General features: G+C 43.9%; 1 protein-coding gene across 1 annotated transcript; it reads left to right on the top strand.

Moving 5' to 3' along the window:
• The first annotated feature begins 9,157 nt into the window (after window positions 1-9,157).
• HSH2D (hematopoietic SH2 domain containing) lies at window positions 9,158-102,190 on the top strand. The gene is made up of 6 exons (XM_069740345.1): window positions 9,158-9,221; window positions 51,840-51,975; window positions 75,200-75,289; window positions 76,287-76,452; window positions 85,571-85,837; window positions 96,439-102,190. Exons 2-6 carry the CDS (start codon window positions 51,872-51,874, stop codon window positions 96,808-96,810), a joined length of 999 nt encoding a protein of 332 aa, XP_069596446.1. The 5' UTR covers window positions 9,158-9,221; window positions 51,840-51,871; the 3' UTR covers window positions 96,811-102,190.
• Window positions 102,191-121,101: the final 18,911 nt, after the last annotated feature.

Below are 121,101 nucleotides of genomic sequence, written 5' to 3' on the forward strand. Positions count from 1 at the left end.
CTGTGCAAAGACAGTCCTAAAATTTAAGATATTATCTCTTCCGCGTCTTCCTTCGCTTCCAACTCTTCCTATGGGACCATCACCTCCTCATGCAGTCTATTCAAAGTGCGCTCCAGCATGTAGATGACCGGAATAGTGATGCTGATGATGGCATCGAAAGCACTAACCATTTTAGTAGCCATTTCAAAACTGTGCGGAGGGATGCAGAGGTCCTTCACCTGTGCCCACTCTGCAATCCTGAGTCTTATCAGGATCACCTCCACCCTTGGAGGTTAACGTCTGGTGACGAGGGTCTGGATTCTGCTTGGTCTCTACTTCGTCCCGCCCCCGATCCAACATGAAAAAATTTTGGTCATTGGTGCAGATGCTTTCCTCCTCTGGATTCTGCGATTCTGCAGAGCAGACCTCTGATGCCCATGGAATACAATGTGTGAACAGCTCTTCAGATTGGCCCATCTTAGGTTTCCCACAGTCAGTTGGGCATTTGAAAATTTTTGATGCGGGTTTAAACAAGGGTGATTGGGGTGCCACCTCTGAGGATTGTACTGTGTGTGAGGTTAAGGTGGAGGAAGAGGAGGAGAGGCTACTTGGTGCAGCGCTTGCCATCCACTGTAACACATGCTGTTTCTGAACCTCATCTACAAGACATACAGGTGTGCAGCTGCCAAAGAAAGGGTGTCGAGTAGCCCGGCCAGTAACAGATGTTGTTAGTGGTCTTTGGATAGGACGAGATGGTGTTTGTTCAGTGTAGCTTTCATTCACATTAACACCTAACCCATGTACACGTCGAACACCAAGACTATTCCCCCTTCCACCACGACCTCGCTTTTTCAAACTCTAGTTGTAAGTAGCCTTCCCCTCTTGTACTCTGCTGTTTCACAACCTTAGGCCCACAGCTGTCAGCCACCTGTCTCTAAATGAACAATCACTATTTTTTCTTAGATAGTGTGCCTGAACAACACTGTTATGCCTAACGATTTTTAAGTAGAAATTTGTCTTTCTGATTTGCCACTGAAATGCAGGTTTAGCACAAATGATTGGGAGTAGCTAATTGGGCCTCGTCGTTGCACCACTATATAAGGCCTAAGGGTACCGTCACACTATACGATTTACCTACGATCACGACCAGCGATATGACCTGGCCGTGATCGTAGGTAAATCGTAGTGTGGTCGCTGGGGAGCTGTCACACAGCTCTCCAGCGACCAACGATGCCGAGGTCCCTGGGTAACCAGGGTAAACATTGGGTAACTAAGCGCAGGACCGCGCTTAGTAACCCGATGTTTACCCTGGTTACAAGCGTAAAACTAAAAAAAAACAAACAGCACATACTTACATTCTGGTGTCCGTCAGGTCCCTTGCCGTCTGCTTCCCGCACTCACTGACTGCCGGCCGTAAAGTGAAAGTGAAAGCACAGCCGCTGTGCTCTGCTTTCACTTTACGGCCGGCAGTCACAGTGCGGGAAGCAGACAGCAAGGGACCTGACGGACACCAGAATGTAAGTATGTGCTGTTTGTTTTTTTTTATTTTTACGCTTGTAACCAGGGTAAACATCGGGTTACTAAGCGCGGCCCTGCGCTTAGTAACCCGATGTTTACCCTGGTTACAAGCGAACGCATCGCTGGATCGCATCGCTAGATCGGTGTCACACACACCGATCTAGCGATGACAGCGGGAGATCCAGCGATGAAAGAAAGTTCTAAACGATCTGCTACGACGTACGATTCTCAGCAGGATCCCTGATCGCTGCTGCGTGTCAGACACAGCGATATCATAACGATATCGCTGGAACGTCACGAATCGTACCGTCGTAGCGATCGAAATGGTATAGTGTAACGGTACCCTAACAATTTTTAAGTGTAAATATTGCCTTCTGATTTGCCACTGAAACACAGTTTTAGCACAAACGATTTGGAGTAGCAAATCAGGCTCCCAGATACTGCCACACAGGTTTTGCACAATCTACTTAGATGCTGGAAGATTGATTTCACACAGGACAAGATCCTATCTATTTAATTGAAAAGTTCACTTTCAGCACCAGCACTAGCGCAGGATCGACCTCTCTGCGCCGCTCCTATAATCTCTTCAGATGCTCCCCTAACCTCTCCACACTCCCTCCCCTCATCAAACAGGTCCCCCGTCCCACCTGTTCATCATACAGAACCACTATCCTAGCCAAAGTCATACAAAAGCATTAGGGGAAACACGATGATTTACCTAACTGTGACTGACTTTTGCTGACACTGAGTAAAAATGCTTGCGAAAGCGAACACGAATCCGAATGTGCTACTTTCGTGCCGATTTTGAGATTGGTGAACATTTTCTGAACACGTTTGCTCATCTCTAGTAGTGAAAAGTATATTGCAGTCAGGGGCCCAGTGGTGTGGGGGGGCCCTGGGCTACCGCTCAGATTGCTCACCGCCATCAGGGCATTACTGCCCTGACTGGCGTTAGGGCCCCTACAGGCGCTGCGGCAGTCAAACGCTATTGATGTGCGGGCACGCGCCCGCACGTCAATAGTTAACAGCCGCCAGACAATCCAAGGCTGGCAGCTGATATCATCCGCAGCGTGCACGTCGCCGGCATCTGACGTCATTGTCAGTCGCCGACGAGTGTGCGCTGCTGGAGGGAGCTGCTTCGCCAAAGGAGCCCGGACAGGTGAGGAGAACTCTTTTTTTTTAAAATTGCGAATGGCAATCCGGGGGGGCTAGGCCAGAATGCTGGACACTGGGGGCTGGACACACTGGAGGCAATATGCTGGACACACTGGGGTCAATATGCTGGACACACTGGGGGCAATCTGCTGGACACACTGGGGGCAATATGCTGGACACACTGGGGCAATATGCTGGACAAACTGGGGCAGATTGCTGGACACACTGGGGGCAATATGCTGGAGACACTGGAGCAGAATGCTGGAGAAATTGGGGGCAATATGCTGGACACACTGGGGCAGAATGCTGGAACACTGGAGGCAGAATGCTGGACACACTGGGGGAAATATGCTGGAGACACTGGGGCAGAATGCTTGACAAACTGGGGGCAATATGCTGGACACACTGGGGGCATAATGCTGGAGAACTGGAGGCAGAATGCTGGGCACATTGGGGGCAATATGCTGGACACACTGGGGGCAATATGCTGGACACCCTGGGGGCAATATGCTGGACACCCTGGGGGCAATATGCTGGACACCCTGGGGGCAATATGCTGGAGACACTGGGGGCAATATGCTGGACACACTGGGGGCAGAATGCTGGAGCACTGGAGGCAAAATGCTGGACACATTTGGGGCAGAATGTTGGACACACTGGGGCAGAATGCTGGACACTGGGGGCAATATGCTTCACACACTGGGGGCAATATGCTGGACACACTGGGGGCAATATGCTGGACACACTGGGAGCAGAATGCTGGAGACACGGGCAGAATGCTGCAGACACTGGGGGCAATATGCTGGACAAACTTGGGGCAATATGCTGGACACACTGGTGGCAATATGCTGGACACACTGGAGGCAGAATGCTGGACACACTGGTGGCAGGATGCTGAATACATTGGGGCAGAGATGCTGGACATTGGGGGCAGAGATGCTGGACACGGGGGCAGAGATGCTGGACACTGGAGGCAGAGATGCTGGACACTAGGGGCAGAGATGCTGGACACACTGGGGGCAGGGATGCTGGACACGGGGGCAGAGATGCTGGACACTGGAGGCAGAGATGCTGGACACTAGGGGCAGAGATGCTGGACACACTGGGGGCAGGACTGGAGACATGGGCAGAATGTAGATACGGGGCATAATTGGAGACACGGGGCAGAATGAAAGACATGGGGCAGGATTGGAGACAGATCGTGCAGGATCATGGGGCAGGATGGATACGATGGAGACTGATGGGGCAGGATGGGGAGATCAGATGGGGCAGGATGGATACTCTTGAGGGCAGGATGCGAGAACATATGTCTGACGCCAGGAATGAGATACACGGGGCCAGGATGGGGGATATTATTATTACCATAGGGGCTAATTAAGGGATATTATTACTGCAGTGATGTATTTATTTTATTTTTTGAGGACACTGTTTTAAATGGGGGGGGGCGATCTTGTTACTGTGTAGAGTGACACTATGTCACCTCTTTTTCTTCATGTGGTGTAGTGTAGAAGTTGGGAAAAATTAAGTAATGTGTTCTGCAAGCGGAGCTCGAGATAACTGTGTTATTTCCTGCAGAGACGAGTCCTGGCTGGATGAAGTGATGGCGGTCTGTGCTGGATGAAAGATGAAGGACTTCACCTAGAGACGTCACTGGTGAGTAAGTGTGCTACTTATACACTGACACTATACACTGTATACTATATTCAGAGGTCCTGTGTATAATGTCACCGGTGATCACTGTATTACCTCTACACAGACACTGCATACTAAGTACAGATCTCCTGTGAATACTGGCACTTATGGTGATAGTATTGTGTTTTTTTTTTCTTCCTAACTGAAGGGTAAATTGACTAGATCAATGGATGTTTGACAGGTTATAGTTTCACACAGCAACTATTTTTCCGGAATAATCTGGTTCAGGTATATATTGACCCCGTCACATGACCCCGTCACATGACCGGAAGGGCCCACAATGTCTGAACAGCCCGGGGGCCCTGGCTACCCTTAATCCACCACTGATTGCAGTGATCAGTACGTTGTAGTGCACGTACATTGTGCCTAGCTCATGCAGGCAATTAGGCGGGCTCTCATCGCTACAGAAATGCCAAACATGTTAACATTAACTGTGGTTTAGGCACACTGGGGTTTTAGAAGGGAGGGGGGTATTTAGATTTGGGAGCGGAGAATTTGCTGAATTTCTTTTGGAGGGTGAGGAGCCATTTTGCTTTTACAAAGCCTTTGTAACAGTAACATGGAAGCCTCCTATATTTCCCTTAATAGATGACAGATCTGAGTGGGGACTTGCTTTTTTTTGTGGATTGAGTTGATGCTTTTATTGGGAACATTTTACATAACGTTTGGGATCACATTTATCCGGCGCTCTACACTGAGCACGTAATTTGGGGTTTCCATCTAAATCTCTGAGTGACGTGATTCAGATGAAACCCCCTAGGAATCCATTCACTATAATGAGGCATCAGAGTTACTCTGGACTCCGTGTGGCCTCTGTTCAGCGGTATCTTTTTTTTAGAGGTGAATAAAACTGGCCAACGGCACTTTTATACCAACCTAATAAAAAGACAGACACCACCGGATCACAGGTCAGACAGCATTCACTGTGCCTCCATTTGCCTCACTATAGGGAACCTTCCAACAGGGATTCTGTCTGAATCACGTATTTCAGAGACTTACACGGAAACCTCAGTGTAAATGCTCAGCATAGAGTGCAGGTGTTACCTATGCCGCTTCTCGGCATCGTCGCTCCTCCGCTGCTCTGCCTGGGCTCCACGGCTCTTGTCGCTCTGTCTCCGGGTCTGCTCCCGCCCGTCCTGGTCCTGTTAGCGCCGGATCCTCCTCGGCTGCAGCGCGCTCCCGGCGTTCCACTTCCGGGTCCGTGCACTTCTGTGCTCCCTCTGCACTTCCGGTGTCCGGGTCCTCGGCTGGTGCGCTCTCTTAGCGCAGGCGCTCTAGGTTTCCTCAGGGACGCAGGCGCAGGTTCTCTGTTACCTCGTCATGAGGTCAGTCTTCACTTACCCAATCCTGTTCCTTCCTCTACTATAAGAGGTAGGCTCTCCGGTTCTCTGGTGCCAGATTGTTTTAGCTCTTTTGCTATTGCCTTTGGCTCTCTCAGGTTCCCTCTCCTACGTGCTCTCCGTTTTCATCTGTGGTTTCGCTTCCCCTCTGTTCCTGCCCTCTCTTGATTTTGTTCCTTTCGTTTGCTGGTCGTCCTGCCTTTGGTGTTTATCTTCCTTTGTTCTTTTGTTTGTTTCCTCAGCGTCCTCTTCATTTCAGCTTCCCAGTGTTCCGGTTTCGTCCTCGGATTCCTGTATGTTTTCTCGTATCCAGCCTTCTCCTTTCCCTTCTTGCTGGAGCCGTCCCTCCTGGTATCTTCACCGTGGGTAAGTGACCTCTGGGCCTGCTCCTAGCGGTCCCTGTATAGGGGTCGTTTTCCATCTTAGGTCGCTCGCCCAGGGGTAGGTCTCCCCACGGTCCAGAGGGTCCACTCTTGTTCCTCTCGGATCGCTATAGCAGGATAAATGTGAACCGGGCCTTACTGCCATTTTTGGGAAGCAGAATGAAAAAAAATCAACAGTAGGTGAAGATTTAGTTCTATTTATTTTTTACATTGTTCCTCCTGCGGTATAAGTGATTAGGTGACTTTATTCTTCGGGTCAGTGCTATTACAGCAATTCCAGATTTATATCAGGTTTTTATGTTTGGCTGCTGTCACACACTAAAAGACGCTTTTTATTGCAAAATAGAGAGAGCAGTGGTGGTGAGTCAAAAAGGAATCATGTAGGGTAATGGGTCTACAATGACGCCCAGTATAAATCAGCCAATCATCCTGTAATGGTGCAATCATTTCATGGACTTTCTCCAAATAAGAGGATCGATCGCTGGGGCCAACCATATAAACCTAATAACAGCTCAGTGCTACCCATGATGTAGTCAAACAGATCTCAGACACCACCGCGAAAAAACGTTTATTTTTTTACTTATTGTTACTTTTTTACTTACACTCCCTGACAGAAGTTATGTCGCTTATCCATGTTATGTAAATAAAAGCTAATAACCTGACGTTAAATTCATCCATTGGTTGTATAAACTTATTCTTTTGAAAGCTGAAACCCTCCGAAATGTGGTTTAGGTTAAGAAAATAAATTGGCATCAATGCAGAAATATTGATCAGTTAATGGACACAGAATGGTTTGATTTTGTCAAGACAAAAGTTTTGTCGCCTGGTCATATAGTGCACCCAATCCTAGTTTACATCCCACGCTTTTACTTTTGCAGTCTAATTGCTGCAGCAGCATTGCTATACCTTATAGCCTGTCAGCCCTGCAGACACAAGTTAGATCATGTACTGCACATGATCCAACTAACTTGCTAGTGCCTGATGACCCAGATGTCGACGACATCAGGTCATCATGGCAACGATCAGGCCCCTGCTATGACGTCACGGGTAGGGTTGAGCGACTTTTACTTTTTTAAGGTCGAGTCGGGTTTTGCGAAACCCGACTTTCTCAAAAGTCGAGTCGAGTGAAATCGGCCGATTATCGCGAAAAGTCAGGGTCGGGGATCGACCGAAACACGAAACCCAATGCAAGTCAATGGGAAATATGTAATCCGTACTGCGAGATTTTCTCACAGGCTTGCAAAACCGACATACGGACATACAATGGATCCATGTGCTCAAAAAATCATAAAAACCCTCAGTCACTGGCTTTACCACTCTGGCGGAGAAAATTGCGCGGGAGCCCACGCCAATTTTTTCCGTGATTTAACCCTTAAATTTAATAGCTACAGCACTCAAATTTTGCACATACACACTACTAACATTAGTAGTGTGTAATATGCAAAAAAAAATGGGAATATGACATGGTTTACTGTATGTAAACCATGTCTCATATCATGTCGGGTTTAGGAAGGAGAAATGAAAAGCCGGCAATTGAATTACCCGCTTTTCTGCTATATCGCGCTGAAGTAAATATATATATATGTGTCTCAATGACATATATATATATATATATATATATATATATATAAATGGCGCTGAACGCCTCATACGAAACCCGACTTTGGTGCGAAGATCGCCGACCGCATGGCCGATCCCACACTAGGATCGGGTCGGGTTTCATGAAACCCGACTTTGCCAAAAGACGGCGACTTATGAAATTGTCCGATCCGTTTCACTCAACCCTAGTCACGGGGGCTCTGATCCAAGGGCAGAGAGGCTTTCTTTACTCTGCCTCCTCGTTAAATGCTGTGATCACAGCAATCGAAGCATTTAGGGGGTTAAAGTGCTGGGAGTGCTGTGGGTACCGCTCTTGGCACTGAGAGCAGGGTGTCAGCTGACACACAGCGGCGAACGGTCACACACAGCGTCCGTACACGCAAAATCGCCAGGATGTATTCATACATCCAAGGTCGTTAAGTACCAGCTGACCTGGACGTATGAATACGTCTAAGGTCATGAAGTGGTTAAATAATTGAATATTTTTGTTTTTTAATCTAGTTCTGTGTGTGCTTCTCCTTTATATCATTATTATGGCGCTTAACATATTTCCCATTATAGTCCTGAATGTAGGTACCTTGTGTTGCTCACTGTGCAAGTATCTGGTAACCTATCAGCGACTAACTTTTGATAGAAGAAAAAGGGCAGCATGCTCTAACCACTTCAATATTTAGGGCTCATACTCACTTGTGCGAGACTCGGATGAGTCTCGCACGTCAATACCTGATGTTGCTGCCGCCACTCAGATCGGAGCGTGCGGCCGCATAGGAATACATGCAGCCGCATGCTCTGCTCCTCTGTGCTAGGTGCAGTGCCGGGTATTGCCGTGCGAGTCTCATCCGAGTCTCGCGCAAGTGAGTATGAGCCCTTAGGCTGTCGTCACACTAGCAGTATTTGGTCAGTATTTTACCTCAGTATTTGTAAGCCAAAACCAGGATTGGAACAATTAGAGGAAAAGTATAATAGAAACATATGCACCACTTCTGTATTTATCACCCACTCCTGGTTTTGGCTTACAGATACTGATGTAAAATACTGACCAAATACTGCTAGTGTGACGGCAGCCTTAGATTGAGACTCCACTATTAAAGTCTCAGGTGGGCAACACAAAATCAGATCCTATACAAATCATCTGTATTATATTGCATAAGTTACGTGGTGTAAACCCTCCAGAAATTCATGAAAGACGAGCATGGCGTATCAGTGCACATGATGCCAGTGTAATGTATGGCATGTCCACTATTAGCAATTACTTCTCATTATAAGACAATGATGAACTAATAGTGTTGGGTAAGACAAGGAGCTGACATCATTGGCACGTGGCAGCAAGAAGTCACAATCATGCCCTTGGCATTTTAGATCTAAAAGACATAAAGACTTCCTCCTCCTAACATTCAACTTCAGCAGCTTTCACCTTTCTCCCAACCACGCCTTATTTCAGTGTCTCGTCACTTAAGGAGGGGTTTAGGTCTCTCATTTCAGGTAGGAGAACCGAAACCTACTCAGTCACCTAGCACACACCTTGACAGGAGTAGCAGCTCCCACCCAATCCAAGGTAAACCATCTCCATTTTATAGAGATTGAAGCAGCATGTGGAGAATGTCCTGGCACAGAATAGTATATAGATGAACTGTTTTGTCACATCTTCTGTTTGTTATGTTTGGTGTTACATACGTCTAGTGTTTGGGTCAGTTTTAGTGGGATCACCAACGTTTATGTTTATGCAACGTAATCCGAACAACTAGATATTCTATTGAATAATGTCTGTATACATTCTTACTCAGACATACAAAAAACAGTCTGACATATTAGTCACGTTTGTATAGATTTTGTCTCATGAAAAAAACCTCATCCGTTAAAAGTCGTATTATTATTAAAACCATAGTAAAAAAAAAAAAGAAGGAACTAACTGTAAATGTTCCTAAACAAACGCAATTGACACGTAAACCCTTCGAGACCAGGCCAATTTTTCAAAATTTGACATTTGTCACTTTACGTAGTAATAACTCTGGAAAGCTTCAACATATCCCATTGATTTTGAGACAGTTTTTTTTCGTGACACATTATACTTTATGATAACTGCAAATTAAAGTTGATGTTTTACGTTTTGTTATAAAAATATCAGAATTGTGACAATTTTTAAAAATTAGCAATTTTCAAATGAGTATCCCTTTAATCCAGATAGTCATACCACACAAAACCATTAATAAATAACATTTCCAACATGTCTGCTTTACATCAGCATCATTTGTAAAATGTTATTTTATTTTGTCAGCATTTTAAAAGGTTTATTAATGTAGCAGTCATTTTGCCTTTTTTCAAGGAAATTTACAAAACGTAATTTTGGTTTAGTAGAACCATGTTTGGTCCATATAATGCGGTCATACAATGTTAAAGAGGATGTTTTACTGGATTTTGCTTTTTTAATTTAAGCTGCTGACTTGCTCCAGTTGCCAGTGTGCCTCTGATTATGAAACAGTTTTTCTTTTTATTTTGTGCCCCCTAATTCCAAAGTTATTCCCTCGGAAAAAAAGATGAAAATTTTCCCTTCAACCAACTCCTCTTTGCATTTTATCCTCTGACTCTGGCCGATCAAAACTTGGATGTGCCCACAAAGAAGTTCTGTAGTATATGCACAGTTGATTGAACGGAAATTTGGACCATGTTGGGTCCAGTTATTGCAATCATAAAATGTTAAAGAGGAACTTTCACAGGATTTCTTTTTACATTTCCAGTATAAACCAGTAAAACATCCTCTCTAACATTTTATGTCACTACAGAGACGTTGGTTGAAGGGATAATTTGCATCTTTATTACCTGGGGCATTATTTTGGAACAAAGGGGCACAGGAGACTAAGAAAATCTTACCAGAATAAGAAGAACAGCGCCAATTGGAGGAAGTACTCAGTTAAAATGTGAAAAATAATCCAGTGGAATGCCCTCTAGCATTTTATGGCTATGTAGCTAAATCCAACATGGTCCTACTAAACCCAACTTAGACCACCAGAGGGTTTTCTAGTGATCTGAGTTTGGTTCATTGGATTGGAGGAGGTAGTAAGTTTAAATTGAACAATCCAGTGAAAAATTGTGGTGGGAACTCATTACACCTGTGAGAGACTGGGCCTCATTTTGTCTTGAATCTAGTCTAGCTTGAGATGTCAAGATCTTGACTTGCGAGAAGAGCAAGTCTGCTAGGTCTTGAATCATACATACCGTATGTGTAATATAAACAACTTTTTCTGGATATAAGGACTTTTACTTCAAGTGTTACAAGGAATATACAATAAATAGCCAGGTCTTTCACCGGGAAGGAACAACCACGTGAAGGGCAGCATACAAAAAGAAAAACCACCAAAGCTGCCCTTCCCGTGGTTGTTCCTTCCCGGTGAAAGACCTGGCTATTTATTGCTTGCGTTGAGAAACACGTGATGGTGTCTCTGTGGCTTTTCTACATGCATTTGCATATTTCCCATAAGGGATGGGGGCAGTGTTCTGGATCACTGCGTTGAGAAACACGTGATGGTGTCTCCGCGGTGTTGGATGTTTTGATCTCCCCGAGGTCATTCATCCTTATGTTCATAGTCCTTTTACTAGGCACTGCTCCTAATAGCCAGTTTCCTACTCCACACTGATGAGGGGCAAATACCCCGAAACAGCTGTCTGTGGATGGATACCATGTTTTGGCATAGGTGGTTTTCCTTTTGGATGCTGCCCTTCCCATGGTTGTTCCTTCCCGGTGAAAGACCTGGCTATTTATTGCTTGCATTGAGAAACACGTGATGGTGTCTCCGCGGCTTTTCTACATGCATTTGCATATTTCCCATAAGGGATGGGGCCAGTGTTCTGGATCACTGCGTTGAGAAACACGTGATGGTGTCTCCGCGGTGTTGGATGTTTTGATCTCCCCGAGGTCATTCATCCTTATGTTCATAGTCCTTTTACTAGGCACTGCTCCTAATAGCCAGTTTCCTACTCCACACTGATGAGGGGCAAATACCCCGAAACAGCTGTCTGTGGATGGATACCATGTTTTGGCATAGGTGGTTTTCCTTTTGGATGCTGCCCTTCCCATGGTTGTTCCTTCCCGGTGAAAGACCTGGCTATTTATTGCTTGCATTGAGAAACACGTGATGGTGTCTCCGCGGCTTTTCTACATGCATTTGCATATTTCCCATAAGGGATGGGGCCAGTGTTCTGGATCACTGCGTTGAGAAACACGTGATGGTGTCTCCGCGGTGTTGGATGTTTTGATCTCCCCGAGGTCATTCATCCTTATGTTCATTGCAGCTGTATGCAGTGAGCTCTGCTGAATAGAGCCTGCTCACCCACACAGCATGAAAGTCACATGACTGTGATATCACTTCAATTTCTTCATTACTTCCTGGCTCAGAAATCTGAGGTGATATCACAGGATGTTACATTTCCTCCTATCGGTGTGTCTGGATGCACTGAGTGACAGTTCTGCTGTCCAACCAGAGCTGGGGCATGTGGGGGTTTGTCTGGTTTGGTGTGACTACCTGGTTATTTAGCTGGCTCTCTGCTTCCAATTACTGCCAGTAGTAGCTTAGCTCTAGTGTTGTGTGTTTGCTCTGTGTTCTGATTTCTTGTATTCTGATCTTTGTTGGTTGACCTTGGATTTGACTTTGACCATCCATTTGCCTAGCCCCTTTGTCTTGATCCATTACCTTCTTGGCATTCTGACGTCAGACCATGACCTGACTACGACTCTGTTTTTCTCCTTAGTTTGTGATGAGCTCTCTTGGTGTCTGACCCTGGTCCTCTTGACTACCCTACCTGGCTTGTTCCTGAGTAATGACTAGCATCACACTGGAAGTCAGAGGATTCTCACGTAGAGATCCTGTTGCCAGGGAACAATCTCAGGTTTTAGAAGGTATTCAGAATGCATGTAGTTTAAGGGTATGTGTCAATGTTCAGGATTGCATCAGGATTTGGTCAGGATTTTTCATCAGTATTTGTAAGCCAAAACCAGGAGTGGGTGATAAATGCAAAAGTGGAGCATATGTTTCTATTATACTTTTCCTCTAATTGTTCCACTCCTGGTTTTGGCTTACAAATACTGATGAAAAATCCTGACCAAATCCTGATGCAATCCTGAACGTGGACACATACCCTTAGTATTTACAAAAGGGCTTATCTGAGGCAGTTAGTTCACATGAAAGAGACTTATAAGGTAGTGGCCAACCCCTTTAAGAATTATCTTTAGAGACAAGAGGAGTCATGAAATTAATGACCTGGCCTCCACAGATCCCTTTTATTCACATCATTAACACCTTCATGACATTTGACGCACCTATGTGTCATGGTCGGATAGGTGTTCAAGACTGATGAAGTATAGGAACATCATGTCGTTCGCACGGCACTAGAGCAGTTCCCATGTGATCACCGCCAGGAGCTTAAATGATAGCTGAGTCCCTACTCTCACCGCCAGGAGCGGTGTCCACATCGCCCCCGGCCTGTTTAACCCCCTAAGTGCCAGGATCGATATTGATAGCAATGTTTCCCATCTGATCAGTGCCCCCTATGATGTCATTGCGAAGGCCCAATCGTTGTCACGGCAACATGGCGTCATCAAGATGACCCCTCGGTCTGCCAGAACATGGTCTGCGAGGCTCCTGTCAGTGTAACACTAACAGGTATAAAGCAATTCCGTGCTGGTGCATTGAATGCATTATAAAGCAGCGATTAGATTGATAATAGTTAAAGTACCATAGAGGGACTAATTAAAAAAGTAGTAAAAAAAAGTTAAAAAAAATGAAAACATAATTAAAAAAGGAAAAAAATATTCTACCCATAAATACATATTTTTATGTAAAAAAAAAAAACAAAATAAACAAAAAAGTGCACATATTTGGTATCGCTGTGCCTGGAATGACCCAACCTACTGTATAAAACTGTCACACTAGTTATCCCCTTCAGTAAACACCATAACAAATTAAACTAAAAACTATTTTTTCATCACACCACTGAGAAAAAGTAGACTAAAGCTCTTTGATTCTTCCCAAGAGCCACTAATTTTCAATCATAGCGGCAGTGCAGGAGGTGATTGCAGTCACTGTTCATTATACTGTGTGTGGCTGCTGTAAGAACACCGGAGCACTTTAATTGGCAGCTCTCTCTGAACAGATGGCTGTCAATCAAAGCTATAAAATTACCACTGTTCAGAAAACAAGTAGGCTGATGTAAATGGGCCTTAAAGGGAATCTGTCAGCAGGTGTTTTCTCTTTAATCTGAGAGCAGCATAATGTAGGGGTAGAGAGCCAAGATCCATGGATGTGTCACTTATTTAGCAGCTTGCTGTAGTTTCAATACAATCGATGTTTTATCAGCAGGAGATTATCCCTCAGAACTAGGTGTTGTGTGCCAGACAGTACAGCAAATGTGTGTAGCCCAGACTCCACCATTGTTTGGCAATTTGCTGGCAATGTGCAGTGTACACAGGAAGCTGCCAATCAGGGGTGTGGGCAGGGTTATACACAGCAGGGCGGCAGTTATAGTATTTACAGCAGAAAAAATGATTTTTTTCCAAAACTGCACCAAGCGAGCCAGTAAGTGACACATTGCTGGTATCACGCTCTTAGCCCATACATCAGATTCCATAGCAAATCTGCTGTCAAATTCCTTTTAAATGACCCAGCCAATCAGTGCATGGGATATTGTGTGTCCTTCTTATCACTGGCTAACTTAAAGGGAACCTGTCACCCCGAAAATCGCGGGTGTAACAACTCTGCTGGCATCACAGCATGGCCTCACATCTCTCAAACAATCTTACCCACTGCTCCAGGCCATGATGTGCTTTCTCTTTAATGCCAGCTCCATGTTCTGTGTCTCTGCTCTCTGCATGCTTCATGGCTATGTGCATAGGGGGCCGGCGCCTGAACTCTCTGGTTCTTATAGGAATCAGGTGCACCTGTCCAATCAGTTCCTGACCAATTACCAAGAGGCCTCCTGTATATAGTGCAGCTCCACCCTGTGGTCTGGGCCTGTGCAATGTGTTAGCTCAGTTAGTGTTTCGCTGCTGAGTTTGCCTGGCCTTGCTCTGAGTTACTCCCTCTGAGCTTTTCTCTGTGCTTTTGCCTTGTTCTTGTAGTCCGCCCTCCAGGAGGCAGAATATCCTGGTCCCTGTGTCTTTGTCCTTGTGTCTTGTTCTATTGCCTTGTCTGTACTTTGTCTTTTCTCGGTCTCCTTGTCTGTGGCTTCCTTCCCTGCTTTCTTTCCTTGTGTTTTCTGTTTGCTTACACTCCGCACTCTTGCGGCTCTGCACTCAGACTTTGCTTCGCACTCTCTGGCTTTGCTCTGTGGCTCCGCTCTTTGCGGTTCTATCTGGCTCCGCTCTTTGCGGTACTATCTGGCTCCGCCTCCTGTGTTTCTGCACTTGGCTCCGTCTCTGCTCTTGGCTCCGCCTCCAGCGTCTCCGCTCTTGGCTCCGCCTCCAGCATCTCCGCTCTTGGCTCCGCCTCCAGCGTCTCCGCTCTTGGCTGCGCCTCCAGCGTCTCCGCTCTTGGCTGCGCCTCCAGCGTCTCCGCTCTTGGCTCCGCCTCCAGCATCTCCGCTCTTGGCTCCGCCTCTTGCGGCTCCGTCCTTGGCTCTGCCTTCTCCTTCTCTTTTCTTAGTTCCACCTTCTACTTGTTACTTGGTCCTCCTGTGTGAACAGGTCCCTACCTGTTCCTTCATTCTCCTTTCCTTCTGGCTTGTTTCCGTACCTGCATCTTCTGTGTGTACAGGTCCCTACCTGTTCCTTCATCACTCTCACAATAGGACTGCACTCGGGTGTCATCTGAGTGCAGCCTGATTCATACACCACATCATCCAGTCCTGTGTATTCTGTGTTCCTGCCAGTCCTGCCGTTCCTGCCCTGCCTTCCTGTCCTGTGTTCTCTGCAGTGCCTCCCAATCCTGTGTTCCTGCCAGTCCTGCCGTTCCTGCCCTGCCTTCCAGTACTGTGTTCCTGCTGTCCTAGCCAGTCCTGTTTCCTGCCGTGTCTCTGCCAGCCCTGAGTTCTCTGCCGTGTCTCTGCCAGCCCTGTCTCAGCCGTGCCAGCCTACTCGTCTGTGTTCCAGCCGTGCTCTTCTGCCAGTCCTGCCTAATGCCCGCACCAATCCTGGTGTTCCTGTCTCCCAAGTGGGATCAGCAGCCACAGCCAGACACCACCCTGGAGTAGCACCTGGCAGCTGCCTGCTGCACAAGCCTGTCCTCACCATCAGTGGCTCCAGTGAAAACCCAGGCAGCTGTCATAGTCACGCCCCTTCCAGGGTAGTCTGGTTTGTGGCGCAGTGGGGCCACAAACCCCCCGAGCTCACGCCCACCAGTCAGGGCGTGAGCGTGACAGCGGGTGAGGTAAGCCCACCGGCATCAGGGGCTTATCTACAGCATTCTGTAATGCTGTAGATAAGCCCCCGATGTTACCTGAAAGAGGAGAAAAAGACGTTATATTATACTCACCCAGGGGCGGTCCCGCTGCTGGTCAGGTCAAACGGGCGTCTCCGGTCCGCTGCGGCGCCTCCCATCTTCATTACAAGACGTCCTCTTCTGATCTTCAGCCACGGGTCCGGCGCAGGCGTACTTTGCTCTGCCCTGTTGAAGGCAGACAAAGTACTGCAGTGCGCAGGCACCGGGCCTCTGACCTTTCCGGCGCCTGCGCACTGCAGTACTATCCTCTGCCCTCAACAGGGCAGACAAAGTACGCCTGCGCCGGAGCCGTGGCTGAAGATCAGAAGAGGACGTCTTGTAATGAAGATGGGAGGCGCCGCAGCGGACCGGAGACGCCCATCCGACCTGACCAGCAGCGGGACCGCCCCTGGGTGAGTATAATACAACGCCTTTTTCTCCTCTTTCAGGTAACATCGGGGGCTTATCTACAGCATTACAGAATGCTGTAGATAAGCCCCTGATGCCGGTGGGCTTACCTCACCCGCGATTTTCGGGGTGACAGGTTCCCTTTAACTTTTACACTGCACCCATGAGACTTGGACTAAGCTCCTGTTGCACCCACTTCCTGCACATAAGGTTTCAGTAGGGTAGCCAACTTTTCAGTTTTACCTTGGCAGTACCCTTTCAACTGCTCATGGTAACAAAAGCAATTAAACTGACATTTAGATGGAGAATTTGGTAATCGCATTATAAAGACTAAGAGGTAAAAGGGAAGAATACATGAGTTACAGTTTATTCATCAAGGAAAAAGATTTTTTTTTTCAGGTTCAAGAGATAAAGTACTTCTGCCTTTGTGAGAACAGTTTAACCGCCACAATTATTAACCTTACCAATGTTTGTGTAGTGGGGCGGGTCACAAAGAATACAATGACTCAACTGCTGCACACAAGAACAGAAATTAATATATGTCTTTTATTAAGGCATTGGAAGTGTAGAGCAGGCAATAACACATCAAAAACATCATGCATCATCAGCGTACTATGCAGAGCCATGGAATGATCGCCTATGGAAGTGGTCATTTCCTCTTACCGGATCATTATCTGTTAGAGGGCATTTTATTGGCATTGAACATATCTCTGAAGGGTTTGTCCCACGACATAACTTCAGGAGCTTTCTGCTCCCAGTCCCTAGTTTCCTGCTTTGCCAGGAGGAAGTGCTCTCCTGAAGATTGACAGTTCCTACCAGCGGCATAGTGACGCTGCTGGTCCAGACTGTGCACTTTCCCAAGCTGCTACCTATGACAGCATTGCCCCAGCAGCATGGGAGAAGCAATGGCGGGCTGAGTAAGCTGGCCAGCTTTGGGCAGTTCAAGGAGCTTGTGAGCACAGATCCTGTAAGCTCGAGTTCCTTGCTTAGTTATCCGGCCGTCTCAGGGTGGCTGGTAACCGAGGCGTCAAGCTTTACACAAAACTTTACACTATAGAATTAAACATCCTCTGTTCTCGAGAATGGAAAATAGTTTAAAATAAGGTGTTAATTGCAAAGTTGATTGTTTTAACAAGCACTTTGTAATTTTACCCTCTTATGAGCTTTAGGCAATTCTATTCTTATTTCCGTGTGTGCATATACAGACTATTCACTGGGAAGGTTTTAAACAATGTAGATGCATAGTTACTACAAACACAAAATTGTAGAAGATTTCTACTTAAGGAACTAAAGAATAAATTTATTTCAATTTTTGTTTTAGTTTTACTGTAGTTCTAAAACTTGATGCAAACATGTACCAGGAGTCAGGACTCAGGACCCTTATAGTTATAGAGTCTGGACATCTGGTGGCATGGTTGTCTTTAGTGATAATTTTTATAGCATACATTTGGTGTATTGAAACAAAAGCCATCTCAATGCATACAACAGGTAGGAAATTACAGCCCTCTACGGTGCAAAAAAAAAAGGGGTCAGATATGGCTATCATCATCAGTCATCATCAATCATCATTCTTTAAAATTAGGAACACATATTCTCTAAAACGAATTTGGGGTTTACTGGCGATTTCTTCCCCGAGATTTGTCTTTGAATCTTGTGGATGAAACATTCTCTTCCATACACAACAGTCATTTCACATACAGTTAGGTCCAACATTTTTCTAATTTTGGTTATAGACATTACCACAATGAATTTTAAACAAAACAGTTCAGATGCAGTTGAAGTTCAGACTTTCAGCTTTCATTTGAGGGTATCCACATCAAAATTGGATGAAGGGTTTAGGAGTTTCAGCTCCTTAACATGTGCCACCCTTTTTTTAAAGGGACCAAAATTGGACAGATTAAATAATTTTAAATAAAATGTTCATTTTTAGTACTTGGTTGAAAACCCTTTGTTGGCATTGACTACCTGAAGTCTTGAACTCATGGACATCACCAGACGCTGTGTTTCCTCCTTTTTGATGCTCTGCCAGGCCTTCACTGCGGTGGTTTTCAGTTGCTGTTTGTTTGTGGGCCTTTCTGCCTGAAGTTTAGTCTTTAACAAGTGAAATGCATGCTTAATTGGGTGGAGATCAGGTGACTGACTTGGCCATTCAAGAATATTCCTCTTCTTTGCTTTAATAAACTCCTGGGTTACTTTGGCTTTATGTTTTGGGTCATTGACCATCTGTAGTATGAAATGACGACCAATCAGTTTGGCTGCATTTGGCTGGATCTGAGCACACAGTATGTCTCTGAAGACCTCAGAATTCATTTGGCTGCTTCTGTCCTGTGTCACATCATCAATAAACACTAGTGACCCAGTGCCACTGGCAGCCATTCATGCCCAAGCCATCACACTGCCTCCGTCGTGTTTTACAGATGATGTGGTATGCTTTGGATCATGAGCTGTACCACGCCTTCGCCATACTTTTCTCTTTCCATCATTCTGGTAGAGGTTGATCTTGGTTTCATCTGTCCAAAAAATGTTCATCCAGAACTGTGCTGGCTTTTTTAGATGCTTTTTAGCAAAGTCCAGTCTATCCTTTTTCTTCTTGATGCTTATGAGTGGCTTGCACCGTGCAGTGAACCCTCTGTATTTACTTTCATGCAGTCTTCTCTTTATGGTAGATTTGGGTATTGATACGCCTACCTCATGGAGAGTGTTGTTCACTTGGTTGGCTGTTGTGAAGGTGTTTCTCTTCACCATGGAGATTATTCTACAATCATCCACCACTGTTGTCTTCCGTGGGCGCCCAGGTCTTTTTGCACTGATGAGTTCACCAGTGCTTTCTTTCTTTCTCAGGATGTACCAAACTGTAGATTTTGCCACTCCTAATATTGTATCAATTTCTCGGATGGGTTTTTTCTGTTTTCGCAGCTTAAGGATGGCTTGTTTCACCTGCATGGAGAGCTCCTTTGACCGCATGTTTACTTCACAGCAAAACCTTCCAAATGCAAGCACCTCAAATCAACTCCAGGCCTTTTATCTGCTTAATTGAGAATTACATAACGAAGGGATTGCCCACACCTGTCCATGAAATAGCCATGGAGTCAATTGTCCAATTACTTTTGGTCCCTTTAAAAACAGGGTGGCACATGTTAAGGAGCTGAAACTCCTAAACCCTTCATACAATTTTAATGTGGATACCCTCAAAAGAAAGCTGAAAGTCTGAACTTCAACTGCATCTGAATTGTTTTGTTTAAAATTTATTGTGATAATGTCTATAACCAAAATTAGAAAAATGTTGTCTCTGTCCAAATATATATGGACTTAACTGTAGCTTTTGCTTTTCTTTTCTGCATTGGAAGCCTGTCTTCTGCATGCAGGCTCAGCAGTGTACATTTACACCATCATCCTTTTCTATAGTAAGTCAGTGTGTGAAGACACAGATAGGATGATGAGGAAGCAGCATCACAGAGTTTTTTAGGCTCAATCCCACATTGAGCAGCTGCCTCTGAGAACTTCCACTGGAATCTGCTGTCATAGTACGACTTCCAAGTCAGCTTTGAAGTTCTGGTTCTGATTTCTTTCTATTCAACATCTGCAAAGTGTACAACCACCACTCCTTGTTATTACTTATCACTAGAGGTGATTTTATTGATTTGATGCTAATTGGATTCCAGTCAAATTATATTACATTCACCGGTCTTGGGAAATTCAAACAATTTTCTAATAATAATAGTAATAATAATAATATATTTTTTTATTATTGAAGGAAAAAGAAATCCAAACCTACAATCACTTTTTCACACAGTGCCCTGTAGATTTGGATTTTTTTCCCTTAATAATAAAGACTTTTAAAAACTGCATTTCGTGTTATCTTTGTCTAATAGTTAAATTTGTTTTGTGATCTGAAACATTTAAGTGTGACAAACATGGAAAAGAATAGGAAATAAGGAAGGGGCAAACACTTTTTCACACAACTGTATTTGACCAAGTCAGGTTTAGGAAAACCTGACATGGCCTTTCATTTTTTGAGAGATCCATAGGAAGGCAGTGATATGGATCTCTCCCTCCAGTCTGGGTTTTGGAAGTGGCCCATGTCCACAGTTCCCATTTAAACTTGCAGGGTAAAGGTTGGGTGTGTCAGTGTTGGTTTGCAAACCAACTGTATATCCTGTCTGTGTGAAATTGAACAGAGCAAAGCAACTACTGCACCTGTCAGTTGTACGGTGGTGCTGTCACCAATGGCAAAGGACTGATACGGACGTTCTGGCTGCAAACTGGATGATAAAGTTTGGGTTTATTTTGTAAGTTTTCAAATAAAGGCATTTAAGTTGAACTTTCTTGGGTCACTGCCTCGTTACCACATGGATGTGAGAGCCGTTGCCTTAGATATTGTGAAGAATGCGGGCAGTGTGAACTGAGGCATACCTCGAAGAAAACTGCATGTCTGCGATACAACTCAGGCCCAGACAAGTTGGAGGAACTCCTGAAGCAGTTGGTCCCCTCCCATATGCAGCAGCAGTTTCAGCAGCAGCAACAGCAGAAGTCTTGGTAGCAGCAGACTAACAACCTGATTCTACAACAGATTGTGGCCCTGGAAAAGGCACCTACCTGACCTTGTCCCGGGACAGTAGTTGGGGCGTCTCTTGGACTCAGGGAACATAATGACACTCATCCATGGGTCATTGATCTCTGGGTTAGAACCCACTGAGGGGAAAATCAGGGTCATTTGTATACACAGCAAACTCCGGGAGTATGCAACAATAGAGGTTACCTTTTCCATCTCGTGCTGGGAGTTTAAACATGTGGTGGGAATAGTGAAGACCCTTCCTTGTGGGACTGTTTTGGGAAGAGACTTGACCCTGATCTGGTCCCTATGTAAGAGTAAAACTAATCCTGCCAGGGTAAAGATCTGTCCGGGCAAGGAAAACGAAGTTCCCGAGTCGGAGATACCTGCTGTAGGGTTCACCCTCATAGGGAAAGTGTAAACCCAATAGGTTTCCCCTAGATGTATTTGTAAGAGACGTGAAGGAGACTGCATCAATTGCAGAGCTGAAAATATTCTGAGGGACTTTTGGGACAACTCAGCTCCAGGATCCCAAACTGGGCACAGGAGAGGGTGATGGAGGTAAATGAGGTGACTCAACAATCAAGGGCAGAGGCATTTTTTATGGGTATGAAGATCAACCAGGAGTTGCTATACTGGGTTGACAAAATCTGGGACAAAGTAGCGGAACAGCTGGCAGTGGCCCAATCGTACCGCTGGGTGGTGCTCAATATGGCCCACAAACACTTGCTGGGTGGTCACCTAGAGATTAAAAGATGTAAGAATGAATTCTGCAATGGTTCTTTTGATCCAGGATTTATGCCAAGGTTCAGAGATTTTGTGAGTCCTGCTCATACCCAGAGCAATGTTCCATAGTCCAGTGCTACCCCTGCTTATTATAGAAGTATATTTTGAGTGGATTGCCATGGATATGGTATGGCCCATAGAAAAGTCAGCTTGTGGCCACCAACACATATTGGTGGTAGTAGACTATGCTACTTGTTACCTGAGGACAATTTTGCTTCATCACACCTCAGCTACACTTATTGCCTGGGAGCTGTTTGCCATGTTCTGCTGCCTTGGATTACCTAAGGAGATCCTTGCAGATCAGGGGACTCCTTTCATGTCCAAGTTGACAAGGGAATTGTGTAAACTGCTCCAGATCAAACAATTGTGCACGTCAGGGTACCACCTACAGATGGTATAGTGGAAATATTTAACAAAAACCCTTATTATATGCTAAAAAAGTGTTATCTAAAGATGGGAAGGATTGGGATATGTTACTGACTTTTAATGTTTGTCATCCAAGAGGTTATCTCCATTTGAGCTATTATACGGCAGAAATCCCAGGAGTCTGCTGGACATAGCCAAAGAGATGTTGGATCATAAAAGCATTGCGTGTATGCAGGACCGGATAGTGGCTGTGATACCTATTGTTAAGGAACGTCTTATGGATGCCCAGGCAGCGTAGAGCCAAGCGTATAATAGAAAGGCCACAGCCAGGTCCTATAAAAAAGGGGATCGGGTATTAGTTTTAGTGCCCAATGCAGAAAGGGCCGTATGAAGTCCGAGAAAAGGTGGGGCAAGTGAAGTACTGAGTAACTCAGCCTGGGACAAGGAATTCCAAGCAACAATATAATGTAAATCTGTTAAAAGCATGGAAAGACCGGGAATGTATAGTTACAGACACAACTCTGGTCGAATTGACAGTGGACCCCCTGACACCGGCATGAGAGAAGGCTGGAAATGAGGTAAATATGAGCGAAGCTCTATCTATACTGCAGCGACGAGAGGCTAGAAAATGAATGCAGCAGAATACGGTCATATTCTTGAAACTAAGCAATATATCCCAAACCAAAAGACCAGAGGGATAGAGAGGCATAAACAAGAAGACTTAAAATTTCAGATATTTTATTAACAATTAATTTAAAATAATTTACCAAAATAAAACAAAAGGGTATTTCATTAAAAATAGCAAGGGGCAATCTATTCGCAGGCTGGGGACTTTAGCAGCACTAAAGTGTCTCTAAAGGATATTTCTTAAAAATGGCATATGGACAGAGTCACCGTATTTTGCGGATTATAAGACGCACTGGATTATTTGACGCACCTCAAATTTTGAGGAGAAAAATAGGGAAAAAACTTTTTTTTTTATAAAATGGTAGTGCTTCTTATAATCCATGTGTCTTATTGCTTACCGGGGGTAGTGGCTGCGGTGAGGTGAGGTCCCAGGGTCACTGCTGAAGGAGGCAAGTGTTGAGGATTGCACTCTGGGAAAATGGCAGCCAGCCAGGGGCGGCGCATGCATGGATGGAGATCTTGGCACCAAGATCTCGGGAGATGAGATCTCAGTGCTGAGATCTCATCTCCCAAAATCTCCATCTGCGCTGATCTAAGTGACTCTGTCCATATGCCATTTTTAATGAAATACCCTTTAATTTAAATTTTACTAAATTATTTTAAAATTAATTGTTAATAAAATATCTGAAATTTTAAGCCTTTTTGTTTATGCCTTTCTATCCCTCTGGTCTTTTGGTTTGGGATATATTGTTTAGTATCAAGTCATCATGGCTGAGCTGAAACAAATGCTCCAGTTAGGTGTTATTGAGGAGTCCCACTCACTCCTAAGGCTTGGTTCACATTGCGTTCTTTTACTACGTTAAAAAGACTACGTTACACTGCAGCATAACGCGGTGTAACGTAGTCCTTTAACGCTGCCATTGAATGCAATGGCGAACGCATCGCTACACTGGCTGCAGTGTTTCCAGGTTCGTCACTGCTAGCGCAGATGGAGCTAGCAGAAGCTCCATCTGCGCTAGCGTGATGTAGCGCAGGCACTTGCGCTAGCAGCAGCCCGTTAGTGTATGTGCTGAACGGGCTGCTGCTAACGCAATGTGACCCTAGCCTTATTGAGGAGGAGTGAGTGGGCTACTCCCATTGTACTTATTCCAAAGCCGGACCGATCATTACAATTTTGTAAGTATTTTCAGAAATTTAATGACGTGCCAAAATGTCACTTTTATCCAATGTCCTGGGTAGATGGGCTGACCGAAAGTCTGTGGTAGGCCCAGTACTTCACGGTGCTCAATCTGATCAAGGATTACTGCCAGATGCCTCTGCCAAAGTCAGACCACCTTCATTACACTTGAGGGTCTCTATCACTATGCCGTCTTTCCTTTTGGGCTACATGGGGCCCTGGCCATGTTTCAGAGGCTGATGGACATAGTTTTAGAGCTCCATCAGAAGTATGCATTGGCGTACTTGGATGATGTTATCATCTATAGCACACACTGGCATACCCACTTGTCCCAGGTGCAAACAGTAGTGGATTTGCTCAGAGCCGCATGCTTGACTGCGAAACCCAAAAAATGTGCAATAGGTCTCTAGGAAACCCGTTACTTGGTGTACCTGATTGGCTGGGGGGTTAACAATCCTCAAATAAACAAAATCAAGGCCTTTTAAAACTGGCCCCAGCCTCTTACTATGAAACCGGTGAGAGCATTCCTCGACATCATCAGATATTACAAACAGTTTATACCTAATTTTTCCAGGAGATTGGCACCTTTAACCAAATTCTGAAAGGGAAGAAAATTAGTCATGGTTCAGTGGTACCCTCAGACGGAGGAAGCAGTCCAGATCATGAAGTTAGCGATGTGAGGACAGCCCTTCCTCATCAGCCCCAACTTTAGGAACAGTTTTATTGTTCAAACAGGTTGAACGATACTTCCTCCTCCGGCGACCGTTGTGCTTGATTATGAACCATTCACCTCTGGAATGGATGAGAAATGCCAAGGAGAGGAACGTTTGGGCCACCAGATGGTTTTTGTTGTTACAAAACTTTAGTTTCTCAGTGGAATATCGAGCTGGGAATTCGCAAGGAAATGCAAATGCCCTGGGCACCCTACATGGTAACAAGTGTTCAACCCTCCCAAGTTTGTCAGAAACAATAAAAAGCACTCCAGAACATCAAAAGAACCTTTACAACATGAAAGCATAAAGCCCCAATAAAAGCCTCAATAAAAGTAACACACATTATTTATAATTTATCAAAAGACATGATTAAAAACATCTAATAAAAAGAGAATGTAACACAGAGATGTATACCACTCAGGAAAAGTCAAATATGAATCACGGACCATAATGCACAAGAAAATATATCTATACCATATTAGGAAGAGTAAGTGTCCAGTCGTAATACACAGAGCTGAATATCTATTCATATTACAAAAGACCATGTGATAGCCTAAGTGGTGCATTTGGTCATAAAGAGTAAAAAACGGAGGAAACCTGAATATGAATGAGTAAACGCCTATAAAAGGCCAAGTGGCCCCTCAAAAAGTAGAATCTAAGAGATCAAATAGCCAGACAGCTGAACAAAGCATAGTATATACATGTAACCAAAAGATGACTCAATAATAGTGCAGATGGGAATAGAAAATGGTAGATGGGGAGAGACCTGAATGGCTATAGATGAACCCCAATGTGCGTTTCGCATTTAACTTCTTCCGGGGGTGGGGTTTAATTATTTTTTTTATAAATTATAAATGAAGCTTTTTTCTTTTATTGGGCCTTTATGCTTTTATTTTTTTTGTAAGTTAATTTCATCTGCCATATTTCTGCCCATGCTGACATCTTATCTAGATAATTCTGTAATATTATACTGTAAGGCCGGCGTCACACTTGCGAGTTTTACGGACGTAAGAGCGCAGAAACTATGTCCGTAAAACTCGCAAAAAGATACGGCACAATTATTCTCTATGCCCCTGCTCCTATCTGCCGTATTTTACTGATCAGTATTATACGGCTTTCTACGGCCGTAGAAAATCGCAGCATGCTGCGTTTGTCACCGTATTACGCAAATAAAACGTCAATGAAAGTCTATGGAAGCCCCAAAAATACGGATTACACACGGACCAGCAGTGTGACTTGCGAGAAATACGCACCGGTGTTAGCGAGAAAAGCCGGCAATTCAGTGCGGTGTACAGTAAAATCACACTGACAGCTTACAGTAGAATAGGTAGAATAAATGTGTAGACATAGAATATATATATATATATATCAGTGAGACACATATATGTATATATATTAATATTTCTTCCAGCGCTAGACAGCTTTAAAGCCGGTAATTCAATTACCGGCTTTTGCTTTCTCCTTCCTAAAACCCGACATGATATGAGACCTGGTTTACATACAGTAAACCATCTCATATCCCCATTTTTTTTGCATATTCCACAATACTAAAGTTAGTAGTGTGTCTATGCAAAATTTGGCCGTTCTACCTAGTAAATTAAGGGGTTAAATGGCGGAAAAAATTGGCGTGGGCTCCCGCACAATTTTCTCCGCCAGAGTAGTAAAGCCAGTGACTGAGGGCAGATATTAATAGCCTGGAGAGGGTCCACGGTTATTGGCCCCCCCCCCCGGCTAAAAACACCTGCCCCCATCCACCACAGAACAGGCACATCTGGAAGATGCGCCTATTCTGGCACTTGGCCACTCTCTTCCCATTCCCGTGTAGCGGTGGGATATGGGGTAATGAAGGGTTAATGCCACCTTGCTATTGTAAGGTGACATTAAGCCAAATTAATAATGGAGAGGCGTCAATTATGACACCTATCCATTATTAATCCAATACTAGTAAAGGGTTTAAAAAAAAACACACATTATTAAAAATTAATTTATTGAAAAAATCACAAAGGCTGTTGTATTAATTTATTCTACTCTCAATCCACTCACTGAAGACCCTCGATCTGTAAATAAAAAAAAATAATAAACCAACAATATACTTACCTTCCGAGGATCTGGCACGTCCAACGATGTAGATCCATCTGAAGGGGTTAAAATATTTTGCAGACATGAGCTCCGCTAATGCAGGCTGCTCATGTCTGCAATACCCCGGCGAATGTAGGTAAATATAGGTCAATGATCTATATTTAGCTTCATTTGCGGTGAGGCGCCCTCTGCTGGCTGTTCCTAGATCGTGGGAACTTTCCTAGAAAGCTCCCTTGCTCGAGTTCATATGAGGACAACCAGCAGAGGGCGCCCTCTTATGATCTCGAGCCTGGGAGCTTTCTAGGAAAGTTCCCACGATCTAGGAACAGCCAGCAGAGGGCGCCTCACCGCAAATGAAGCTAAATATAGATCATTGACCTATATTTAGCTTCATTCGCCGGGGTTTTGCAGAAATGAGCATCCTGCATTAGCGGAGCTCGTGTCTGCAAAATATTTTAACCCCTTCAGATGGATCTACATCGTTGGATGTGCCAGATCCTCGGAAGCTAAGTATATTGTTGGTTTATTATTTTTTTTTATTTACAGATCGAGGGTCTTCAGTGAGTGGATTGAGAGTAGAATAAATTAATACAACAGCCTTTGTGATTTTTGCAATAAATTAATTTTTAATAATGTGTGTGGTTTTTTTTAACCCTTTACTAGTATTGGATTAATAATGGATAGGTGTCATAATTGACGCCTCTCCATTATTAATTTGGCTTAATGTCACCTTACAATAGCAAGGTGGCATTAACCCTTCATTACCCCATATCCCACCGCTACACGGGAATGGGAAGAGAGTGGCCAAGTGCCAGAATAGGAGCATCTTCCAGATGTGCCTGTTCTGGGGTGGCTGGGGGCAGGTGTTTTTAGCCAGGGGGGGGCCAATAACCGTGGACCCTCTCCAGGCTATTAATATATGCCCTCAGTCACTGGCTTTACTACTCTGGCGGAGAAAATTGTGCGGGAGCCCACCCCAATTTTTTCCGCCATTTAACCCCTTAATTTACTAGGTAGAACGGCCAAATTTTGCATAGACACACTACTAACATTAGTAGTGTGGAATATGCAAAAAAAATGGTGATATGAGATGGTTTACTGTATGTAAACCAGGTCTCATATTATGTCGGGTTTTAGGAAGGAGAAAGCAAAAGCCGGTAATTAAATTACCGGCTATCTGCTATATCGCGCTGTATGAAGTAATAATATATATACATATATGTGTCTCCCTGACATATATATATTTATATATATAGAGACAGTATATATGTTTTGTTTTTTTTTTAACGCATGGATCCCTTGTATAGCCGTATGTCGGTTTTGCAAGCCTGCGATAAAAACACGCATTACGGCTGCCATACGGATTACATACGGAGGATGCCTTGCGCAAAAAACAGTGACACATCCTGCCTACGGAGGAGCTACGGACCACTATTTTGGGGACTTTTCAGCGTATTACGGCCGTAATATACGGACCGTATTGTTTTACACTGTGTGTGACGCCGGCCTCAGGCTAATTTTTTATTATCCTACATAGTTTGGTGTAATCAGCAAAGACTCACACTTTACTCTCAATCCCATCCACAAGGTCAATAATAAAACATGAAAAGGAATTGGGCCTAATACTGAACCTTTTGACCCCCACTTGGAGAATGCTCCATTTACGATTCTTTATTCCTTGCCCTTAACCATTTTTTTCCATCTGTATATAGTTTCCCCCATAGTTCAGATAAATCACATCAGCCGCATTACCAACATCCAGATTTGCACTCACCTCCTCTTAGAAACCCAACATGATAGTTAGATATGACTGATTCTTCATGAATCCATGCTGGTTGTCAGTTATTACATTATTCTCTGCAATATATTTCTGGAGGTCATCTCTTATAATGCCCTCAACAACTTTGCACACTACTGATAGTGTTCTGAGAATCATTCATTTCACGATAATTCTGTAGTGTAAATAGCATGCTGATCATTCCGCGAATTATCGGGTGAAATGATCTTTTTGTTTGCAGAAAAGATCATTGTTCTCAGAAGCACAGAATTCTGTGTAAACATGACCGACACTGCCAAGAACAATGATATCCTATGTGAACACAACAATCTATTACGAATTGTTTAGTGCACATCGGAAGTGGGGGTCAGCAAACGTCATTGCACAGTGTGAATAGACAATTAAAGAAGGGGATGGCATTGTTCTTGGAATAGCAGGGCAATTGTTTAAACTCCACTTCCAGAAGCGGGCGACTGCATGCTGATGTCACGCACAGTGTGGGAAGACTAAAGGCCCCTTCACATTAAGCGACGCTGCAGCGATACCGACAATGATCCGGATCGCTGCAGCGTCGCTGTTTGGTCGCTGGAGAGCTGTCACACAGACCGCTCTCCAGCGACCAACGATGCCGGTAACCAGGGTAAACATCGGGTAACTAAGCGCAAGGCCGCGCTTAGTAACCCGATGTTTACCCTGGTTACCATCCTAAAAGTAAAAAAAACAAACAGTACATACTTACCTAACGCTGTCTGTCCCCGGCGCTCTGCTTCTCTGCACTCCTCCTGTACTGTCTGTGTGAGCACAGCGGCCGGAAAGCAAAGCGGTGACGTCACTGCTCTGCTTTCCGGCTGACCGACGCTCACAGCCAGTACAGGAGGAGTGCAGAGCACAGCGCCGGGGACAGACAGCGGTAGGTAAGTATGTACTGTTTGTTTTTTTACTTTTAGGATGGTAACCAGGGTAAACATCGGGTTACTAAGCGCGGCCCTGTGCTTAGTAACCCGATGTTTACCCTGGTTACCAGTGAAGACATCGCTGGATCGGTGTCACACACGCCGATCCAGCGATGTCCACAGGAGATCCAGCGACGAAATAAAGTTCTGGACTTTGTTCAGCGACCAACGATCTCCCAGCAGGGGCCTGACCGTTGGTCGCTGTCACACATAACGATTTCATTAACGATATCGTTGCTACGTCACAAAATGCAACGATATAGTTAACAATATCGTTATGTGTGAAGGTACCTTAAAGGCAACATCTGAAGAACACTTTTCCTAAAGAAGAGGATAGCAAAAAATATAGATAACAGTGACAAGCAGGAACCTGATCTTCTAAAAATAAAAAAACAGGCTTTTAGGTTTTAAAATCAGAGACTTTTTAATATATCTGCTCCATTGTTCTCGTTTTACTTACAGTATAATAATGAATATCTATAGCAACGTCTACCTGCCATGTTTTGTACATAGCTGACCTGCATTTACTGAAGTTGCAATGCTTGATAATGCAGCTACATTTTTCTCCTTGTTTTGTCACCACAAAGCTAATATATAATCCCAAACTGCATTTGTCATGCAAGGTGACATTGTTTATGTTCTGGTGTCACAATTTAATCCACAGTAAATCAATAAATCGGCCACATAGTTTTTCTTACTTTACCTATGCTTAGAACTAGAGAAGAGAGGATCAATCCACAGAGGATCGAGTTAGAGCTGAATTTCCTGAAATTTCACTGGAATTTTGAGGTTTGATTCATAGTTTGTAAAAAAACAAAACAACCTGCACCATGTCTAACACTCCTGATGCAACAGAGAGCAGGCTAGCGTCATTTAGCTCCATCATGCTCTGTAAAGCAGTGTTCATCACCAAATTGTTCCTTGATTGTTTGGGAGAAGTTTCTCTTGGAGGATGTATAGATTCCATTCTTTACTAATGTCAGTGTTCTTAGGCATCATTGTGAGGGAGCCAATCCCTAGGATAAAAAGTTTCCTCACATATGAATGTTCCCAGAATGCTTTACTGTTGGCATGACATTTTTAAGGAAGTGTAGGGATTGGACTGCAGAGGACTGGCACCAAGTTATTTTCTCTGATGACGCCCCAACATCTGGAAGAATAATTGTCCGGAGGAGCAAAGTTGAGCACTACCATATATACTACCATATATACTGTGTCATTGGAGGAGTAAATCCTCCTGAGGCCATTCATGTGCAGGGTTGCTTTTCCTCCAAGAGAGTGGGCTGTGAGTGCTAGAGCAGTGAGAGCAGCTTCTGTAAGCACTCCGCGGCACTGTCGGATAGCTGGCCAATGCATCAGTGCAGAGGTGGCTGTCAGCGCCAGCTCTGCACTGACATCTGCTGCTCTCACTGCTGTTAATGTTCTCCTGGGTGCCGCACTTTCAGTACAGCGGCCAGGCATCTTCATAATGCTATTAACCTGCAGATGAACCCGATAGCCTTATCAGACCTAACATGTTACATTTAAGAAATGCTTATTATTGTTTTTCAGTGACCATAGAAACATCTGTCTAAAAGGCCTAAAAACACTGAAACAGCAACTTTGTGAAAACCAAAGTTTGTGTCGGTTTGAAAACTTTTGGTCATTGCTTTAGTATAAAAACAGCCATAAATAGCCAGCTGTTAGTTATCATAAACTTCATGTTCAGCCGCATGGCAACCTAAATCCATGATAAATGTAATAAATGTGCATTCAGTTTTTCGCATCTCTGTCCTCCTGATTCTGGCTCATTAGCCAGCATTATTAATCTGTGACTAGTAAGTCATACAGTGCTGCGGAATATGTTGGAGCCATATAAATAAAGTTATTATTATTATTATTATTATTTGCTGCCTATTGGTCCACATGATCATCCAGTGAGGGAGTATAATAGCGCTTTCACCAGTACATTTCAGTCTCTCTCCCAGCTAACTTGTTTTCTTGCTCACTATGTGGTTTCTAAAGACACTTGACAATTTAGTATGTTTTATGCGGCTCCTATAGGAGACATTCAGCTTTTGTAATGGTGGTAGGGTGATTTTTCGGTTAACCCTTGGACACTTCTTGAAATTGGGAAAATAAGTATTTGTTCCACTGACGTTTTTGCAAGTTTTCCCACCGACAAAGAATGGAGAGGTCTGTAATTTTTATTATAGGTGCACTTCACCTGTCAGAGACATATTCTTAAAAAAATCCAGAAAATTACATTGTATGGATTTTAGATAATTAATTAGCGTGCTATTGCATGAAATATGTATCTGATACAATAGGAAAACAGAATTTAATATTTGGTAAAGAAACCTTAGCTTGCAATTACAGAGGTCAGACGTTTCCTGTAGTTCTTGACCAAGTTTGCACACACTACAGCAGAGTTTTAGCCCACTCCTCCATACAGATCTCCAGATCTTTCAGGTTTCAGGGATGTCACTGGGCAACTGTCACAAGGGTGTGTCGTCCTCCTGGGAGACCTGGAGTTAGACGGTAAAGAATCACAGGTCTTTTTTAGTGATGGTGTGATCTGTGTCCCATATTAAATGGATTTACCGTATATACTCGAGTATAAGCCGAGACCTCTAATTTTGCCACAAAAAACTTGGAAAACTTAATGACTCGAGTATAAGCCTAGGGTGGGAAATGCAGCAGCTACCGGTAAATGTCAAAAATAAAAATAGATACCAATAAAAGTAAAATTAATTGAGACATCAGTAGGTTAAATATTTTTGAATATCCATATTGAATCAGGAGCCCCATATAATGCTCCATACAGTTCATGATGGGCCCCATAAGATGATCCATACAAAATACGCCCCATATAATGCTCCATACAGTTCATGATGGGCCCCATAAGATGCTCCATACAAAATACGCCCCATATAATGCTCCATACAGTTTATGATGGGCCCCATAAGATGCTCCATATTGAAATATGCCCCATATAATTCTGCACAAATGTTGATTATGGCCCCATAAGATGCTCCATAGAGACATTTGCCCCATACAGTGCTGCACAAATGCTGATTATGGCCACATAAGATGTTCCATAGACACATTTGCCCCATATAATGCTGCACAAATGCTGATTATGGCCCCATAAGATGCTCCATAGAAATATTTGCCCCATATAATGCTGCACATGGCCCCATAAGATGCTCCATATATTTGCCCCATATAATGCTGCACATGGCCCCATAAGATGCTCCATAGAGATATTTGCCCCATATGCTGTTGCTGCGATTTAAAATAAAAAAAATCGCATACTCACCTCTCGTCGCTCAGGCCCCCGGTACTTGCTATATTCACCTGTCCTCTTTTCCACCGCCAAGCGTCGCTGTGTTTTCCCCATCGTCCACACTGACACTGAAGCAGAGAGCGGTGCACACTAATCGCGTCATCGTGCCCGCTGATCTGAGCGCCATTGCAGAGGATGCAGAAGACACAGCGGCGCCGACGGTGGAACGAGCAACAGGTGAATATAGCGCACTGCCCCTGCCATACTCATCTGCTCCCGACACGGTCCCTGGACGTCCCCGGTTCTCCTGGCACCGGCAGCTTCTTCCTGTATTGAGCAGTCACATGGTACTGCTCATTACAGTAATGAATATGCGGCTTCACCCCTATGGGAGTGGAGTTGGGTCCATATTCATTACTGTAATGAGCGGTACCATGTGATCGCTCAATACAGGAAGAAGCTGTCAGCGCCCGGAGAATGAGGGACGTCCAGGGACCGCGCCAGTAGCAGGTGATTACTATTAGACAGCTGCCGCTCCCCCTCCCCTGCGACCCCTGGGAATGACTCAAGTATAAGCCAAGAGGGGCAATTTCAGCCTAAAACAATGGGCTGAAATTCTCGGCTTATACTCAAGTATATACGGTAGTTTCCCCTGGTGCTGAAGAAGTTAATGACCCTTTCTATGCTGGTCATAAACATGCTACCATTTCAGCTGCTTCTGATCTGGTCTGGTCATTACCTATTTTCCATAAAAAAAAAACCCTGTCCTGTGTAGTTCTGGGCTTATTCCTGACCTTTCTCAGAATCATCCTTGCCCCATGAGATGAGATCTTGCATGGAACCCAAGACCAAGGAAGATTGACAGTCATCTTGTGTTTCTTCCATTTTCTAACAATCATGCCAACAGTTGTTGCCTTCTCCCAAGCTGCTTTCCTATTGTCCTGTAGCCCATTCCAGCCTTGTTCAGGTGTACAATTTTGTCCCTGGTGTCCTTAGACTGCTTTTTAGTCTTGGCCATGGTGTAGAGGTTGGAGTGTGATTGATTGAGTGTGTGGACAGGTGTCTTTTATAGAGGTAACAAGTACAAACAGGTGCAATTAATACAGTTAATGAGTGCAGAATAGGAGGGCTTCTTAAAGAAAAACTAATAGGTCTGTGAGAGCCAGAATTCTTGCTGGTTGGTAGGTGATCAAATACTTATTTCTTGCAATAAAATGCAATTTAATTATTTAAAAAACACAATGTGGTTTTCTATTTTTTATTTTTAGATTCTGTCTCTCACAGATAAAGTGTACCTACGATAAAAATTGCCGACCTCTCCATTCTTTGCAGGTGGGAAAACTTATTTGGTCACTATGTGGTGGTAATATGGGGTCTAATCATGGTGTGGTGGTATCTGTCCCTTGTACATGGTATTATTCAGTCACTTTGTGGTGGTAGTATGTGGCCTGGTCATGGTGTGGTGGCATTTTTTTCTTGTATGGGGTATTATTCGATCACTATGTGGTGGTAATATGTGGCCCGGTCATGGTTTGATGGTGTTTGTCCCTTGTATGTGGTATTAGTCATTTTAAAAAATGTATGTGACTGGGTATTTTAAGAAATGTTTAATAGGTAGAGTAGAACCCTGCCAAAGAATCTACCTTGTCATGGTAGCAGACTTAAAAATTGTTTGACCAAAAGCTATGTATGTGATATGCTGTTTAATGGGAACTGTTAATGTGTGATTGGTGAGGGCGTGGTGCAGAAGTGGAGGGTCTCCAAGAGTAGGCGGTCGGACTGTGGAAGGTTCAAGGGGTGGAGCTAGAGCTGGGGTGGAGTCTGGGCAAAATCTCAAGGGGGTCAGATAACTTTGCAGGTATGAGGCCCTGAAATTCCTGGGGGCAATGTTATGATCCGGTGACCTTGGAGCAGCATGAAAACTTTCACTGGAGTAGGTGGTAACTATACTGACCGCAAATCCTGATCTTAACACCGTGGGGTGTACCTAACAAAACCTAGACACCTGGTCACAGCCAGAGGACTAAATACCCCTATAGATGGAAATAGGAATACTACCTTGCCTCAGAGCAGAACCCCAAAGGATAGGCAGCCCCCCACAAATATTGGCTGTGAGTAGGAGAGGAAAGACAAACACAGGCAGAAAACAGGATTTAGCACAAGAGGCCACTCTAGCTAAAATAGGAAAGGATAGGACAGAGTTCTGTGCGGTCAGTATTAAAACCCTTCCAAAAATATCCACAGCAGATTATACAAAAAATTCCTCCATCTAACTAAATACGTGGAACGTATATCTGCAACTCCAGAGACTCCTACACACAGAGCAGAAATACAATCAAAAAACAAGCACGCAGCTTGTGTGCCATAGAAAAAGAAACAGACACTTATCTTTGCTGAATTGGCAGCTAAGCAGGAGAAGCCAGAAAGGGATCCAACACTTCCCAAGAAACATTGACAACTGGCAAGGACTAATGAGTCCTGCAAACCTAAATACCCCAGTCAGAATTGCAATCAGCAGATACACCTGTCCAAGACTGCAGCTCAGGGACAACTGCATTACCACGTACAACCACCGGAGGGAGCCCAAAAGCAGAATTCACAACAGGGCAGCCATGGGGGTGTATACGCAGTTGTTACAGTTACCGCTCTCTATATAGTGAGTAACGCCTGCAATCACTTCTTGGTACTTTGATTGATAGCACACTCTGCAGCGTATGGGTACAGAACGAGCTGTCAATCAAATTGAGTTATTATATTATATATATATATATATATATATATATATATATATATATATATATATATGCCCCCATGGCTAAAAGCGAATGGTTCCTCAGAGCACAACATTTTATTTCCATCCAGTAGCCTCTCTTTCTGTAAGGTGACCACGAAGCATTTTTATACTATTAACCTGCTGATCAACCCTATATCTGCAGCTAAATATATTTTTTGTACATGATAGGTACCCTTTAATGCCTCATTCAACTGTCCATTTTCATATATGTATTCTATCCATATCTATCACAAATTAGACACACACATTCCAATAGTATTTTTGCACACCAAAAAACGAGATAGCAAGATAAGTGTGAGTCCTAGAACAAAATCGCAATTTAAAGTGTATGGGTCCATTAAAAACTCACACAAATGGCATCCTCTCTGCATCTTATTTATTTTACTCACTTATATAGCGCCGTTAATTCCACAGCGCTTTACCTACATCATCACCATCGCTGTCCACAGGTTGTGAGCCCCATTCAGCATGTCTTTGAAGCTTAAATGTTGTAAATTTATAACTGTCTAAGGCCAGTCTCACACGTCCAGATAATTCCGGTACCGGAAAAATCGGTACCGGAATTATCCGTGTCCGTGTGTCCGTGTGCTCATGTGGCACATCAGTGTGGCACACGTGCGGCATCCGTGTGCTGCCCGTGTGCCGACTGGGTACCACACGCACCGTGCAGGAGACAGTGCTACAGTTAAGCGCTGTCCCCTGCATCTGGTGCTGAAGCCCCATTCATTTCTTCTCTCCAGCAGCGTTCGCTGGAAAGAAGGAATGAATAATCTTTTTTTTTTATTTATTTTTGTTTTTAAAATAAAGTTGCCGGTAATCTGCCCCCTCCCACCCCCTCTGCGCCCGCCGCTGGCATTAAAATACTTACCCAGCTCCCTTGGTGCTTGCATCCTCTCAGCGTCGCAGCTCTTCCTGTATGAGCGGTCACGTGGTGCCGCTTATTACAGTAATGATTACCGGCAACTTTATTTTAAAAACAAAGATAAATTTTAAAACAAGATTATTCATTCCTTCTTTCCAGCGAACGCTGCTGGAGAAATGAATGGGGCTTCAGCACCACACGTGGGGGGGACAGCGCTTACAGTAGCACTGTCTCCTGCACGGCACACGGACTGCACACGGACAACATCCGTGTGCGGTACGTGTTTTACACGGACCCATTGACTTTAATGGGTCTGTGTAATACGTGCGCTCCCACGAACACTGACATGTCTCCGTGTTTTCCAAACGGACACACGGTACGTGAAAACATGCTGACATGTGCAGAGACACATTGATTTTAATGTGTCTACGTGAGTCAGTGTCTCCGGTACGTGAGGAAACTGTCACCTCACGTACCGGAGCCACTGACGTGTGAAACCGGCCTTATGAGTAGAAGAAGCCTGATAAAATGAGCATGAAACTAATGAAACACAGATGGTAAAAACTGACACTGACTAAAAACTAATGAAAATCTTATCCAGCACACTGATGAAAAATGGATGTCTGTTTAAGGCCTAAAACATAATTTGAGAATATCCAGAAATTCCAATCATGTGGGAAAATAAAGACAAAATGTTTGACTGCACCATATAAATATTTTGTATACCTTACACCTCCTCCCTTTGCTCCTCTAGCTCTTCCCTTCTTAGTCTACTCTATATTGTATGGATGTCTTGATTCAAAGAACTCTTCAAAGCCTTCATAACAAAAGTCATAAATAAATATGAGCATGCCAAAAAGTTAAAAAAAAGTTCACTAAATAGCTGGACATAAAATATTTTATTGTTATCTTGCCAACATTACCTTTTAATGCTCCCTTAGTAGGAGAATGGAAGATGTCTAAAAAAAAAAAACCCGGATGATTCCATCACTGAGCTACATTTTTGTTCATATCAAAATGCATAAATCTACAGGGTAAAGAAACTGCACCAGTAAGAACAACATATGCCTTGAAGAAATCTGCTGTCTTAAATTCTGAAGAACACGGTTTTCACAAAAGCTGAAAATAAAATTTCACCAGAATATTGATATCAACTTGCAATATTTTAGCTTTGCTTTATGTGGACTCAATATAGCTGCTAAGTAGGTGCCTGAGCTCTGTAATTAACCTTTCTGCGCCACAGATTTCATTTGAAAGCATATTTTTTTCTAGAATATTTGCACTCTGCTCCATCAGAGCAAAGCAAAAAGTCTAACGTTTCCTAACTAAAGGAGCCAATCATGCAAGTATAAGTGTATGAACCCTTAACCATAGGGTTGGAAATGTTGATAGTTGGGGCTGCTTTCATACTGTATATTAATGCCTGCCCAGTCACTAATAGAGATAAGCGAATTGATCTGCTGAGAATCAAGTTAGAATCAAATTTCCTGAAATTTCCAGATCCCCACAATCTGTGAATAATCACTCAAATATGCAAGTGATTGGAAAGTGCTGTGCATACATAAGCACTGTGTGACTGTTCATTAATTGATCTATGACATACTGCACCCTAATAGCAGCATTTTGTTTATTTTTCACATACTGTAAAGAAGGAGCGTAGTTAACTACCACTCTGTCCTAATTTTGCCACTGAAGGTAAATCCTGAATCCAAGGCTTGTGTGTCAGAGAGAACGTATGCTTCTTGCCTTGTGAGGTGGACAGCCAATATATTTTTTTATTTTCAAAGACAAAGGATAAATCTCATAAGTCTAAAAATTTAAACACAACTGTTTACCTCATCAAGTGTACATGTAAAAAAATTGTTGTAAAAAATATTTTTTTAGCACAATAGTCAAATATTACACCTATACATGTCACCTGAATACAGCATCATCTTGTAGGTGCCGGTTCTTGGAATGTGAACTTTACTCATCCTTTCTTGTGCCGTCATGTTTGGTAAAGGAATAACGATTTAATTTATTTACTTTAAAGATGCATTTTAATTTTGAATATCTTTTTCTAAAAGTCCAAGTTAGCAACTGTACATTCCACGAGCATAATGCATACTGTTGCAAGATGCACCGGTGTGACTACTCAGCAACCTAGAATTTTAGTGTTAAATTGCATTTTTGGTCAGAGGGAGATAATTAAAAAAAAAATCAATCAATGAAATGTAAAGAGGGTTAATATTTTTCTACTGTTTTTCTAGACTTTTTAACTGCTGTATATTCCACAATAATACTGTTGTCTGTTATCACATCTTACATTTCGTGTGTACCTACTTATCAACAATGTTTTTAGTGTTACAGAAAAATTGTTAAGAGGGGTTGGTGGGTCTAATTTAAAACGCGTACAATCTAAGAAGCTTATGCACACAACAATACTGTTGTACTTTTCTGCAAGTTTCTATTTATGTGTGTACCTACCACCCACCATAGCATTGTGGGCTACATTTTTTCATGTGGAAGAATCGTGTTTTAAAAGGAATTTGTCACCACTTTTATGGCATAGCAGCTAAAAATATCGCCTTATTAAGCATCTGCTATACATTCCCTACATCGTTATAGAACCCCCTGACTTCCCTTGTACACTCACTGACATAAGTTATGTCGCTTATCCAACTAATTAAAAGCTTAAAAGCTTATAACCTGACGTTAAATTCATCCATTGGTTGTATAAATTATTCTTTTGAAAGCTGAAACCCTCCGAAATGTGGTTTAGGTTAAGAAAATAAATTGGCATCAATGCAGAAATATTGATCAGTTAATACACACAGAATGGCCAGACTTTGGCAAGACAAAAGTTTTGTCGCCTGGTCATAAAATGCACCCAATCCTAGTTTACATCCTCACCTGTGCTCAGTAAATGATCGGTTAATTAGTGTGTGCATAAAAAGAAACCCAGCACCCCAGACCTTCGCTTGAACTGCAACTTGAGCTCTGACAACATGCCAAAAATCCACCCTGTGACCAAAGCCTGGATTATCAAGAGGCTGAAGACCAGATCCACTGCAGAGGTGGCTGGCACCTTTAATGTGTCACAGCGTGAAGTTCAAAGAATTAAAAAAAGATTTGAAGAGACTGGAGTTGTGCTTGACAAGCTCAGGTCCGGCAGACCCCACAAGACACCTGCTCAGGAGGAACGTTTGTTGGTTAGAAAATCCAAAGCAAGCCTCTCTTCCACTGCAGCAGAGCTCCAACAGGCCTGGTCACCTCAAGTCCCTGTGTCAACTAGATCAGTTTGTAGGATTCTGTCTCGAAATGGCCTCCATGGTCGAATCAGTGCCCAGAAGCCAGCACTAAACAAAAGGCAAATAAAAAACCGTGTGGCATTTGCAAAGTCCCACAGCCTGCTAAACAGATGGAAGCTGGAAAAGTGGCAGAAGGTGGATTTCTCTGATGAATCTTCAGTAGAATTACACCACAGCCCCCGCAAATAATGCAGAGACCTATTGGAGCCCATATGGATCCAAAATACACCCAGAAAACAGTTACTTTTGGTGGTGGAAAGATCATGGTCTGGTGTTACATTCAGTATGGGGGTGTGCGAAACATTTGCAAGGTGGAAGGCAATATCAATAGCCTAAAATATCAATAAGTATTAGCTACCTCTTATATTCCAAATCATAAAAGGGGTCAAATTCTGCAGCAGGATGGTGCTCCATCTCATACATTCATCTCTACAACAAAGTTCCTCCAGGCAAAAAAGATCAAGGTGCTCAAGGACTGGCCAGCCCAGTCACCAGACATGAACATCATTGAGCATGTTTGGGGTAGGATGAAAGAGGAAGCTTGGAAGACAAAACCAAAGAATCTAGATGAACTCTGGGAGGCATGTAAGACTGCATTCTTTGCTATTTCTGATGACTTAATTCATAAATTGTATGAATCATTGTTGAACCACATGGATGCAGTCCTTCAAGCTCATGGAAGTCACACAAAATATTAAATATGACTCTAATAGCACCACAACTTCATTCACCAATGTTATGCAACATATATTTGTATTTTAAGTTAATTATTTGTTTGAATATCACATTACTTTCTGTGGGTGACAAAACTTTTGTCTTGCCAAAATCTGACCATTAACTGATCAATATTTCTGCATCGATGCCAATTTATTTTCTTAACCTAAACCACATTTTGGAGGGTTTCAGCTTGCAAAACAATAATTTATACAACCAATGGATGAATTTAACGTCAGGTTATAAGCTTTTATTTACATAACATGGATAAGCGACATAACTTCTGTCAGGGAGTGTATACTCACAAAAACGTTTTTTAATGTGTCCCGCGCTGTATGTTAATTTATCAGTCTGGTCCAATGGGCATGGTTTTGGGTCTCTACATCACGCCCATCGGCTGTTGGTCGCCATCATACATCATAGATAACGTCTCTTGCCCCGTGCAACATCTTATGTCTGCTCAGAAACATAGCCTTTTGTGCCTGCGCAGCATGCTATGCCCAACTGCAGGCAAAGCCGAAAAACATAAGTGTGCATGCGCTGTCAAATGAAACCAGAACACATGAGCTGCGCGCACAGTGAACAAGCATGTAGAGACATGTTCACACCACCAAGAGACTTGAAAACACAAAAAAGCACAGTAAAACCAAAAACACACTGTTGCAAAAAAATCACAGTGGACAGCAAGTGCTAGTAAAAAGATGGAAAAAACAGGGTATTTGGTTGATACGTTTTTTGCAAAAAATGTATATTAAGCCGCTCTACCAAACGTCAAGGTATACCCATATCAGAGCAGTCCTAACTAATGTATGTAATCCCTATCTGATGTATTTAAAACCTGGTCATATGTACAATACCTGTATGAGCAGGATTCAGAAAAGGAATGTCCATGTGGACACGCTGGACAGAACGGCTCCTGTGCGCACAGCTCAAAAAAAGAGGGGTGGAGGCCTCCCCAGTCTTGTGGACACAAGAAAACAATTATATGAAACCAGAACACATGAGCTGCGCGCACAGTGAACAAGCCCGTAGAGACATGTTCACACCACCAAGAGACTTGAAAACACAAAAAAGCACAGTAAAACCAAAAACACACTGTTGCAAAAAAATCACAGTGGACAGCAAGTGCTAGTAAAAAGATGGAAAAAAACAGGGTATTTGGTTGATACGTTTTTTGCAAAAAATGTATATTAAGCCGCTCTACCAAACGTCAAGGTATACCCATATCAGAGCAGTCCTAACTAATGTATGTAATCCCTATCTGATGTATTTAAAACCTGGTCATATGTACAATACCTGTATGAGCAGGATTCAGAAAAGGAATGTCCATGTGGACACGCTGGACAGAACGGCTCCTGTGCGCACAGCTCAAAAAAAGAGGGGTGGAGGCCTCCCCAGTCTTGTGGACACAAGAAAACAATTATATGAAACCAGAACACATGAGCTGCGCGCACAGTGAACAAGCCCGTAGAGACATGTTCACACCACCAAGAGACTTGAAAACACAAAAAAGCACAGTAAAACCAAAAACACACTGTTGCAAAAAAATCACAGTGGACAGCAAGTGCTAGTAAAAAGATGGAAAAAACAGGGTATTTGGTATTTGCGCTGTCAAATGTAGTTCCGGTACATGAGCCGGAAGTATGTGTCGGCGCATGCGCACTTATGTTTTTCGGCTTTGCCCGCAGTTAGGCAAAGCCTACTGCGCAGGCGCAAAAGGCTATATTTCTGAGTAGGCGCGAGTTGTCGCACGGAACAAGAGGCATTATCTATGAAGTAGGACAGCGACCAACAGCCGATGGTCGTGATGTAGAGACCCAAACCACGGCCATCGGACCGGACTGATAAATTTACATACAGCGCTGGACACATTCAAAAACGTTTTTGTGAGTTTACAAGGGCAGTCAGGGGGTTCTATAATGATTTAGGGAATGCGTAACAGACGCTTAATAAGGTGATATTTTTAGCTGCTATGCCATAAAAGTGGTGACAGATTCCCTTTAAAAAGAAATTGAAAACATTATACACTCCTCTTACTTTTTGCATACTTGCATACTTTTACCATTACAATTTGGTAACCATATGCCCTACAACATGCTGTGGGAATTTATCTGCTGTGTTTTAACCTCTTGGAATTTATTACATTGTTATTTTAGGGCAGGGACAAAAAATCTTGCTAAAAAGTGGGTACATCTTATAGTCTTTAGGCAGCCTTCTAGGATTGTTCAGAACAATAACACTGTGTTCTTACTGATCATTGAGAGAGCTGATCTTTCTTCTCCTGCATAGTGTAGGCCACACCATAAACTGACCACATCTTACTACCACATAGTGACCAAATAATGCCACATACAAGGGACCAATACAATCACATCATGACCTGACCACATATTATCACCACATAGTGACCAAATAATACCACACACAAGGAACAAATACTGCCACACTATGACCAGATCACATATTGCTACCACATAGTGACTGGATAATACAATATTGATCATTATTACAAAAAATTATACTAGTATTTCCATGCCAGTTATACTCAGGAGCTCTGTACATAGTATACAGTGTATAATGACAGTATACAGGTAATAGTGCACACAGTGACATTATACACAGTGACTAGTAGTGTATATGTATATATTGTCAGTGTACAGGTAATACAGGGATCACCGGTGACATTATACACAGGAGCTCCTTATATACTATATAGTGAATGGTGTCGGTGTACAGGTAATACACTGACTTATCAGTGATATATCTAGTTGAAGATATTCATCTTCACTTTTCTTCTTCATCCAGTGCAGACTGCCATAACTTCTTCCAACCAGGACTCATCTCTATAACATACACACGTGGTCAAAATTTTTGTTACTCTTCGTTTAATGACAGAAAAACCCACAATGGTCACAGAAATAACTTGAATCTGACAAAAGTAATAATAACTAAAAAAAATCTATGATAATGGACAAATGAAAGTCAGACATTGCTTTTCATCATCATCATCATCATCATCATTATTATTATGCATTTTATAGCGCCATTTATTCCATGGCGCTTTACATGTGAAATGGGGGCAAGTATAGACAAGTACAAAAAACATGTGCAAAAACAAGGCACTAACAGGTACAGAAGGAGAGAGAATCCTGCCCGCTATGGCTCACAGTCAACATGGGATGGGTGAGGATACACTAGGAGAGGGTAGAGCTGATTGTGTGGCGATTCAGTAGATTGAGGATCACTGCATGCTGTAGGCTTGTTGGAAGAGGTGGGTCTTCAGGTTCTTTTTCAAGGTTTCCGTGGTAGGCGAGTGACTGATGTGTTGGGGTAGCTTTTCAACCATTCTTCCACAGAATAAAAAAAAAAAAAATAGGTCTGGACAGAAGTGACGGTACCCTTAACTTAATATTTTGTTGCACAACCTTTTGAGGCAATCATTGTAATCAAACGATTCCGGTAACTGCCAATGAGACTTCTGCACCTCTCGACAGGTATTTTGGCCCACTCCTCAAGAGCTATCTGCTCCAGTTGTCTCATGTTTGAAAGTTGCCTTTTCCAGATGGCATGTTTCAGCTCTTTCCAAAGATGCTCAATAAGATTTTGGTCAGGGCTCATAGAAGGCAACTTCAGAATAGTACAATGTTTTCCTCTTAGCCATTCTTGGGTGTTTTTAGCTGTGTTTTGGGTCATTATCCTGTTGCAAGACCCATGACCTGCGACTGAGACCAAGCTTTCTGACACTGGGCAGCACATTTCTCTCTAGAATCCCTTGATAGTCTTGAGATTTCATCGTATTCTGCACAGATTCTAGACACCCAGTGCCAGATACAGCAAAGCAGCCCCAGAACATAACAGAGTTTCCCCCATATTTCACAGTAGGGACAGTGTTCTTTTCTTGATACATTATGCTTCATTTTTGCATCTGTGAACATAGTGCTGATGTGCCTTTTGAAAAAGTTCAATTTTTGTCTCATCTGTCCATAGGACATTCTCCCAGAAGCTGTGTGGCTTGTCAACATGTAGTTTTGAAAATTTCAGTCTGGCTTTTTACGTTTTTTTTTCAACAATGGTGTCCTCCTTGGTCGTCTTCCATGAAGTCCACTTTGGTTGATACAGAGACGGAGGGTGCGATCTGACACTGATGTTCTTTGAGCTTGAAGTTCACCTTTAATCTGTTCAGAAGTTTTTCTGGACTCTTTTGTTACCATTCATATTATCCATCTCTTTGATTTGCCATTAATTTTCCTTCTGAGGCCACGTCCAGGGAGGTTGGCTACAGTCTCATGGATCTTAAATTTCTGAATAATATCTGCAACTATAGTCACAGGAACATCAAGCTGCTTGGAGATAGTCTTATAACTTTTGCCTTTAACATGTTTGTGTATAATTTTCTTTCTAATCTCCTGAAACAACTCTTACCTTCGCTTCCTCAGGTCCATGTTGTGTGATACACACCATGTCACCAAACAGCACAGTGAGTATCAGTAGCCCTATATACAGGCCCACTCACCGATTCCAAGATTGTAGACACCTGTGATGCTAATTAGTGGACACACCGTGATTTTACATATCCCTTTCGTCATATTATTGTCAGGGGTACCATCATTTCTGTCCAGGCCTATTTCATGAGATTTCATGAGTTTTATTTATTTTTTGTTTAATTTTGTGGAAGCATGGTTGAAAAGCAATGTCTGACTTTCATTTGTTCATTATCATAGATTTTTTATTTATTATTACTTTTGTCAGATTCAAGTTATTTCTGTGACCATTGTGGGTTTTTCTGTCATTAAACAAGGTGTACCAACAATTTTGACCACGTGTGTACATATCTAGAGCACATTCCCAATTTTTTCCCACCTTCTACACTACGACAGAAGAAATAAATGATAGTGTCACCCTGTATAGTAACAAGACCCCCCTCACAACAGTATCCTCAAAAATAAATACGACACAGCAGTAATAATATATTTTAATTAGCCCCTACAGCATTAATGTCCTACATCCTGGAACCTTCCTGTAATAATGTCACCCATCCTGGCTCCCATGTGTCTCATTCCTGGCCCCATGTGTCTCCATCCACCTCCCATATGTCCTCTCATCATGGTCCCATGTGTCCCCATCCTGGCCCCATATGTCCTACCTTCCTGGCCCCATATGTCCTCCCATCCTGGCTCCATATGTCTCCATCTTTTTCCGCCATATGTCTCCATCCTGCCCCCATGTGTCTACATGCTTCCCCGTGTATGTCCTTTCATCATGGCCCCCATATGCCTCCAACCTGCCCCCATATGTTCTCCCATGCTGACCTATATGTCCTCTCATCCTGGACCCATATGTTTCCATCATGTCCCCCCATATGTCTCCATCCTGCATACATATATGTCCTCTCATCCTGGCCTTATATCCCAGTATGCACGTTCAGTTATTATTGAGCTGTCAAATCCCGCCCCTGACCAGGCCCCCTTCCTCATCAGGCCCCATACACCAGTAAGGGAAGTAATGCCCTGATGGCGGCTCTGGCTGAGAATGTAATGTCATCAGAGGAATCATAGAATCATAGAATGGTAGAGTTGGAAGGGACCTCCTGGGTCATCTGATCCAACCCCTTGTTCAAAGCAGGATTCACTAAATCATCCCATACAGATGTCTGTCCAGCCTGTTTGAAAACTTCCATTGAAGGAGAACTCACCACCTCTCATGGTAGCCTGTTCCACTCAATGTTTTCCCTAACTGTCAAAAAGTTTTTTTTCGAATATCTAATCTGTGTCTCCTCCCATTCAGTTTCATCCCATTGCTTCTAGTCTTTCCTTGTGCAAATAAGAATAAAGATGATCCTTCTACAATGTGACTGCACTTGAGATATTTGTAGACAGCTGTTAAGTCTACTCTCAGTCATCTTTTTTGCAAGCTAAACATTCCTAAATCCTGTAAACGTTCCTCATAGGACATGGTTTTCAGACCAGTCACCATTCTGGTCGCTCTTGTCTGAACTTGCTCCAGTTTGTTGATGTCTTTTTTAAAGTGTGGTGCCAAAAACTGGACACAGTATTCCAGATGAGGTCTGACCAAAGAGGAGTAGAGGGCAATAATGACTTCACGTGATCTAGACTGTATACTTCTGTTAATACATCCCAGAATTGTATTTGCCCTTTTTGCTGCTGCATCACACTGTTGACTCATGTTCAGTTTGTGATCTATTTGTATATCCAAGTCTTTTTCACATGTGCTGTTGCTAAGCTCTATTCCTCCCATTCTGTGTATGCTTTTCATTTTTATTGCCCAGATGTAGTACTTTGCATTTTTCCCTGTTAAAAATCATTCTGTTAGCTGCTGCCCACAGCTCCATTTATATTTATATTTTTTTGAATCCTCTCTCTCTCTCTTCAGTAGTATTAGCTATCCCTCCTAGCTTTGTGTCATATCAGCAAATTTAATCAGTTTACCCTAAATTCCTTCATCTAAATAATTGATAAAGATGTTGAACAGTACAGGTCCCAGGACAGAACCCTGTGGTACCCACTTGAGACATTTTTCCAACTGGATATGCAGCCATTTACGACCACTCTTTGGGTCTGATCACTAAGCTAGTTATGAATCCACCTAACAGTTGCCTTGTCCATTCCATACTTTTTCATTTTTTTCAATAAGTATTGTGTGAAATACTTTGTCAAATGCTTTGCTGAACTCAAGATATACTATATCTACAGCATTTCCCTGATCCACCCAGTCAGTGATTCTGTCATAGAAAGAAATTAAGTTAGTTTGACATGACTTATTAGTTACAAAGCCATGCTGACTCTGTTTAATCACTTCATTCTTATCCAGGTACTTACATACATGTTGTTTAATAATATGTTCAAAGATCTTTCCTGGTATAGACTTCAGAGTGACCGGCCTATAGTTCCGTGGGTCCACCTTCTTCCTCTTTTTGAAGATTGGAACAACATTTGCTCTTCTCCAGTCTTCTGGGACTTCTCCTGTTCTCCAAGAATTTTCAAAGATTATGGAGAGTGGTTCAAAAATGTCTTCTGCTATCTCCTTCAGTACTCTGGGGTGTAATTCATCTGGACCCGGAGACTTGAATACATTTATGTTAGCTAAGTGTTTTCTCACTATCTTTCTCACTAGGAGGAGGGTGTCTGCTATACAGTTGCTTGTATTATGGTCTGCTTTGAAGCAGATGATACCATATGTTCTGTTGGTAGAGGAAGTTCAACACCGCCTGACAGGTCTAATCATGGTTGTGGTGAGTCGTACGTATAAGCGAGTTCTATTGCACATTGCTACCTGATGATTCTTTGCAGTCTGCAGTCTTTCAAACATAAAGCATACAGTATATGTCATGGCTCATATAGTATAGGAATTATAGTTCTCCATCAGCACATGTTCATTTGGTAAGAGAAAGCTAGCTAGCAATCAGAGCTAGCCTTAACCCCTTACTGCCATCAGATGGAATAGTACGTCTGATGTCAGTATCTCACGCATTGATGTGGGCTCCGGCGGTGAGCCCTCATCAAAGCCAGGACATGTCAGCTGTTTTGAACAGCTGACATGTGCCCGCAATAGGCACGGGTGGAATCACGATCCACCTGTGCCTATTAACTAGTTAAATGCCACTGTGAAACTCTGAACTCGGAATTTAACAAGCGATTCCGGCCATCCAGTCGGAAATGCGCGCACCGGCGACCGCCGTCACATGATCGGGAGTCATCAGTGCATCGGCATTACAACCAGAGGTCTCCTTGAGACCCCTATGGTTGTTGATGCCGGATTGCTATGAGCGCCACCCTGTGGACGGCGCTCATAGTAAGTCTGTAATTCTGCTACATAGAGAAGATCTGAGCATCGCCTCTATGTGGCAGAGCCAATCAAGTTGTGGCAGCTTCTAGCCCTCCATGGAGGCTATTGAAGCATGCCAAAAGTAAAAAAAAAATAAAAATGTTTTTAAAAATATGAAAAAATAAAAATAAAAAAAAATATAAAAGTTTAAATCACCTCCTTTTCACCCCATAAAAAATCAAACCTAGACATATTTGGCATAGCTGTATTCAGAATCGCCTGAGCTACCAATAATAATAATAATAATAATAATAATAATTTTTTTATTTATATAGCGCCAACATATTCCGCAGCGCTTTACAAATTATAGAGGGGACTTGTACAGACAATAGACATTACAGCATAACAGAAATACAGTTCAAAACAGATACCAGGAGGAATGAGGGCCATGCTCGCAAGCTTACACACTATGAGGAAAAGGGGAGACACGAGAGGTGGATGGTAACAATTGCTTTAGTTATTCGGACCGGCCATAGTGTAAGGCTCGGGTGTTCATGTAAAGCTGCATGAACCAGTTATCAGCCTAAGTATGTAGCAGTACAGACACAGAGGGCTATTAACTGCATAAAGTGAATGAGAACATGATGCGATAAAAAAAAGGAATAACCTGATCGCTAAACGACGTAGCGATAAAAAAAAGTCAAAACCCCAGAATTAAAATGCCGTAACGGGCGCTCAAAAGAACTTATCTGCACCAAAATGGTATCATTAAAAATGTCAGCAAAAAATAAGCCCTCACCCAACCCCAGATCACGAAAAATGGAGACGCTATGGGTATTGGAACATTAGCATTTTTTTTTGTTTTAGCAAAGTTTGGAAATTTTTTTCACCACTTAGATAAAAAAGAGCCTAGATATATGTTTGGTGTCTGTGAACTCGTAATGACCTGAAGAATCGTAAAGGCAGGTCAGTTTTAGCATTTAGTGAATCTAGCAAAAAAGCCAAACAAAAAACAAGTGTGTGATTGCACTTTTTTTGCAATTTCACCGTACTTGGAATTTGTTTCCAGTTTTCTAGTACACGACATGGTAAAACCAATGGTATTGTTCAAAAACACAACTTGTCCTACAAAAAATAAGCCCTCACATGGCCATATTGACGGAAAAATAAAAAAGTTATGGCTCTGGAAAGGAGGGGAGTGAAAAACGAAAACGCAAAACCGAAAAAAGCTTCAGGGGTTACCGTATATACTCGAGTATAAGCCAAGATTTTCAGCCCAAATTTTTGGGCTGAAAGTGCCCCTCTCGGCTTATACTCGAGTCACGGTAGCGGTGGGGTCGGCGGGTGAGGGGGTGAGGGCGCTGAGGCATACTTACCTAGTCCCAGCGATCCTGGCGCTCCCCCTGCCGTCCCACGATCTTCTGTGCTGCAGCTTCTTCCCCTCTTCAGCGGTCACGAGGGACCGCTCATTAGAGAAATGAATAGGCGGCTCCACCTCCCATAGGGGTGGAGCCGCCTATTCATTTCTCTAATCAGCGGTGCCGGTGACCGCTGACAGGAAGAGCTGCAGCACAGAAGACCGTGTGACAGGCGGGGAGCGCCAGGATCGCTGGGACTAGGTAAGTATGTCATACTTACCTGTCCCCGTTCCAGCCGCCGGGCGCCGCTCCATCTTCCCGGCGTCTATCTCCGCTCTGACTGTGCAGGTCAGAGGGCGCGATGACGCATATAGTGTGCGCCGCCCTCTGCCTGATCAGTCAGAGCGGAGAGAGACGCCGGGACCGGACGCCGGAACGAGACGCCGGGAGCTGCAATCAAGAGATGTGAGTATGGCTTTTTTTTTTTATTGCAGCAGCGGCACAGATTTATGTGGAGCATCTATAGGGAAATATGAACGATGCAGAGCACTATATGGGGCAGTATGAACGGTGCAGAGCACTGTATGGGGCAGTATGAACGGTGCAGAGCACTATATGGGGCAGTATGAACGGTGCAGAGCACTATATGGGGCAGTATGAACGGTGCAGAGCAATGTATGGGGCAGTATGAACGGTGCAGAACACTGTATGGGGCAGTATGAACGGTGCAGAGCACTATATGGGGCAGTATGAACGGTGCAGAGCACTATATGGGGCAGTATGAACGGTGCAGAGCACTGTCTGGGGCAGTATGAACGGTGCAGAGCACTGTATGGGGCAGTATGAACGGTGCAGAGCACTATATGGGGCAGTATGAACGGTGCAGAGCACTGTATGGGGCAGTATGAACGGTGCAGAGCACTATATGGGGCAGTATGAACGGTGCAGAGCACTATATGGGGCAGTATGAACGGTGCAGAGCACTGTATGGGGCAGTATGAACGGTGCAGAGCACTGTATGGGGCAGTATGAACGGTGCAGAGCACTATATGGGGCAGTATGAACGGTGCAGAGCACTATATGGGGCAGTATGAACGGTGCAGAGCACTGTATGGGGCAGTATGAACGGTGCAGAGCACTGTATGGGGCAGTATGAACGGTGCAGAGCACTATATAGGGCAGTATGAACGGTGCAGAGCCCTATATGGGGCAGTATGAACGGTGCAGAGCACTGTATGGGGCAGTATGAACGGTGCAGAGCACTATATGGGGCAGTATGAATGGTGCACAGCACTATATGGGGCAGTATGAACTGTGCAGAGCACTGTATGGGGCAGTATGAACGGTGCAGAGCACTATATGGGGCAGTATGAACGGTGCAGAGCACTATATGGGGCAGTATGAACGGTGCAGAGCACTATATGGGGCAGTATGAACGGTGCAGAGCACTGTATGGGTCAGTATGAACGGTGCAGAGCACTATATGGGGCAGTATGAACGGTGCAGAGCACTATATGGGGCACAGCTATGGGACAAAAATGAACGGTGCAGAGCACTATATGGGGCACAGATATGGGGCAATATGAACGGTGCAGAGCATATAGGGCACAGATATGGGGCAATATGAACGGTGCAGAGCATATAGGGCACAGATATGGGGCAATATGAACGTTGCAGAGCATATAGGGCACAGATATGGGGCAATATGAACGGTGCAGAGCATATAGGGCACAGATATGGGGCAATTTGAACGGTGCAGAGCATATAGGGCACAGATATGGGGCAATATGAATGGTGCAGAGCATATAGGGCACAGATATGGGGCAATATGAACGGTGCAGAGCATATAGGGCACAGATATGGGGCAATATGAACAGTGCAGAGCACTATATGGGGCACAGATATGGGGCAATATGAACGGTGCAGAGCACTATATGGCACAGCTATGGGGAAATAATGATCTATTTTTATTTTTGAAATTCACCGGTAAATGCTGCATTTCCACCCTAGGCTTATACTCGAGTCAATAAGTTTTCCCAGTTTTTTGTGGCAAAATTAGGGGGTCGGCTTATACTCGGGTCGGCTTATACTCGAGTATATACGGTAAGTTATCCCATAATTCCTTGACTTTTCTTTCTTGGTTTTACAATTTCAATGTTCATGATTGTATATAGTTATTGTAAATCGTTCTAACTAAAGTAACTAAGTCGGCAAATTATTCACTGATGAGCATGATGATAATTCATTTTCTTTTATTTCTAGCTGATACTGGGTACCTACTTCTTGAAGAAGTAATGGAAGAAAACAAACCATCTGTAAAATGGTTCATTGAAACACAATCAGACTGGTTTTTAAAGAATGGCATTCCTGAATGGTTTCATGGCGTTATTACAAGAAAGTAGGTGTTTTTGCTATCTGTTTAAGTTATTGTAAGTCTTTTCTTTCTGGTGTAGTGTCTCATTATAGCTGGAGTTATGTGGATAGATCTGCAAATTTAAACACATTGTGTGATTCAATTTACGTGGATTGGCCCCCAAAAAAACAAATGCCCAATGCCTTTTCATATACTGGTGAAAACTCACCCCCACACGGTCTGAGGAGCAAATTATTTAATTAATGTAAAAAGACATAAATCCATGCGACACAATCATTCCTGCACTGAGTGTGTCAAAGGTCATCATCAGCTTGCTCCTCAGACCGTGTGGGCGCATCACAACATAGAACCAGACCCCACTCAGAGGACAATAAAACATTCACACTCCTTATCTATGAACTGTTCCAATATTTATGGACATAACTTTTTATCACTCACATAATGGTAGTTCTGCTTCACATCACCTGTCTTATCTATGGCATTTTTCTGTGCTGTGTTGTGCATAAATATGTGATTCTTCAGATTTTCTTGAAAGTCTCGAAAGCTTGCAAATTGTTACCATCTTTTCAGTTAGCCATTAAAAGGTATCAACCACTGAGGACTCTCAATTCTAAATATTTTTCTATCCACTGGCTAAGGCTGCTTTCACACATCAGTTTTTGCCATCAGACACGATCCGTCGAATGTTGACAAAAACGGATCCAGCGAAAGTTTTTTCTCATAGACTTGTAATAGCGATGGATAGCGACGGACGTTTCATCCGTTTTTAGCCAGATCCGTAGGAAATTTGTTTTCCAGCGGCTGGAGAAAACCGACATACTAACTTTTTTTTGTGTCTGTCGAAAAAACGGACAGCAACGGATCCGGCATTTGCTAGAATGGAAGCCTATGATGCCGGATCCGTCAAACGACTGAATCTGGCGACAGATTCAATTTTTTTAAACTGAGCCTGCTCTGATTTTTTTTTTTTTAGTGTTTTCTCTCTTCTCTCTCTGTCTTTCTCTCTTCTCTCTCTCTCTCCCCCTAGTCGGACTCCAGAACAGCTAGTTGGATCCGGCAAAAAAACAGATCTGTCACATCATTTCTTCCCAATTTGTGACAAATCCGTTTTTTATCAAAATTTGACGGATTGAGCCTGATGGCAAAAAACTGGTGTGGAAGCAGCCTAACATGGTACCAAGATATATATCTTTCCTGTATCAAATCTGAGGTGTATATATACGCAGGATGGCTGACAGGTGATCATCTGTGAGAGAGGCTCTGTATCTAGATTTTCAAAATGTCATTATTGAGAATGTATGTTCACATATATAAGTAGATCCAAAGAGAACGAACATCTTCTGAGCATGCCTCCTCATGTTTGGAAAGTTCTCCTCTTTGAGAGAAGAGTAAAAATCCTGCAGTGTACAAAAAGAGAAAAAACAAAAAAGGAGCATGAACCGCACCTCCATAAATCATACGTTAATCTAAAGCCGCTAGGCAAAAATTTATATACTGAACATGAGGTTTTCAGTTTAACATTCTGATCAGACTGTATGAAGCCCACTGACACGTCACGGCAAACCTCGTAGTGGGTCCTACGGAGCGGAGCTGTGCGGCGAGCACCGCCACAGTGGCAATGCACCAGCAGGGCAGACGGTCTGTTGCCCCACAGCACCCAAGCTGCAAGACTGAGCCCCCATGACTCCAGACCGCGCCGCCCCACCAGCACAAAGCCACGGCAACAATGGCCGCCACACAGCACCAGCACCAAAATGAAAGGAGCACTGAAACTCACCTTCCTCCAGCTCTTCAGTGAGAGCCAAAATGGGCTAGACCACTTACTTTGCAGTCTCCTGCTAATTAAAATCACCTGTGCCAAATGGGAGGAGTGCTGGTCCAAGAAAGAGACTAGAACATGCTTTGTACATGTTGGTGCATTTTGGTGTTGGTGCTGTTTGGTGGGCATTGTTGCTGTGGCTTTGTGCTGGTGGGGCGCTGTCTGGAGTCATGGAGGCTCAGTCTCACAGCATGGGTGCTGTGAGGCAACAGGCCATTTGCCCTGCTGGTGCATTGCCGCTGTGGTGGTGGTCGCCGCACGGCTCCGCTCTATTAGGGCGGTAGGACCCACTACAAGGTTTGCCGTGACGTGGCAGTGGGTTTCATACAGTCTGATCAGAATATTAAACTGAAAACCTCATATTCAGTTATATACATTTTTGCCTAACGGCTTTAGATCAACTTATGATTTTTGGAGGTGCGGTTCATGCCTTTTTCTTTTTTCCTTTTTGTGCAAAGCATGTTCTAGTCTCTTTCTTGGACCAGCACTCCTCCCATTTGGAACAGGTGATTTTAATTGGCAGGAGACAGCAAAGTAAGGGGTCTAGCCCATTTTGGCTCTCACTGAAGAGCAGGAGGAAGGTGAGTTTCAATGCTCCTTTCAATTTGGTGTTGGTGCTGTGTGGCGGCCATTGTTGCTGTGGCTTTGTGCTGGTGGGGCGGCGCGGTCTGGAGTCAAGGGGGCTCAGTCTCGCAGCATGGGTGCTGTGGGGCAACAGGCCGTCCGCCCTGCTGGTGCATTGCCGCTGTGGCGGTGGTCGCCGCATGGCTCCGCTCCATTAGGGCAGTAGGACGCACTATGAGGTTTGCCGTGACGTGTCAGTGGGCTTCATACAGTCTGATCAGAATGTTAAACTGAAAACCTCATATTCAGTTATATAAATTTTTGCCTAGTGGCTTTAGATCAACTTATGATTTTTGGAGGTGCGGTTCATGCCTTTTTCTTTTTTCCTTTTTGTGTAAAAATCCTGCAGTGATGCGGACCTACAGTTCTCTTCCAGTAGTCTATCAGACTGCAGGTCAATGAGTTCAAGCTGAACATCGCTGGGTGTATTATCAACAATGCAGCTAAAGGGAGAAAAAACAATTACATTTCATTCTCAACTGATCTGAAGTCTTGAAATCGCCTTGAAAATTCATCATGCAGTACTCCTAACATTGAGGAGTACCCAGGGCTGCCACTAGAAATTTCGGGGCCCCATACTGGCAAAATTTTCGGGGCCCCCTTGAGACTCCACCCAGGCTCCACCCCAGCCCCGCCTCCACGCTCCACCCCTCGAGCTGTCCACAATCCCACCGCTCTCTCTTGGAAAAACTACACTTCTCACCTATCACACATTAACAGTTCCCATCACCAGATCGCACATGTAGCCGGCAGCTTTTGTTTTGGCCAAAAGATTTTTTAAGCCGCCACCATAACACGGTAGACACTTTTGGCCGGGCCCTACTCTACTGTAACCTATTAAATATTTGTTAAAATATGCAATACAATTTAGGTATATTTTAATTTATTTTTAAATTTTTTAAATGACCAATAATATCACATACAAAGAACAAATACCACAGCACTATGACCAGATGACATATTACCACTACAGTGATCGAATATCACATACAAAGAACAAATACCGCTACACCATGACCAGATGACATATTACCACCACAGTGATCGAATAATATCACATACAAAGAACAAATACCGCTACACCATGACCAGACCGCATATTACCACCATATAGTGACTGAATACTACAATTCTGATCAGTAATAAAAAAAAGCACCATACTATCACCATAAGTGTCATTATACACAGGAGATCTGTACTTAGTATGCAGTGTCTGTGTACAGATAATACAGTGATCACTAGTGAAATTATACACAGGAGCTCTGTATACAGTGTATAGTGTCAGTGTATAGGTAACACACTGACTCACCAGTGACGTCTCTATGTGAAGTCCTTCATCTTTCATCCAGCACAGACCGCCATCATTTCATCCAGCCAGGACTCGTTTCTGCAGGAAATAACACAGTTATCGCGAGCTCTGCTTGTAGAATACATTACTTAATTTTTCCAACTTCTACATTACACCACATGAAGAAAAAGAGGCGACATAGTTTCACTCTACACAGTAACAGGACCGCCCCCTCATTTAAAACAGTATCCTCAAAAAATAAAATAAATACATCACTGCAGTAATAATATCCCTAAATTAGTCCCTATGGTAATAATATTCCCCATCCTGGCCAATGTGTGTCTCATTCCTGGCGTCAGCCATATGTTCTCCCATCCTGCCCTCATGAGTATCCATTCTGCCCCATATGATCTCCCCATCTTGACCCATTTGTCTCCATCATATCCATCCTGCCCCATGATTCTGCAAGATCTGTCTCCAATTCTGCCCCCAGTGTCTCCAATCATGCCCCCATGTCTGCAATCCTGCCACTTGTCTCCAATCATGCCTCCTGTGTCTCCATTCTGCCCCATCTGTCTCCAATCCTTCCCCATCTGTCTCCAGTCATGCCCCCATGTCTTTCATCATACCCTGTATCTCCATTCTGCCCGTGTCCAGCATTCTGCCCGTGTCCAGCATACTGCCCCTGTGTCCAGCATTCTGCCCCTGTGTCCAGCATCTCTGCCCCTGTGTCCAGCATTCTGCCCCTGTGTCCAGCATTCTGCCCCTGTGTCCAGCATTCTGCCCGTGTCCAGCATACTGCCCCTGTGTCCAGCATTCTGCCCCTGTGTCCAGCATTCTGCCCCTGTGTCCAGAATACTGCCCCTGTGTCCAGCATACTGCCCCTGTGTCCAGAATACTGCCCCTTTGTCCAGCATTCTGCCCCTGTGTCCAGCATAATGCCCCTGTTCCAGCATTCTGCCCCTGTGTCCAGCATAATGCCCCTGTGTCCAGCATAATGCCCCTTTGTCCAGCATAATGCCCCTGTGTCCAGCATAATGCCCCTGTGTCCAGCATAATGCCCCTTTGTCCAGCATAATGCCCCTGTGTCCAGAATACTGCCCCTGTGTCCAGAATACTGCCCCTTTGTCCAGCATTCTTCCCCTGTGTCCAGCATAATGCCCCTGTTCCAGCATTCTGCCCCTGTGTCCAGCATAATGCCCCTGTGTCCAGAATACTGCCCCTTTGTCCAGCATTCTGCCCGTGTCCAGCATAATGCCCCTGTGTCCAGCATTCTGCCCCTGTGTCCAGCATAATGCCCCTGTGTCCAGCATCTCCTCTGCCCCTGTGTCCAGCTTTCTGCCCCTTTGTCCAGCATTTTGCCCCTGTGTCCAGCTTTCTGCCCCTTTGTCCAGCATTTTGCCCCTGTGTCCAGCATCTCCTCTGCCCAGCTTTCTGTCCCTTTGTCCAGCATTTTGCCCCTGTGTCCAGCATCTTCTCTGCCCAGCTTTCTGCCCCTTTGTCCAGCATTCTGCCCCTGTGTCCAGCATCTCCTCTGCCCCAGCGTGCCCAGCATTGTGCCCCCGTGTCCAGCATACTGCCCCGGGCCCCCTCCCCTGGATCGCCGCTACCAAAAAAAACCAAAGAAAAACTTCTTAACTGGCCGTGTGCTCCTGCGGCGGGCGAAGCTCCTCCACGCAGATGAAGGACGCACTCGCCGGCGGCTGATGATGACGTGCGACTGCGCACTGCGGCCACTCAAGTCAGCTGCCAGCCTCCGACTGGCTGGCGGCGACTGTTAACTATTGACGTGCAGGCACGGGCCCGCACGTCAATAGTGTGCCGCAGCGCCTGCAGGGGGGGCCCGGTGAGCAGATGAGACGGGGCCCGATGCGGGCCCCCTCTGCCCACCGGGCCCCATACGCCAGTCATGGCTGTCATGCCCTGATGGCGGCCCTGGGAGTACCTGCGACAGTGATCAGCTGATGGTGTGGCTTCCTTTAGTGTTGGCAAGTGAGTAAGAATGTGATCATCCATTTGTCTTGAAAGAAATTGCAACTTTCTCATGAAAGCCTTTACCAAGCTATACATTTCATTTACAAAAAGGCCCTTGCATTGTAATTTGGTATTTAGCTCGTTCATTAGTGAAGTTACATCAACAGCAAATCTAAATTCTGCCATCCAGTCAGTATCTGACAGCTCTGTGATGTAGTGCCCTTTCTCGTCACAGAACTTTTGAATCTCTACTCTCAAGTCCCACACTGTTTTAAGCACTGTCCCCAGGCTGAGCCATCTGACAGCTGTGTGGTAGCCTATATCATGATGATCAGTTTCATGCTCTTCCAAAAGTGCAATGAATTGTCTGTGATTCAGCGCTCTTGCCCTGATGAAGTTCACTATTTTGGTAGTTACAACATTTGAATGAATAATGTAAAAATACCAGTTTCTGTTCAGTTGATTTCATTCACTTTGTCCTGCATCCATTTCAAAAGCCCAACATTTTTACCTGTCATGTTTCGAGAACCATCTGTTGTAACACCCGTTAGTTTGTCCCATTTCAGCCCTAGCTTGTCCAAGCATCCATCCACTTCTGTGAACAAATCACTCCCTGTTGTTGTCCCTTTCATGGACTGCATTGCTGCCATCTCTTCCATAACTTTAAAGTCCTTTGATATTCCACGTACAAAGATGAGCAACTGGGTAGTGTCGCGGATATCACAGCTCTCATCTAAAGCCAAGAAGAAAAAGTCAAAATTGCCCACTTTGTTTTGCAGCTGAAGCTCCAGATTTTCCACAATGTCCTCGATTCTTCTTGTCATGGTTCTTCTGGAGAGGGGTACATTCACAAATGCCTCTTTTTTATCGGGGCATATTAGCGATGTAGAGTCCACCAAACACTCCTTGATAAACTCTCCAACACAAAATAGCTTACTATTTTTTGCCAATTTTGTGGGATATAACACAACTGGTCTTGACTGCTCCATCCTTGGGTGTGTGAAGCATATTGTTAGTTATGCTGCTTGGCTAGTAAGGCACCTGATGCCCGTGCCCGCTCTGCATCATTCAAATTGCTGCATTTCTCAACATGTTTTATTGAGTAATGGAGATTCAAATTGTAATCCTTAAACACGGCAACCTGTTCTCCACAAACTAAGCACACAGCTTTACCTCTCACTTCAGTAAATAAATACTCTGTAGTCCAGATCTTGTTAAAAACTCTACATTCTGTATCAACCTTTCTTTTTTCAGCATGAGTTGACTTTTTTTTTAGCTAAAAAATAACTTATTTGACCATCCTCAGGTAAACTGAAATGGAAAACAATAATGGTGTAAAATTGGTAGTGACATACAGAATCGTCATCCCAGCTATTATCTCAGTAATCCTAATTGCAGCAGTAATAACATTCCCCCCATTCCCACAATTTATTATAATAATCATTTTTATTTCTATAACGCCAGCATATTCCACAGCACGCCTGGAACCGAACCACAAATATGCGATTTTCATGCGTGCCAGTCAGGTGCTGACTAGACGTGCGGTTATGTGTCCGCCCGACGCCGGCATCGGAGAATCCTCACAGCGCGTAGTGCACGTGCTGTGAGGATTCACAAGTCTGCATTCACATATAGTGTCTGCAGACTTGTAACCAAGAGGCCGGACAGCTCTTTTCATGATGTTTTCCAGTTATAAGTTTCTAGTATTTAATCTCCATTATTATTAAAATAATAATTTAATTATTATTTTAATCCAGCACTGGATTAAAATAATAAAATATGATGTTACTCACCCCAAAATTTAGCTCTATCATTTCACCACTGCACTGATCTCTATTTACTGGCTGCAGTAGTGACTGCCCAACTACAGCTCACATCACTGCTGCTGCCAATCACAGAACTCAACAGCTCATGCGGTCTACATGGAGCGGAGTCATTGAGCTCATTGGCTGTGGAGGTGATGTCTGCTGCACTCGTCCCATCACCAGTAGTCAGTAACCGGAGACCATAGCAGAGGCAGAGAAGTGGCCATGGAATTGGGGAGGCTGCATAACATCCCATTTTATTATTATAACCTACTATTGGCTATTAGAGGCCAAAAACGTATAACTGGACAATCTCATGAAGTAATAACGTACACTTCTACTTCCATCACTGGCGCTGTTGTTCCAGCCCTGTGTACCCATGCCATTGTCACATGAAGGCTGCTGTTAGCCGCAGCCACTAGAGACACATGGCTGAGAGCAGCTGAATGTATTTTTTTGTTATTATTTTATGCAGCTGGTTACTGACATATAGAGGGGTTTACCGTTATTGAGATTATCCACAGTGCGCCCGAACTGTTTGGCTGCAGCCTTTACAATTTTGTTAGAGCAGACATCCAGCCTGACAGAATATTGATCAGCTGCAGCCATGTCACATTACCCTCCGCCAACAGCAGTGCTGACATTGCTAGAACGGTGTCGCTGCGGGAGGGGAGGATTCATTGTTTGCATTTTAACTAGGATCCTAAAATGATTATGGGAACCGGTCATGCCAGATAATGCTATTTACCTGCAGGGATGTGGTTAATCTGCAGGTAAATAGCTTTAGGCTATGTGCCCACTATCCGGACGTTGCAGCCCAAAGTGCTGCCGTCTATTGAACGCAGGTGACTCCTCTGTGATCACTGAAACGTGCGGATTCACCACGTCCAATACATTCTATTGGTGTAATTTCTGTTATTGAGGCTCGCGTCTCCACAAGACAAATTGACTTATTGCAGTTCTGAATGATGCGCAACATGTCTGTCTCCGCAGGTGATTTGCAGGCTTTTTTGAAATCCCATCCCCTATGCTGTAACATCTTGTTGCTGCGGTTTTGATGCTGCACAACCGCGAAATGTCAAACCCGCAGCTATTACTGATTGTCTGCATGGACCCTTAGAAACCCATTTAGCTGCTACACTGACAGCCCAGCAACTGGGAAGAAATGGACTTTATTCCTACCGGCAGCATCTGACATTCAGTTGGAGACGCGGCTTCAGTCACTGCTCAGTACATGATGAGCGGCAGATGGAAGCAGTACAGCCAGGTGTGTACTGAGGCACAAAGTATACGGACATGCTTACACCCGCCGCCCACCATGTACTGAGCGCTGACTGTAGCCGTGTCTCAGCCTGAGGCTGCCGGGAGGATTAAAGTTCATTTCTTCCCATAGCTGAGCCTCCAATGCGGCTGCACAGCTGTAGAACACTATTAACCTGCAGATTAAACCTTTATCTGCAGGATAAAAGCGTTTACACATTATGAATGTCATTTCCATACATGTGCCTTATTTAAAGGGGTTGTCCAGGCTTGGGGCTCAAATCTGCAGTTATTCTATGTAACGGTGTGTGCATTGTCCCGATTCTCTGTAAGCAGGCAGTTGTGTGATCGCAAGTACATGATTTGCATGTCCGGCCTCACTCAAAACACTTGCATTAAGCAAGGCTGGGCCCATCTAGTCGGAATGTGGCCGGCAGTACGCAAATCACATACTTGCGTCACACAACTGCCTCTCGCTCCTGAAGAATTGCGCACACAGTGCTATGTGAGGATTCACATGTAGAATTCTGCGTCACAGTAACTACAGACTTTAATCCCAGCTCTGGACGACCCCTTTAACTTGTAATAACAGATATAGGGCATCATAATAATAATAATAATAATAATTTTTATTTATATAGCGCCAACATATTCCGCAGCGCTTTACAAATTATAGAGGGGACTTGTACAGACAATAGACATTACAGCATAACAGAAATACAGTTCAAAACAGATACCAGGAGGAATGAGGGCCCTGCTCGCAAGCTTACAAACTATGAGGAAAAGGGGAGACACGAGAGGTGGATGGTAACAATTGCTTTAGTTATTCGGACCGGCCATAGTGTAAGGCTTGGGTGTTCATGTAAAGCTGCATGAACCAGTTAACTGCCTAAGTATGTAGCAGTGCAGACACAGAGGGCTATTAACTGCATAAAGTGAATGAGAACATGATGCGAGGAACCTGTTTTTTTTTTTTTATATAAATAGGCCACACAGGGATCGTTAGGTTAATGCATTGAGGCGGTAGGCCAGTCTGAACAAGTGAGTTTTTAGGGTACGCTTAAAACTGTGGGGATTGGGGATTAATCGTATTAACCTACGTAGTGCATTCCAAAGAATCGGCGCAGCACGTGTAAAGTCTTGGAGACGGGAGTGGGAGGTTCTGATTATTGAGGATGCTAACCTGAGGTCATTAGCGGAGCGGAGGGCACGGGAAGGGTGGTAGACTGAGACCAGAGAGGAGATGTAGGGTGGTGCAGAGCCATGGAGTGCTTTGTGGATGAGGGTAGTAGTTTTGTACTGGATTCTGGAGTGGATGGGTAGCCAGTGTAATGACTGGCACAAGGTAGAGGCATCGGTGTAACGGTTGGTGAGGAATATGATCCTGGCAGCAGCATTCAGGACAGATTGGAGTGGGGAAAGTTTGGTAAGAGGGAGGCCGATTAGTAGAGAGTTACAATAGTCCAGACGAGAATGAATAAGTGAAACAGTAAGAGTTTTTGCAGAGTCGAAAGTAAGAAAAGGGCGAATTCTAGAAATGTTTTTGAGATGCAGGTAAGAAGAGCAAGCCAGTGATCGAATGTGGGGGGGGGAATGAAAGGTCAGAATCAAGGATGACCCCAAGGCAGCGGGCATGTTGCTTTGGAGTAATGGTGGAACCGCACACGGAGATGGCAATGTCAGGCAAAGGTAGGTTAGTAGAGGGAGAGAACACGAGGAGTTCAGTTTTTGACAGGTTTAGTTTCAGATAGAGGGAGGACATGATGTTAGAGACAGCGGTAAGACAATCACTGGTGTTTTCTAAAAAGGTCGGCCTGACAACAGGAGAAGAGGTGTATAATTGGGTGTCGTCAGCATAGAGATGGTACTGGAAACCAAATCTACTGATTGTTTGTCCAATAGGGGCAGTATACAACGAGAAGAGGAGGGGGCCTAGGACTGATCCTTGAGGAACCCCAACAGTAAGGGGAAGGTGAGAGGAGGAGGAACCAGCAAAACATACAGTGAAAGATCGGTCAGAGAGATAGGAGGAGAACCAGGAGAGAACGGTGTCCTTGAGGCCGATGGAGCGGAGCATAGTGAGGAGGAGCTGATGATCCACAGTATCGAATGCTGCAGAGAGATCCAAGAGAATTAGCATGGAGTAGTGACCATTAGATTTAGCTGTTAGTAGGTCATTAGAGACTTTAGTGAGGGCAGTTTCAGTAGAGTGTAAAGAGCGGAAGCCAGATTGAAGAGGGTCGAGAAGAGAGTTATCTGAGAGATAGCGGGTAAGACGCGAGTGGACCAGGCGCTCGAGGAGTTTAGAGATGAAGGGAAGATTAGAGACAGGTCTATAATTAGCGGCACAGTTTTGATCGAGGGATGGTTTTTTAAGTAATGGATGTATGATGGCATGCTTAAATGAGGAGGGAAAAATACCGGAAGTGAGGGAAAGGTTGAATATTTTTGTTAGGTGAGAGGTGACAGCCGGGGAAAGGGACTGGAGGAGATGTGACGGAATGGGGTCACTGGTGCAAGTGGTTGGGCGAGAAGATGCAAGGAGCCTGCTTACTTCTTCTTCTGTAACTGCTTCAAAGTCAGAGAGTGAACTAGATGCAGTGGGGGAGGGAGGACAGTGCATGGTATGAAGAGATTGGGAGATGATTTCCTGTCGAATGTGGTCAATTTTTTCTTTGAAGTAATTGGCCAGATCGTCAGCACGGAGATCCGTGGTTGGGGCCTGCTCTCTTGGGTTGAGTAGGGACTGGAACGTGTCAAAGAGACGTTTAGGGTTATTGGACAGGGAGGTGATGAGGGTGTTGAAGTAGGTTTGTTTGGAGAGGTGAAGTGCAGAATTGTATGTCTTTAGCATGAACTTATAATGAATGAAATCTTTGGGTAGATTAGATTTTCTCCACAGACGTTCTGCGCACCTGGAGCACCGCTGCAGGAAACGTGTTTGCAGCGTGTGCCACGGTTGTTGCCGTCTGTGCCGAGTTGTTTTATGTATAGGAGGAGCAGCTTCATCCAGAGCACTTTGCAGGGTTTCATTGTAATGCTTCAGAGCAGAAACAGGACATGAGATGGAGAAGATTGGGGCCAATGAGGACTGCAAGTTCTTCATAAGTTTCATGCACATGTGGATCCGTGCACTCTACATGTCACGTGTATGAAGCCCAATATCTTGCCCTATTCTTACTTGAGACATGCCTTTCATAACACTACAGATTGTGTAGTGGGGGTGTACTGAGGGTGGTGGGCTCACTGTGACATGGATTCAGGGTCTGTTTGCCTTCATCATGCTGCTCGCAGATGAGGTAGCAAAAAAAACTACTGACAGATTCCCTTGAATTAAATCTATTGTGAGGCAATGTTAACAGTTCCCTTCAAGTAACTTTCTGACGTTGAGGAACTTTTAAAAAATGCATTAAATCTTACATTTGCTCTTAAAACTTACAGAAAACTCAGGCAAAACAATGTTTATTTTATGAATACATCTTGCTTGCCTCAAGCAGCTATTGTGTTGCCAAAATCTGCATATTTTTCGGAGATGCACAAAAATGCAACACTATAATTTATACACACACCCAGATTCAAGCAACTTTTAAAGAAATATTTATTATCAGGAAATATAGCACAAAAATCCAGCTTTGCGACTAAACCTTTCTAACACTAACAAAGAATGATTATTTTGAAGAACTTATTAGGAACAATTATAATGACAGTCAATGAGTGAAAATGTAATTTTTGGCTCCTGCCATGTTAACATGTCAGTTTTTTTTTGTGGAGCATAAAAGCGGAAATAAAGCATACAAAACCAATTAATATGAGGGGTCTTATTCTCCCCAAAATTTCATTATTTTGGTTCCGTTTTGTCTTCTATGGCTCTTTAAACCCCTTAACACTAATGCCTGTTATCAACTTCCTGAGAGAGCCTCATTTTTCTAATCTAACATGTCACTTTATGTGGTAATAAAAATATCAAAGACTGACTGTCACTTCCAAACAGAGGGCAGGAACATACTAACAGTAGCCATCTCCATATGTTTTAATCACAGCAGCATCCTGCCTACCCACAGAAATGTAGGCTATCAGCGCAGGAGAGGACTCACATTAGGATAGGTTCCCAGAAAAGAGTATCGCCTTGTTGTGGCTGCTGGGTGTTAAAGGGAACCTGTCACCTGAATTTGGCGGGACTGGTTTTGGGTCATATGGGCGGAGTTTTCGGGTGTTTGATTCACCCTTTCCTTACCCGCTGGCTGCATGCTGGCTGTAATATTGGATTGAAGTTCATTCTCTGTCCTCGGTAGTACATGCCTGCACAAGGCAATCTTGCCTTGCACAGGCGTGTACTATGGAGGACAGAGAATGAACTTCAATCCAATATTACAGCCAGCATGCAGCCAGCGGGTAAGGAAAGGGTGAATCAAACACCCGAAAACCCCGCCCATATGACCCAAAACCAGTCCCGCCAAATTCAGGTGACAGAGTCCCTTTAATGCAATTCCATTTTCATATATTTCATGTTTGCATGCTATAGCGTTACAGAGTGCAACTTTATTTGTTAGTTTTATGTGGTAATAACTTTGAAAGTCTTCTTCCAATCCCAGTGATTCTGAGATTGTATTTTTGTGACACATTGTATTTCATAACTGTGATACTTTTAGGTTAATTAGCTTGTGTTTATTTATGAAAATATTGAAAACCTGGCAAACATTTTTTATGAAATGTATAATTTTGTTAGGCTTTTGAAAGGGTTAAACATTTAGCAGCAATTTTCATTTTTTCAACAAAATTTGCAAAATTATTTATGTACAGACTCATTCAGTTTGAAGTGACTTTGAGGGACCTACAGTATATATCAGAAAACCCATAAAACTGATAACATTTTAAAAAATACACCCATAAAAGTATTCAAAACTGCATTCAGGAAGTTTGTTAACCCTTCAGGTGTTTCATAGGAATTTAGGCAAAGGTGAATAAAAAAATTTGCTTTTTTTAACATTTTTCATTTTTACCAACTGTAATTAGAGAAAATGTGATAAAATTGTTAATTAAATTGGTAAGTAAGTTGTCCACTTATTGGACAACTTTTTTCATACTCCTCGTTTGACGCTAATAAAATAATAAAGCCTATACTTGCCTCCCGTGTTGGCTCCATTCCCGTGGTATCAGCACTCGCTCACCCCATGGCTGGCGTCACTGTCCCCGCCTCCTGTCGAATTGAGCAGGAAGAGAAGTCCGAGGTCAGCTGCAGCCCGGACTTCCTCTTCATGTTTGATTTTTTCCAAGGCAGGGACAGTGACACCAACGCTGATTGGGCACCGGCATCACATGTCACACCACACGAGAGCCCAGGAGAGAGCGAGTGCCAACACTGCGGGAATGACGCCGGCATGGAGGCGAGTATAATCTTTATTATTTTATGGGGGCCAAACATTTTGATCAATAAGGGGTTGTCCTAGTAGGTACCATTTTTGGGTACATGACTTTTTTCATTGCTTTCAGTTCTGATATTTGGGAGGCAGAATGAACAAAAAACAACAATTCTGGAATTATTTTTGGGATTCTTTTTGATAAATTGATAAGGCATCTTTATTCTTCGCATCACTACGATTACAGTGATACCACATTTATATCTTTTTTAATGTTTTGGTGCTTTTGCACGATAAAAAATATTTTATAGAAAAAATAATTATTTTTGCATCGCTTTTTTCTGAGAGCTCAGCCATGCAATCCAGATGTAGCAGAGCTGGAGTTCTTCGTGGGACAAATGGATTGTTGTCGTCAGGTAAGTAATATGGTGTTTTATTATTTAAATTTTTAAAGTAATAAATGGGAAACCAAGGGTGGAGTGTGTTTATTTCAAATGAAGGAGTCTGTATCTTTCTTTCACATAAAAGACTTTATTTTGGCTGTGTATTTATGCCTCTCCCTGGGTTTGATGTCAGTGGCTATAAAACAGCTGACATCAACCCCATTCCTATTACCACACTTGACACTGCACCAGAGCAAGTGGTAAGAGCGGGCTAAGCGCCAGATTTTGAAAAATCTTATTAATGCGCCATTTCTGGGGTGGCTGAGGCCTGATGTTCTTATCCTTTGGCCAATATCTCTGGCCCCTTCCCAGGCTATTAATATCAGACCACAGCTGTTTGTTTCAACTTTGCTGGTTACAAACTATAGGGGGACCCTAAGTCATTTTTCTCTAGGGTCCCCTGTAAACTAACCAGTAAAGGCTAAGCAAACGACTGTTAGCTGTTATTAATAGCATGGGAAGCTTTTGGGTTACTGGTCCCTTCCCCAAATTATTAACATCAGCACCCAGCTGTCTGCTTTCCCTCTGCTAGTTATGAAAATTACGTGGGTGCTCACGCCATTTTTTAAATTATTTATTTTACTCATGATGTATGATGCTGAGTACAACTCCCATGATTGTCACCTGGTCTCGCTGATTTCAGGGAGACCAGGTGAAAATGATGAGAGCTGCTTTTAGCATCCGGTACATGTGTACAGCGCATACTGTACAGCTTTTCCCTGGCGCCGGTATGTGTCACACTGATGCAACACACAGATGTGACAAGGACACAGGAACACGGATTGCTCTTGTACTGTTTTTTCTCGTACTGAAAATATCAGGACTAATGATGATCGAACATGCTTGGATAGCGTCTTATCCGAGCATGCTCAGGTCTTTTCCTAGCATCTGGTAGCGCTCGCATATTATGTCTGAGTCCCTGTGGCTAACAAACAGGCAATCTCCACATGTGCTGTAGCTAACAGCTGCAAATCATGCAGCAATGGGGACTACATCAAAATATATGGGCACGTCCAGATGCTCTGATAACACCCGAGCAAGGTAAAATGTTATCCGAGCACGTTCGCTCATCACTAATCAGAAGGGAGCTTAGCACAAGATCCGCTTAAAGAACCTGTTAGTACTTTGAAATGAATATTGGAGCCGACAGACTCCCTTTAGACCACACATGTCAAATTCTCACCCGTGACCAAATCTGCAGGATAAGCCCTTTGATCGAGGAAAGGCAGCAGTACAAAATGCATGGTTCAGCAAACTTTGTCGTACCTGATCACCACTACCTTAAATAGGTGAACCTGTGAACCATAGGATGAAAGATATAGAAATTAGCAAACACAGTGAGGTCTCTTATTGTACCTATGTCCTGGTGTAGTATAAGCCCCAGGCTTTTAGTATAACAAGTCCTCAGGCTGAAAATTAACCCTGGCATGAGCTGTAGTTCATTTAATAATCTTATAATAGGCAGCCTATTATTGTATTATTATTATTAAAGGATTTAAAGGGGTTATCCAAGCTTGGAACAAATGTATGCTGTCACCACTTGTGAAGGTTGGCACCATAGAGATCACGCAGAATCCCTCCACTGCCACCACATGTGACAAACCCGCACCTCGCCATTTCACCTGACATCACTATTACATCAGCGAGATCACGTGGTATGGTGGCCTCATTGGCACCAATGTGACGTTCCGCACCCCTGGGGAAACATAATGTAAGCTTGCTTAGTTTTACACACACACTCTGTCGACACAGGTCCAGGGAAGCACGAGGAGTGAGAGGATGTGACTCATGCAGTCAGCGATGTGGCACCACGCTCACTCACAACCCTGACAGGCTGAGAAGCACCTTTTACTAGCACCAGTGAAACAGAGTGCTGCCAGCCCGGGAGGCGTGCCACCAGTTCCTCGTTAATCCCTGTCTATTAACGGGATTATACGGGGCCAGAAACTAGCCCCGGTAGCATGGGAAGATAAAAAAATTATAAATGAACATGTAGATTCGTGGATCGAGATAAAAGAGCAGATCAAGGTTAAATGAAATATTTCATCGCCTTTGGGCTGCATGGTGTCTCAGTGGTTAGCACTGCAGCACTGGAGTCCTGGGTTCAAATCCCTCCAAGGACAACATGTGCAAGGAGTTTGTATGTTCTCCCTGTGTTTGCGTAGGTTTCCTCCGGGTACTCCGGCTTCCTCCCACATTCTAAAGACATACTGATAGGGATTTAGGATGTGAGCCCCAGTCGGGACAGTGCCAATGTCTGTAAAGCGCTGCGGAATAAGATAGTGGAGCGCCCCCAGACACAGGGCCACAGGTTACTCGGTACCGGTCCTCTCTGTCTCAGTTCTAGGGATGTCACGGTGGCTGGACCCGGTCCATGACCCTGCTAAGGGGCGTCCAATGAAAAGGTTGATAGTAGTTTGTCAAGGGTTCGTGACGCCAGCTGTGGTGTTCGGTCAGGGCGACGACGCTGCTTCGGGGTCCGCTGGGGTGATGGAATGGCAGCTAGATGGTATACCTTCCCACAGGTGAAGTGTATCCCCAGGGCTTCCCAGTAGTGTAGGTGGCGATGGTGTGAGGTGCAGTCAATAACGAGGACACAAGGTTGCAGTCTCTTTACCTCTTTACTGAAGGCTTCAGGATCCTCAATCCAGAGCACGGTTAACAGGGCTGTCTGAGACAGGCCGGTCTGAAGGCACATCCAGAGTTCCCTTTGCAGGTGGAAATCGTTGCCTACCGTTAGCGCCTGTGTGTTGTAGTGCTTCCCTGCTGAGCATTTGGGATAATTCTCACAACTTCTATTCTCGTTCTTTCTAATTCGTTCCAGTTCCTTCTAGTTCTCCGTCCCCCAGGTATGTTATGGCTAGGACGCACCCGTTTGACGGGTAGGCTCGGAGTTCTTCCGGGACCCTAGAGATGCCCCTCTCCACGCGTTGCCCCCTATGTCTGCTTAGGTGATGTAAGGTAGACAGCCAACCTATAATTAACTGTCCTGCGGAGTTTGAAGTAAGGCATAGAGTCAGTTACTTCCTCGGTGTTCCGGCCACCGGCTACGCGCCTCAGTAGGATGTTGCCGTTCTCCGGGCACGACTCCTACTGGCTCTCCTTTGTGCTTGATCTCGTTTCTCACTGTCCACAATATCCTTCGCTTCGTGTCCTTTCTTTGGATGCCACTGCAGATAGCGCAGGCGCGGCTCCGTAATGTTCTATCCTTGTCGCTAGGTGCCTGCCAGGTTCCCACGCCTGACAGGTACCCCCCTGAATCTTCCCCGCAACACCCCCTGCCATGGGATGTTGCCTGGACTAAACCCAGTAAGCTTCTGACTAACTTCCTATCCAACCCCTAGTTTTACCAGTGTGAGGAGTGGCCTAATAAATAAAACCCTTTGCTCCCCCTAGTGGCCGGAGTGTGAAGTGTAATGTGTGCTGGTGATACCTGGTCAGATGAACTCCCTTAGTGCCATCAGACGTACCATCACTCCCCTTAGTGGCAGAGCGATACTACTGCAACGACCAGGTCTCTGGGGCGCTGCAATAGCACTATGTAAGTAAAGCATAATAAATAAATATGTCACTATATAGTTACTGCAAACACTATACAGTGACATTTATTCCAAGGCTAGACAACTCCTCTAATAATTTTACAATAATAAGCAGTACCTCTAATACATTTGGCACTCTGATAAAAGGGAAGGCTTTATGTAAAGCCCCAGTGACAGTAATGGAAAAGGATCCGTGAGTCGGCTGCATGACTAATGGTGTGATAAAGTGTAAAAAAACCAACATGCTTTATTTAAAATAAACAGTTCCTAAAACCATCTATGTTTGTTAATTGTAATAAAGAAATGGATCCCATGCCAGTCCGATGAAGTCCTGATAGGAAAGTCTTCAAAATACAGTTAGGGCCAGAAATATTTGGACAGTGACACAAGTTTTTTTATTTTAGCTGTTTACAAAAATATATGTTCAGAAATACAATTATATATATAATATGGGCTGAAAGTGCACACTCCCAGCTGCAATAGGATAGTTTCCACATCCAAATCGGAGAAAGGGTTTAGGAATCATAGCTCTGTAATGCATAGCGTCCTCTTTTTCAAGGGACCAAAAGTAATTGGACAATGGACTCTAAGGGCTGCAATTAACTCTGAAGGCGTCTCCCTCATTAACCTGTAATCAATGAAGTAGTTAAAAGGTCAGGGGTGGATTCCAGGTGTGTGGTTTTGCATTTGGAAGCTGTTGCTGTGAGCAGACAACATGCGGTCAAAGGAACTCTCAATTGAGGTGAAGCAGAACATCCTGAGGCTGAAAAAAAAGAAAAAATCCATCAGAGAGATAGCAGACATGCTTGGAGTAGCAAAATCAACAGTTGGGTACATTCTGAGAAAAAAGGAATTGACTGGTGAGCTTGGGAACTCAAAAAGGCCTGGGCGTCCACGGATGACAACAGTGGTGGATGATCGCCGCATACTTAATTTGGTGAAGAAGAACCCGTTCACAACATCAACTGAAGTCCAGAACACTCTCAGTGAAGTAGGTGTATCTGTCTCTAAGTCAACAGTAAAGAGAAGACTCCATGACAGTAAATACAAAGGGTTCACATCTAGATGCAAACCATTCATCAATAACAAAAATAGACAGGCCAGAGTTAAGTTTGCAGAAAAACACCTCAAGAAGCCAGCTCAGTTCTGGAAAAGTATTCTATGGACAGATGAGACAAAGATCAACCTGTACCAGAATGATGGGAATAAAAAAGTTTGGAGAAGAAAGGGAACGGCACATGATCCAAGGCACACCACATCCTCTGTAAAACATGGTGGAGGTAACGTGATGGCATGGGCATGCATGGCTTTCAATGGCACTGGGTCACTTGTGTTTATTGATGACATAAGAGCAGACAAGAGTAGCCGGATGAATTTTGAAGTGTACCGGGATATACTTTCAGCCCAGATTCAGCCAAATGCTGCAAAGTTGATTGGACGGCGCTTCATAGTACAGATGGACAATGACCCCAAGCATACATCCAAAGCTACCCAGGAGTTCATGAGTGCCAAAAAGTGGAACATTCTGCAATGGCCAAGTCAATCTCCAGATCTAAACCCAATTGAGCATGCATTTCACTTGCTCAAATCCAGACTTAAGACGGAAAGACCCACAAACAAGCAAGACCTGAAGGCTGCGGCTGTAAAGGCCTGGCAAAGCATTAAGAAGGAGGAAACCCAGCGTTTGGTGATGTCCATGGGTTCCAGACTTAAGGCAGTGATTGCCTCCAAAGGATTTGCAACAAAATATTGAAAATAAAAATATTTTGTTTGGGTTATGTTTATTTGTCCAATTACTTTTGACCTCCTAAAATGTGGAGTGTTTGTAAAGAAATGTGTACAATTCCTACATTTTCTATCAGATATTTTTGTTCAACCCTTCAAATTAAACGTTACAATCTGCACTTGAATTCTGTTGTAGAGGTTTCATTTCAAATCCAATGTGGTGGCATGCAGAGCCCAACTCGCGAAAATTGTGTCACTGTCCAAATATTTCTGGCCCTAACTGTACATAAACTCTACAAACCATGACAATACCAAGAATGAACAAATCTGTTAAAGTTACTTTTAGAAGCTTTGTCCTAAAGTACCTGGTGCAGTCCTCTTTCATTCTGTTGCAGACTTTGCCCTGGTATTTCTAGGTAGCTATATGCTGAGCTCCAATGATAATTTTGTTTGGTCCAGGCCTGATGCTGAGTTTCAGACACCCATCCATGTTATACTGATGAACTGTCATGCCAGTAGGTCAGCAAGAGTTTAGTCTGGAGCAAGCCCTTTAATAAGCTGAACCCTTAGGGCTGAAATTGAGAAACATAAATAATTGATTTTTTCATTACTAATTTTTTATTTCTATATTAGTCAATCAACTAACATGCGTCCATTGTTTGTCCCCGTGCATTGTGGGAATAACTCAGCTAATAGCTATTGATTATGTCATACGTCCAAAGGCACATGTCTTACCCGAATACTCTGTGCTTGTGGAACATGTATCGGTACGGCTCGTGTCATAATTCCCTGCCATAATTACAGGATCGCTGCAATGATTCAGACTTCCCTATTATATATTGGTCAGAAACTTGTGCTGGAAAGAAACAGTTTGCAATAAAGGCTTTAGAAAGATTGGGTTAGCTTACATATCATACAATGAAATAATGTGTTATGGAAATCATGTATCAGTATCATGACATATTTTATTAATATCTTACCCAGTAAATGTAATACTTTCTTCTGATATTTAAAGTTTTCCTTGCTTTTGAGTTGATGCATGTGAGGATCTGGCCAGCTCTACGGGATGCAGACTTTCTAGCACGGAGCACCATTTGCTTCGATATTTTGTTTTATTAGATATTTGTTTGCTGTGTTTTATTAGTGATTTGCTTGCTCATCAGTTCATCCTCAGGAACCAATGATTCCATTCAGTGACTGAAAGCAGAGGAAGGCGTGCACGTTGGATCTTATGTATAACTAAGGTCAGACAGGAGATTAATAAAGGCAAATGAAAGCAACCCTTTTATCATTCTTCTGTGTCTCAAGGTCTCAATCCATTATGCTGCTAACAACTAGGTCCATTGTGTGGATGGGGATAGTAGACCCAGGGGAGCCATCACTAAAGGGGGACTCACAAGCAATCCCAGGTGTTGGGGCTCAGCCTAAGTGAGGCACCCCCACCAATGCACAGTTAGCTTTGGGAGGGGATTGTTTCCCAAGGGCTCTGCTCAATTCCAGGGGGTGACTTTGGGGGTATTGAAGACTAATGAGGAAATGTTGTGTTGGAGTGACGTTGAGGGGAGAGGATTTTCTAGGCTGTGATCCTGGAGCCATAGATCGATGGTCTATGGAGTTTTGAAGATCGGTTACTGGTTGGGCTGGATCTCCCTGCTACGATTGAGGGATCTGACGTCTGGATTTCACAAAGTTTCTAAAGGATTGTTGGTCCTGGATACAAAGATTTCGGTTATATTATTTGTCATCTGGAGAAGCCTGGACTTTGACTACAGACTATAAAGGCAGTAGATACGAAATCTGTGGGCCAACCAAAAGTTGGGAGACAGTAAGTATCGCCTGGTACAGGGGCAGTGGGACTATCGGCCCTGGGGAAGGGATCTTGTGGACTGTGGGCAATGTATTTTGGTTATTTATCTGGATTTTTTGTATAGCAATGGATGTATGGAATAAAAAATAGTTGCATTGTTAACCTTCCTAGGTGATTATTACAACCCGCAACCTCAGAACTTCACAATGCAGATGCACTTTCTTTGCAAAAACCAAATCATAAATGGTCTCAGTGCTCACGGGTATCTTTATAATACTGTATATTGGGCATGTCTACTTATGTCCTACAGCTACATGCCTTATATTGAAAGGATAATTTTACCAAAACTCAAAAGAAATATCCTTCATGGTAATAACATGCAATTAGTATGAACCTTGATAATCCCTGTAAAAACGTAAGAGAACAAGCACATGTTCAAAGCCTTTATCCTTCACATAATGTGGGATAGAAACTTGGAGTTAGTTCATAACACTTAATGCGTTTGTCTAGGATTTGGAAAAAAATATCTAAAAGTGAGAAATGTAAAATATTAAGAAATTATTTTACAAGATTCCGTGCCTCTAGTTCGGTGGTCCGCAGATATTGTTGACTTGTTCTGCAGTGATGATGTGCCAACCATACCCAGCGGTCCAATGTAGCCATTCACTGATCTCAATGTTTATACCTGCACATATGAAACCACAACATGAGGCCAGTGATTGATTGCCGTGATGACTTCCTCCTCACAATTGGCATATCATTATTACTGTAGGACACATAAACGACTTGTGGTTGGCAACCTATATTCAAGAGAAGTAACCAGCAAAGAATGCTGGAAGATTTCAGCTGTGAAGAATAGTGAATGCAGCTTTTGGCACATGTAAGTCGAGATCATCAGAAGGGAAGTAAAGGGGTTCTACAGTCAAACGGTAAATTTAGAAGTGGGTAGCCAGAGGGTGCAACCAATAAAAGAGTGCATACTCACAACCAGGGCTGTGGAGTTGCAGTCAACGAGTCAGTCGGTGTCCATTTTGGTGGAATTGGAGTCAGAGTCAGTATAAAATGGACGAACTGTAAATATCTAATACATTGGGTTCAGTAGTACAATGTGCTATAAATGTTTACATAATAATTTAGAAAAGTTCTGAAATGTCCTATAAATGTCTGTTCTGTTCCTCATCTAAGGATCTCAGCTTTTAGTCGCGATGAATCTGTGCTGCACTTTATGTACATGCTCATTAGTGAGGCAGTGCTGTGAGGCCAGAGTCGGAGTATTGAGTGCATTTACTGAACATACATTTCAGTAGGCCAACATTTTGGATTTTAAAATCATTTTTCAAGCTGGTGTTATAAAGTATTTTAATTTACTGAGATAATGACTTTTGGGTTTTCATTGGCTGTAAGCCATAATCATCAACATTAACAGAAATAAACACTTGAAATTGATCACTCTGTAATGACTCTATATAATATGGGAGTTTCACTTTTTGCATTGAAGAACTGAAATAAATTAACTTTTTGATGATATTCTAATTTTGCGAGATGCACCTGTAAGTGTAAAGATTTTGGTTTATTTGATGAAAAAAATGTCTTTATTTCAACTATAGGGAAGCAGAAGATTTACTGAAAGACAAGACCATGGGATGTTTTCTTATCAGAGTTGGTGAAAGTAGAATTGGGTACAGCTTATCTTACAGGTAAGGTGATGGTTAACTATAAAAACCTTAATCCCTTCACGCCACGCCATTTTCTGTTTTTGCGTTTTTTTTCTCCTCTTCTTCCCAGAACCATAACTTTTTAAATTTTCCATCAATATGGCCAAGTGAGGGCTTACTTTATGCGGGACAAGTTGTACTTTTGAACTACACCATTGGTTTTACCATATAATGTACCGTAAATGGGAATAAAAATTCCAAGTACAGTGAAATTGCAAAAAAAAGTGCAATTTCACAACTTTTTTTTTTTTTTACCATGTTAACCACATGCTAAAACTAACCTGCCATTATGATTCTCCAGGTCACTATGAGTTTGTGGATACCAAATATGTCTAGGTTTATTTTTATGTAAGTGGTGAAAAAAAAATCCAAAGTTTGTAAAAAAAAAATAAAAAAAAAATAATTTGTCATTTTCCAAGACCCGTAGCGTCTCCATTTTTCAGGCTATATGGCTGGATGAGGGCTTTTTTTTTGCGTGCTGAGCTGACCATTTTGGTGCAGATATGATCTTTTGATTGCCCGTTATTACATTTTAATTCAATGTTGTAGTGATCAAAAAAACATGGGAGGCACTCATAGCTATCCGGCTATGATAACCACAGGGGTCTCCTGCAGACCCGTGTTATCATGCCAACCTGCAATCATGTTACACGGGGGCCGATGGGCAGGGTTTGCGACGCACTTTCGGCACGTGCATGTTAAATGTCGCTGTCAAATATTGACGCGTGTTAACAGCTGCGGGTGGATCGCGATTCCACGGCAGTTGTTAGGGGCACATGTCAGCTGATTTCATCAGCTGACATGTGCTTGAAAAAATGTGGGCTCATCGCCGGAGCCGACATCAAAGGGGGAGATCCGGCATGCGCAGTACATGTGCGACGCATGTGGTGAAGAGATTAAAGGATTTTCTCTAAAAATAAAAAAATAAGAGAAGGTGCATTAAGAAGATCTCCTGATAAATTATATTACCTTTTCATAGGACCGTGGACCGCTACAGACATTTCATGATTGATGTTTTCAAAGATCAACAATGTATTCTTTCTGGAGATGCAAGAGTGCACAATACACTAGAAGACCTAGTAAACTTTCATATACAGCATCCTCTCTATCCTTACAATGAAGTGTTAACGCAACCATGTGGACAGGTATGTGACAGCATTTTGACATTTAAGTAGATTCCATAGTCACAAATTAAAGGTAACCTGTCACCCCCAAAATCGAAGATGAGCTAAGCCCACCAGCATCAGGGGCTTATCTACAGCATTCTGGAATGCTGTAGATAAGCCCCCGATATATCTTGAAAGATGAGAAAAAGAGGTTAGATTATACTCATCTGGGTGAGCGGTCCGATCCGATGGGCGTCATGGTCCGGTCTGGGGCCTTCTATCTTCATAGGATGATATCCTCTTCTTGTCTTCACGCTGCGGTTCTGGCGCAGGCGTACTTTGTCTGCCCTGTTGAGGGCAGAGCAAAGTACTGTAGTGCTCAAGTGCCGGGCCTCTCTGACCTTTCCCGGGCAGGGTAGACAAAGTATGCCAACGCCGGAGCTGCAGCGTGAATACAAGAAGAGAACATCATCATAAGAAGATGGGAGGCCCCGGACCGGACCGCGACGTCCATCAGACCGGACTGCAGTGGGACCGCCCCTGGGTGAGTATAATCTAACCTCTTTTTCTCATCTTTCAGGATACATCGGGGGCTTATCTACAGCATTCCAGAATGCTGTAGATAAGCCCCTGATGCTGGTGGGCTTAGCTCATCTTCGATTTTGGGGGTAACAGGTTCCCTTTAAGCACTTTTAATTTCATTGCAGAAGTAGCTGGGCTTGCTGCTCATGTGATTTTTAGCTTGAATGGTTTCCATAAAATATAATGGAATCCATTAAATAATTTTCATGTTTTAGTTAGAATGGTTTCCACAAAAGTTTATAAAAATATGATTACATTAGCTAAGCAATCAATGCTGTTACCTAATGTTCATTAAAAGGATACAGTGGGTACGAAACGTATTAATACGCCTTTAAAATTTTCACTCTTTTTTTCATTGCAGCAATTTGGTAAATTTAAAAAAGTTAATTTTTTTCTCACTAATGTACACTCTGCACCCCATCTTGTCTGAAAAAAAAAACAACAGAAATGTGGTCATTTTTGCAAATTTATTAAAAAAGAAAAACTGAAATATCACATGGTCATAAGTATTCAGACTCTTTGCTCAGCCATGAGTCTTCTTGGGAATGATGCAACAAGATTTTCACACCTGGATTTGGGGATCCTCTGCCATTCTTCCTTGCAGATCCTCTCCAGTTCCATCAGGTTGGATGGTGAACGTTGGTGGACAGCCATTTTCAGGTCTCTCTAGAGATGCTCAATTGGGTTTAGGTCCCGGCTCTGTCTGGGCCAGTCAAGACTGGTCACAGAGTTGTTCTGAAGCCAATCCTTTGTTATTTTAGCTGTGTGCTTAGGGTCATTGTCTTGTTGGAAGATGAACCTTAGGCCAATGCTGATGTACAGAGCACTCTGGAAAAGGGTTTCATCCAGGATATCTCTGCACTTGACTGCATTCATGTTTCCTTCAACGGCAACCAGTTGTCCTGTCCCTACAGCTGAAAAACACTCCTATAGGATGATGCTGCCACCACCATGTTTCACTGTTGGGATTGTATTGGGCAGGTGATGAGCAGTGCCTGTTTTTCTCCACACATACCGCTTAGAATTATGATCAAAAAGGACTATCTTCATCTCATCAGACCAAAGAATTTTATTTCTCATAGTCTGGGAGTCCTTCATGTGTTTTTTTAGCAAACTCTATGCGGGTTTTCATATGTCTTGCACTGAGGAGAGGCTTCTGTTGGGCCACTTTGCCATAAAGGCACAACTGGTGGAGGGCTGCAGTGATAGTTGACTTTGTGGAACTTTCTCCCATCTCCCTACTGCATCTCTGGAGCTCAGCCACAGTGATCTTGGGGTTCTTCTTTACCTGTCTCACTAAGGCTTTTCTTGCTCAGTTTGGCTGGACGGCCAGGTCTAGGAAGACTTCTGGTGGTCTCAAACTTCTTCCATTTAAGGAATATGGAGGTCACTGTGCTCTTAGGAACCTTAAGTACTGCAGAAATTATGTTGCAACCTTGGCCAGATCTGTGCCTTGCCACAATTCGGTGTCTGAGCTTCTTGGCCAGTTCCTATGACCTCATGATCATCATTTGGTCTGACATGCACTGTGAGCTGTGAGGTCTTATATAGACAGGTGTGTGCCTTTCCAAATCAAGTCCTAGCAGTTTAATTAAACATAGCTGGACTCCAATGAAGGAGTAGAACCATCTCAAGGAGGATCACAAGGAAATGGACAGCATGTGACTTAAATATGAGTGTCTGAGCAAAGAGTTTGAATACTTATGACCATGTGATATTTCAGTTTTCCTTTTTTATTAAATGTGCAAAAAATTCTATATTTCTGTTTCTTTTAGTCAATATGGGAAGCAGAGAGAGTACATTAATGAGAAAAAATTGAACTTTTTTTTAATTCACCAAATGGCTGCAATGAAACAAAGAGTGAAAAATTTAAAGGGGTTTGAATACTTTCCGTACCCACTGTATTTCTATTTTAGGCAGTTTTATACACGATTTGTGTTACCTATTGATAAATTGGGGGTCCTGTGTTATGACCTGGTGGTCAGGACAATAATGGACCTGGTGGTTAAGAGCACACGGAATGACCTGATAGTAACTGATAATTAAGGACGAGCTCTGGGACGTGGGAACTCTGCTGACCGCAATCCCTAATCCTATCAGACACACTAGAAATAGCCGTGGATTGCGCCTAACGCTCCCTATGCAACTCGGCACAGCCTAAGAAACTAGCTAGCCCTAAAGAAGGAAAATAAAGCCTACCTTGCCTCAGAGAAATTTCCCAAAGGAAAAGGCAGCCCCCCACATATAATGACTGTGAGTAAAGATGAAAATACAAACACAGAGATGAAATAGATTTAGCAAAGTGAGGCCCGACTTACTGAACAGACCGAGGATAGGAAAGGTTACTTTGCGGTCAGCACAAAAACCTACAAAAAGACCACGCAGAGGGCGCAAAAAGACCCTCCGCACCGACTCACGGTGCGGAGGTGCTCCCTCTGCGTCCCAGAGCTTCCAGCAAGCAAGACAACAAAAATAATAGCAAGCTGGACAGAAAAATAGCAAACAAAGAAATACAAGCTGGAACTTAGCTTCTGCAGCGAAGACAGGTCACAAGAACGATCCAGGAGTGAACTAGACCAATACTGGAACATTGACAGGTGGCATGGAGCAAAGATCTAAGTGGAGTTAAATAGAGCAGCCAGCTAACGAATTAACCTCGACAACCTGTGGAAGGAAACTCAGAAACACCCACCAGAGGAAGTCCATGGACAGAACCAGCCGAAGTACCATTCATGACCACAGGAGGGAGCCCGACAACAGAATTCACAACAGTACCCCCCCCTTGAGGAGGGGTCACCGAACCCTCACCAGAGCCCCCAGGCCGACCAGGATGAGCCAAATGAAAGGCACGAACCAGATTGGCAGCATGAACATCAGAGGCAAAAACCCAGGAATTATCTTCCTGACCATAACCCTTCCACTTGACCAGGTACTGGAGTTTCCGTCTTGAAACACGAGAATCCAAAATCTTCTCCACCACATACTCCAACTCCCCCTCAACCAACACCGGGGCAGGAGGATCAACGGATGGAACCACAGGCGCCACGTATCTCCGCAACAATGACCTATGGAATACATTATGGATGGCAAAAGAAGCTGGAAGGGTCAAACGAAACGACACAGGATTGATAACCTCAGAAATCTTATACGGACCAATGAAACGAGGCTTAAACTTAGGAGAGGAAACCTTCATAGGAACAAAACGAGATGACAACCAAACCAAATCCCCAACACGAAGTCGGGGACCCACACAGCGCCGGCGGTTAGCGAAACGTTGAGCCTTCTCCTGGGACAATGTCAAATTGTCCACCACATGAGTCCAAATCTGCTGCAACCTATCCACCACAGTATCTACACCAGGACAGTCCGAAGACTCAACCTGCCCTGAAGAGAAACGAGGATGGAAACCAGAATTGCAGAAAAACGGCGAAACCAAAGTAGCCGAACTGGCCCGATTATTAAGGGCGAACTCAGCCAACGGCAAAAAGGACACCCAATCATCCTGATCAGCAGAAACAAAGCATCTCAGATATGTTAACAAAGTTTGATTAGTTCGTTCGGTTTGGCCATTTGTCTGAGGATGGAAAGCCGAGGAAAAAGACAAATCAATGCCCATCCTAGCACAAAAGGATCGCCAAAACCTCGAAACAAACTGGGAACCTCTGTCTGAAACGATGTTCTCCGGGATACCATGTAAACGAACCACATGCTGGAAAAACAATGGCACCAAATCAGAGGAGGAAGGCAATTTAGACAAAGGTACCAAATGGACCATCTTAGAAAAGCGATCACAAACCACCCAAATGACCGACATCTTTTGAGAGACGGGGAGATCCGAAATAAAATCCATAGAAATATGCGTTCAGGGCCTCTTCGGGACCGGCAAGGGCAAAAGCAACCCACTGGCACGAGAACAGCAGGGCTTAGCCCGAGCACAAATCCCACAGGACTGCACAAAAGAACGCACATCCCGCGACAGAGATGGCCACCAAAAGGATCTAGCCACTAACTCTCTGGTACCAAAGATTCCAGGATGCCTAGCCAACACTGAACAATGAATCTCAGAGATAACTCTACTAGTCCATCTATCAGGGACAAACAGTTTCTCCGCTGGGCAACGGTCAGGTCTATCAGCCTGAAATTTTTGCAGCACCCGCCGCAAATCAGGGGAGATGGCAGACAGAATTACCCCCTCTTTGAGAATACCTGCCGGCTCAGGAACACCCGTAGAGTCAGGCACAAAACTCCTTGACAGGGCATCAGCCTTCACATTCTTAGAGCCCAGAAGGTACGAAACCACAAAATCAAAACGGGAGAAAAATAACGACCATCGAGCCTGTCTCGGATTCAACCGTTTGGCAGACTCAAGATAAGTCAAATTCTTGTGATCTGTCAAGACCACCACGCGATGCTTGGCTCCTTCAAGCCAATGATGCCACTCCTCGAATGCCCACTTCATGGCCAACAACTCACGATTACCAACATCATAATTATGCTCAGCAGGCGAAAACTTTCTAGAAAAGAAAGCACATGGCTTCATCACCGAGCCATCAGAACTTCTTTGCGACAAAACAGCCCCTGCTCCAATCTCAGAAGCATCAACCTCAACCTGAAACGGGAGCGAAACATCTGGCTGGCACAACACAGGGGCAGACGAAAAACGACGCTTCAACTCCTGAAAAGCCTCTACAGCTGCAGAAGACCAATTGACCACATCAGCACCCTTCTTGGTCAAATCAGTCAATGGTTTAGCAACAGTAGAAAAATTAGCGATGAAGCGCCGATAAAAATTAGCAAAGCCCAGGAACTTTTGCAGGCTCTTCACAGATGTCGGCTGAGTCCAATCGTAAATGGCCTGGACTTTAACAGGGTCCATCTCGATAGTAGAAGGGGAAAAAATGAACCCCAAAAATGAAACCTTCTGAACTCCAAAGAGACACTTTGACCCCTTCACAAACAAGGAATTCGCACGAAGGACCTGGAACACCATTCTGACCTGCTTCACATGAGACTCCCAATCATCCGAAAAGACCAAAATATCATCCAAATACACAATCAGGAATTTATCCAGGTACTCTCGGAAGATGTCATGCATAAAGGACTGAAATACCGATGGAGCATTGGAAAGCCCGAATGGCATAACCAGGTACTCAAAATGGCCCTCGGGCGTATTAAATGCTGTTTTCCATTCATCGCCTTGTTTAATACGCACAAGATTATACGCCCCTCGAAGATCTATCTTGGTGAACCAACTAGCCCCTTTAATACGAGCAAACAAATCAGAGAGCAACGGCAAAGGATACTGAAATTTGACTGTAATTTTATTAAGAAGGCGGTAATCAATACAAGGTCTCAAAGAACCATCCTTCTTGGCCACAAAAAAGAACCCTGCTCCTAACGGTGATGACGACAGGCGAATATGGCCTTTCTCCAAGGATTCCTTTATATAACTCCGCATAGCGGCGTGTTCTGGCACAGATAAATTGAACAATCGGCCCTTAGGAAACTTACTACCAGGAATCAAATTAATTGCACAATCGCAATCCCTATGAGGAGGTAGGGCACTGGCTTTGGGCTCATCAAATACATCCCGATAATCCGACAAAAACTCTGGAACTTCAGAAGGAGTGGAAGACGAAATAGACAAAAATGGAACATCACCATGTACCCCCTGGCAACCCCAGCTGGACACAGACATAGATTTCCAGTCCAATACTGGATTATGAACCTGTAGCCATGGCAACCCCAAAACGACCACATCATGCAAATTATGCAATACCAGAAAGCGGATATCCTCCTGATGTGCAGGAGCCATGCACATGGTCAACTGGGTCCAGTACTGAGGCTTATTCTTGGCCAAAGGCGTAGCATCAATTCCTCTCAAAGGAATAGGATACTGCAAGGGCTCCAAGAAAAAACCTCAGCGCCTAGCATACTCCAAGTCCATCAAATTCAGGGCAGCGCCTGAATCCACAAATGCCATAACAGAATAGGATGACAAAGAGCAAATCAGAGTAACGGACAATAGAAATTTAGACTGTACCGTACCAATGGTGGCAGACCTAGCGAACCGCTTAGTGCGCTTAGGATAATCGGAGATAGCATGAGTGGAATCACCACAGTAAAAACATAGCCCATTCCGACGTCTGTGTTCTTGCCGTTCAGCTCTGGTCAAAGTCCTATCACATTGCATAGGCTCAGGCCCATGCTCAGATAGTACCGCCAAATGGTGCACAGCTTTACGCTCACGCAAGCGTCGATCGATCTGAATGGCCAAGGACATAGACTCATTCAGACCAGCAGGCATGGGAAATCCCACCATGACATCCTTAAGGGCTTCAGAGAGACCCTTTCTGAAGATTGCTGCCAGGGCACATTCATTCCACTGAGTGAGCACAGACCACTTTCTAAACTTCTGACAATATATCTCCGCTTCATCCTGACCCTGACACAGAGCCAGCAAGATTTTCTCTGCCTGATCCACTGAATTAGGTTCGTCATAAAGCAATCCAAGCGCCAGGAAAAACGCATCAACATCACGCAATGCCGGATCTCCTGGTGCAAGGGAAAATGCCCAGTCTTGAGGGTCACCACGTAACAAAGAAATAATGATCTTTACTTGTTGAACAGGGTCACCTGAGGAGCGAGGTTTCAAGGCAAGAAACAATTTACAATTATTTTTGAAATTCAAGAACTTAGATCTATCACCAAAAAACAAATCAGGAATTGGAATCCTAGGCTCTGATATCGGATTCTGAACCACAAAATCTTGAATGCTCTGTACCCTTGTAGTGAGATTATCCATCCAAGAGAACAGACCTTGAATGTCCATGTTTACACCTGTGTCCTGAAGCACCCAGAGGTAAAGGGGAAAAGAGAGACAAAACACACTACAAAGAAAAAAAAATGGTCTCAGAACTTCTCCTATCCCTCTATTGAGATGCATTAGTACTTTGGGCCACCTGTACTGTTATGACCTGGTGGTCAGGACAATAATGGACCTGGTGGTTAAGAGCACACGGAATGACCTGATAGTAACTGATAATTAAGGACGAGTTCTGGGACGTGGGAACTCTGCTGACCGCAATCCCTAATCCTATCAGACACACTAGAAATAGCCGTGGATTGCGCCTAACGCTCTCGGCACAGCCTAAGAAACTAGCTAGCCCTAAAGAAGGAAAATAAAGCCTACCTTGCCTCAGAGAAATTTCCTAAAGGAAAAGGCAGCCCCCCACATATAATGACTGTGAGTAAAGATGAAAATACAAACACAGAGATGAAATAGATTTAGCAAAGTGAGGCCCGACTTACTGAACAGACCGAGGATAGGAAAGGTTACTTTGCGGTCAGCACAAAAACCTACAAAAAGACCACGCAGAGGGCGCAAAAAGACCCTCCGCACCGACTCACGGTGCGGAGGTGCTCCCTCTGCGTCCCAGAGCTTCCAGCAAGCAAGACAACAAAAATAATAGCAAGCTGGACAGAAAAATAGCAAACAAAGAAATACAAGCTGGAACTTAGCTTCTGCAGGGAAGACAGGTCACAAGAACGATCCAGGAGTGAACTAGACCAATACTGGAACATTGACAGGTGGCATGGAGCAAAGATCTAAGTGGAGTTAAATAGAGCAGCCAGCTAACGAATTAACCTCGACAACCTGTGGAAGGAAACTCAGAAACACCCACCAGAGGAAGTCCATGGACAGAACCAGCCGAAGTACCATTCATGACCACAGGAGGGAGCCCGACAACAGAATTCACAACAGTCCTGTAACCAGCAGCCTCTCCGAGGACTCATAGGAGCCAAAGATGGCAGAAATGGTGGCTTTCATTAGACTTTGGCTGTCGTGACAAACCATGGTACACCAAAATCATGCTCCGTGTAGTCAGAGGGGAGGCATGTGGGTGTTGGGGTGTCAGGGGACCCACCTCTCTCTAACCACTTAAATAATCATTTTTATTGATACAGTTCCTCCAAATTTTGCAACAATTTATATTAATTTGGAGTATATGTCATGGAGTAGGGGAGCTACTTATGATAGAATGGACCAGTTTGTGAGAAAAGTTTAGAAAGAGTGAAACACAAAAAAGTAGCATTAGTGAATAACACGGGTCTTCCTTTTCAAGACATGCTTAAAACTATGGATTTTGTGAATCAAACTGATTATCTAGAATAATGCATTCCAGAACTACATAATAAACATTTCCGAGACAGCATTGGGAGCCTTAGATGATCCATCACTTTTCACCATGGCATCTAAGGGGTTGAAATCCCATGCTGATTTCTGTAGTCACAAGTTGGTGTCAACTGTATTCACAGTCAGCATCGGATGTGTACGGAGCTGCTTCAGCTCCTTAGTCCGCTCTATACGCTCACACCTGATGTGCAATAGTTATATCACTCCAAATCACAAAAAAAGAGTAATGATACTTTATATTTTGCACTTGGAATATTATTTTGATGGAGATAGATATAATTTTCTAGTTAATGTACCTTAAAAATAACGAAAGATCAGTATAGCAGTATAGTGATCACATCAACTTGATGCAAATTTTAATTTTCTGTTCTGTTGCAGAAAGCATCATCCGGTGCTGATTATGAAGAATTATTTGAAAACAGCCTATCATTGCTAAAACCATTTCACAGTCCAGGGAATTCTTCTGCAGGCATCACCACACCTCATCCACTGCCTGTGGAAACACACATTCCACCTGTGCCACCCAGGAGATTGCAGGCTTCCAATTCCTCCACCTCTCAAGTAATGACACAACCATGCAATCCAACCACAGTAAACAGACTCTACCCAATACTGCCTGCAGAACTACAGATGCCAAGCACTACAGTACGTAATTGTATTTTAGCATGTTTGTTGGAAGTGGATTAATCTCTGTGCTGTCCAGCTATTCAACAGTAAATATATATTTATTCAGGAACAAAGATAACACAGCTTACAGCTTTCTTATAGCTTAGGATCTTAGCATCTTGTCTGTTATCTTGCAAAGTGAAAGTAAAATGTGTTCCAGATACACACTCAGCGAGTGAACAGAAATGTCCTGTTTTGTTTTAGCAGTGTATTATTGGCAATATAACCCTATTGATGTAGACTCATGCACTATTAAACAGTAGTAGATAGTAGTTCATACAATATATATATATATATATATATATATATATATATATATTAAGCATACTCCAACACCCCCCACTCAACGACTACTTATCCTGTTATTCTGTTTTTGAATTCTTCACATTTGGTTCTTGGAAATGGCTTTGTCATGACATCAGCTATCATCTGGTTATTCTTGCAATAAACAAACTCAATTATGCCACGTTCTATCAAATCACGCAGGTAGTGATGTTTAACATCAATGTGTTTGGTTCTCGCATTGATCTCCCTGCATGCAAGCTTAATGCATCCTTGGTTGTCTTCATAAATCACCACTGGTTGAGTTGATGGCTTACCAAGATCACCTAACAATTGGTTTAACGAAATGACCTGTTGACTTGCGTGGGCTGCAGACACACTCTGCTTCTGTAGATGACAAGGCTACAGACACCTGTTTTCTGCTGGATCAATACATTGAACGTTCTCCAAGCTTGAACAAATAGCTATTTGTCGATTTATGATCACTAAAGTAACCAGCCCAGTCTGCATCTACATAGCCTGTGAGTTTTAGATCTCGTGTTACACATATCCTTGAATTTATTTTGCGAGTCTCTTTCAAATATTGAAGAACTGTCTTAATGGCATACTAATCTTTTGGGTGCGGTTCTTTCACATATCTGCATAGAATTGCAATTGTCGCTGCAATATCAGGTTGAGTCATAGTTGCTATGTATAGAAGTGCCCCCACTGCCTGTCTGTATTTCTCATTGTTAGACAACAGATCATCTTCTCCTTCTAGCTTTGGTTCCATTTGGGGTTTATATACTTTTGGCTTCTGACATTCTAAACTGTCTCAGAATTTAGTTTTTGCACTTTGATTTTGAAGAAACATTCCATCTTCTTCTCTTTGGGTCCAGATTCTTAGATAATATGTCACATTTTCAAGGTCTTTAGTTTTAAAATGCTGATTCAGAATTCTAGTCAACATTGCAAACTCAGTTTCCTCTTGAGGAATCATAATCATATTGCCCACATATACAAGAACATACAGTAGCAACCAAATGTTTTGCATCTTTTTAAAGTGTGATTACTTCTGTCTGGTTGTTGTGATGCCATTTTCCTGGTGATTTTAGTAAATCCGAAACAAATTGTGTTTGAAAATTGGATGAACATTGTGTTTGTCATTGTTTTATCCCTTTATGTTTTAGGTTTCAACATTTGCTGGGCCAAATGTTTTGCATATTTTGTCATGGGTAGTTGATGGGTAGTATTTTGCCTAATTTTTGTGTGTGTGCTTTTTGGTTAAAACATGGCAGAGACAAAAGCCAAATTTATTACCTGATTTCAAAAGCTTATTGTTCTGAGAGTGAAGTCAAGCAAGAGCTGGTCCAAAGAGACAAGAACATGCTTTGCACAAAAGGAAAAAAGAGCATGAACCGCACCTCCAAAAATCATATGTTGATCTAAAGCCGCTAGGCAAAAAACCTAGAAGTGGGCAATCATGGACGGAAAACTTCCTCCAAAGTTGATCACATAATTAAAAAAAGGTCAGTATCTGATGTCCATAAAAATTCTGTACAGATTTTGCACAAACTGAATAAAGAATATGGGGTCAAAGTGAGTCGCCAAACTGTGGTGCGATGGCTAAGAGCAGTAGGGTTGAATGCACGAGTTAGTCAAGAAGCCTTTCATCTCTGTAAGAACCGGAAAGTCCGACTTGAGTTTGCCAAAGAACACAGCCAATGGAAAGAGACAGATTGGTCTAAGGTGTTGTGGTCAGGTGATTCCAAGTTTAATCTGTTTGGTAGTGATGACAAGCACTATATATACTGACCAATTGGAACACGTAATGATGTAATGTACCAAACACCTACAGTGAAATATGGTGGTAGCATTGTCATGGTTTAAGGCTGATTTTCTGCATCTGCCATCGGCCTTGTGCATAGAATTGATGGAAATATGAATGATACCATATACAAGGAGATACTGGAGAATGTAATGCTGCCATATGGTAAAACTAAAGTAGGCAGGGGCTGGAAATTCCAGCAAGACAAGGATCCTAAGTACACATCCAATTTAGTCAAAAATTGCTTAGCAAAGAAAAATGTTCACCTGTTGCAATGGGCATGCCAATCACCTCATTGAAACCCTATGTAGCACCTTTGGGATGAGTTAAGGCGACGAGTTGGGGCCTGTATCCACAGAAATAAAGATGAATTGTTTGCAGATTTGCAAATGAAATGGAGCAAGATCCCCCAGAATGTCTTGAATACCCTAGAGGCTTCAATGCCACATTGGTGTGCTGCAGTAATTAAAGCAAGAGGTTATGCTACAAAATACTAAGTTATGGTATTGTAAACAATGAATTACGCTCTATGTTGTGATCAATAAATAGTATATTCAAAACTCTTGGCAGTCAGTTTTCTGTGATTAAATGACCATACCTACATTCGAAAGCATTTTGGTATTAATTAAGGTCTTGCATGATGTCAACTTCATGCACTTTCAATTCATCATCAGGAAAATGGCATCACAAAAACCAGACAGAAGTAATCACATTTAAAAAAAATGCAAATCTTTTAGTCACCACTGTTCATCCACTTTCTGTTTGTCTGCATTTTGTGTACAAACACGAATCTGCTTGACCTTTTTTAAATCCATGTTCTTGCCAATTGCTAAAAGGTACCGTCACACTCAGCAACTTTGCAAAGAGAACGACAACGATCCGTGACGTTGCAGCGTCCTGGATAGCGATCTCGTTGTGTTTGACACGCAGCAGCGATCTGGATTCCGCTGTGCCATCGCTGGTCGGAGCTAGAAGTCCAGAACTTTATTTCGTCACCAGGTCGGCGTGTATCGTCATGTTTGACATCAAAAGCAATGACGCCAGCAACGAGCATAGGGCCCCTAGATGTGTGTCGGATCGGTACACTCCGGCTGTTTGACATGGAGCTAACAACCAGCGAGAACGAGAAGTGAGTCGTCGTTACGTCACTGGATCGCTCCTGCATCATTCTGGAATTGCTGTGTTTGATGTCTCTACAGCGACCTAAACAGCGACGCTCCAGCGATCTAGTTTAGGTCGGCTCGTTGTCTATATCGCTGCAGTGTCGCTGAGTGTGACGGTACCTTAAGACCATAGAGAGATGTCTGTAGTTTGCAAATGAGAATCTCTTCCCCCTCTTTGGTATAACCCTCAGGTTGAGTCATATACAAATCTTCAATATCACCATCCATTTAAAAAAACAGTTTTGATTTTCAAATGTCTGACACGCACCTTTATTATAGGAGCTATAACTAGTGATGAGCGAATATACTCATTACTTGAGATTTCCCGAGCACGCTCGGGTGTCCTCCGAGTATTTTTTAGTGCTCGGAGATTTAGTTTTCATCGCCTCAGCTGAATAATTTACAGCTATTAGCCAGGCTAAGTACATGTGTGGGTTGCCTGGTTGCTAGGGAATCCCCACATGTAATCAAGCAGGATAGTAGCTGTAAATCATCCAGCTGCGGCAAAGACTACTAAATCTCCGAGCACTAAAAAATACTCGGAGGACACCCGAGCATGTTCGGGAAATCTCGAGTAACGAGTATATTCGCTCATCACTAGCTATAACCATTAGCGTCCTGAATGGGGTTTGCTTAGCAACTGGGAAAATGTGGCATCATAATCTTCACCATATTTCTGAGAATATCCTTTTGTGACTTATCTTGTTTTAAATCTATGAACCTTGCCTTCAGAGTCATACTTGGTCTTAAAACCCATTAACATTTGAGTGCTTTCTTGCCTTACCTTTGTAGTTTGGTGAGTTTCCAAGGTTGGAGTTGATGAGGGGACTTCATTTCCTCATTAGCAGCATTAATCCACTTTTGTTTTTCATGGACAGGTAGTTGCTGCATGTCATCCCAAGACTGCGGCTCTGACTCATGTTTTAAAAAAGTAGGATAGATGCTTAGCTGGTATACCCTTGTTTGATCTCGACGATCTCCTGACTTCAAGTTCACCTGATTTTTCTGTTGCTTCTTCAGTGGTTGAAGAACCTAACCACAACTTCAACATCCTTTTCCTTGTTATTTTCAAATTGTGACTGAAATTGTTGTTGGTTCAGCTGGACTACTGATTTGATGTCATGAAACTTGAGAGACACAAAGTTCTCATTAATCTTTACAGATCTGCCTATTCTGACCTTGTTTGTTTCTGGGTGCAAGATTTGATATCCTTTCTGGGTTTAACTGTAGCCCACCAGGATAACCTCTTTTGCATGAGATTCCCACTTGGTACATTTTTCTTTGGGAATATCTACAAATCCTTTACTTCCAAATATTTTGATGTGTTGTAGTACAGACTTCTTGCTGTTTCATTGTTCAAATGGAGTTTTCTCAGTAGCTTTAAATGGTAGTCTGTAGTGAAGAAATCATGACAGCTCACTATTTTCAAAACAATTTGTTGTTGGTAAATCTGCGTCATATTTCTTCCACTTTCACAAAGTGTCTGGTTCCTTCTTTCCGCTGCATCATTTTGTTCAGAGTTGTATCGTACAGCGGTCTGAAACACAATTCCAGTTTCCTTAAAACACTTTGTGTCTCATTACTTGCATATTCAGTGTTAGGGCTAGCGGAACGCACCAAATAATGAGACAGATAGAGTATGGTGCGTTCGCAGCCCGGGGTCCACCGTGCAGAGATGGAACCTGCTGCCAAGTAATGACGGACTATATGGCGGTACTCATAAGTATACACACGTGGGTTAGACTTCACGCGTGAAGGAAGCGATCCTGTTGCGTCACAGGATCGCGGTACCGCACATAGAGCGCGAGCAAGTAGTCAGCGAACTCAACCCCAACTAGGATTGAAGTCCGATTAGACCCTTGCTGGCACAACACCGCAACTGGGTGTGTAAGGAAGCCAAATAACAATATTAGGGCACAAGAGTGCATGCGGTGCCGCACTGACGAACGCCACTAACCACCCAGGCTTGGGTAAGGAAAGCACAGAGGAAGTGCACGGTGCCGTACTGGCGGTCACAGCAACTGGACGCTGTAAAGTGTGATTTGTGCTGTAGGATAAGTCGGGCGCTAGATAGCAACCATACACCTTCCGCGAACAGACATTCAATAGGGAAGGGGTATCCAAGGACGACTTGCACTCACAACAAACACACGTATGCAAATGTACACTAGCGCATGGCCGTGCGGTCATGCGCAGTTTATATAGTTGCAGCACAGGAAGTGGCCACAGAAACTTTGCCCTTCCAAGACCTGCCAAGAGGACCAATGGAATGTGCTGCAGGGCCTGAGCACATGACCCTCGATCTCCAACGGGAGATCTTGCCCTGGGCATGCTCAGTGTGTGCAGACAAGGACTTAGTCCCAGAGAAGTCTGCTCGCTGCTGACCAGCACTGGCTTTAATGGCAGAAGCTGAAGAAGCAGCAGTAACTCTCTGTACAGAGTGAGACCGAGCAAGACGCTGGGACCGACGTCCCTGCTGAGCAGACTCCACTGCGGCTGGATAAGAATGGGAGACCGCAGCGGAGATGGCTCGAGATTCCCCCTGTGCAGAAGCGGGAACTCGAGACCTAACATTCAGTTCCATTATATGCATGCAGAAATTTTGTCATTCTCCCAAATGTATTAATTACATCAGTGAGATATAATTCAAATTTCTATTGAACTTCATCTTGCTATGAAGCAGATAGACAACTGTATATCTTGAATAATCATCGATAAATGTGAGAAAATGTCTCTTCTTTCCAGGAGTTTGAGTACTCACTGGGCCACTGTGTGTATTAAGTACAGAAGTGGTTCTGATTTTGTAGTACTATTCTTCATTAGGACAGCTAGTACATTTCATTGTCTGATTACATATCGACTGTAATACCATCAGCAAGTGTTTTTTTAACTAACCTTATTGTTTCTTTGTCTCTATGTGCAAGACACATGTGCCATACATGGATACAATTCTTGCGCTGTTCAAATTTAACAGTGTATACACTTTCCTTGCATTTTAGCTTGTACAACTCTTCTTTGGTTTTTCCTTTTGCTAGTGTGTAACCTTCCTTTGAGATGATACAACCGTCATCTATAAATGTAGCTTAATTTCCTAGTCTTGTGAGTCTCTTCACAGATAACAGATTGCTTTCAAGACTAGGGACATAAAGCACATCCTTTACTGGGATCTTTTGGATTTGTGTTGGGGAGACTTTACAATTAATGTAACAATCTCCTATTCTCTCTGAATTCATATACTGACCAGTAGACAAGATCACATTCTCTGACTTACTTTGGTCAAGGTTAGAGAAGAAGCTTCTGTCATTAGTCATATGACTAGTTGCCCCAGAGTCTATAGACCATGCATGCTTTGATTTACTTGCATTAACAGTAAACACAGCTTCAGTACTTGAAGTGTTATATTCTTTAGTAGTGGCACTTTTAACCCTTTGATTATTATTTTGCTTTTTTCAGCTGATTCATTCTGTCAGCCTTTAGGTGGTCTGATGTTTTGCAGACAAAACACTCACATGTTTCCTTCAAATTACTTTTATTTTTGGGTTAATCTTAGATTTTTAAAACAGATTCTGCTTTGAACACCTCTACTGCTGCTTACACTTTCTGTCTTCCTTTAAATCCTTTAGATCTTCCTTAATGTCCCACAGGCGCGTCACAATTTCTACAGTATTTCTCATGTAATCCTGCATATCTTGCCCTTTATTTAGCTTAGACTGATACAGCTTTTTTTTTATTAAATAAAGCTTATTGCTAAGACTTATTCTTTCATGCACTTTCTGGAGTTGTTCCCACATTTCTTTTGCAATTTCACATTTACATACAGTTGAAGCCAGAAGTTTACAAACACGATATGAAAAGAAACATATGCATGTTTTTCTCAATATCTGACATGAAATCAGAATAAACCTTTCCCATTTTAGGTCAACTAGAATTACCATAATTATTAATTTTTGCCAAATGCCAGAATAATGAGAGATTGAATATTTTAAGGCATTTTTATTATTTACTGCAAAGTGAAAAGTTTACACACATTTCATTAGTATTTGGAACCATTGCTCTTAAACTGAATGACTTGGATCAAAAATTTGGAGTATCCTTCCACAAGCTTCACACAATAGTCAGAATTTGGGCCCATTCCTCCTGACAAAACTGGTGTAACTGATTCAGGTTTGTTGGTTGCCTTGCTCGCACTGGCCTTTTCAGCTTTGCCCAAAAAATTTCAGTATGATTGAGATCAGGGCTTTGTGATAGCCACTCCAAAATATTGACTTTGCTATCCTGAAGTCACTTTGCTACTATTTTGAGAGTATGCTTCGGGTCATTGTCCATTTCCGCCCAGCTTTAACTACCTGGCTGATGTCTTGAGATGTTGCTTCAGTATTGCCACATAATCTTCTTTTGTCATGATGCAATCTATTTTGTGAAATGCACCAGGTCCTACTCCTTCAAAACAACCCCACAACATGATTCTGACACCCCCGTGTTTCACAGTTGGGATGGTGTTCTTAAGCTTAAGCTTCAAACCTTCTCTTTTTTTCATTCAATCATAATTCTGCTCATTATGCCCAAAAAGTTCAATTTTAGTTTCATCAGACCACAGGACATGTCTCCAAAAATTAAGGTCTTTGTTCCTGTGTGCATTTGCAAACATTAATCTGACTTTTTATGTTTCTTTTGGAGTACTGGCTTCTTCCTGATGCTACATAAAGAAGCAGTGTGTTTCAGGTGTGCATTAAAATACATCCACAGTTGTGTCTCTAATTAACTTAGATGTTGCAAAAAAAAACTATCAGAAGCTTCCAAACATATGACATCATCATATGGGCAGTCCAGAATTGTTTAAGGGCATAGTAATCTTTGTGTATGTAAACTTTGGACTTTGCAGTAATACAAATGACATAAAACATTCTCTCTCTCTCACTCTCTCATTATTCTGGCATTTGGAAAATATTAATAATTTTGGTAATCCTAATTGACCTAAAACGGGAAAGGTTTGTTCTGATTTCATGTCAGATAATGAGAAAACCATGCATATGTGTCTTTTTATTTAGTGTATGTATGTGGTTTCAACTGAACATGTGCAATCTGATCATCATCTATACTGAGTGCTTTGTGCTTTTCGATCCATCTCTACTCAGTCTTCTGGTAGTGGGTCAGTTTTAGACTCCTGTATGTATTTCCTGCACCATCTCTTGTCAGTAGCATCTTTACCTTGAATTTCCAGGATTAGTTTTTCTGGTTAGTCAGATATGGCACTGTGAACTTCTCAGAGTTGCTGCTGGCAACCATCTTTGCTTCTTCTGCTTCTTAGTACACTGTTGCCCTCTCTCTTCTGGACTGTTTTCTGGTTCTTTGGGTTTCTGAGCCCATAACCTGTTAGAACCAAATTAATCTCTGCACTGTCCAGCTGTTCAACAGTGAATGCATTTATTTAGGAACAAAGATAACACAGCTTACAACTGGTATTTCTTATAGCTTAGATTCTTAGCATTTTGTCTGTCAGCTTGCAAAGTGAAAGTAGTGTATGCTCCAGCCACACACACAGTGAGTAAATAGAATTTCCTGGGTTTTTTTTAATGTTGTATTATTGGTAATATAACACTATTGCTGGAGACAGGTTAATGCACTATTAAACATTAGTAAATAGCATCTGATGCAACGTACAGTGGGGAAAATAAGTGTTTGATACACTGCCGATTTTGCAAGTTTTCCCACCTATAAAGAATAGAGAGGCCTGTAATTTTTTATCTTAAGTACACTTCAGCTTTGAGAGACAGAATTTAAAAATAAAATAACAGATTTTTAGATAATTAAATTGCATTTTTTTGCATGAAATAAGTATTTAAAGAAAAACAACCAGGTCTTACTGGTTAATAGGTGATTAAGAGGCCCTCCTACTCTGCACTAATTACGTGTATTAATTGCACCTGTTTGAATTTGTTACCTGTATAAAAGACATCACTCCACACACTCAACCACACTCCAACCTCTCCACCATGGCCAAGACCAAAGAGCTGTCTAAGGACACCAGGAACAAAATTATAGACCTGCACAAGGCTGGGATGGGCTGGGGGACAATAGGCAAGTAACTTGGTGAGTAGGCAACAAATGTTGGCATAATTATTAGAAAATGGAAGAAACATGGGGCTCCATGTAGGATCTCGCCTCATGGGGTAAGGATTATTCTGAAGAAGGTCAGGAATCACCCCAGAACTGTACGAGAGGACCTGGTCAATGACCTGAAGAGAGTTGGAACCACAGTCTCAAACACACTACACAGTCATGGATTAAATCCTGCAGTGCATGCAAGGTCCCCCTGCTCATGCCAGCACATATCCAGGCTGATTTGATGTTCGCCAATGACCATCTGGATGATCCAGAGAAGGCATGGGAGTAGGTCATGTGGTCAGATGTGACCAAAATAGAACTTTTTTGTATCAACTCCACTCGCCGTGTTTGGAGGAAGAAAGATAAGTACAACCCCAAGTACACCGTCCCAACTGTGAAGCATGGTGGGGGAAACATCAAAATTTGGGGGTGCTTTTCTGCAAAGGTGACAGAACGACTGTACGGTACAGTTGAGAGAATAGCTGGGGTCATGCATCGCGAGATTTGGGCCAACAATCTCCTTCCCTCAGTAAGAGCATTGAAGATGGGTCGTGGCTGGTTCTTTCAGCATGACAATGACCGAAAACACACAGTCAGAGCAACTGACTGGCTCCGTAAGTAGCATTTCAAGCTCCTGGAGTGGCCTAGTCAGTTTCCAGACATGAACCCAATAGAAAATCTTCAGATGGAGTGGAACCTCAATGTTGCCCAGCGGCAGCCCCGACACCAAAAAGATCTGGAGAAGATCTGTATGGAGAAGTCGGACAAAATCTCTGCTGCAGTGTGAGCAAACTTGATCAAGAACTACAGGAAAAGCCTGACCTCTGTAATGGCAAACAAATGTTTCTGCATAAAATATTAAGTTCTTTTCCATGGTATAAAGTATTTATTGCATGCAATAAAATGCAAATGAATTATGTAAAAATCATACAATGTGATTTTCTGGATTTTTTTTAAGAATCTGTCCCTCACAGGTGAAGTGCACCTACAATAAAAAATTATAGACCTCCCCATTGTTTGTAGGTAGGAAAACCTGTAAAATCGGCAGTGTATCAAATACTTATTTTCCCCACTGTGTACAATAATAAGCATTATTCCAACAATGTTGATAATGAAAAGCTGTGCTAACAGCAAAATACTGACTTCTGGGAAACAACTGTATAAAAATGTCAACTGAAATACTGTATTTAACCAGGTTACGCTTTTGTTTGCATGTCTCCTAGGTTCCAGGTGAACACAGATCTATTGTAAAAGCACAAAGTGTAGATTTACCATATCCAAACCCAGCTGACAACTCTATGTGGCCCACTAAGAATGAAGAAAAACCGGTCAATTCATCAAAGAAACCCTTAAAAGTGTGTAAAACTGCAATAAACAAAGCAGTTTCTTTCATGAAAGACGGAGAATTGGCTCAGGATTTGAAGAAAATGGAGAACTCAATGGCAGCACACATGAAAAATGTCAAGGACAGTTTTGGACACTTTGCACAAACAGGGCAGAAGACGTCACCTCATACACCTCAGAAGGGATACCATCAACCAACTGCCCCAGAGGAATATAAAGCGCCTCCTCCATTTGCACCAGGATTTTCTTAAACAGGAAAGTGGACTTATGTTGAAAAATCTCCCGTATATAATACCGTATAGTGAATTTTGTGGATTTCTTAAAGTAGGCGCTCATGCAAATCTTATTCTTGTAACCTGCACTTCAGCACAAGACCTCCCTATGTGCCCATACAGATTCAAGATTCAAAGAAGCTTTATTGGCAGGACCAAATACACATCAGTTTTGCCAAAGCAAGTGTATAAAGGCAATAGGGATAGGGACTGTGGGGATGTTGGGTAGGAGCTGTAGGGAAGGTGGATGGGGGCAGATCCATTGTGGGGGCTATAGACCATGGCATAGGGGAGGTGGATGGGGGCAGATCCAGGGTGGGGGCTATAGTCCATGGCATAGGGGAGGTGGATGGGGCAGATCCATTGTGGGGGCTATAGTCCATGGCATCATAGTTCTCTTTCTCGCAGTCTATGACATTCGCTCACATACCGCGCTGCTATCTCCACCGCTCTCTCTTCTTCTCCCAGCAGGATATATGTTTTCTCTTCCTCCTTCATGGTGATGAAGTCTGGGAAGAGATGTGAGAGTCTCCTGAAGTGAGTGTCCCTCACTGCTGAGTATTTGGAGCAGTGTAGCAGGAAGTGGGTTTCGTCCTCTATGGCCTCCTGATCAGAGTGTTGGCACAGTCTTTCCTCCCTGGGCTTGTAGCTCTGCCTGTGTCGGCCACGTTCGATGGCCAGACTGTGGGCGCTGAGTCTATATCGGCTCAGGATCTGGCGGTCTCTGGGGTCCGGGAGTTTCTCCAGATATGGGGCCAGTCTGTAGTCTCTCTGTAGGCACCGGTACATGGTCAGTTTCTGTGAGCTGATGATATCATTCTTCCAGTCACTGACATACCTCTCCTGGCCTTCGTCTTCCATCTTCCTGATTCCGGCTTTTGTCAGGTTGTTGTGATTGGTGTTCTGGTCCGGTTGGGTTTGGCTGGGCTGTTCCGAGGGTTCTGGTTTTTCTGTTTCACCTACATGTATGAGGGCTTTATGGTGATGGGAGCTTGGATTGCTCCTATGCAGGTGAGCCCGGAATGACAGCGCCCTCTTTAGAACTGTTAGGTGTAGAGGGAATCTGCCCAGCTCGGCCCGACAAGCACTGTTGGAGGTGCTCCGATGTGTGCATACTACACAGCCTACATATTTATCCTCCATGAGGAAATGGAGTCTCTCCCATAATCATTGACCCTAGAGGAGAATTCCTCTGTAATAATGAATGGTCTTTTGGTATATGAACTTCTGTATGCCCCCTAAAAAATCTGTGTGTCTTCCTGTAAAATTGGAGGTATGTGGAGGTAATACACGAGCCCATTAGTCTGCAATATAATCCTGTGCTGTAAGATCTAGACACAGCTCAAGAAATCTTTCAGAATGGAACCTCTGTTTAGAATAACACTGGGAACCCGCTGAAAATGCCATAAAAAAGCAAAATATGACTATTTGGAAGACTTATTTCAAGATCGTAGTTTAATATTGGACTTAAATGGGTGGTATTGGCAAAAACAAACGTTTTTCAGGGGCTTAGAGGTGTATTAAAATAACTAAGTGATACTCACCTACTGGCACCTACCTGTATCCGTTGCATCCAATTACACACTGCTCAAATCTCTAGACCGCTGCAGCCAAGCAAAGGCTGATGGTGGAACAATGACATCTCTTCCTGCATCAGTGCAGACCATGAAGCAACAAATAATACCACTATATAAGGTTATATAATACTGCCATAATGAAATTACATAATACAACCTCATAGTGATGGAATAATGCCACCACACTGACCATTGCTAACGCATCTGTGCCAAGACTAATGCTACCATCAATAGTGTAATATAAGAGACAATAATACCGCCAGATCATAACCACAGTATGGTAATATCCAGCTGGCACAGTAGTGATAATTTCACCATATTGATCATTATTGACAAAAACTAATAGATAAAAACTGATATTTCCACCATGCAGTGACAATATAATAGTAGCTCTCAGTTCTATATCAGTGCTCTGCCTACTGTTTGTGTGTATAATCCAGGGACTCACCGGTTATCGTCTCACATCAGAGTCATTCATTATTTTTCCATTCAGCCAAGACAGTCATGACCACTTCTCCACCCATAACTCAGCGCTGCAGAATGAAACACACAGACCTCTTTGGTCATTCTACTAACGATTCCCCACCGTTACACAAAGCACATAGTGCTCTAACCAATGCCTTATGCCCCCAGTGCCCTGCACAGTAATAGTACCTTAGTTTTCTGTCCCATACAGTAATAATGCTCCCTCTGTGCCTTCACATAGTAATAGTGCTCCCTTCTATGACCCCCTTTATCTGTAGTTAAAAATTCCCCTAGTACTGTCCCCCTTTGCCTCATTCTAATAAGAATGCCCCCTATTCCACCTTATAATACCCCCAATTGTGCCTCTTTATAGTTAGAATAATGCCCCCATTATTCTTTATTGTAATAATGCTCCCTTTGTGCCTCCTTATAATACTGTAATGCCCTCATTGTGCTTCTTTTCTACACTAATACCCACCTGTGTCCCTTTATAATCATGCCCCTCCTTGTAACTTATTATAACGCCCCCATTGTGCTTCTTTATATCAATAATAATGGCAAGAAGAAAATTGTAGAATGGTTAACGGCCTAAACTTAGCTTCTAATCATATAACCCTTTAGACGTCACAGTCTATAGTGACTGCAGTATCTAAGGTGCTTAAAAGAAAAAGTTGTGAGCTCCACCCTGATAGGACTGGGGGGATTGAGGCACGATACTCTACTATGGCAGCCATCAGACCTGCCTCTTCCAGTAATATAGGCTGGATGTGAGGTCTGTGTGCATCCAGGGCGCTGCACATATTTTTGTGTGCTTTCTCTCTTTAATTGCCTGGTTTTTTTCTGTTTTTAACCTGTAAACCCTTGCCTTTGTATAATGTGTATATAATTACTGGAATGGTGTTGGGAATTAGTTTTTAAGTTATTAGATTTAGTGCATTTTTTTTATTATTCAGCCAGCTACATTCTGGATTTAAGTTTACACATCTATCCATCCCCAGATGTTTTCTGATTCACAATGCGGATGGGTTTATTACTATGTCCATTAATGCAGACAATTGGGATGTGCACTACATACATCTGTATTTTGGTTTCACTTAAAAATAAATGACCTTTATCTATTTACAATTCAGCTTTCCTGTAATTAGGCTGCGCACTAATATGGATTCTGTAGCTTGATGGTAAAATCTGAACGTCTCTTCTTTCCACTGGAAACATTTCATATATCAGGGGTAGTCACAGTATGTGTCTGCTATAGGTCCTGAGTAGAGGGGTGTTAAGGCTCGAAGCTCCTTACTCCTGTATCATCGGTATCACCGGGAGTCTGACCTTACAAGGAGCTGCTTTTTTCCCTTGTGTACCATAATGGTAGGACATAGAAGAATGAGGAAACCTGCATGTTTCCACTTTTGCCAATGAAAAATGAAAACAGGCAGGCCCCCAATTTTCTTTTTTTTTACTTAATGTATCTATTAATCCCTAAATTTTGGCCTTTTTAACTGGTGAAATGTATTTATCTATTTATTTATTTTACCCACTTTTATAGCGCCATTAATTCCACAGCGCTTTACAGACATTATCTTCACTGTCCCCCATGGGGCTCACAATCTTTATTCCCTATCAGTATGTCTGTGGAGTGAGAGAGGAAACCGGAGACCCCGGAGAAAACCCACGCAAACACGGGGAGATCATACAAACTCCTTGCAGATGTTGTCCTTGGTGGGATTTGAACCCAGGACCCCAGTGAGACAATGCTAACCACTGAGCCACCGTGCTGCTCATCTAAAATACCCTCATGAAAAAATACAGCAGAAATCCCCACATGGAAATTATTATGACAGGGCTTACTACCGATCAAGTACAACCATAGGGTATCATGGTGGCTCAGTTAGCATTGTAGCCTTGTGGTGCTGGGGAATACATCAATGAAAACATCTGCAAGGAGTTTGTACATTATGTTGCTGAATATCCATGTAAGATACTTGTGTTCATATCTTAAATATTTTTCTTCCATAAATATAAAGTAATGTATAAAGAATGAATAAAACGTTTTTGTAGAGGGTTTGATATTTAAATAGGATTTACTTATAAAAGAACTATACTGTACACCAAAGAATACACTGTATGGCGATGAAATAAACTGATGTTAGTTTTGACTGTACATTGTCTGGATTAGACATTTTATATATTCTTGCTGTAAACAATACAAATGAATGCACATGAGCCCGGTGTGATTGGACCCCCAACCAACAGAAGTCTTTTGTAAAGGATAATGCTATTAGTTATCACAGCAATATTTCATCTTTTAATATTTTACAGACCTGTACTTTAACTTTCATCTGTTTCATTTACAAGTTGGTATTTACAGCAAAATATTTTAAAGAGTAACCATGGTTTTATTTATTTCATAAGTCAAGAGTACACATGAAAATAAGAAACTTTGTGAGGATCTGAGGTTGTGGGTTGTAATAATCACCTATGCCGGTTAACGATGCAACTATTTTTTATTCCATATATCCATGGTTTACAACAAATCCAAGTAGATGGCCAAAATACAATGTCCTCAGTCCACAAGATCCCTTCCCCGGGGCCGGTAGTCCCACTGTCGCGTGCCAGGCAATACTCACTGTTTTCAACTTTTGGTTGGCCCACAGATTTCTTATCTCCAGCCAGTATAATCTTCAGTCACAGTCCACACTCCTCCAAATGACAGGTAACACAATCATGTATCCAGCAACAACAGTCGTTAAGAAGGTTCCTGAAATCCAGATGACAGATCCTTCAACAGTAGCCAAGTGTTAAGCCCAGCCAGCAACCAATCTCCAAACGCCATCCATCCATATACTCCAGGATGTCATCCTCGATCCTCTCCCTTCAACGTTACTCTCCCCACTCCCTGACTAAACATGTGGCTTCTTCCCTCTTCCCCGGGATCAGCCCCCTGAATGGGTAGAAGTGTAAACACCCTTAAGCATTTGCTTTTAGCTCAAAGAATGATGACTATTCCAGGAGCCCATCATCTGGAATTGCATGTGAGACCCCTGTGATGAGGGCTGCCCTGGGTCTACTATCCCCATCCACACAAGATTAATCCAGGAGGCGAAAAAAAGCTTATTTTGCTGATAAGATGTATTATAAAGCTTCATATTTCCATGCATATCCTCCTTGTTTTATGTAAGAAAAATTAAAATCACGGTTACTTTTTAAATTTATACAAAGCACATGGCCTATGGGTATGTGCACTCTGAAACGGGTCAGAACCAAACATGCCTGTCTACTATTTGTAAGGAAATGCAAATAAAGTAATACATTTGAATATATTTGTGGTCCTGGAGATTTCTTTTGAATTGTAACAATTATAGTGGAGCACTCAGTAATCTCTTGGCTTAAGACAAATAAGCAGCAGAACCAAGTATAGTGATAAGTCTGTATTATTCAAAAAACAAACACTGGTGCAATGCATGAGCAAGTTAAAAACACAGCAAATAAGGTGAAAACAGGATCCGTTCCTTGCAGCTCTGCTGTAGGCAAAGTCAATATTCAAATGCACAAACGTGGGTGCAGTACGTGCACAACAGTTCTAGTGGATGGCAAACAGGGTTCTTCTTAGGAATAGTTCGTTAGCAGCTCTGCTGCAGGCAAAGTCTTATGGTCGTAGCACTTTCTGGGGAAATGCAGATCATAATACACAGTTCAAACCAGGGCTGGCAGTACTAGCAGAGTCCAGAAGCAGTGCAGAGCTTCGAGTCCAGAAACAGTCAAATAAACTAGCAGTGGAAACCAATCAAGATTAGCTGTAGCAGGATGAGCTTACATGTCCCAGCAGGCAGGAGAAGAATGCAGAGTAATGCAGGAGAACCTCCCAAGAATTGCTCTTGCCCATCAACCAGTACGGGTCGTGGAGGGGGCACAATGCATCCCTGAAAGCTATTGGGAGAAACAGGCTTCAATAGAGAGACATGAAATACTGGGTGTACCTTTATAGTCTTTGGCAGCTTTAGACGGCAGGCCACAGAACTCACGATACCGTTGATCTTGAAAGGACCGATGAATTTCTCTCCCAGTTTCTGTGAAGGAACGTTCAGTCTTAGATTCTTAGTAGATAACCATACTAAATCTCCTACCTTGAACGTCAGCGCCTGCTTTCGGAATCTATCCGCCAACCTCTTGTAAAGTTCCTGAGCTGAAGTTAAGGATTCCTTAAGGACTTCTAGATTTTCCCTCAAAGCAGTCAATCTCTCCTCCATTGCTGGAACTGGAACATCCATTGGAGATCTAGGAAAGATGCTTGGGTGATAACCTAGATTAGCAAAGAAAGGCGTTACCATAGTGGAGGCATTCTGAGAATTATTGTAGGAGAATTCCGCTAAAGGAAGCAGTTCCAACCAGTCATCCTGAAGATGGCAGACGTAGCATCGTAGATATTGCTTCAGAGTCTGATTGGTTCGCTCGGTCTGACCATTCGTCTGAGGGTGATATGCGGAAGGAAGATGAACATCAATATTAAGCGCAGAACACAACCCTTGCCAGAATCTTGAAGTGAACTGTACTCCACGGTCAGAGATAACTTCATCTGGGACCCCATGCAGCCGAAAAATATTCTGTATTACTAAGTTCACAGTCTCTTTAGCTGAGGGGAGACCGGCACAAGGAACAAAATGAGCAGCCTTTGTCAGACGATCAACTACCAATAGAATCATGTTCATGCCACCAGAAGTAGGAAGATCCACAATGAAGTCCATAGAGATTGAGCCCCACGGACGAGATGGAACAGGTAGTGGTTGAAGTAGACCCATAGGAGAAGCACGAGTAGTCTTATAATGAGCACATACCTCACAAGAGAGTATATAGTCCTTAGTATCCTTCAGGCAAGTTGTCCACCAGAAAAATCGGCTCAGGAATTCTTGTGTCTTCTGTACCCCCCTATGACCAGCCAACTAGGAGTCATGTACCAACTTGAGGATCTGCAGACATACGGCCTCAGGAATGTAGATGCATCGGTCACTGAACCACAAGCCTCCCTTAAGGGCAAGATTGATATCCACAGGCAGGTTGGCAAGAAATACATCACCATTATAGGCCTCCTTGATCCTTGTCCATAGATCTGAATCATGGATTACTCCGATGAAGTTGGCATCCGAAAGAATGGTTCTTGAACGGGGCTCCAGATACGGAATCCGCAGAATGGATTCAGGACAAGGCATCAGCCTTCCCATTACGTGAACCTTGATGGTACAAATTAATAAAGTTAAATTGGTTTAAAAATAAATTCCACCAAGCCTGACATGGAGACAGACATTTAGCAGATCTGAGGAACTCTAAATTGCGATGATCAGTGAGCACTACGATCTGTTGCGTGGCCCCTTGCAGATGGTGTCTCCATTCCTTAAGGGCTGCAATAATCGCTAGGAGTTCCTTATCTCCCACATCATAGTTCCTTTCTGCAGGGGTAAGTCTACGAGAAAAAAAAAGCACTAGGATGTAATAGAACCTTCCCTCCAGTTCTTTGAGAGAGAATGGCTCCCAGTGCCCAATCAGAAGCGTCCACCTCTACGATGAAAGGAAGTGCTGGGTCTGGATGAATCAATAGCGGAGCTAAAGTAAAACAAGACTTAAGCCGATCAAAAGCCTGTGAAGACCACTTAAAGGATCTCTCCTTCTTAGTCAGAAGTGATGGGACAGACAATCTCTGAAAAATTTCTTATGAAACGTCTATAAAAATTTGCAAAGCCGATAAAGCGTTGAACCTCCTTAATGTTCTTAGGCACCTGCCAATCCAGGATTGCTTGAATCTTACCGGATTCCATGTTTATCCCCTGAGGAGAGATGACATAACCTAAGAACTGAATTTCAGAATGATGAAACTCACACTTCTTCGGCTTGATATAAAGATGGTTCTCTTGCAAACGCTTCAAAACCATTTTGATGTGTTCTTGATGCTCCTTTAGAGAGTCAGAAAAAATTAGAATGCCATCCAGATAGATTACAACAAACTAGTCCAGTAAATCTCTAAAAATATCACTGGCGAGATGTTGAAATGTTGCAGGGGTATTGCACAGCCCAAAAGGCATCACCAAGTACTCAAAATGTCCATACCGACATCTGAATGCCGTCTTCCATTCATCACCAGGATGGATACGTACCAGATTGTATGCCCCACGAAGATCCAATTTAGAGAATACCTTGGCATGACGGATTCTTTCCAACAGTTCTGGGATCAAAGGCAAGGGATAACGATTCCGGATGGTCGCCTTATTGAGTTCCCTATAGTCGATGCAGGGTCTTAGGGTCCCATCCTTCTTCTCTACAAAAAAAATAGGCGCCCCTGCTGGTGAGGAAGAAGGACATATAAAACCTTTAGCCAAATTTTCGTCAATATACTTTTTCAAAGCTTGGAGCTCAGGAGCTGCCAACTGGTAGACGTTACTGAAAGGAATAGCTGCCCCTGGAAGCAATTCAGTAGGACAATCATAATCCCTATGTGGGGGAAGCTGGTCTGCGTTCGTCTTATCACAGATGTCAGAGTATTCCTTATACACAGCAAAGTAAAGTAAATACTGGTTCAGGAGGTTCCGAATCAAGAGACTCCAGAACAGTTTCCGTTACGGCTGAATCACTCCTGGTTGGGAATGTAATCTCCTTGGTCTCCCAGTTGATTGTTGGATTCTGTGAGCGCAGCCAAGGAATGCCTAGAATCATTGGAAAATGAGGAGAAGAAATTACTAAAAATGAGAGTTGCTCCTGATGGTCCGGTTCCAACAAAATGACGAGCGGTACAGTCTCCTGATCAACAGGCCCAGAAATTAGAGGTGAGCCATCTACCGTTTCCATAGCAATTGGAGAAGCTCTATGCTGAATCTCTATGCCGTGTTTTTTGGCAAATGCAATGTCCATAAAATTACCCTCTGCGCAGGAATCGATCATGGCTGCACTAGAGATCCACTGTCCAGAACATAAGATTTTAATAGGGAGTGAGCAGTGAGAGTCTTTTTCCTTCTGCTCCCTGGAAGGAGTAGTCATAGAGAGAGAATGAAAAACAGCATTCAATGGTAGGCTAAATTCAGAGACATCAGATTCATTGTCATCACTATCGTATTCCCCTACCGCTGTTAACAGCTTGTTAGGCCGCTTGGGACAGTTGGTGGTCAGATTGGCCACAATAGAAGCAAAGACTCTCCCGAAGGCGACGCTCCCCACGTTCTTTCACGTCTCTGTACTGAGTCAATTTGCATAGGCACTACCTCTGTCTCCCGAGTGGTTTTACCTGCAGGTTCCTTGGGAGAAAGGGAATAATTAGACATACGATTAAATGCTGCCAGTTTCTCCTGTCTACGCTCAGTAAGGCGAATATCTATGCATATACAATGTTGGATAAATGTTTCTAGCTCTTGTGGTGACTAAGAACGAGCTAGTCCATCCACTATATAATTGTCTAAGGGTCACTTCCGTCTTTCTGTCCTTCTGTCTGTCTGTCTTTCTTTCTGTCACGGATATTCATTGGTCGCGGCCTCTGTCTGTCATGGAATCCAAGTCGCTGATTGGTCGTGGCAAAACGCCCATGACCATTGCCACGAACAATCAGTGACGGGCACAGTCCGGCGGCAACATGGCCGCTCCTTCCTCCCCGCAATAAGTGCCCGCTCCATACTCCCCTCCAGTCAGCGCTCACACAGGGCTAATGGCAGCGCTAATGGACCGCGTTATGCCCCGGTGTAATGCACTCCATTAACGCTATTAACCCTGTGTGACCAACTTTTTTAATATTGAGGCTGCCTATGCAGCCTCAATAGTAAAAAGATCTAATGTTAAAAATAGTAAAAAAAAATAAAAAATCATCATATACTCACATTCCGGCGCCTTTCCCGCTCCTCGCGACGCTCCGGTGACCGCTCCTTGCAAGCGGCAGGTTCCGGTGGCAAGGATGGTATGCAACAAGGACCTGCCATGACGTCACGGTCATGTGACCGTGACGTCATCACAGGTCCTGCGAGAAAGACCTGCCATGATGTCACGGTCATGTGACCGCGACGTCATCACAGGTCCTGCGCCCATACCAACCCTGGTACCGGAAGCTGCCGCGTGCACCGCAAACAGGGCCAGGACTTCAACGGAGGGTGAGTATATGTTTATTTTTTATTTTAAGTCTGTATAGTACATGGCTCTGTGCTGTATACTCCGTCGGTGTGCAATATACTACGTGGCTGGGCAATATACTACGTGACTGGGCAATATACTACGTGGCTGGGCATTATACTACGTGGCTGGGCAATATACTACGTGGCTTGGCAATATAGTACATGGACATGTATATTCTAGAATACCCGATGTGTTAGAATTGGGCCACCATCTAGTCCTTTATAACACTTGATAGACATCTCCTGAAAATAGGCAATTGTGCATGACAATCCCAATTAGTATCCACAGCTAGCCTTCTAAAATCAGTGGCATATGCAATAACTGAACGTTTACCCTGACGCAAGGACAGCAAGGCGGTCTCAGCTGAAGCGCGTCGGTTAGGGTCATCAAACATTAAGGCCATAGCAGCTAAAAAGTCTTCCAATACATTTAAACATGGATCACGAGACTCGATCATCGGATTTGCCCAGGCGAGTGCTCGTGATGTCAATACCATAATAATACATAACACTTTAGATCGATCAGTGTGAAAGCGGTCGGCATGCACATCAAAATATAACAGACATTGATTTACAAAACCACGAAATTTATCACAATCACCATTGTATCGGAGTGGTGGCAGCTTAGGAGGACTAACTGCCTGCGGCTGTCCAGTGGGTAAGACCACTTGTGTGGCCATCTGAGCACTTAAGTCCAGAAACGCTTGTCCATACTGGGACTCCATGTTTTTAAATTTATTTTCCTGAGTGTCCATTCGAGTACTCAGATCCTGCATAGTCTGTCCAAACACCTGCTGATTATGTTCCAAGCCTCCAACCTGACTTTGCAGACTGCCCATCTCTTTTTGCAGAGATCTCATCATAGAAAACAGTTGTTCAATCTTAGGTTCAGTAGCTATTGTCTCAGCAGATTCCTTATTTGGCTTGTGTATCCTGTAACAATTATAGTCGAACACTCAGGAATCTCTTGGCTTGAGACAAATAAGCAGCAGAACCAAGTATAGTGATAAGTCTGTATTATTCAAAAAACAAACACTGGTGCAATGCATGAGCAAGTTCAAAAACACAGCAAATAAGGTGAAAACGGGATAAGTTCCTTGCAGCTCTGCTGTAGGCAAAGTCAATATTCAAATGCTCAAACGTGGGTGCAGTACGTGTACAACAGTTCTAGTGGATGGCAAACAGGGTTCTTCTTAGGAATAGTTCGTTAGCAGCTCTGCTGCAGGCAAAGTCTTATGGTCGTAGCACTTTCTGGGGAAATGCAGATCATAATACACAGTTCAAACCAGGGCTGGCAGTACTAGCAAAGAGTCCAGAAGCAGTGCAGAGCTTCGAGTCCAGAAACAGTCAAATAAACTAGCAGTGGAAACCAATCAAGATTAGCTGTAGCAGGATGAGCTTACATGTCCCAGCAGGCAGGAGAAGAATGCAGAGTAATGCAGGAGAACCTCTGAGAGCTGAGAAGGTTTGCTGAATAGGTGCAGCCAGAGTATCTAAAGAGGGGAAGTTTCTTGCAGCACAAGCCAGGGATTCAGGCAGAATATAAAAGCAAGGAGTATGCAGCAAGCCAGGCTTATAAAGACAGGGAAGTCAGATAACATGAGCAGATCTGAGGCAGCAGACAGGGCCATATGTGCCACTAGGCACTTGAGGGCACGTGCCTAGGGCGGGACGATGGGGGGGCGGCACCTGAGTAAGTTTTTGTTCCGTTCTGTTTTTTTTTTAAATTTAAGTCCAGGGTCTCCTCGCAGCTTGCGCCCGCCCGCCACCCACCTCACAACTCCCCTCTGCTTGAGGACGTCATACTCAGCTACGCCAGCTATGCCTGGTCTCAGCGCCTGCAGCTCGTCCTGTGTGAGCGATCACGTGGTACCGCTCATTAAGATGATGAATATGGATGCATATTCATCACCTTAATGAGTGGTACAACGTGACCACTCACGCAGGAAGAAGCTGCCGCGCCGGGACAGAGCTGGGTTCGGCACGTTGTGGAAAGGTGAGTATGACAGCCAGGGAGGACGGGGGGAGGATGATGGAGGGCGGAAGGAGGATGGGGGAGGGAGCCATGCGTGCAAGATGGGAGCAGGAGCCGGGGAAAGCTGAGCCATTCATACAAGGGGTGGAGAGCTGAGCCATTCATACAAGGGGGGGGGGAACTGAGCCATTCATACAAGGGGGAGGAAGCTGAGCCATTCATACAAGGGGGAGGAAACTGAGCCATTCATAAAAGGGGGGAAGCTGGGCCATTCATACAAGGGGGAGGACACTGAGCCATTCATACAAGGGGGAGGAAACTAAGCAATTCATACAAGGGGGGAAAGCTGAACCATTCATACAAGGGGGAGAAAACTGAGCCATTCATACAAGGGGGAGGAAACTAAGCAATTCATACAAGGGGGGAAAGCTGGGCCATTAATACAAGGGGGAGGAAACTGAGCCATTCATACAAGGGGGAGGTAACTGAGCCATTCATACAAGGGGGAGGAAGCTGAGCCATTCATACAAGGGGGAGGAAACTGAGCCATTCATAAAAGGGGGGAAGCTGGGCCATTCATACAAGGGGGAGGACACTGAGCCATTCATACAAGGGGGAGGAAACTAAGCAATTCATACAAGGGGGGAAAGCTGAACCATTCATACAAGGGGGAGAAAACTGAGCCATTCATACAAGGGGGAGGAAACAGCCATTCATACAAGGAGGAGGAAACTGAGCCATTCATACAAGGGGGAGGAAACTGAGTCATTCTTACAAGAGGGGAGGAAAGCTGAGCCATTCATACAAGGGGGGTGAAGCTGAGCCATTCATACAAGGGGGGGTGAAGCTGAGCCATTCATACAAGGGGAGGGAAAGCTGAGCCATTCATACAAGGGGAGGAAAGCTGAGCCATTCATACAAGGGGGAAAGCTGAGCCATTCATTCAAGGGGGAGGAAATCTGAGCCATTCATATAAGGGGGAAAGCTGAGCCATTCATACAAGGGGGAGGAAAGCTGAGCCATTTATACAAGGGGGGAGAGCTGAGCCATTCATACAAGGGGGAGAGCTGAGCCATTCATACAAGGGGGGAAAGCTGAGCCATTCATACAAGGGGGGAAAGCTGAGCCATTCATACAAGGGGAGGAAAGCTGAGCCATTCATTCAAGGGGAAAATCTGAGCCATTCATTCAAGGGGGAGGAAATGTGAGCCATTCATACAAGGGGGGAAAGCTGAGCCATTCATACAAGGGGGAGGAAAGCTGAGCCATTCATACAAGGGTGAGAGCTGAGCCATTCATACAAGGGGGAGGAAAGCTGAGCCATTCACACAAGAGGGAGGAAAGCTGAGCCATTCATACAAGGGGGGAGAGCTGAGACATTCATACAAGGGGAGGACAGCTGAGCCATTCATACAAGGGGGAGAAAGCTGAACCATACATACAAGGGGGAGGAAAGCTGAGCCATTCATACAAGGGGGAGGACAGCTGAGCCATTCATACAAGGGGGAGAAAGCTGAACCATTCATACAAGGGGGAGGAAAGCTGAGCCATTCATTCAAAGGGGAGGAAAGCTGAGCTATTCATGCAAGGGGGGGGGGGGGGGGCGGGAAAGCTGAGCCATTCATACAAGGGGGAGGACAGCTGAGCCATTCATACAAGGGGAGAAAGCTGAACCATTCATACAAGGGGGAGGAAAGCTGAGCCATTCATTCAAAGGGGAGGAAAGCTGAGCTATTCATGCAAGGGGGGGGGGGGGCGGGAAAGCTGAGCCATTCATACAAGGGGGAGGAAAGCTGAGCCATTCATACAAGGGGGAGGACAGCTGAGCCATTCATACAAGGGGGAGAAAGCTGAACCATTCATACAAGGGGGAGGAAAGCTGAGCCATTCATTCAAGGGGGGAAAGCTGAGCCATTCATGCAAGGGGGGGGGGGGGGCGGGAAAGCTGAGCCATTCATACAAGGGGGAGGACAGCTGAGCCATTCATACAAGGGGAGAAAGCTGAACCATTCATACAAGGGGGAGGAAAGCTGAGCCATTCATACAAGGGGGAAAGCTGAGCCATTCATTCAAAGGGGAGGAAAGCTGAGCCATTCATACTAGGGGGGAAAGCTGAGCCATTCATACAAGGGGGAGGAAAGCTGAGCCATTCATACAAGGGGGAGGAAAGCTGAGCCATTCATACAAGAGGGAGGAAAGATGAGCCATTCATACAAGGGGGAGAGCTGAGCCATTCATACAAGGGGGGAAAGCTGGGCCATTCATACACGGGGTGGAAGCTGAGCCATTCATACAAGGGGGAGGACAGCTGAGCCATTCATACAAGGGGGAGAGCTGAGCCATTCATACAAGGGGGGAAAGCTGGGCCATTCATACAAGGGGAGAAAGCTGAACCATTCATACAAGGGGGAGGAAAGCTGAGCCATTCATACAAGGGGGAAAGCTGAGCCATTCATTCAAAGGGGAGAAAAGCTGAGCCATTCATACAAAGGGGAAAGCTGAGCCATTCATACAAGGGGGAGGAAAGCTGAGCCATTCATACAAGGGGGAGGAAAGCTGAGCCATTCATACAAGAGGGAGAAAAGATGAGCCATTCATACAAGGGGTGAAAGCTGGGCCATTCAAACACGGAGTGGAAGCTGAGCCATTCATACAAGGGGGAGGACAGGTGAGCCATTCATACAAGGGGGGAAAGCTGAACCATTCATACAAGGGTGGAAGCTAAGCCATTCATACAAGATGGGGGGAAGCTGAGCCATTCATACAAGATGGGAGGAGGAAAATTTGAGTGGGGATGGGGGGATTTATTATGTGTGTGGTGAGTTTGAGTGGGGATGAGGGGATTTATTATGTGTGGGGACAATTGGAGTGGGGATGGAGGGATTTATTGTGTGTGGGGAGAATTGGAGTGGAGATTTGGGATTTAATGTGTGGGGGGATATTTGAGGACACAAAATGAAGAGCAAAGGGGGAGATGGGGAAACAGTATGGGGGAATGGGGGGCATGTATGAGGAAACAGTACTGGGGAATGGGGGGCATGTATGAGGAAACAGTACTAGCCAATGGGGGCATGTATGATTAAACAGTACGGGGGAATGGGGGGCATGTATGAGGAAACAGTACTAGACAATGGGGGGCATGTATGAGGAAACAGTATGGGGAATGGGGGCATGTATGAGGAAACAGTACTGGGGAATGGGGGGCATGTATGGGCAATGGGGCGCATGTATGAGGAAACAGTATGGGGGGCAGGACCGTATTTGCCACTAGGCACTTGAGAGCACGTGCTTAGAGCGGGATGATGGGGGGCGGCACCTGAGTAAGTTTTTTGTTCTGTTCTGTTTTTTTTTATTTAAGTCCGGGGTCTCCTCCCCGCTTGCGCACAACCGCCTCCCACCTCACCCCCCCACTAGAGGACGTCATACTCACCTACTCCAGCGATGCCTGGTCTCAGCGCCTGCAGCTCGTTCTCTGTGAGCGGTCATGTGGTACCGCTCCTTAAGATGATGAATATGGACGCACGTGACCGCTCACGCAGGAAGAAGCTGCTGTGCCGGGACAGAGCTGGGTTCGGCGCGTTGTGGAAAGGTGAGTATGACAGCCAGGGAGGACGGGGGGAGGATGAAGGAGAGCGGAAGGAGGATGGGGGAGCGAGCCATGCGTGCAAGATGGGAGCAGGAGTCAGGGAAAGCTGAGCCATTCATACAAGGGGGGAGAGCTGAGCCATTCATACAAGGGGGAGGAAACTGAGCCATTCATACAAGGGGGAGGAAACTGAGCCATTCCTACAAGGGGGAGGAAACTGAGCCATTCATACAAGGGGGAGGAAACTGAGCCATTCATACAAGGGGGGGAAAGCTGAACCATTCATACAAGGGGGAGGAAACAGCCATTCATACAAGGGGGGAGGAAACTGAGCCATTCATACAAGGGGGTGGAAACTGAGCCATTCATACAAGGGGAAGGAAACAGCCATTCATACAAGGGGAGGAAATTGAGCAATTCTGTTGTGAATTCTGTTGTCAAGCTCCCTCCTGTGGTCATGAATGGTACTTCGGCTGGTTCTGTCCATGGGCTTCCTCTGGTAGTTGTGAGTGGGGCTGCGGCTTCTGAGGTTCCTTCCACAGGTGACGAGGTTAATTCGTTAGCTGGCTGCTCTATTTAACTCCACTTAGATCTTTGCTCCATGCCACCTTTCAATGTTCCAGTATTGGTCTTGTTCACTCCTGGATCGTTCTTGTGACCTGTCTTCCCAGCAGAAGCTAAGTTACTGCTTGTTTTTCTCTGGTTTGCTATTTTTCTGTCCAGCTTGCTATTTTGATTGCTGTCTTGCTTGCTGGAAGCTCTGGGACGCAGAGGGAGTGCCTCCGCACCATGAGTCGGTGCGGAGGGTCTTTTTGCGCCCTCTGCGTGGTCTTTTTGTAGTTTTTTGTGCTGACCGCAAAGCTGCCTTTCCTGTCCTCTGTCTGTTCAGTAAGTCGGGCCTCAGTTTGCTAAATCTATTTCATCTCTGTGTTTGTAATTTTCATCTTTACTCACAATCATTATATGTGGGGGGCTGCCTGTTCCTTTGGGGAATTTCTCTGAGGCAAGGTAGGCTTTATTTTTCTGTCTTTAGGGCTAGCTAGTTCCTTAGGCTGTGACGAGGAGCCTAGGGAGCGTTAGGAGCGCTCCACGGCTATTTCTAGTGTGTGTGATAGGATTAGGATTGCTGTCAGCAGAGTTCCCATGTCTCAGAGCTCGTCCTATATTATTAGCAACTATCAGGTCATTCCGTGTGCTCTTAACCACCAGGTCCATTATTGTCCTGACCACCAGGTCATAACAGTACAGGTGGCCCAAAGTACTAATGCATCTCAATAGAGGGATAAGAGAAGTTCTGAGACCATTTTTTTTTCTTTGCAGTGTGTTTTGTCTCTCTTTTCCCCTTTACCTCTGGGTGGTTCAGGATACAGATGTAGATATGGACATTCAAGGTCTGTCCTCTTGTATGGATAATCTCACTGCAAGGGTACAAAACATTCAAGATTTTGTGGTTCAGAATCCAATGTTAGAGCCTAGGATTCCTATTCCTGATTTGTTTTTTGGGGATAGATGTAAGTTTCTGAATTTCAAAAATAATTGTAAATTGTTTCTTGCTTTGAAACCTCGCTCCTCAGGTGACCCTGTTCAACAAGTGAAAATCATTATTTCTTTGTTACGTGGCGACCCTCAAGACTGGGCATTTTCCCTTGCGCCAGGAGATCCGGCATTGCGTGATGTTGATGCGTTTTTCTGGCGCTCTGATTGCTTTATGATGAACCAAATTCAGTGGATCAGGCAGAGAAAATCTTGCTGGCTCTGTGTCAGGGTCAGGATGAGGTAGAGATATATTGTCAGAAGTTTAGGAAGTGGTCTGTACTCACTCAGTGGAATAAATGTGCCCTGGCAGCAATTTTCAGAAAGGGTCTCTCTGAAGCCCTTAAGGATGTCATGGTGGGATTTCCCATGCCTGCTGGTCTGAGTGAGTCTATGTCTTTGGCCATTCAGATCGATCGACGCTTACGTTAGCGTAAAGCTGTGCACCATTTGGCGGTATTATCTCAGCATAGACCTGAGCCAATGCAATGTGATAGGACTTTGACCAGAGCTGAACGGCAAGAACACAGACGTCGGAATGGGCTGTGTTTTTACTGTGGTGATTCCACTCATGCTATCTCCGATTGTCCTAAACGCACTAAGCGTTTCGCTAGGTCTGCCACCATTGGTACGGTACAGTCGAAATTTCTTTTGTCCGTTACTCTGATCTGCTCTTTGTCATCCTATTCTGTTATGGCATTTGTGGATTCAGGCGCTGCCCTGAATTTGATGGACTTGGAGTTTGCTAGGCGCTGTGGTTTTTTCTTGGAGCCCTTGCAGTATCCTATTCCATTGAGAGGAATTGATGCTACGCCTTTGGCCAAGAATAAGCCTCAGTACTGGACCCAATTGACCATGTGCATGGCTCCTGCACATCAGGAGGATATTTGCTTTTTGGTGTTGCATAATCTGCATGATGTGGTCGTTTTGGGGTTGCCATGGCTACAGGTCCATAATCCAGTATTGGATTGGAAATCTATGTCTGTGTCCAGCTGGGGTTGTCAGGGAGTACATGGTGATGTTCCATTTTTGTCTATTTTGTCATCCACCGCTTCTGAAGTCCCGGAGTTTTTGTCGGATTACTGGGATGTATTTGATGAGCCCAAATCCAGTGCCCTACCTCCTCATAGGGATTGTGATTGTGCTATCGATTTGATTCCTGGTAGTAAGTTTCCTAAGGGCCGACTGTTCAATTTATCTGTGCCAGAGCACGCCGCTATGCGGAGTTATGTAAAGGAATCCTTGGAGAAGGGTCATATTCGCCCGTCGTCGTCACCATTGGGAGCAGGGTTCTTTTTTGTGGCCAAGAAGGATGGTTCTTTGAGACCTTGTATTGATTACCGCCTTCTTAATAAGATCACAGTCAAATTTCAGTACCCTTTGCCGCTGCTGTCTGATTTATTTGCTCGGATTAAGGGGCTAGTTGGTTCACCAAGATAGATCTTCGTGGTGCGTATAATCTTGTGCGTATTAAACAGGGCAATGAATGGAAAGCAGCATTTAATACGCCCGAGGGCCATTTTGAGTGCCTGGTTATGCCATTCGGGCTTTCCAATGCTCCATCAGTATTTCAGTCCTTTATGCATGACATCTTCCGAGAGTACCTGGATAAATTCCTGATTGTATATTTAGATAATATTTTGGTCTCAGATGATTGGGAGTCTCACGTGAAGCAGGTCAGAATGGTGTTCCAGGTCCTTCGTGCGAATTCTTTGTTTGTGAAGGGGTCAAAGTGTCTCTTTGGAGTTCAGAAGGTTTCATTTTTGGGTTTCATTTTTTCCCCTTCTACTATCGAGATGGACCCTGTTAAAGTCCAGGCCATTTATGATTGGACTCAGCCGACATCTGTGAAGAGTCTGCAAAAGTTCCTGGGCTTTGCTAATTTTTATCGTCGCTTCATCAATAATTTTTCTAGTGTTGCTAAACCGTTGACTGATTTGACCAAGAAGGGTGCTGATGTGGTCAATTGGTCTTCTGCGGCTGTGGAAGCTTTTCAGGAGTTGAAGCGTCGTTTTTCTTCTGCCCCTGTGTTGTGCCAGCCAGATGTTTCGCTTCCGTTTCAGGTCGAGGTTGATGCTTCTGAGATTGGAGCAGGGGCTGTTTTGTCGCAAAGAAGTTCTGATGGCTCAGTGATGAAACCATGTGCCTTCTTTTCTAGAAAGTTTTCGCCTGCTGAGCGCAATTATGATGTTGGCAATCGAGAGTTGTTGGCCATGAAGTGGGCATTCGAGGAGTGGTGTCATTGGCTTGAAGGAGCCAAGCATCGCGTGGTGGTCTTGACGGATCACAAGAATTTGACTTATCTCGAGTCTGCCAAACGGTTGAATCCTAGACAGGCTCTTTGGTCGCTATTTTTCTCCCGTTTTGATTTTGTGGTTTCGTACCTTCCAGGCTCGAAGAATGTGAAGGCTGATGCCCTGTCAAGGAATTTTGTGCCCGACTCTCCGGGTGTTCCTGAGCCGGCGGGTATTCTCAAAGAGGGGGTAATTTTGTCTGCCATCTCCCCTGATTTGCGGCGGGTGCTGCAAAAATTTCAGGCTGATAGACCTGACCGTTGCCCAGCAGAGAAACTGTTTGTCCCTGATAAATGGACTAGTAGAGTTATCTCTGAGGTTCAATGTTCGGTGTTGGCTGGTCATCCGGGAATCTTTGGTACCAGAAATTTGGTGGCTAGATCCTTTTGGTGGCCGTCTTTGTCGCGGGATGTGCGTTCTTTTGTGCAGTCCTGTGGGACTTGTGCTCGGGCTAAGCCCTGCTGTTCTCGTGCCAGTGGGTTGCTTTTGCCCTTGCCGGTCCCGAAGACGCCCTGGACGCATATCTCTATGGATTTTATTTCGGATCTCCCTGTCTCTCAAAAGATGTCGGTCATTTGGGTGGTTTGTGATCGCTTCTCTAAGATGGTCCATTTGGTACCCTTGTCTAAATTGCCTTCCTCCTCTGATTTGGTGCCATTGTTTTTCCAGCATGTGGTTCGTTTACATGGCATTCGGGAGAACATCGTTTCGGACAGAGGTTCCCAGTTTGCTTCGAGGTTTTGGCGAGCCTTTTGTGCTAGGATGGGCATTGATTTGTCTTTTTCCTCGGCTTTCCATCCTCAGACAAATGGCCAAACCGAACGAACTAATCAGACTTTGGAAACATATCTGAGATGCTTTGTTTCTGCTGATCAGGAAGATTGGGTGTCCTTTTTGCCTTTGGCTGAGTTCGCCCTTAATAATCGGGCCAGCTCGGCTACTTTGGTTTCGCCGTTTTTCTGCAATTCTGGTTTCCATCCTCGTTTCTCTTCAGGGCAGGTTGAGTCTTTGGACTGTCCTGTTGTAGCTACTGTGGTGGATAGGTTGCAGCAGATTTGGACTCATGTGGTGGACAATTTGACATTGTCCCAGGAGAAGGCTCAACGTTTCGCTAACCGCCGGCGCTGTGTGGGTCCCCGACTTCGTGTTGGGGATTTGGTTTGGTTGCCGTCTCGCTTTATTCCTATGAAGGTTTCCTCTCCTAAGTTTAAGCCTCGTTTCATTGGTCCGTACAAGATTTCTGAGGTTCTCAATCCTGTGTCGTTTCGTTTGACCCTTCCAGCTTCTTTTGCCATCCATAATGTATTCCATAGGTCATTGTTGCGGAGATACGTGGCGCCTGTGGTTCCATCCGTTGATCCTCCTGCCCCGGTGTTGGTTGAGGGGGAGTTGGAGTATGTGGTGGAGAAGATTTTGGATTCTCGTATTTCGAGACGGAAACTCCAGTACCTGGTCAAGTGGAAGGGTTATGGTCAGGAAGATAATTCCTGGGTCTTTGCCTCCGATGTTCATGCTGCCGATCTGGTTCGTGCCTTTCATTTGGCTCGTCCTGGTCGGCCTGGGGGCTCTGGTGAGGGTTCGGTGACCCCTCCTCAAGGGGGGGGTACTGTTGTGAATTCTGTTGTCAAGCTCCCTCCTGTGGTCATGAATGGTACTTCGGCTGGTTCTGTCCATGGGCTTCCTCTGGTAGTTGTGAGTGGGGCTGCGGCTTCTGAGGTTCCTTCCACAGGTGACGAGGTTAATTCGTTAGCTGGCTGCTCTATTTAACTCCACTTAGATCTTTGCTCCATGCCACCTGTCAATGTTCCAGTATTGGTCTTGTTCACTCCTGGATCGTTCTTGTGACCTGTCTTCCCAGCAGAAGCTAAGTTACTGCTTGTTTTTCTCTGGTTTGCTATTTTTCTGTCCAGCTTGCTATTTTGATTGTTGTCTTGCTTGCTGGAAGCTCTGGGACGCAGAGGGAGCGCCTCCGCACCGTGAGTCGGTGCGGAGGGTCTTTTTGCGCCCTCTGCGTGGTCTTTTTGTAGTTTTTTGTGCTGACCGCAAAGCTGCCTTTCCTGTCCTCTGTCTGTTCAGTAAGTCGGGCCTCACTTTGCTAAATCTATTTCATCTCTGTGTTTGTAATTTTCATCTTTACTCACAGTAATTATATGTGGGGGGCTGCCTGTTCCTTTGGGGAATTTCTCTGAGGCAAGGTAGGCTTTATTTTTCTATCTTTAGGGCTAGCTAGTTCCTTAGGCTGTGACGAGGCGCCTAGGGAGCGTCAGGAGTGCTCCACGGCTATTTCTAGTGTGTGTGATAGGATTAGGGATTGCGGTCAGCAGAGTTCCCACGTCTCAGAGCTCGTCCTATATTATTAGCAACTATCAGGTCATTCCGTGTGCTCTTAACCACCAGGTCCATTATTGTCCTGACCACCAGGTCATAACACAATTCATACAAAGGGGAGGAAACTGAGCCATTCATACAAGGGGGGGAAGCTGGGCCATTCATACAAGGGGGAGGATTGCTGAGCCATTCATACAAGGGGGAGGAAAGCTGAGCCATTCATACAAGGGGAGGAAAGCTGAGCCATTCATACAGGTGGTGGAAGCTGAGCCATTCATACATGGGGGAGGAAAGCTGAGCCATTCATGCAAGGGGGAAAAGCTGAGCCATTCATACAAGGGGAAGGAAAGCTGAGCCAATCATACAAGGGGGGAAGCTGAGCCATTCATACAAGATGGGAGGGGGGAAGCTGAGCCATTCATACAAGATGGAAGGGGGAACAATTTGAGTGGGGATGTGGGATTTATTATGTGTGTGGTGAGTTTGAGTGGAGATGAGGGGATTTATTATGTGTGGGGACAATTGGAGTGGGGATGGAGGGATTTAGTGTGTGTGGGGACAATATGAGTGAGGATAGGGGGATTTATTATGTGTGGGGAGAATTGGAGTGGGGATGGGGAATTTAATGTGTGGGGGGATATTTGAGGACACAAAATGAAGAGCAAAGGGGGAGATGGGGAAACAGTATGGGGGAATGGGGGGCATGTATGAGGAAACAGTATGGGGGAATGGAGTGCATGTATGAGGAAACAGTACTAGGCAATGGGAGTATGTATGAGGAAACAGTACGGGGGAATGGGGGCATGGATGAGGAAACAGTACTAGGCAATGGGAGCTTGTATGAGGAAACAGTACGGGGGAATGGGGGCATGTATGAGGAAACAGTACTGGGGAATGGGGGGCATGTATGGGCAATGGGGGCATGTATGAGGAAACAGTACTGGGGATGGGTGCAGACAGTATGGGGAGCGAACGGGGGAATGTATGTGGGCACAGTATGAGTAGCGATGTGAAAAATGTATGTGGAGAGAGTGCGGGGACTGAGGGTGATGGGATGTGTGCAGACACCGTATGGGGAGTCAGGTGCACAGGCAGTATAGAAAGCGAGGGGGTAAATATATGAGGAGACAGTATGGTGAACAGGAGGGATGTGAGAGGCGACAGTATGAGGAGGGAGGGGAATAGTGTGAGGAAACAGTATGGGGGGAGAAAAGTGAGTGGGCACAGAATAGAAACTGAGTAGTGGGTTCGTAGCATGGGGGACAGTGTAAGGGCACAGCCAGGAGCGGACAGTATACCAAGGAGGGGGAGTGTGATGAGAGAGTACAGTATAAATACTGGGCCCTATAGGGGGGACACAGTGTGAGAGGACAGTGTGAAGAGGGGGCCGGTATGGAAAGGAGAGGTCTGTGTGAAGAGCATGTACCATAAGAGGGACAGTGTGGGGGTCATGTTTTGTGCAGACAATATAGTGAGGGGCAATTTTTCATTCAGGAGCATTATAATGACACTTGTATCTTTAAGGGCATCATGTGGAGATTTTGTGCAAAAGAGCGGAGAAGATGAATGTCTGCAGAGACGGCTGTGGATGAGAAAATTCATCATGGGGTCTGGACAAGATGAAGAAAAGAAGGAGAACGGCTCCAGAGGCGATGTCATCTATCAGGTACCTGGATGTAAATGTTATTTGTAATGCTAACTAACTCTCATGTTTTATTTATGTTAGAAGCATTAAAGGGGATGTCCAGGTTTGTAATGAGTCTGCAGTCATTCTTTGTGACTGCAGACTTCTGACTTCTCACAGTGCGCACTGCACGCTGTCAGGATTCTCTCATGCTGGCGATTTACATACATGCAGTCATGCGCTGACTAGACATGTGTGGCCTCACTCAATGAAAATGAACTGAGCGAGGCCAGGAATGTCTAGTCGGAATGTGGTCAGAAGTATACAAATCACATGCTTGTGCTGATATGACTGTCCACCGGCAAGGGAGAATCCTAAAAGTGTGCAGTGCATGCGTTGTGAGAATTCAGAAGCCTGCGATGTCAGGATTCAGCTCTGCAGGTTCCAGTAGTCGTCACATGGACACTTCACTCACATGCGACTTTCATACTTATGGTCCTGTGACAACGAGCTTCTCTTCTGCTTCTCTCTGTTTTTGCCAAAATGAATTATTTCCCTGTGTGCCAGAAAACCGACATACACCTCTGCCGGTATGCCACTGCGAGCGGTGATTACCGGGTCCGGTGGAGGGATGTCTGTGCACAGGCAGTGAGGCAGGGGCTGAGGGTGTGCACAGAGAGAATGGAGACCCGTCACAGTCTACGCCGTAGCCTGGAGCCCTCCTTATCAGAGGAATATGTCAGTTAATAAATTGTT

Source organism: Ranitomeya imitator, chromosome 1 (assembly GCF_032444005.1).
Source record: "Ranitomeya imitator isolate aRanImi1 chromosome 1, aRanImi1.pri, whole genome shotgun sequence".
In the NCBI taxonomy this organism is placed as follows: domain Eukaryota; kingdom Metazoa; phylum Chordata; class Amphibia; order Anura; family Dendrobatidae; genus Ranitomeya; species Ranitomeya imitator.

Coding starts and splice junctions, on each gene's coding strand:
- HSH2D (XM_069740345.1), top strand. CDS start 51,872: ATGGAAGAAAACAAACCATCTGTAAAATGGTTCATTGAAACACAATCA. Junction 51,976..75,199: donor CATGGCGTTATTACAAGAAA/GTAGGTGTTTTT, acceptor TTTCAACTATAG/GGAAGCAGAAGATTTACTGA. Junction 75,290..76,286: donor GGGTACAGCTTATCTTACAG/GTAAGGTGATGG, acceptor ACCTTTTCATAG/GACCGTGGACCGCTACAGAC.